The 121,896-nt window shown below is 42.5% G+C and overlaps 1 protein-coding gene across 1 annotated transcript; it reads right to left on the minus strand.

Annotated features, from left to right (window-relative positions):
* Window positions 1-61,408: 61,408 nt before the first annotated feature.
* Window positions 61,409-119,620, minus strand: Plcxd2 (phosphatidylinositol specific phospholipase C X domain containing 2). The gene is made up of 4 exons (XM_057765899.1): window positions 118,894-119,620; window positions 84,724-85,184; window positions 76,274-76,515; window positions 61,409-67,249 (listed from the first exon to the last, which is right to left on the minus strand). Exons 1-4 carry the CDS (start codon window positions 119,054-119,056, stop codon window positions 67,093-67,095), a joined length of 1,023 nt encoding a protein of 340 aa, XP_057621882.1. The 5' UTR covers window positions 119,057-119,620; the 3' UTR covers window positions 61,409-67,092.
* Between the last annotated feature and the right edge of the window lie 2,276 nt (window positions 119,621-121,896).

Genomic DNA, 121,896 nt, shown 5'->3' on the forward strand with positions numbered 1-121,896 from the left:
AAATCTCTTTTCTACAATATTCCTTTTTCAAGAGATCTGGTTTCCAGAACCATCTCTTTTCTGTTTGCCCGTCTCTGCCTCTCATCCAGGTTATCATGTCCAATTTGATTGTAGATGTAATCAAACAGTGAAGGTAGTGGAATTATTTATTCTATTGTGTATGCCCTGGATTTTTGCTAAAGAAGCCTAAAATACATTAATTTATTTGCTATTTTAAACCAATTGCTTCTTGTTCAGTATTAGGTAATTCCAAAACTTTACATATTAGGTTGGGGGTGTAGTTTAGTGGTAGGATACTTGACTAGTATATGCCCTGACTTCAGTTAGCAGCTACACTGACAAAACCTTTTTAGGTCTTTTTAGAGGGGCAGGGAGGAGAGGTTCCAGTTACTTATTTTATTTCTTTGTTTGTTTATTTATTTGTGTGTCTATTTATGTATCTACATATGTGTGTATGTATGTTTGTATGTATGTATGTATGTATGTATCTATCTATCTATCTATCTATCTATCTATCTATCTATCTATCTATCTATCTATCTATCTATCTATCTATCTCTATCATGTACATGCCCTTTTGTGTATGCCCACAGATGAGTAAAAACCAGAAGAGGGCATTGGATGTCCAGCTTCATCTCTCTGAACTATATTCCTTTGAGACAGGGTTGGTTGTTCTCTGAACCTCAAATCCACTTGGTGACAATCATGTGCCAATAATCCTCCTGTTTTTGCCTCCCATGGTGTTGATAACAGGAAAACATGTGGTTGTGCCTAGCTTTTTACATGGATGCTGGGAAAGATGGATGAAAAACATGAAGAAATGAGTCATAAATGAAGATTTAAAATGAAGACACACAATAAAATAGTCAAACAAGCCAGTTCCCAAAGGTGCCTCCAAAGTCATCTTGGTGAAATGAAAACAGTAGTGAATATAATATTCTATTAAATGATGGAGGAAGGTCATTGGCTAATAAAGAAACTGCCTTGGCCCATTTGACTGGCCAGTCTTTAGATGGGTGGAGTAAACAGAACAGAATGCTGGGAGGAAGAGGAAGTGAGCTCAGATTCAGGGCAGCTCCTCTCAGAGGCAGACGCGATGCAGCCAGCCACCAGGTCAGACATGCTGAATCTTTCCCAGTAAGACTGGTGCTACACAGATTATTCGAGATGGGTTGATCGGGATATGAGAATTAGCCAGTAAGGGCTAGAGCTAATAGGCCAAGCAGTGTTTAAAAGAGTACAGTTTGTGTGTTGTTATTTTGGGGCATGAGCTAGCCAGGTGGCTGGGAGCTGGGTGGCAGGAACGCAGCCTGTAGCTCCTTCAACAATTAAAGTTTCTGGAGAAAAAAAATGACACTTTCTCATAGACAGTTGGTGAGACCATGCATTTGTATTGCTTATTTTGGTAAGTTTTTATATATGCTGTAACAGCTTAAGAAGGCAATAAGCTTAGTTCTCCAAATATCACTTTTCCTGATTCATCCTAAGGGAATTATTAAAGATATATTCACAGAGTTTTATCACAGAGATCACCCTATACTGTATTTAAAAAATAGGAAAAGCAAAATTCTAACAATTGGAGATTGTTTGACTAATGGTCAACATGTCTAAATAATGGATCATTATGACTTTTCAGTTATGAAGCTGATGTTATAAAAATATGTTTACAGGGAGCTAGAGAGATGGCTCAGTGGTTAAGAGCACTGCCTCCTCTTCCAGAGGTCCTGAGTTCAATTCTCAGCAACCACATGATGGCTCACAACCATCTGTAATGAGATCTGTTGCCCTCTTCTGCTCTGCAGGCATGAATACAGGCAGAACACTGCATACTTAAACAAATCTTTAAAAAAATATGTTTACAGGGCTTGGGAGATGGCTCAGTGGATACCATGTTTGCTACATAAGTTTGAGGCCCACAACTCATGGCAAAGCTAGCTTGACTTAGGAGCTTCTTGTAAGTCCAACACTTAAAGGGCAGCAATGGGATCCCAGGGCCACGCTGACTTGCTGGACTGGCTGGAACTGATAAGCTTCAGATTAGGGAAGAGACTTGGGCTCAATAATAAAGTGGAGTATGATTGAGAAAGACAACCAATATCAACTTCAGTCCCTCACAAGCATGTCTACATACAAGCACATACATGCCTCTCACAAGCATGTTACATCATACATGCAAATACACACACACACAAAGAAATAAGTTTATTATATAATGAATGGAAACAATGTGCAACAAAGTACAGGATGACATTTTATCATCGGTTATACCGCATATGGAAGGATGGGTAGTGCCTGTGTTCTAAAAAGCTGAGAAATGCTTTTTGTTGTTTAAAAAGGGTCAGACTATGTGACAGTGACAACTAGTCCCCTATTTCAATGACTGAATCCAACAAAAACAGAGTTTGTGATACTTGCCAATATGGTTTATAAGAGGGACCCTGGCTGCTAGAGACCTGGCAGATGGGACCTCAGAAGCTTTTCTCACTGCTGGAAAATGTAGGCCAACTTGTACACAGAACTTGATTCTCCCAATATTTTGTTGTTCAACAAAAATCACAAGATCATATTGTACTTCAAAGAGAGTAAGAAGTGTGATCCATAATGAGCTCAGAAATTTGCAATTTCTGCAACTGTCCTAATGACTACCATACTGACATTCCCCTTCTAGTTACTTGTTTGTGTTTTCTGATTTTTAAAACATTTAGCATGGATGATACTTGACTAATAAAAGTCACTGTTTGGACACATGGCCTTAATCTTGAGTATGTGGAATGTTGGCTCTTTTATTTTTATTGCCTGGTAAAATATTTCTCAGTTTTTAATCTTGATTCTGTTAACCAGCATATTTTACTTCCCACTTTGATGATCTTGGCATTTTTGAAAAGCATTAAAATTATCAACTGCATGATCACAGGCAGGGTGAGGATTCTCACATGCTAGGGAGATTGTTCGTCGAGTGAGGACCTTTAATATGCTCATAGAATTTCTCTAAATTTACTCAGTATAACTTTTCTATGGTCATTAACTTGTCATTTCGATAATAATGAATCTAAAATTCATCATGAGACTTGTTGAAATGGAACTCCTTTTAAAAATATTTTAATTTTACTTTTAAATGAGTGTGTGTGTGTGTGTGTGTGTGTGTACGTGTGTATACATGAGTACAGTACCTTTAGAGGCCAGGAGAGGATGCTGGATTCCCTGGAGCTAGAGATACAAGGAGATGAACTCAGGACCTCTGCAGGAACAGTACATATTCTTAATTGCTGCATCTTCTCTGTGACTTGGCTCCTCAAACTCCTTGATGCTCACCTGACGTTGGGTTTTAAGTTGACATTACTTGCACCTTTTCAAAGTACCTTCCCACCTAGGCTATCAAGGCAAGATTTCTTGGGCCACCACTTGGCTATTTAATATTTAACATCCTCTCTGTGATCTTGGTGGAGTTCAGGAACAAGACTATTGCTGTCTAAATTAGAAGGGCTCTTTACGCATGTTTATGTTTCCCTCCCTGGATGGTCGGCGAAGGGTCAGCAGGCTTGCTCCAAGTAATCTGTGTGATAAAAGGGGTGGCACTATCTGATGGTGACTAAAGTGATTCTAACAGGGCTTAGAACTGCTTGAAGACAAACCTCTGGGCGTGTTGAATTGAAATTGGAAGACTCAGTCTGACTGTGAACAACACAAGTCCATTGCCTGGGGTCCTAGACTGCACAAAAGGAAAAGGCTAGCCAAATCTAAAAATACATCAGTCCCTTCTTCCTGACTGCAGACTCAGCAAGGTCAAGGTCGTGCCTGACATCGTCCCTTCTCTGCCAGAATGGACGACCCTTTGAGCTGTGGGCCAAAACAAACCTTTCCTTCTTTAAGCGGACTCTGCCAGGTGTTTGTCACAGCAATGAGACAATTGATAAACACACACATCTATTGCAGGGCTCCAGGGATCTCTTTCAGGGCAGCTGGCATTTTCCCACGACCCTCAAACTGGAGCCACCAGTTTTAGAACTCCAGTAAGCACAGTTTCTAGAAATAAACACATAAAGCTGAGGAAGAAATTTTAAAAAATGTGAAGCTCTGGAATTTTAGAAAGTTCTGTTTCAGGATAGCAATTGAAAACAGAGAAGAAAAAAGCAGTATGAAGTATGAAGAAAAAAACAAAACCAAAAAAGAAAATGGAAAACAAAAATATAAGTTGCATAAAGTCAGTCTATAAATACCGATTCAAACAGTGCTATACTATACAAACACATATATACGTCAAATCCTTTTTTTAAAGGCACCATATGCCTTGAGTACTGAGGATGGAGTCCAGGGCCCAGAGCATGGTGGGCAAGTGTATACTTCCTGGGGACCTAGGTTCCCAGCCACACTATGTATAGAGAGAATCCAAACCCTTTCTTTCCCTCTCAGAACAGCTTGAGAATAAAATCAAAACTGTCTTATCACCGCCTATGCTCTGAGCACTTGCTCAGTATGATGAGGAATGTAGAGAGAAATGCTGCCCTGCTGAAATTTAACAGAGCAGAAAGGTAATTTCTAAGCAGGAGTTGAGCAGGGTAAGAACTTGGTACGCATACAGAGTACTAGAGAAGTAAGCTCTACCAAGTCATCTTTAACTTAGAGGAGACTGGAGAGAGCCAGGGAAGGTTCTTGAGCAGAAATGTGTTTAAACTGACAGAGAAAACATGTATGTTTTTGTCTGTTTGTTTTGCCAAGCTGAAGAGATGGGCAGAAAGCACTCAAAATAAACTCAAATCTAAGCTTTTGAGAATTATCAGTATTTGGGATGCTTCTGTATGGTGCAAGGCATCTCTCCTTTTTTCAGCATGTCTTTCCTTTTTACAACAGAGAAAGCAAAGCCATGAGACAAATTTGTGGTGTAACCAAGCTCCCAGGATCCCAAGGTTGGTTGTTTACCTCGCAGTAGGAATCCCTATATACAACTGAAGTTATTTGGTTGTTCTAACCTGAGCCTTTGCTACCAGCTACAACAGTGATCACTGTCTGCTTCCACCATGCCAAAATTCTTGTTTGTGCTTAGTTTTTTTTTTTCTTTCCTATCCTGCTTCCATGTCTTGACCTTGGCCTTGCTGACATAATAGAAAAGTACACAGAACTTAGCGATAAAGAAGATGCAAATAAAATTCAAAATAACTGGTTGCATTTTGATGATAGCTTTATCCTTATCAATACCATCTCTACTTATATAACTAGCATCTCATCCTCCAAGTGAACTGCTCATCATGGGGCCTAAATGGAGTGCCCAAAGGCTTGAGGGAGAGTTTGTATCGTTTCCTGAATTCTTTTCAAAGTTAAAAAGAAAACTGTTCCCTCCCAAGGAATACTTATTGTTCTTGAGATTCTGCGAGTTGGAAATGTGGGGAGAAAGGAACGCATCTGCCTAATAGGAAGCAGGAAAAATTCTTGCTTTTAATCCAAATGTTGTTTGGAAAACTTATGATAGTTCTTAATATTTATATGGAACTGATCTTTCTGTGCATATCCACAAAATAAGATTCAACTATGATTTGATAAAAGTCAGTGGGTGCCAAATTTCCAAAGAAGAAGCAGGCTCTTGTAATGAAGCCTGGGATGAGGGTGGGAATAAAATATCCCAAATCAAGCTCAATAGTGGGGCAAAATATGGATATTTCAACTTCCTGGCAATCTTCTATTTTGAGGTCTTTAATGTAGACTTGGAAAAAGAAGAAAAAGGAAAGGGAGTAGTCTGAAATAGAATCCCAGTGGAGTGTGAAGGTGGGCTTGGGAGCAGCTTTAGGGTTTGAAGAGAGAAGCGAGAACCAGGGAGATTTTAAAGACTTGATTACCATGAGCAATAGATGCCTTTTGCACAAGGGATCATATTTTGGAATTTTTACCAATTAGGCTTTTCTCGGTGGTGACGCCATTGTGAAAGAGGCAAGAATGCAAATTTGTATCCGAAAAGCTGAAAATTAACTTCAAAGAAAATTCATATTTTCTAATGGTGAAAGTGACAATGGCAGTGAAAACATTCTACATGCTGCACAAATATCAATGATCATCCACTCATTGGCTAAATGGTTATTAAGCATCAACAATACGTGTACTTACTGAACTCAGGAGAAAGTCAAGATTGTGTAGTGTAAAGGAACTTACATATATGAAGTCTCACAGAAAAATCCTTAGCATCTAAATAATATGCTCACATATGAAAATGCCTATCAAGATCTAGGATTTCATCTCAACATGGTAGTCTGGTGTGAAAATCATGAGTTCAAGGCCAGTCTAACCTAGATGGTGAAAGTTTCACTGGAGAAACATTTCAATGTTACCTGTGTATTTGGATCATCTGCCTGGTCTCCAAAGCTGCAAGCATGTCATAGTTTGTAGCTTGTTTTCTTTTTTTTTTTTTTTTTTAACCCATTGGGGTTTTGGGGGCCTGTCACCTGGTGCACAAATAGATACAGGGAGACCTATTCTTACTTATGAATGCCCAGTTCCTGCTTGGCTTATTTCTAGTCAGTTTTTCTTAAATTATCTCATCTACCTTTTTCCTCTGGGATTTTACCTTTCTGTATTCTATATGTCTTTCTTTCCTTCTTATTCCGTAGCTGGCTGTGTGGCTGGGTGACTGGCCCCTGGCATCGTTCTCTTCTTCTCCTTCTCTCGCTCCTCATAATCCTCTCTTCTTTATATTCTCTCTGCCTGATAGCCTCGCCCATGCCTCTCCTGCCTAGCTATTGGCTGTTCAGCTCTTTATTAGATCAATCAGGCGTTTTAGACAGGCAAAGTAATACAGCTTCATAGAGTTAAACAAATGCAACATAAAAGAATGCAACACATCTTTGCATCATTAAACAAATATTCCACAGCATAAATGAATGTAATACATCTTTAACTAATATTCCATAACAATAGTTTATTGGGATTTCACCGGGAAAAAAAAAGCAATGTAAGTTTTAACCCTAAATGTGTAGTCTAATCTGACCTCTTTGGCTGGATTTATTAGCCTTTCTACTAATGTACAGCATGGCATTAAAACCAGATAATTCACTGTAACAAGCACCTGACTTATAAATAAACTTTGGGTCCACTTTTTGTGAACCAGATTCACGTTAGTCTCCAGATGTTCTGCATGTAAAATCTGTAAAAGGGAGAATGACACACAGGCAAATGTTGGACGGCATGATTCAGCCACTCAGCAGCAACAGCTGATTGGGTTATTATCCTAAATAGACCAGCGTATGGGATTGCCAATGACTGATAATGACGAGAGTTGGATTTGAGCCTCCATATAGATTTCTAAAATGTCTAAGTGGTTATAGAAATGCCAGTAAAAATCGAAGCATGCATACATTATAAAGAACGATGATTATTAACATGTGGTCCATGGGCCAGCATCACCTAGACACCAGTGCATGCCTCCCCTTAGCTCTAAACCAAGGTTCTGAGAATAGGGACTAACACCTCAAGTTTCCCATACTACTGAGTCTTCAGGCTATTGCTCAAACTGAGAGCCTCGCGCTATTTTAAAAGTAGTAAAAGAGAAGCTGTGTGAGTAGCCTAATGCAGGATTTCTTAACTTTTTCCACCCATGACTGCCTTTTGTCTGAGAAATTTGATATAATTTTATAATTTTTATATACTATAGGTATACAAATCAAACTTATATTGATAATAAATCACATATTTGTCTTAAAATAACTTTTGTATACAGATAAAATTTTGCTATTTTCCAATGATGAGGGCAAACTTACATACTAATGAGATGAATGTGTTCACTTATTTTGCTATGAATAATTAAAGATTGGTCAAATATTTGATGCTGTATCTCAACATTTTTCAGAATTGATTGGTGTTTTGGTTTTACGGTCAATCATGCAGAGCCTGTTGCTTTGCATAAATAAATAAATAAATAAATAGTACAAAATATCAGAAGGAGGCTTCTGACTATCTCAGAAACTTTTAGTATCTGTTCTAATCCCAAGCCAAAAATCATTTACTATTTCTAAAAACAAAGCTCAAGCCAATAACTCAAAATCAACTTTTAAAATCATTTTTAAAATAAGGCCTTCTAACCCAATCAATCTAAAGGCACACTAGCTTGCTATTTACTTGCTGATGAGACATAGTAGGAAGATCTTAAAGCGTTTGCTTTCTGAAATGAAACCATTCTATTTTGCTAGGACCGGAAAACCTTGTGCAAATAGAAAAATACAAACAAGCAAGCAAAAATCCATGAAAATCATAACATAAAAGTATCCAAGTTGGGGTATTCCAGGCCGTATCCCTTGACATTGTGTGGCATGCTGGCATACAGTGCAAAATGCTCACGTTCTATGTTCAGAACCCAGACCACAGTGAAGTCTCCCCACGCAACACAGGAGAATACATTGTATTCAGGACTCAGACCATCTCTCCTTGTGACCCAGGAGAGCACATTGTATGTTCAGGACCCAGATCACAGTGAAACCTCCCCACGTGACATAGGAAAGACAGCTAGAAAAATACCTCAGACCTATTATGCATCTCATTTTGAATTATTATTTTTTTGTGTGTTTTCAGGAACCTTTTAGTTTTATATAATTCCTACATCTAATTATGAGGCTCCACAAAAGACTGTGACATACTGTTTAAGAAGCTGGGGCCTAATGGACCATAGGGAAGTTAACATGGGTCACTGCAAGTGTGGATGCAGGACAATGAACAAATGTGACCTCCACAGATCACTCAGCTTCTGCTGAGACAAGTCAGCAGAGCAATTGCTTTGTGTTTTTCAGGGATTCACACTTGGCCTCGATTTCCTGAGACCAAACTGGCCAGGCATGAGCCCTGGGTAGTGAGAGGAGATTTTCTGCAGGGTGCATTCTAAGGTCCTGGAGTCATGAAGGGTGCTAAAGCACATTTCACCTAAGGGCGTGCCAAGCCTATCAAGTCTGCAGAAACTGAAGTCAAGTGCAGCATTCTAGGAAAGGAGGCTGTGTTGGGCGCTGTGTGTAGTGTATGTATTTTCTAGTCTTTAATACGGCCCAACAAGGTGAATCTACCATCAGCTTTTTGTGCTTGCTGTAATTAAGCAGCACTAGCAGTTGACGTATAAGAGGTGTTTCCTCACCATCAATAAGAAGGTAACAAAAGCGCCCTTTTGTTTTTCTCAGGGCCTTGGGTGGAGGCTCTGTTCTATGTATGTTCTTCTCCTTGACTTGCAGATAGGCATCTTTGTGTTTCCTGCATGTGGACCTGTGTCCAAATATTTCCATTTAACAGGAATAGCTTGATTACCTTTGTAGAGACTCTATTCCCTAGTAAAGTCACTGTGGTTGTTTATATGAGAATGACCACTGTAGGATCCACTATTTGAATACCTGGTCCCCAGTTGGTAGAATTGTTTGGGCAGGATTAGGAGGTGTGGTCTTGTTGGAGGAGGGATGTCACTGAGGGTGGACTTTGAGGTTTTAAAAGCTCATGCCATCCCCAGTTCTCTCTCTCTCTCTCTCTCTCTCTCTCTCTCTCTTCCTCAGTCTTGCAGATAAAGATATAAGCTTTCGGCTACTGCTCCAGTGCCAAGCCTGCCTGCTTACTCCTGTGCTGCCATCCAAGATGATCACTAACTGACATCCTGAAACTGTAAGCCCCAGTAAACTGTCTCTTCTCTAAGTTGTCTTAGTCATGACATCTCTTCACAGCAATAGAAAAGTAACTAAGACAGTCACTTTGTGAGGTTTTAGGGGTTGACATTTCAAATTTAAGTTTGGCAGGACTCCAATCAACCAATAATAGCATCTATGTTTTTTTCAAATGAAGACTCATACTCACACATACTATATGAAGTCAGTTGAGTTGTGAGACAAAACCTAGTTTCCATGCGAAAAACATCTATTTACTGGTGTCTGTTAGTTTTTATGGACTTACTATAAAGCCTGTTCAATTGAGCCAGAAAAGGAGAAGACAATAATAGAAAAGAGTGTGCACCATATATAAAGGGCGAAATCACAAGTTTCCCATCTGGAACCAGGGTTTGTATTTATTTATTTTGAGGTTGGATATTTATTTAGTGGGTTATGGAAGGGAAGGGGAGAGGAAGGGAGAATAGAGACAAGGAAAGAAGCAGAGAGAGACAGACAGACAGAGATAGAGAGGAAGAGAGGGGGGGAGAAAAGAGGAGCCACAGCAGCAGCTACCTCTTTAGGAGAGAGATGGAAAAGCCTAACTGGAAGTTTTAGTACCCACAGTTTTGTCCTGTAGATAATGTTACACATTTCTTGGGATCTTATGAAATTCAATGTGAGGGCCCACAGCTTTGAATCCAGTCCATCTTGACTATAGGTCAGAGAGTTTAAACCTCTTCAAGGACAAACAATAGGATGTTTGGTTAAAAGTGTGGCTTCTGAATGCTTTGCTCCTCAAAAGTCAGACAACAGGTTGTTTGACTTAGTGTGTGGTTACCAGGTATTTTGAGATGTAAAGAGGTAATTATACTTGCTTGTTCTTTGTATCTCAGAAGTCTTGTGCCCTCCCCTTTTGATTGGGGTGTATAAGGACCATGAGCAATAAATTTGGGGCTTTTTGTTACAGCATTCACTGGAAGCTCTTCCAACTCAATCTTCTGTCTCTTGTCTACTGCTTTCCTCAATCCTGACTCTCTTTCTGAGGAATGTATGAACTAGTTGGGCTGGACTTAACAATTAACTAGTATAATATGTCTGACGATTCTTTCCCATTGTGTTGTACAGACAGTATCAAATGAATTGGGAGTATGATACATACCATGTTAGTACTTTTGAAGGGAAAAAGATCAGTTGAGAGAAATCACACAAAGATGGAAAGTGAAAGGAAGACAAACAAACTGAAAGTGTCTCTAGAGTTTTCATTTTTGTACATTCACATTGTGAAGAGGACTGCCCTGATTTCCAATGACTCACTAAATGGTCCTTTGTTACAAAACAGGAGAAAAGAAATACCACAAAAGCTGAGCCTAAATTTTAAGCTGAATATTAACGTCAAATTATATCCTACATATATATTCTAGATTGTCACATAAAAAAGACATGACCCATTTAGGAAGCTATAGTGATTCTATTTTAATAATTACTTCCCATTAATGCTGTATAATGTAATTAGACACTTGCTGATGGAGGAAGGTCATTGGTTAAAAAATAAAGAAACTGCTTGGCCCTCATAGGTTAGAACATAGGTGGGTGGAGTAAACAGAACAGAATGCTGGGAGGAAGAGGAAGTGAGCTCAGACTAGATAGCTCTCCTCTCTGGGGCAGATGCGATGAAGCTCCGACCCAGGATGGACATAGGCTAGAATCTTCCCGGTAAGCGCACCTTGGGGTGCTACACACATTATTAGAAATGGGCTAGTCCAGGTGCGAGAATTAGCCAAGAAGAGGCTAGATATAATGGGCCAAGCAGTGTTTTAAAAGAATACAGTTTGTGTGTTGTTATTTCGGGGCATAAGCTAGCCAGGCGACCAGGAGCTGGGGCGGCAGGAACGCAGCCCGCAGCTCCCACAACAACTTGATTTGAGTATGAAGAAACTGGTAACATCATTTGACATGGAAAAAGAAAAAAAATGTCCTTTAGAAAGATGCCCTGATTCTCAGTAATTCATCTAGCAAGGATCCCTTTACCATTTTTCTCATGGAATACTCATGGCCTGGGAACTTCTGTTTGTGAAGCATGGTGCTCCTTGTAACCAAGTCCCTTGGCTTCCTGTTTCTCTGCATGTGATTTACCTTCTGCTCCTTCATTTGCTCTCTTCCCACCTTAGCTTGACCATAAGCCCCTCAGAGGCTTTCTGTTTCCTTAGCACTTAAGTAGCTTCATGAGAACATCTTTAGACAGGAACTATCTCTTCTGTGCCTTCTACAATCAGTCATCATTAGCCTAGAGACCAGCTGCCAAATCCATAGAAGGGTTCCCTTCTTCTAAGAAAAAGCAAAGTTATGCACCTCAAAGAGTGAGCTGGAACTTTCTTCTTCTGTCAAAGCCCCTATGTTCTTTGAATTTGTCCTTATTGTTGGGAACATGGAAAACCCTTTCCTTTATACTTTCTCCAGGGTAAGGTGCAATTAGCCTTTAACAGAGAAACATTTGGCCTTTGTAAGTTGAATTCATCATATGAATGCTGAAGAGAGATTCTAACTGGATAAACTGAGAGTATGAGGCATAGCTATAGGAACGCACACTCAGGTGGTAAATTAATATTTAACTCATGAAGCAGATATCAAATCTCACGAATCATAAATAATTTGGAAAGAGTTTAGCTGGAGAGAAAGGAGTTATATACATATGATATATATAGTATATTATATATATTTCAACATTTTGTCTAACAGACAGAACTAAAGAAAGAAATTTTAATTTTCTGTCATTTCTCTTTTCCTATATGCTTTCTTCTCCAGTCTTACTTAATTGACTAGAAAAGACTTAGAGTGATTTCAAATCTATTTATTAAAAGAATTTAAGTATTAAAAGAGTGTCATCCCCAAATCCATACATACTCCTTCTTATAGGTAATTCCCTAGAGGTCCATATAGGAATATAACCTCTACATAGGAGGGTCTTTCAAAGAGTGGATACTAGAGTTCCCTCCCTGCTCCAGGCAGTCACAGAATGAGCTGGAGGGCTGTGTATTGTCACAGAGATACCTGAGAAGCTGTTGCCCTTGGCACTTTCGAGGGGAACTCAATATCTTTGGGGGGAAAAAGCTAAATATTTTCCAGATCCTGTACCTGCCGCTCTGAGAATCCTCCAGGGCTAAGTTTATAGCAAAACAATAAATTTAGAGTTTCTTTGAGGAATGAGTGCTTACGTCCAGAAACCCAGTAAACATCTAGGCTCTCATCAACCTAACAATAAGATATAAATGGGTTCCCAAATGAGCAATTGTAGAAAAATGTAAAACACTTATTAAAATAAAGGGGAACGTTTTTATTTACTTAGTTATGAGAGAAAACCATATTTAAAAAATATTCTTTAATTCAGCTTTTAAGTGAACATTTTATTATTTTCGATTTTGGGTTTTTGTTTCATGATTAATATACTTCTATATATTTCTTTTCATTTAGCCTCCAAAATAAGTGAGATTTGGCCCATGAGTTGATTTGCATTATTAAAAGGTGCAAGTTGAAGAAGGCCTTAAGACTGAACATAGAACATCTGAATTTAATATTATCCAATTATTTCCAAACCCCAGTCTCATAGAGGCATCGGGCTATCTCAAGTTTAAGATTCCACCTGCAGCACCCATGTGCAGCCCATACCCAGTCTCAGTTCTTGCTCACTAGACATGGTGATTTGAATAGAAATGGCCCCAGAGGCCCAAAGATTTGAGTGCTTGGCCATTAGTGAGTGGCACTATTAGGAGGTATGACCTTGTTGGAGTAGGTGTGGCCTTGTTATAGGAAACATGTCAGTGGGTGTGGGCTTTGAAGTTTCAAATGGTAAAGTCTCTCTCTCTCTCTCTCTCTCTCTCTCTCTCTCTCTCTCCTTTCTCTCTTATTGCTGTCTGCCAATCCACATGTAGAGCTCTGAACTCCTTCTCCAGCTACCATGTCTGCCATACTTCCTGCCATGATGATTATGGACTAAATCTCTAAATGCAAGCAAGCCCCAATTAATTTTTTTGGTAAGAGTTGCTATGGTCTTGATGACTCTTCACAGCCATAAAACCCTAACTAAGACACTAGACACCCTAAACGTTCTTCTGTGTTTCTTTCTACATAATTCTCTTCAACAGTTGGCCACCTTTTCAATCCATGGGAGAAGTAAGCCTAACAAAATAGTTCAGACTTTGATTCTTAAGGCCTGTTTTGAAGTGTGTGGATCAAGCATACAGTTAATAAAATGACAGGCAGGCCTTGGAAGTCAGAAGGCTGCCTCAGATCCCCTGGAAGTGGAGCTATGGATGACTGTGAGCCGTCATTCAAGTGTGAGAAACTTAACCTCGGTTCTCTGCAAGAGCAGACGGATGAGCAATCTGCCCAACCCTGTTTTCTCATTTTTTAAAACACAGCACCATTAAATATAAATCTGAATTTAGCCTATTATTTTCCCAAACCATTCCCCACTACGCACCCTGATGTGAGATGAAAGCAGGTTCTTGTCCATTGAGAATATTTTCCCAGCCAGTGTGTTTGGTTTCTCAACAGCACAGAGGGATGCTGGGCTGGGCAAGAAACCACACCCAAGATGTGGAGTTGATAAAAGAACTGGACCACGAAAATATTTCTTTTAGGGCTAGGATTGCCGAACCCTGTGTTTAAATTAAAAACACCATGAATTTGGGGCCTAGAAAATTGATAGGGTTCTTTGAAATCACAGGAATTTCATAAGACAAAAAAAAATGTGCAGTGTTAGGATACACATATGACTGAAATTGTCTCAAGTCAGCTTTATTTTATTTTACTGAAAGATGAAAACAGAACAAAGAAAAGCCTGCAAAGCACCCAAGCCCCAGCAGTGATGCCTTTTCTCAGGACCCTGCGCTTCTCACATTCCCCATCCCGACACGTCCTCAGACAGACGGCACTGAAGAGCAGATGTGCCAAGCCCCTTGGCATGCGTATGCCCAATCTCTCACTGTCTGATCCCCATCCATTTCCAGGAGACTCTGTGTTCATTAGCATCAAGACTCAAGATCATTTCTTCTTCTTCCTACTTTGTCAGTTTCTCAAGCCTGGAAGGGTCTCAGCTTGGAGAGGAACTCTGCAACTTAACAGTGAGTTGGGGAAATAGTCCCGTAAAATGTATCCCCGTAATATATCCATCCCTCTGGTACATCTCACTCCTTTTACGTAGAGAATCCCTTCCATGAGAGAGCCCTCAGCAGGAGAGGAGAACATGGAGGTCTCTTTTGAAGGCACACCCTGGGCACTCTCTCTCTCTTCTCTGATGTTTCTGCACACAGAGAGCAGCAGCGGGGAGGTCTACACCTCGCAACACTGCCATCAGTAACTCATCCAACATCCTGGCTAAATGGTACCAAATAAAATCAAACCAATTACAGATTTCTCCCCAGTTCAGCCAGCTTGGCCTCTACCTGGCACCTTCCCTTAGCATAGCTTTTCCAAACATGGGGGAAGAATGTATAAAGACATCTCCAACTCAAGACATGACTTGGCAGCATTTGGGAAGAAATTTTGCTCTCCTGTGATATTAGGAATAAACTCATGGAAGGAACACAGCCAGTCTGGTCCCATGTTAAGCCTATAATAACACTCAGTAATTTCCTACAGAGTTTTTGCTTGCTAAACTTCTAGTGGATAAAACCAGATAAATGTGTTAGTTTACTCAATGAACAAAAGTTTATTGAATATCTGTCTAGTAGAGGCATTCTATCAGATAAGAGGTTCAAAAAGACAGGAATACACTGACTCATTGTCTGCCCAAATTCAAGTAAATAGGTTTGATCATTTCAACGGCATGGGTACTATGTCAAGTGATGAAGAGACCACAAGACTCTAGAAACACACTTTGCCTGAGATCTCAGCATCACAGAACTCATTTAAAACACATGTTAAAAATGTGCATTGCTCAAGATATCCAGTTTATGGAACTTTCTTAGGGTAGTCCTAGGAAAATGACACATTTTCTGAGATACAGCATCATCTTTCACAGGATCCATGATTGCTGAGAGGTTGATGGTTTCATCTAAGGCATTTGAGCTTCATCAAAAGTGCCGTGAATGAAAGGGACCACTGAACACAGCTGAGACGCATTCTGGGGACAAAGCTTCGCGGCTGTCAGGATCCAAGTCTTTCCTCACATGCGTTTTACACTGCTGTGATTTCACAGCCCCTGAAGGGTCCCTAAAGTCCATGCTGGCATTCGTGTTCACACGCCCCTTGCACGTCCTCTCTCATCCCTGAGCCATACAGTGGCTCTCATACTGGAGTATGTGCTGGAAGCATGGGGGAGATTTGATGAAAATGGAATTCATGAGCCCTTATGGAAGTAGGACTCGAGGAGAGGAGAGAAAGTGTGTGTGTGTGTGTGTGTGTGTGTGTGTGTGTGTGTGTGCCTGTGTCACATATGAGCACGTGACAGAAGCCAGAGGTTGATGTTCAATATCTTCCTTCATTGTTTCTCATTTCAGTTTTTGAGTCTTGATTTCTCGATGAACGTGGAGCTTACTGTTTCAGCTACATTAGTGGCCTCCCAACCCTGGCATCTTCTAACTCATATCCCTTCACCTCATATCCCTACAGACAGATGGCGCTGCACTTGACTTTGACATGAGTGCTGGGAATTTGCACTCAGATCCTCCTTTACATTGCCCATCTTGGTACAAGTTCTTCAACTGATTCAACTGTCAAATCCACGCTCAATTTTGAGCAGCAATATCAGTGCATTGACATCGTTGTCTGCTTCTTTCATTACGGACTGATGTCAGATCTTTATGAGCCCCATCCTTAGAGTCAAAACAAATAGTTACCAAAATGTTTACTGAGGTTGTTTGTGTCTGTGCTTAAACGGTCAGAAGTATCTGGTTTGTATTTGTGTAGGAGTGAGCAGAGGAAGGCCCTCTTGGCCCCAGTTGAGAATCTTCACCTCTCAGGAGAATGCTCAAACTGTGACTCTTATGAACTCAGCCCTCCTTCAGAAAAGCCGCTGACTAAGAAATCATCCTTCCTAGGCTGTGTGGACACTGGAGTATAGGCAAAGTCTTTCACAGAAGAAAGCAACTCTAGACGCTCTGTTGGAGAATGTTGACCTGTGGATTCGGGCGGAGAAAACGTTAAGGCCATGTAAAGTTCACATTGGACTGGGTCCTTGGCACCAACTGACAATGCGGGAAGCATGTGCCTGTCGGTGTAGCCGATCTACAAGCTCCTGTGCCTGAGGCCAGAGAAATGGCAGAGCTTTAAAGAGTCTTTGGATTCAGGCTACCTATAGCGTAGGTCCTGCTTATGGCTGCTTTATTAGTGTTTTCTTCCTCTTCTCCCTTTCACCTCATTCATTTATCCACTTTTTCTCTTAAGATAAAGAGCATAACATTTGTTTATTTGTTTCAACACAGGTCTGAGTATATAGTTCAGGTTGGTCTTAGTCTGGAGATCCCCACCCCCATCTCCCAAGTCTTAGCATGGCAGGTGTGTGTCTTCTCATTTGGCACTAATCATTATTTTGAAACTAGAATATACAGAACTTTTATAATACCAAATCAGAAAACACTGTCCAGCCTTAGAACAGGATCACCTTTTGAATAACATTAATAAAAGATCATAGATTTTTGGGCTACTTTAAATTACTTGTTCTAAGTAAGGGGAATGGAAGGTTGCAGTATAAAAGACAAAAGATTTCTTTTGGGATATGCAAAGTATTCTATTGCTAATTCTAGCCATGGTTTGTCAAAAATGCAAATATTAAAAGCAAGCTGGGCATGTAGCTGGGGACTTCCTCCCAAAGCATGCTGAAGTCCTAATCCTGATACCTGTGGCTTTGGCCTTATTTGGGGAAAGGATCTCTCTGAGATAAAATGAGGTCACGGGAGGAAGTTCCAACTCCACGTAAACAGTGTTCTCATTAAGAAGGTGGGTTTAACTCAAGAAGATGAAGGACTACAGGGACGGCACGTCTACCAGCCAAAGACAGCCAAGGCCCCGGCAAACCACACCAGAGCTAAGGAGAATAATCTCCTAGGCAACCCTCAGGAGGGACCAGCAGTGCTGACACCTCCGTCCTGAAGGTCAGAAACATTAGATAGCCTGTTTGTATTATGAATACCACCTAGTTCATGGAACTGTCTCACAGTTTCCCTGGGAAATTAACGAGGTGTACCTAACTCAGCAGCTTCTTTCTCCAAACCCAGGATTGCTGCAATGCCAATGGTTTTCCCTGAGTGAACCGACCACAGCATCCATTAATAAAGAGAGTGCTGAGCACTGCTGAATGAGCATCCCTGGATGTCCTGAGGCTGCTGAACTCACCGTCTTTTCTCGCCCCAACAACAGCTGCTTCGTTTTTCTGATTGCTCTGTTGAGGCCCATTGTCACTGGCACTCTGCCCTGTATATGGAGAGATGGTTGGCTAAGGGAGTTCCTACACCGGCTTCTGTTTGCTCATCTGCAAAGAGGCACATCCGACCCTGTCCTGGGAGGAGAAGTGTTCTTTCTCCATTGGCTTCTGACTCCGCTTCTGATGTAATATTTAGAAAGTCGTTTTCTTTGAATACATTTTTTTCTATTGCTAAAATGGGCACGGTGATAATTCTTAGAGGAACACAAATGAAAGTACTGTGTATATTATCTGGTGTTTTCAAGTGTACTTCTAGAATTCTATAATCTGGCATACTGCATGTTGCATGTGTGCTTGAGACAAAAGAATTGTTTCTGAAGGAAACAACCTGAAAAACGCAGCTTCCCAAAGGACATCGACTTGACATTTGCATTAAAATAGTAGCAAATTAAATGTCAAATTAAATTTGCAGTGTCTTGCTAATTAGTAATCTTAAAAGAAAGATGAAAAACACATACCCTCATGCACATACACACGTACAAAACATCCGCACGCACACACGCATGTATACACACACACACACGTACACATACCAGGAAAATGGTATAAAAAAGAATAAGTTCTACAAGAGCTGACCACTAAGTTGCTGAGGGATGATAAACGCTTCCCCAGGCAGATTTCCTACCTCAGGGAGCTGACATTTGGAAAAGTACATCAATGATGTAATGAGAATCCTTCCCAGAGGAAGCACCTTCCACAGAGGTGTGGACCTTGGGACACAGCCAAAGATCTTCAGCTGTGTGGCTCTGGACTGTCTTTCTCATTACCTAGCTTTTCCACTTAATGAAGATCTTTCCCTTTCTTTAAAGTATTTTGTGAGAATACTGAAAAGGAACGTAAATTTTTAAAAACAATATGAAGATCTACTACAAAGTAAAATAACTCAAATCCGACAGTAGATCTCTGTGGGTTCATTCATTCACATTACATAAGTAGCTACTATACCTGTTGCGATTGCCACAGAGATATATTCAATCCTGCAGGACTAGGAGTCTGTGCGTGCACATGTGTGCGTCTGTCTGTGTGGTCAATGTTAGCATCTTTCTCAACTGTTCTTTGCCTTATTTTCTTGAGACAGGCTCTCTCACTGGGCCTGGAGCTCACTGATTTAGCTAGACTAATTGACCAGCAAGCCCTGTTATGTCTACCTCTAATGTGCTGAGATTATAGCCATGTACCACCATGCCCAGCTTACACATGGGTATTGAGCTCAACATCAGACCTTCATACTTAAGCAGCAAGCACTCTACCCTGAGAGCCAACTCCTCAGCCCCGGTGTTATCAGTCTTTGTTCAGACTAAATGTATTGCACCAAATTCTCAACCATCTGCCCAAATACTTACTGAATGTGTGGTTAAAGATCATACAGGGTAAAGAGAAACCAAGCAGAGCAAATCAAAAGAACAGCTCTTTAAAACTCCAGGCCATAGACTGTGTTATGCATTCAGACAGCAAGGGACTCCTGGCACACGGTGTTTAGAGGGGCACTTTTCAGCCTGGGAAACTTGAGAATGGGGAATTCAAACACACACCCCTGAAGCCGAGCATTCTTTATCATGCTGCCATAACCTCTGCTCCGGTTCTGTTGCTTGCGATTAGACATTAACACATGCTTGATCTACGGCTATGAAACATTTGGACCGGGAAAAGACGTACTTGGTTGGCAAGAGCTACTGAGCTAAAAGAGTTTACCTTTCTAATCTCTCGGATGATGGGAATTGGGAAGAGAAGGGTGTCTGACAGAACTGCTGAGCAAAGTACCAGACTCAGATGAGAGTGTTTATTTACGCTTTGGGTTTCCTTTCAGACAGTTTGTATTACCTCATGATCTGGGCTGGCTTCCCCATCCTCTGCACAGTCCTTGGGCTTGGCAAGGGAACTTGGAGGGGACAAAGCCCTCTCTCTCCTTCATAGGCTAGGCCTGATCCAAACTCAAAGGAGTCATATTCAAGACAAGTCGCTCAGACACTAAGCACAAGTCAAGCCAGGGGATAATGGATGAGCACTGCTCTTAGGTCATAAATAATGTTCTGTGGATCTCCAGACACAATTCCATCTGGCAGCATTCACTGCCACGTGTCTGCCTGTGGGTCAGGGGTGAAAGGGAGGCAGCGGTTCACTAAAAGCATTGTTTTTATTGGCTCCTAATTAAAGAGTCCATAAACTGCTCATTGATGGTCAGAGGGCCCCGTGAGCCCTTCTGGATCTCTTCCTCGGGCACAGATAAGACTGGGAGTGGGTTTGGTGGTATGTGGAAGCATTCCAGAAGTGAATCCAAGCATTGTCTCTCTGGACTTTGCACGTGGGCTTAGCAAGGCCATGCTAAAGTGCTGGCAGGGCAGAGCAAGCTCTAAGCTTGGGGGTGGATTTGGGTGACGAGAGCGATCAAGAAGACATTTAAATTTCAGGCTGTCTTGCCAACCTTTGTGCACATAGGCCTGTTGACACCGCCTACACAGTGGCAGTGATTCTGATGTTTGTGGCAGCCTGAGAGGGCGTGGCAGAAGGGTTAACCAGTTGATGGAGGGACCAGCACTCAGAGTTTCACTACATTCCCTGCATTTTTGTACCTGATGGGCCTGTTATCGTTCACGGAGTAGTGCTTGGTCTGCAGAAAACGAGTGCTCTTTAGTGGATGGTTTAGGACCACGCAGTAATCTGTCGTCTCCTTACAATTCTCTCCCGTACAACCCCATCATTACATCAGCCCACTGTTTACAGAGTGCACCACAAGTACTTGTCAACCTCATTTTGATGTACTCTATGGTACACCAGGGTTTGGTAACCCAGTCATTGCGTCCAGGTTCACCTAACAGGACTTTATGTTGAAATCCCTTAGTGTTCCTCTATGGACATGGCTCCTAGTTCAAGTTCATGCAAAATTATGTTTGCTTTCTGGAGTTTTCTGTGAAAATTACCCAAAACTTTGTTAGGCAGTCACCCTGGATATTACTTGGTAGTGACACTGATGGTTTCCCTAGGCTTTTCCTCATGGGGTCATTGTCCCCAGTTGAGACTATCTATTTTGCTTTTTTATAACTTCCCCCTGAAAAATACCAGTCAAGATCAATCATCTGCCATCCATTCTCCTTGTCCTAATTTAGCTTCCAATTCTCAGTCTTTACCAGATGCTATCAATGCTGTGTGTCATCCACTTCATCTCAAACTGAACCACCAAGTTTAAAAATGAACCCTGAGGTGTTATAGAATTGACTATTTCTGTAGAAACTTAGTAGTCAGCTCCCCCCCACCCCCCCAACACAATGATTTAGGAAATGTCAACCACAGAGTATTTCCCATCAGGAGCCATCCGTGGGCCTCTGACAGTGGCAAAGGCAAAGTTGTGGAGAATGAGATGAGCAAATTATGAGGAGTGTTGAGATTTCACCGTGCGTTTAAACTCTGCCATTTAATTCTACAACAATTAAACCCAGAAGTCATGATTATTATCTGAGTTTGCAAATAACAAAAATATGTTTTTGTCCTCTAGATTGTGTCCAACTTGCTTGAAACTGAATTCCAGGAAAATTAAAAAAAAAAAAAAGCAACTTCTGCTTGTAGTGAAAATGCCTTTCCAAAATTCTTTGTATGTGACCATACATTTGATTTGCCAATTTCATGGCAACTATCTGCAAAGGGCAGTGAGATGTGGCAAACAACAGATGTTTACAGATGCCTTGCCACTGATGGCAGGGATTCAGGTCAGGAGACTCGAGAATTCCAAGTTGAACACAGATGCTCTTCGCTTGTCATTCCCAAACCCTTTGTGACCAGAGCAAGCAGAGAGAGACAGGCAGAAGGCCAGATGCTAAAATGAGGTAAACTTCTTAGGTGACATCATCGTGAGAAGGCCTCTTTGCCCTGGTTCTTCTTGACCATTAACTTCTCGAAGCCAAGGATGTCTGTGTCTAGGTAGCCCCTGCTATCTAGCAATGGCCCAGTAAAGGTTAACCAGATAAATGACTGTCTTATTCTATAGTATCTCATGACATGAAAACACACTTTTATGGGTGGAGTATTTGGTATTAAATAAGCACTTTGAAAGCAAGTGTTAAGCCGGGGTCTACAAAGGATCTGAAACACCTCTAAAACTATCTGCGAGACATATGCGTTTGCACATGGAAATTTCAGAGAGGGTCCTCTGCTTTCACTTGGTTTTTAAGAAGGATCTTGAACCAAGGTGGTTTTTTTTAAAGATTTATTTCTTTATTTATTTTATGTGAGTGTTCTATCTGCAAGTATGACTTTATGCCAAAAGATGGCATTAATTCTTCCTATGGATGGTTGTGAGTCACCATGTGGTTCCTGGGAATTGAACTCAATACCTCTGGAAGAGTAGTCAATGTTCTTAACTACTGAGCTGTCTCTCCAGCCCCATAAACCAAGTTACTAAATTACTCTTTTATGGTTTACAAAAAATATACTTTGTTGTTTTATTTGATCCTACACCTTTGCTATGAAAAAAACATTATGATAAGCCTCAGCTTACAGAAAGTGACAATATAAGGAAAATGGTAAGCATAGCAAATAGAAGGCTTCCAGGGCTCAGACTTGGTGTAAAATCTGTCCTGTCCCTTTAAGAGACAAGCTTCACCCAATCCCTCCCCCATCTACTGAGGCAAGCAGATCTTCCTTCTGCTTCCAGCCTGACTTCCTTTCTTTCCAGCTCTCTCCAGAAAAGGCAGCTTCTGACTCTCTCCCTTCTCCCCACTTCACCCCTTCCCCCTCCTCCCTCTCTCTCTCCCTCTCTCTCTCTCTTTCTCTTTCTCTCTGCCTCTGCTCTTCTCCCTTCGTTTCTTTTTCCCTTTCCCTCTCCCCTCTATAACCCACAAAATAAACATCCAACCTCACTCTGCATGGCATGCCTAGTAGCTCTCTGTCTCTCACCTGCCACGTGGCTCCCTGCCTGGGATGGCTGCCTTCATGGCCCACCATGTTCTCATGGCCTACAGGCCACTGCAGCCACTCAGAGAATGGTACCATTTTAGTTTTACCATAACATTTGGTGCTCCTGACTAGGCCAGGCTCTCTCACGTTCCTTCCTATCCACAGGCAGGCCAGCTAAGGATGCGTGGAACCCTGGGCTCCAGAACCAGGTTTCTTCATAACAGCTCTGCATTCTATCTGCCTAAACCCGACCTCTACACACACCAGCAGCTTCGGTGGTGAGTTTTCCCCTTCCAGTCAGCCAACCACAGCCTCCCCGGCTACAGTTGAGCCCTTTGCTGACATTCATCTCTGGTTGTTTCCCATAGCTAAAAACATGACCAGACTAACTGGATTGGTCTTCCTGCGCTAACACTGCACACACTGTGCAGTGCATTCAATTTGGAGCCCGGGGTCCCTCGGATTTTTCTTTCGTTTTTCTTTTTCTTTTCCCTTTTTTCTTTTGGACCAGACTGGAGCCAGTCAGGCTTTAACACCCCGCCTGTAGAGAGGAGATGCCCTCCTATAGGCCCTGTGGTGTTCATTCACTGTTTCGTGGGTTTTCACATTTTCAGCTATGATATAAACCCTCAAACTATAGGCCACCCACCTGTGAATGCTCTGCCGGTGTCCCATCGGCTCTACCTTTTCTCAAACTATCCCTGCTACCACTACCGCTAATGCCACGGAACAGACAAGATTAGTCAGATTCTTGAGACAGCTGTTTTCAATTCCAGTCTTTGTTTTCTGCCATGGCCTATGGTGCGGCTTGTGGCATGGCACCTTGGCAATAAGGTGGATCACACCACTAGGTCTCTCTTGTTATTATGTCTAAAACTCCTGTGGCTCAAAAAAACGTAGCTTCTCCACACAACACGTGACCACCGCCATTTTGACTGAGGTCAGATGACTTTACCACCATCTTGACTAAGAGCTGGGTCAGGTGACCATGTCCTGCCATCTTTACTGAGGTATTCCCTGCCTGTTCCCTCAGTGCTGTGTATTTTGTGCAGTGGCATGCCTTTGGTAGGACTTACCAAAAGCACCCATTTTTCCCAAATCCTGTTCACTCTGTGTGTGTATGTGCATACGTGTAACTTAAATACACCCATGTTTACTGTTAAATGTTATAATTGTTTGTTCATTTTATCTCATTCCAGACTACAAAGTGATAAGTTTCATGTTTTAAATTGGTATGTACTTTTAAATCTATTAATTCAAAACTGCTTTACCTGTTAAGTTGTGAGCCAGTACGGTCAAACTTGGGCACAGCTCTCTAGGCAGATTCTATAACTTATCTAAACCCAGTAAACAACCTTCAACTACTCAGAAATCTGGGGAATATGGCATTTATATATTTAATTATTAAAAAACTTTTCAACCAAGCACATGCTGCCTAGTGGCTTCCGGAAGTTTCTGGTCCACAACGTCAAGGAGCTGGAAGTGCTGCTGATGTGCAACAAGTCTTACTGTGCTGAGATGGCTCACAATGTTTCCTCCAAGAACCAAAAAGCCATTGTGGAAAGAGCAGCGCAGCTGGCCATCAGAGTCACCAATCCCAACGCCAGGCTACGCAGTGAAGAGAATGAGTAGATGGCTTGCGTGCACGTTTTATTTGTGTTTAAATAAAACCACAAAAACTGCCGACATGGTATTTTCAAAAAAAAAAAAAAACTTTCATAACAAAAAAAGACAAGTTGGCTCCTAGCAGCAGCACTCTACTTCCTCCAAAGAAGACAGAAGACAAATAGGCACAGAACAACATCCATCCACAATTCACTTCAACTGCCAAGCTCTGACCACTGGGTAAAACTGCCTTTCATCTAAACTGAACATCTCCAGACAGTGGACAGAATCACCAGAATCGACAGCCTAGCTGCTCAGGTCAAGATCAGCTTGTCTTCCTACAGATTCCTTAGCCCAAGGGATCTTCTGGTGCCTGGTAGACCATGTGCTAAACAGCAAAAGGCAAATATGACCCTCAGTGCCTGTGGAGGACTGTGAAGAGTAGCTCTAGGTGCCAACCAAGTAAGTTATCTGTAGTTTTTTGATCAATAACTCCTCGAGTAAAATTTTATCCTTCTCAAAGATCTGTTTGACGGCTGAAAGGTTTTGTCAGTTTAAAAGGACAACCTCACCAAATTTCAGTAAAATACAAGTTATTAAGGTGTGAGGACAAATACAAGTTAACATTTTTTTTTCTCATGCTGCCTTTCATAGTCTTAAAGATATTTTTTCATTATACAAAAAATATCTGTAACAGTCATTCTGATATAAATATACTGCTGCTTAAAACTTACATTTTCACAAACTCAAAAAATTCTTGTGAGTTCCAGGAAGCTGAATTAAAGGATCCACCTTAAACTAGCCAGATACATCCCTCTCAATTCCATGGTCCTAAAATTTTTTTTCTCCTAAACTTAACTTAGTCCTCTGTTCTGCCAATACCTTAAACAGGTATAAGAGACACCAGACATTTCCATAATGCAAACACCAGACAGGAGCATAGAGACCAACTATACCAGGATGTGAACAGCTTTCTCAGGTTCTCCTGCCAAGATGATGCCCACAAGCAGTCTTGAGAATCCACTGTCCCAATTTCTTTAACCTGTTGTGCCTAACCTCCTGCCTTTTTATTATAAAAAAGAGATGGGAATGTAATGGTCTGTCTTGTCCCTTTAAGAAACAAGCCCTGCCGACTCCTTCCCCTCTTCCATCTGCTGAGGCAAGCAGATCTTCCTTCCACTTCCAGCCTGACTTCCTTCCTTTCCTGCTCTCTCCAAAAGAGGCCTCTCTTTCTTCTCCCCACTTCTCCCCTCCTCCCTCTGTTTATCTTTCTTTCCCTCTCTCTGCCTCTCTGCTTTTCTCCCTTCTCCCCTTCCCCCCTTTTCCTTTCTCTTCCATAACCCACTAAATAAATATCCAAGTTCATTTTGCATGGTGTGCCTATTAGGTTTCTGAGTTTCACCCACCACGTGGTTCTCCGCCTGGAATGCCTGCCTTCATGGCCTGCTGCTGCTACAGCCACTCAGAAAATGGCACCATTTTAGTTTTATCCTAACACTTGGGATTACTCTTCTTTCCCTCTGTAGTATGTGTGTGTTTATGCAAATTCATAAGTGTGTGAGACAGTATTTGTTCTTATGTGTGAGTGGGTGTCTGTACATGTATGTGGGAGGTTATATGTACAGAGTATATCTGTGCATGTGTGAGAGTGGGTGTCTGTGAATGCGTGTGTGTGTGTGTGTGTGTGTGTGAGAGAGAGAGAGAGAGAGAGAGAGAGAGAGAGAGAGAGAGAGAGAGAATATATCTGTGCATGTGTGTGAATGCATGTGGGTGGGTATAGTAGTAGTACCAAAGAGTTCCACAATATCCTGGAATGGAGTAAAACAAAGGTTTATTTATTTAGGATAAGCTCACAGTAATAATAGCAATCCACGGTCCTCTGTGTGCACTAGGAACTGGAACTGAATCCAGCAGAAAAGAGGGCTGTACATACTCTTTATTTGTACTTATAGTACACGAGATCATGCCCAAAGTGGTCCGGTATCTTAAAGGCTATTGGCTGAGGGAATTCTCATAACACCTCCCCCTTTTGTCTGATAAGAGAATTCTAAGCCTAATACAAAACTATATACAATAAGAACAAATATCAAGTATTGGTCAGGGAAAAGAAGAGGCAAGAACATACCTAAAAATTAGAATTACAACCAGCATGAACAACATTAAACAAGAAACGTGTGGAGGTTCAAAAGTCAGAGAGTTGGTACTTGTCTCTAGTTCTCTAGTTCCTTCAAGGTTATTCTGCTTCTACCACAAACAAAGGCCCCACCTACCTGTTCAGAGAGTTCTGATCTCCCAAGGTTATTGTCAGCAGGTGTGACCAATTGCCAGACCCGGTGCTCCAGAAAGAGAGAAGTAGATTTGTTCCTATCTCAAACAAAAATCTAAGGATGCAACTAAGTTCCAGTTCCCTTTATGGAAATAACATGGGATTCAACCCAGGGAGTGGTTTGCCTACAGAAATATTTTGGTCTAGGGTGTAAGCATGACTTGTTTTGTTCAAGCAACAGAATATTTAAAAATGAATGTAACCTGTAACTTTCAATTGGTATGTTCATTTCTTTGTACCATGTTAATGCTGTCTTTTGTCTTTTGGGGTCAGGGTATTTTAAGCAGTTGAAAATTAAATGCAGGCAAGTTTTCAGTACTTACAAAAGTGCCCTCCCAGTACTATCCTATATGTTTCTTTGTTTTATTATTTTCATTTGTGTCTTCATATTCTTTACTATATTTCTAAACCTTTACCCTGGCATGAGGTATTTTCATCGAGACTGTTCCCTGACAGAAACATATCCTAAATGTTTCAATAGCTACCCTATTCTAAGGAGTCTAAGTCTTATATTCAAAATAGCTTGGCTAATTCATGAGAGGAAAATAACTATGACTATCTAATCTTTAACCCTATCAAAGACCCAGGAAGGGAATGTTATCTGAGTTAATAGGAAATACAATCAAGCAGCTTCCAAAAGATTCAAGAAATGAAAAGACAACTGTCTACCTGGGCAATCACCCAAAGTCTCATTTACAATGTTGGGGTAACCAACTTTGGCTAAGGTCTACAATATCTGACAGACCATTTTCAGAAGCAGGAAAATTTGAAAAGCTGTCTTGCCCTGTCTTGGCAATGTTTGGCAGTCATTTTTGCTTGTATCTTGCTTATACAGTTGGACACAATGCATTTTGTCAGTAGTTGAGGCAGGGGCAGTTCTTTGCTCAAAGGCCAGTTTTGTCAAGCAGAAAACAAGCTTCAAGAGGAGTGTCTTCAGTGACTAACACTCTCTCAGGAATAGCCCAGTAAGGCCAGGAGCAATCATGTCTCACAACAACAGAATCCTGTTATTTAAATGCCATATTCATTCTACAGTTCTTTGAAGTATTTGAAGATTACCTATCTATGTGTAATACAACCTCTATGCATCTAAAGAACCTGACTAGTCTAACTATAAGTATCACAAACATGCATGACTATTGACCTCTAATTCTTAATACTTATATAGCTTAAAGGCTAAGACTTCATATTAAAAAAAATTAAACAATCTTTAAGCAAATGTTCAGCAAATCAGGACATTGGCCTCAAAGTGTAAACAATATATATAAGTATTTTGATCAGAGGTAGAAATGTATAGTACAATATGATTAATATATCCTAAAATTGCAACAATATACTAAATATCTTAAGTAGAGGTAGAAACATGCATGTATACAATATGACAGAACAACTTTGCATAGGTGCACCAATATTGTAAACAGAAATACGAGTATATTCGATATAACAAATATAATTTGAATTTGTAACAATATATAAGAATCAATGAAAATCATCTGTAAAAATAGCTTAAAGTAATAATCCCATCCTCTCATCCCATTCATTCCTTTTCTTTTTTGTACATGTACAGATATATGTACAAAGTATATCTGCACATGTGTATGAGAGGTGTCTGTGAATGCATGTGGGAGGGTATAAGTACAGAGCATATCTGTGCATGTGTGTGAGAGGGTTTATATGTAGAACATATCTGTGCATGTGTGAGAGGGTGTCTGTATAGACCATATCTGTGCATGTGTGTGAGAGGGTTTATATGTAGAACATATCTGTGCATGTGTGAGAGAGGCTTATATGTACAGCACATCTGTGCATGTGTATGACAAGGTATCTGTGAATGTATGTGGGATAGTATATGTATAGAGCATATCTATGCTTGTGTGTGAGAGGGTATCTGCATGTGGAGAGGAAGAAAGAGGAATAAGGAAATATTAAAGTGCATTCTTCTTCATTCATTCCCTTTTCCTCCTTTACCTCTTCTCGTTTCAAAGAATGGATTCCCCTTTCCCCAAGCTTCAGTTTCTGGAGAGTCCTGGCTTTTCGCTAGCTCTGGTCTTCACTTCAAGTCTGAAGGTGACTAACACAGCAGAGTGATTTAGGAATCAGAGAAGAGAATTTAGTATCTCCTTGCTTTTAAGCCTTAATTTCACATCCAAGGTACAGAGTTAAAATAGCACAGACTGGATATTAAATTAGTTTTCCTCTTTATTGGCAACTAACACAAAAGTAATTTCTGAATGTGTGTTTCCTCCCTGACATCTGAGGTTCATTTTCTCAACTGAAAAATAACTTTGTACATGGACTTTAGCTATAAATCTCTTTTGCAATTGTATTTGGAAGGAACCAGTGGCCTGGAAGAAAGGCAGGGTATTCTACAAAAGCCACCACTTTCCATAGCTTTCTACACCTGTGTCTTGGGTACCTCCCTTACCCATCAGCATTTTGAATGGCAGCCTTACTCCTTTCTCCCACTTCTCAGGAAGCGCATTAAACAGAACTGAGAAGCTTCAAAACATTGGTGTGGTGGGTGCTTCATGGTTGTGCAGAAAAAGCTAAATTCCAGCTTGCTTGGGAGTCAAGCTTTGATAGGAGTGTCTCTGGTATGTATGCTCTTCTGGGCCCTGGAAAGGAGAGGCCTGTGAAGGATTTTTAACTCTCAGCAGCTGAGACTGAGAAATCCCTTCTAGAATGACATCATTGGGGGATTAGCGTGTTCTCACTCAGCAAGGATAAATTAAGACTGGGCAATGAGTCATCAAAGGATGAGAGGTGAGGGTCCAAGTGTTAAGTACCATTCTCGGACCTGCCTTGAGGTCCAAGCCCCTCTCAAGGACGCCTGCACCTTTACTGAGGGAATCACTGCAGCCCAGTTTTATGACAATCGGAAACAAACTGCTCCCTGGTATTTAGAGTGCTGCCATCTGCCTCATCACACAATTTTAAACCTTCTGGAAACGGAAACGTGAGTGTTGGGGGTTCACTTTGATCCTGCTGCCTATGACATCAGACAAAATTTTATTGTGGCATCTATTAGCTACAGGGGACGAAAGCTGTAATTGCTTTTGAACTTGAAGAGGTCTAGGTCCAAGATACCCCCATCCCTAAATCAATAACCACACATCAATTTATAAATCGTACACGGAGGCACGCTTTACACAAAAGACAAAAAATGCAAAGGACTAGACTGTTTTCCCTTGTACTATTACTGAGAAAAATGCTTTAGGTAAGAATACCAGATGTTGCAATTATTCTAGTCAGTTCCATGGAGTAGAGCAGTGGGGGTCAGGGGGACTTTCTGTCACAGAAGAGAATCCATTTCTGGGCTAGAGACCAGAAGTCAAGTACTTTCCAAACATTGTTGCACTATGTCTTCCCTGTAACCCAATGAGGTTGGTTCTGTTATCTCCACTATGCAAACAGAAAGCTGGATTTCAAAGACATTCCAAAACTTGCGCAAGGCCAGGCAACTTGAGAAGTGGCATCAGGGTCAAGTTCAGGTATGTCCAATGCCAGTGCTATGCTGCTGCCAGAAGATCAATCTTCTTTCTGTCTATAGGGTATTATATTTTCTTAAGCAGATTTGTTCAGGGTTGTCATAAGGATACATCCCAGATGGGTACCACAGAAGCAACAGAAATTTTATTTCTCATAGGTTTGGGGGATGGCAAGTCTAAAGTCAAGGCTCTTGTAAACTTGCAGACTGATGAGGACGTCTCTTTCCTGGCTAACGGATGAGGCCTGCCCAGTGTGTATCTATGCGACAAGGGCACAAACCAGCTACCACTACAGCATTGAGGGGGATAAAATTTCAACATGGGAATCTGGGGAGATGAAATTCAGATTCCAGCTTGACTCCCTTTTTTACAGCAAGAGAAAGATGAAGAATATAAAGCCTCAGATGTTGTGGAGCACAAAATTATATGCTGGCTATATATACATATATACACAGATATGTAATGCTAGTTTAATTAATATGTAGTACTTATTGCTGGCATGTATCAAAGCTGTACTGTGCTTGAACCACCGTGACCAAGTTTCCCGAACATGATTCCGTTTGATACTTAGGACAATCTAATGAGATCAGGTGTACCACATTTCTGATCTTATAATGATGAAGTTACCTTGCAAAAGTATTGTCACTTTAGGTACTAGGCCAGGACCTCAAGTTCAAATTTTTCAGACGTCATAACCTGAAGAGTTGATCTTCTAGAAAGGAAGGGCGATAGGAGGTGAGTGACTTCCGGAGATTTCCATTACCCACCACTCATTTCAGGATTGGTCCTAAAGTTAACAGCAGCTACAGCTTCCTGACTTTCTCTGGGCTACGGGGTGGGAGCTGTTGGAGATTGAGTATCTCCCCTGTGCTGAGGATGGAGAAGAGGTGGTCAGAGCAATGGCTCCGGCACTGTTTCTCTCCTATTTCCTCGTTCATTGCTCTCCCTTTCCAGAAAAGCGAAATTAATTCTTTAGACCAGACAGGTTTGAATTCTGTGGTGCTTATGAATCTGCTGAGAGTGCTGGGACATGAAGTCATATTTTAACCCAAAGCAAAGAATTAGAATGAAAAAAAAAAAAGGATTATTTGAGAGTCTGTGGGGATCAGAGCTGGGTATTGTATTACAGAAATTTTCCATTTCAGACACAAACAGCACACAGCAGTGTGTGCCCAGAAGGGGCTGAGAGAGACTCCTGGAGGCCTGGAGAAATAACACCGCCTTCTAGCCTGAGGCATGCGGCCAGGTTCTTGGGAGGGAGCGTTGTCTAGATCTGGTTCCGATCACATTGTCGGGTAGGACACTGATGGCCACGGATTCCCCCAAGAGTACATTTTCAGAGACTCCCTAAAACCTCCTTAGTTAAGGAACCTAACTCCTCAGTGCCTCAGTTTCTAAATCTGAAAATGGGATAACAACTTAGCCTTTTCTGAGTATGTGTTGCCTACACAACACTATCAAGGTACTGTCAGTTTAATTATGGCGTAATCCGTATTGTTGGGGCTGTGTTAAAACCTTACTACGCTTGAGCCATTGTGTCAAAGCTTGTAAACCATTTCATTTGATGTGTGTGACACCCTGGTAGGAGCGATGTATCACATTTCCAATTTCATATGGATAAAGTTGCCCCGTAGAAAAGTGTCTGGCAAGAGAAGAGTCATCATCTTAGACAGTGGACTGAGATTTCAAGTCCAAAGCTAACGGGACCCTGTTACCTACACAATGAACAGGTTCTCCCAGGACACAGTCTGACAGGCGAGGTGGGGAAGTCTTTTGTTGGATAAAGTTTGTCCTTGTGATGACATCTTACCCCATCTGTCAACAGTACCCCTTTCTGCATATCACGGAAAACAATATATATAAAAAGTCTTGCTGGTTTCTTATGTAAATAAATTGGCTTTGGGTTCTCTGCAGTATTGCCTGAAGTGTGGTATTTCTAAGCAATATCACCTGAGAACTTGTTAGAAAGGTCCCCTAGTCCTGCTCAGGTCTGTGGTGTCAGAAACGCTGAGTCCGGGCCTGGGAGGTCTAGGTTTGAGGCAGTCAATTGGCCTTGGAGGTAAATAAAGGAGAGTTGAATCCAAAATAGAGGCTAGCTATGGTTCTCAACAGCTGCTAGTGACTCATTCTCCCCACTCTACCCTTCTGAGTTCTGCCCTTTTTAGGACGAAGGATTTGCCCGCGTCTTGTCTTGTACGATAGATTTCATCAACAGAATTTGGTCCCTTCTGAATGGAAGCTGTGCTGAGCCAGCTGAACCCTGCTCCCACCATGTGGGCCTAGAGCCCGTTTCTTTTCTGGGACTCTTTGCTCAATTTGCGGTGTGAGTGATTGGCTTCTAATTGTCCTTTATGCCACAGAAAGGATAGAGTAGGGAAGGGAAAAGTCAGATAAGTTAGTTCTACATCAAAGGGAACAGTAGCTGAGTAAAATTACCATGAACATAGGCTTAGTTTTAAAGTCCCAGGCAGCACCCTGGCCCACCTTCAGATCCTCACGAGCGGGCCTCTCAGAGGCTGAAACAGCTGGACCTGACGCAGGGAAAAGTCGGGGTCACTGTTTTGTCACAGGGCTCTGACTTGAGCTCTGCATTCTTCTTGGCCTCATCATCTCTGAGGGCTTCCTTCCAACGAGGGAAACAAAAACTGCTCACACTCACAGAAAGAAAAACAGCTCAAACTTTCTACTTCTTAGCTTATTTTCCAGAGGCCAGTGCAAGAGACTCCTTGCAGGCCCCTCACAAATCTGCTTCTTAATAACTGAGTAAATGTTTCAATAAAAGCCCTCCACTTGCGAGTTTGTTACCAAAGCCTTGTTATTATTATTATTGTTATTGGAGATGGTGCTTTTCTTCATTGAAAAACAGTAAGAAATTTTACTTGGCTTTGTCAGAAAAATGGAAATTATACTTATTAATGTGACCTGTTCTTAGCATCTTCAAAACAGGACTCTATTTTTTTTTTATCTCAACAAAGATTTGTGAATATTAAGCTCTTTTTTCGGGGAAATATCTCTGGATTCCATTTTGTAAATTTCCAAATAAGGTAAAATAAAAATGTTTGAAATGCAAGCGTGGTTTCTGCTGACAGAAACTGTTTTGGAATAGCCAGGGAGTTTTGCTCAGCATTCCCAGTTGCTATCTGGGCTTATTCACTTGCCGCAGACATACGACAAGGACTAACGCTGTAAGTCCGAGTTAGTATCACTTAAATGCAGGCAAGATAAGCTATGTGTGTGGAACGGAGAGACCCCTGTGGTTTGAGAGGCATTTGTAGAAGAGTTAACAGCTCGGGTTCAACAAAGAACCCAAGACTGGGGGCTGGAGAGATGCGTCAGCAGTATTTTCTACCGTTGTAGGAGACTAGTGTTTAGCTCCTAGATGGGGGCTCACAACCACCTGCAACTAGATATGATACCATCTTTGGGGCCCCAAGGATATCACATAGGTGATATACACAAAGATACATACACAAATACACGCTTAAAAATATAACCTTAAAAATATAGAAAGAACCCAAGACTGAGACTAGGCAGGGACAAGAGGATCCTAGTGCTTGCTGGGCAGTGAGCTCCAGGTCATGCTGAAAAACATATAGTGTGGAGAGGGACTGAGGAAGACACTGGCCATTGACTTTGGTCCTCCAGGTTCACACACATGTGCAAGCACACCCCCACACATTTGTGCATACTGATTATAAAGGCAAAGAAAAGAAAAGAGAAAAACTAAACACACGAGACTTCCCATTGTCTTGCCTATTTGACACCAGGTTCTCTGTCTGGAAAACAGCAGATGGTTGCCATTTTACATCATAAACCAACAATAACCACAACTCTGGAGAGACATTTAACTATAGTCCATTGATTAAAAATAAAAATTCTAGACAGCAATAAACCCACGTCCAAAATTTGGCTTCATCTGTTTCTAACCACTGAAAACTATTTAGCTTCTTTGATACACTTTTTTTTTTACTTGAAAATTTGGGTTCAAAACACCTCAAAAACCTGCATGAAAATTTGTTTGTATAAAGTTCAATGCTGGATTCAGCAGATGGCATTTCTTTGTTATCTTAAACTACAATTGGTAAAAACAGTAAATAAACACACTGAATGAATACTCATGGGAACACATGCACTAGATATAGGATGTATCGCACTCATATACGCAATTTGTCCTCCTGACATTCAAATATTGAAACCGAACCCACAACATGAGTGTTAAGATGTGGAGCCTTTGGGAGTTAGGTTGGTCATGAGGGTGGGACCCTCATGAATACATTAGTACCTTATAAAAGAGATTCCAGAGAGCAAGTTAGCCTTGCTACCCCATGAGAAGATAAATTTCCAGACATGCACCATCTCCTCTGTGGACTTCTCAACCTCCAGAGCTAGGAGCAATGAACTTCTCTTGCATATAAGCTACCAAGCTCATGACGTGTTATCGTTGCATTTGTATTCTGATCAGCACTGAAAAGGAGTTCATTTCCTTCCTTCTTTTATTTCATAAAATATTATAGAGGGCTCTGACTCAGCAGTTAAGAGCACTGCCTATTCTTCCAGAGGACTCAGGTTCAATTTTTAGAACCCATATGACAGTTCACAACAATCTGTAACCTCTGTTCCAGGGGATTCAATGCCCGTTTCTGGTTTCCCTGGGCATCAGGCATGTAAGTAGTATTTATGGATGGATATGCTTTCAGGCAAATGTCCATGCACATAAAAAATAAAATGAAAAATCATAATGATTATATATATACACCTAAGAATTTGAAGCTCACAGACTAAGAATGGCCCAGCCCTCACATTGGTGAAATAGTGTTAGCAGGCAAACCTTACTGCCTACATAAATCTTCTAACAGATTATCAAAAGGCTTTCATTTTATCAACGTGATTAACTCATCCTTATTATCAATTTTATCCTATGGATAAAATTGTAGCATCTCACAATTCCTCTGTGAAGCATTTGTTCTGTCACGGGCTCACAGAGGTCTGCCACAATGTCAAACTATCTGTTCTTTAAGTTATACCAAGAACAAAACCCAAGCAAGCCAAATGAAACAAACATAAAGCCTTTAGAAAATTTTACTGTAAACAATTTAATGAAAATTTGATTTTCTGATAGATTCTGATGATGCTATTTAAAACAAATGCACTCTGTAACTCAAGAAATAAACCATTAATGAAAAACCTATTATTTTACTTACATTTTATAAATTGATGCTTATAAAATTACATCATACATTCAATATTTTAATTTTTTACATTTCTTTCTCTATTATTATTTTTGTGTGTGTGTGTGTGTGTACTTGCATGTGTGGAGGTCAGAGAACAACTTGCAATAGTTGACTCTTTCCACCACGTGGGCTCAATCTCATGTTATAGTTTTAGGGATAAGTACCTTTATCTTCAGAACCATCTTACTGGCTCAAATACTTTAAAAGTGGGGTATTTGTGAGAAAAAAAATTGTCAGAATTTAAAATTTCATTAGAATATGACAACAGACATTTTTCTTTAAAAAAATACAAGTGTATATATACATACATATATACATATACCTACATATATACATACATACACAGACAAACACACACACATATATATACACACACACACACAGGAAGGGGAGGAAAGGAAGGAAAGAGGAAAGAAAGAGAGAAAGAAAGACAGAAGGACAGAAGAGAAAGAAGAAAGAGAAAGAAAAGAAGAAAAAAACTCTCACAGACGAGAGGAATGCACAGGGGTCTTAAGAGCTCACTTTGGTGGTGGGGGATAGTCTTCCACTCTACTGAACAGTGAGATTATCCCCTATACGGTAGTTTTTGTTTCTGTGGTTTGTTCAGGGCTCAATTGGTTTTCAGTGATTTTCTTCAAGGTCCTCCAAGGCAGCTCACAATTCCTCCGTGAAACATTTGTTCTGTCACAGGCTCACAGAGGTCCGCCACAATCTAATAAGCATTGCCCTAAGTGCTCTGAGGTGCAGCTGAGAGCTTCTCCCACCTCCTCGCAGTGGAGTTTCTCCATCTCCTTGGTTTACATTTTCCCAGGCACTGAGTGTTTTCACTCATTCTTGCTACACAACCCACAGGGGAGTCCTCAAGATTCATGGTTCATGTCTCCAGTTAGAGGCTTTACAAAATGAATTGAACATGCGGTGGTAATCAGTAATGCTGGGGCAAGGAAGGCTTCAGAGTTACAGTTTAGTTGGCTATTTGCTTCGATACTTTTAGTGCAGTCCATATAAGGTAGCTCTCTAAGGTTCATTGTGTAAGAAACACTGGGCATAGCTCTTTACCTCTGGCCCCTTCCTGGTCTGCTCTATTAATTACTGTTTGCACACACACACACACACACCACATATGCACACACACATCCATACACACACACACACACTCGCATACACTTACACATACATACAAACACACACATGCTCGATGTGGGATTCCCTTCTGTATGCTGTGAATATGTCCCATCACCATTGGTTAATAAAGAAGCTGCTTTGGCTTATAGCACGGCAGAATATAGCTAGGCAGGAAGTTCAAACAAAGATACAGAGAGAAAGAAGGTGGAACCAAAGAGACTCCATGTACTGCTGAAGGAGACAGACCCCAGAAACTTACCGGTAGGCTACAGCCTTGTGGTGATACACAGATTAATAGAAATGGGCTCATTTGAGATGTTATAGTTAGTTAATAAGAAGCCTGAGCTAATAGGGCAAACAGTGTTATAACTAATAGAGTTTTGGTGTGATTATTCTGGTCTGGGCAGCCAGGAAATGAATGAAAAGTCTCTGTTTGCACATACACACATATGTACACATGCTCACATATACATACACAAACACACACAAACACAAACTTTTGTTACTCTGCATTTATTTTTAATGTTTAGTATTTGTTTAATGTTTTATTTGCTGAGATTACTGCTTAACTTATAATAATATATATTATATATTTCTTATTTATATATTTCTTTTGGTAGCAGGGGAGATTTTGGAGAATTTCATTGTTTAGAAGGTTCATCAAATAAGTATTTTTACCAGGTAAGTTTAAGAAACTTGAAGTAGAAGAAGATCTCCTAGGTTACTCCAAATTTTCTTACTCACTTTCAACTAGTCTTTAAGGTCTTCACTGATTATTTATTTATCTATCTATTTGAAAGAGAGAGAGAGAGAGAGAGAGAGAGAGAGAGAGAGAGAGAGAGAGAGAGTCAGTCAGTCACAGTGTAGCTCTGGCTGTCCTGAAACTTGCTATGTAGACCTGGCTGACTTTGAACTCACGGAGATCTGTCTGCCTCAGCCTCCCAAATACCTCGCTAGAATTAAAGGCATGCCCTACTATACCTAGAGGCATTGTGAGCTGTTAACGGTGTTCCTTTCTTCTTTAGTCTCTGGCCCTAATGTTTCTTGCTTTCAAACTTCCACAGCAGCCAACATAATGGAACAACTCACAAACTAACAGTCACTTGTATTTTCTCTTCAACCTTCCCCCGCTCCCCTGTTCCTCTCTCTCTCTTTTCAGGGCCCACACATACTAGGCAAGCTCTCTACTACCAAGCTACATCCCTGTGATGTTTTTTCAGTGCTTCCTTTTTTTTTTTAAATTGAAGTCTTCAGTTTTCTTGCATGTTTTAAGCATGCCTCTGAGACTGTGGTGGCCATCCTGAGAACATGGGTAATAGTTCATATTTCTTTTCATTCTCCACTTGTAGTCACACAATGCTTGTACTCAGTTAAATGAGGTTTTGCTTCTAATTTGATTTTTCCCTTCAAATATTAACTTCTTGCTGTGTGGGTAAAGAATATATCATTTCCTTCTGTACCCCAAGAAACATATGATCTGGGAGCCATTGCTTTATCCTAGCTGGCGCAGCTGTTAGGGACTCATATGACTCCCTAATCCTTTGTCAAAACTTAATTGGACAGCTGCCTTGATAATATGCAGTCTCAATGGCAGCCTCTGTTGAGGAAAATAATACGCTATTGTGGTAAGTCTTACAGATTAATGATGCTTCTCTGCAGGAAAATGGCCAATGGACAAGGGTTCCCGACGTGGGAATGAAGCTACACACTGGGGGGAGATCACCTTTACTATCTGCCACGAGGTGGGGTTGCATTCTTTGAATTTAGAACTGTTGGCAGTTTTGTTCTAGTAAGCGTTTAATTAGGCGGTGTCAGTACAGCTGAGCGGTGTTTTAAAGCCCTTCCTCACAAGGACACCATTGTTATAGGGAAAACAGTCCTTTCATTTGCACCACTAAAATTACAAGGGAGAAAAATGGGGGGAAATACTCCTGGCAGCATATTTTCTTAGTTCAGCTGTGACTTCTCAATCTGAATCACCAAAGCCCGTGCCAGGCAATTTTTGCTTATTCAGCAGAATGATTCAGATTCTTGTAAAATTAAATGTAGGCTGAAAAATTAAATTTAACACCACTACCCTGCAGGACATTGTAAATATGAGGGAGATGAAAATAAGCAGGGGACGTGTTTCTGTAACAGGCTAACGTCAAGTCAGACTCAGTAAGGCAAGGGAATCATGTTTCTAAACGTAATTTAGTGCAAGGCAGAGCAAGCCACAGTTGCAATTAATTTTTATTACACACATGCACACGCACGCGTGTGCATGTGTGTGAGTGTGTGTGTGTGTGTTTAGCAAGGCTTGAGCATGCCACAACACCATATGAAGATTGTAGCATCTATATGAAGGTCAGAGGGTAACTGGCTGGAGTCAGTTCCCTCCTTCTCATTGGGTCCTAGGATAAAACTTAGGTCATCTGGTTTGGCAACATCTTTATCCACAGAGCCATTCTACCAGATCTGTGATTAATCATTTTTAAAAAGATGTACCCATATCCCCTTTCATATATTAATAACAAGAGTGTCTTTGTTTCTGCATAGATTTGTTTTGGAGAGCCTAAGTATTTCCCAGAAATTCTCTTTGGTTCTTGAGTTAAGCACGTCTCTGTGTTTGCATCATCACAGCGTAAGCAGTATTTTAAGAGTACTTGGAATAAACATCTTACATTGTTAGTGATTAAAATAGCCTATATGTAAATTATCCTCAAATTAGAGTTTTGTGAATTTTTTTTTTTTAAAGAAAAGGGGCTTGTTGTTGGGGAATATTATTTTAAGGTGTGTGACTTTTGTTTATGCTGCATTTGTTTAACTCTATGAAGCTGTGATTCTTTGCTTGTCTAAAACACCGTCTGGTCTAATAAAGAGCTGAACAGCCAATAGCGAGGCAGGAGCAAGGATAGGCAGGACTGACAGGCAGAGAGAACAAATTGGAAAAGAAGAAGTCAAACACTTGCTGTTTGCTGACGACATAATAGTTTACATAAGAGACCCAAAAAATTCTACCAAGGAACTTCTACAACTCATAAACACTTTCAGCAATGTAGCAGGATACAAGATTAACTCAAAAAAAAAAATCAGTAGCCCTCCTTACACAGATGATAACTGGGCCAAGAAAGAAATCAAAGAAACATTACCATTCACAATAGCCACAAATAGCATAAAGTATCTCGGAGTAACTCTAACCAAACAAGTGGAAGACTTGTATGACAAGAACTTTAAATCTTTGAAGAAAGAAATTGAAGGGGACACCAGAAGATCTCCCATGCTTTGGGGTAGGTAGAAGTAACATAGTAAAAATGGCAATCTCACCAAAAGCAATCTACAGACTCAATTCAATGCCCATCACAATCCCCAGAGAAATTCTTCACAGACCTTGAAACAACAGCACTCAGTTTCATATGGAAAAGCAAAAAACCCAGGATAGCCAAAACAATCCTGTACAATAAAAGAAATTCTGGAAGCATCACAATCCCTGACTTCAAACTCTACTACAAAACTACAGTACTGAAAACAGCCTGGTATTGTCATAAGAACAGACAGGAGGACCAATAGAACCATATCGAAGACCCGGATGTTAATCCACACACCTTCGAACACCTGAGTTTTGACAAAGAAGCAAAAAATATCAAATGGAAAAAAGAAAGCATATTTAACAAATGGTGCTGGCATAACTGGATATCAACATGTAGAAAATGAAAATAGACCCTTATCTATCACCATGCACAAAACTCAGGTCCAAATGGATCAAAGACTTCAACATAAAGCCAGCCACACTGAACCTTATAGAAGAGAAAGTGGGAAGTATACTTGAACGCATTGGCACAGGAGACTACTTCCTAAATATAACCACAGTGGCACAGACACTGAGAGAAACAATTAACAAATGGGACCTCCTGAAACTGAAAAGCTTCTATAAAGCAAAGGACATGGTCAACAAGATAAAATGACAGCCTATAGAATGGGAAAAGATCTTCACCAACCCCACATCAGACAGAGGACTGATCTCCAAAATATACAAAGAACTTAAGAAATTGATCATCAAAAGAACAAATAATCCAATAAAAAATGGAGTACAGACCTAAACAGAGAACTCTCAACAGAGGAATCTAAAATGGCTGAAAGACACTTAAGGAAATGTTCAGCATCCTTAGTCATCAGAGAAATGCAAATCAAAACAACTCTGAGATTCCATCTTACACCTGTAAGAATGGCCAAGATCAAAAACACTTATGCTGGAGAGGTTGTGGGGTAAACGGAACACTCCTGTATTGCTGGTGGGAGTGCAAGCTGGTACAACCCCTTTGGATGTCAGTGTGGCAATTTCTCAGAAAATTAGGAAACAGCCTACTTTCTTCTTTATTCCTTAGTTGAAGCTTGTTAGCTCAAAAATTGAAGTCACTATGGATTGAATATGAAATACCTTCATATGTTTTGGATGCTTGCCTCCAAGCTGAGAAGTCCAGTTCTGGGAAGTTGTAGAAATTCTAGGAGGTGGAGCTTTGTTGGTGAAAGTAGATTACTTGGGTGAGTCTTGGAACAGTGTCATCCCTTGCTGAATCAAAACTTATCCACATTAAGACATCTTTATAGGTTTTAATGTATCCTTTAATTACTTTAATTTAACATGTGTGTGTATGCTCGCATGAGTACAAACATACACGAGTCATACTGGCGTAGCAGTCGGAGAATCACTTGTCTTGCATTTATGTTGTATACTCCAAGGCCATCCTGGCCTGGGAGCTTCTGGGTGATTCTCTTCTTTCCACTTTCCCTCTTGCTGGAGGAGAGCTGTGATTACACGTGCCTGCCACAGGATCTGGCTTTTTGTTTGACTCATCACCAAACTCAGTGAGTACTTTTACCCAATGAACTATCTTCTTTCCCAGTGTCCTGAACGACTAAGTTACATCAACTGACATTTTCTCCAGCAGCAATGCCACATGCTCATTAATAGCTCTGAGTACTCAATGGTTTTTTTTTTCCAGTTTAATAAATGGGAAACACTACCTTTTTATTTCAGTTTGTATGCATTTTATTGCCAGTTCTATATATTCATGATCATGGGTCATGTACCTTTCTTCTGTGTGATTTTCCAGTTCATTCAAGGCCCAACTTTCCATCCAACCTCTGGCTTCAGTGGCATGGGTTAGTAATCACTTAGTTAGAAGCAGTCAGTTTTTTACGGCTCTGTGTTTGGCAAATATTCTTTCCTAGTTCACCATTTCTATTTTTATGTATGTTTATAGTATTTGTAAAAGGAGTTTTAAACATTTAGATAGCCAAATCTACCCTAATTAACTTTTGCGTATATTCTTTGTTTCAAACTGGATGAGAGATTAAAACTCGCATGCGAGTTGCTCCATTAAAATTTTGATGTATGATCTGTTTCTAAAAAGGGGGGAACAATTCAACAATCTGTTGGTCCTACTTTAGGAAAAATCAACACCATTTAAGGTGATAAAAATTTTTAATCAGACCATAAATGTTCATCTAAGTCATTCATATAGTCCAGGTTGAAAGCTATGAAATTTACCGTTCTGACTGACACTGTCGAAAATGTGTTCCAGGTCAAAGTTGGATTTACCAGTTAGTGTGGATGATCAGGCTTCGTTCTGGGTGGACCACCCTGTGGTCTAACCATATTGTCTCGTGTATCAGGTGCCCTCATTGCTGTTTCTCCAGTTCTGTTTGTTCACCGTTGTTCCAGGATAAACAAAGTTCAAGCACAGCAGAGGAGAGGTCAGGTTTATAACAGGACTGCCTACCAGGCAAAGGTCTCTGGCCAATGGGAATGTGAAAGGCGTGGCTTAGAGAAACTGTTTCTCAATTAATGCTCCAATTCAGGGAACACTTCCACTTTGTTTCTCTGACATTTTCTTTAAAACCATCTCTCTGGCTTTCCTTCTTTCCTTTCCACTCTTGGGAGCAAAGCCTCCCTACCCACAGCTACCATAACTCTCTACTCTGGTAACTTTAGGAGAATTAGCTAAATTCCTAAAAGGAAGTGGCATTTTCTGCCCATTCTGAGCTCTTAAAAGGGAAGGATGTGACTCCTAATCTTATTTTTATTTGACATACTGCATAGACCTCAGCTCCTCCAACCGTCTTCCTGAATATCCATCCACTGGGAACCTGTCTGTGCTGTGTTCAGTCCCTGATGGCTTTACAGCCCCACATGATGCGGTGATGACTGCTTCTTTGGTTTATCTGTGCTATGAGACCCAGGTCTCCTTTTTGAGAACATTTTTCAACATAAATACTCATCTTGAATCTGCACGCAGCACATAGTCCAACATGCATCAGGCACTCTGCAGATGCCTTCTTATTATATCTGTGCTAGAAAAAAAGGAAAACATTTGGTTTCTGCACGCCGCCGTTATGACCTTGGCCTGGGTGGACGTGGGGGAGTGCTGGCTTTCAATACAAATGCATTTGAGGAAGTGTAGCACCATTATTGGAGATTCACCAGCTAGGACTTGAAAGAGGATGTATGGTAACCTCGGTTAATCTACTTAGGGAAAACAGCCAAAGATTAAGCAAAACCAGACGTGGTTGGAATACATCTACAAAAGAGAGTTAAGAATATGTGCAGCTATGTGCATAACCCACCAAGCGGTACTGAGGTCACTGTCTCCGTGGATAAATCTCCTCAAATTCCATTAGTTAATTTTGTTGATAATGTCACCTAAAATTGAGTAGATGGTGATGGGTTATATGGCTGAGCATGCAATGAGTTGCTGAAGACATCTGAAGTTCATATAGTTAACCACCCCTGAGATAGATTTAGATTATCACTGCAGAATTGTTTACATGCCAAAGGTTCTTGGAGTGGGACTTTTCTAAAAATGATCAAAATATGTTGTAGCAATTTTAAAGCACGGAAGATGCTATCAATAGATGTCTTCAAGGCCATTCCTTTAAATGGATCCTAATTAATTCCAGACATTAAACAAGTATTTGGGCTTTATATATCCTACATCCAGGAATAGTCCTGGTGGCATTTTTCTTGTAAATTTTCTACTGTCTTTGTCAAATTAAGATACCTTCCATCAAAGTATACACACACACACACATTCACACACTGTGTAAATTATTTTAGTTCCAACTTAACTATAGAAGAAACTCAGAGTTCCCAAGTACTTGCAAATTTATGGTATGAAAACCCTTTCTGGTTAAAATGATGTCTCTTACACTTTTGCCTCAGTAGGCAGTGTAAATGGGAACGTAAGCAAGAGCTGTGCTTCTCCTGAGAAATGTCTACTAGATAAGCTGTTCTCGCCTTAATCATTGAGGTGGGAAACAGATGGACTCTGGCTTCCTTGGTTATCAGGGGCTGAGTAATAGTTATGGGCAGCTATAATGAGTAACCAGGGCTTTTGGAAGTAGGAAAACAGAATACTCTATTTGAGACAGCATTCACTATATAGGTTTTTTTGCTTTATCTTTTTGTTCTAGAACTCATAAGGTTGATCTCAAATTTATAGAGATTTGTCTGCCTCTGCCTCCCAAATGCTGGAATCAAAGGCTTGTACTAACACACCCAGCTTTAGAAAATGATTTACTTCATACTATGAAACCCTCTCTCCACTAGAAAACAAGCTAGGATAGACAATCCAGCTGAAAATAGGAACTAAGTTTAATTAAGAAGCAACAGCACACTCCTTGACTGTAGAAGACCACTCCAGTTGGTACTTTGTCATTAACCAAATAAATAAATAAGTGAGAAAGTATACTGTATTTTTACATCATGTCTTTTTTTGTAACATGAGGAGCCATCTGCATCCCACTGCCCGGCTAGCTTAATCTGAAATACAGAAACTGTATTCATTTAAATACTGCCTGGCTCATTAGTTTTAGTCTCTTATTGGCTAATTCTCACATCTTGATCTAACCCATTTCTAATAATCTGTGTAGCACCATGATGTTGTGGCTTACCGGGAAAGATTCTAAACAGCATCAGTCTCAGACTGGAGATTCATGGCATCTGCCACACTGCCCTTCTTCCCAGAATTCTGTTCTGTCTTCTCCGCCTACCTGAGGTCTGCCCTATCAACTAGGCCAAGGCAGTTTCTTTAATAACCAATGAAAACAACACAAATACAGAAGGACCTCCTACACCAATTTTCTTTTTAAACTTGGTGGAACTGCATTAAGGCATAGCGGTCTCTTTTGAGAAAAGTTTGATCCCAATGCTCTTGGATCAGAAGCCATTCTGATACTCTTAGTGTATGAAGAGAAAGTACAAGGTAGCATTCTATGCTTACATTCTTCCCTTGGGCGTTAGTTGCATGTGTATGATCAATAACTTGGAATTGCTGTATTAATTTCTTTCCTGTTGTGTCATAAACTACCCCAATGAAGGCAGATCAAGGGAGAAAGTGTTTATTTAGCTCATGGTTCCAAGTTCCAGTTGATTTTGGTAGGGAACTTGTAGTGCCAGGAGATTGACGCAGATGGTCACATGCTCACAGTCAGGAAGAGGGCAGTGCATGCCTAAATGCTAGCGCCCAGCTTACCCTTGCCATCTTTATACAATCCCAGATTCCCTGACCAGGGCATGGTACCATCCACACTGGGTGAGTCTTTCTACTTCAATGTTATGATAATCCCCCCAGGACTTGCTTAGAGGCCCATATTCCAGGTGATTGGTGGTAAATTCTGCCAAGTGGACGATGAACATAAACCATCAAAGTGCCATTTGGTGATCAATTGTTTGTTTTATAGGTTCTTAAACATGATTATAGCCAATATGGTTATGGGCAGTATCATCTAAACATTACTTATTGGGTTAGCAATACCTTTTACTGAGAAATCATCCAAGAAGTCAATGAGATATTAGGAAAGGAGTGAAAGCTTAGAGGTAGGAAGTCTTACTATGACTTTTCTTGGTTCTATAGAAAGCCACTTGATGATCCCACCAGGAGACACAGACTCTTCTCATGAAATCCATAACATTGACTCCTCCCACAGAAAATTATAATATGTATGTATGTGTGTGTGTATATATAATATATATATATATATCCTTCAAAATGGAACAAAAATGGGCAGTGACATAGACTCTTAATACCTCTGAGACATAAGAACATCTATGTATAATATTTTTCTTACTCTCTTTTTTAGTCTCTTTAGAATGTGGCCCTTTAGTGGGAGTATGTGTTTGAAGTGATAATATAAACCAATGTAGGTCCATGGGAATGCCACATTTTCTTTATTGCAATTTCAAAGCAAATCTTGGTGTTCAGAGGAACTAGTGGCTTTCTTTGAATAGGCCTTCCCTAGTTGTTTCTCCATACAATGTGTGATGGTTAATATGATTAATAATTAATATCTGCTCAACAGGACAAGCCTTCTGACATGCCTGTGGGGGGTTATCTACATTAGGCTAAGTGAGAACCCAACTTAACTGTGAGCGACATCAATCTCTGGAATGGGGTCTTAGACTGAGCACAAGGAAGGAGAGCTGTGCTGGATGGCTGTAGTCAACATGACAAGCTGTAGCCATCTGTTAGGAGGAAACCTAAGTGAGAAAACATCTCCATTAAGATCGGCCTATAGGCAAACCTTTGGAGCATTTTCTTAGTAATTGATGGGGAAGAGCCCAGGCCATTGTGGGTGGTGCCATGCCTGGGCTGGTGGTCCTGGTGTCTATAAGAAAGCAGATTGAACAAGCCATAAGGAGCAAACCAGTAAGCAGCACCCTTCCTTGGCTTCTGCACCAGCTCCTGCCTCCAGGTTCTTACCCTGCTTATGTTCCTGTCCTGACATCCTCCAGTGATGAACGATGATGTGGAAGCACAAGCCAAATAAAGTACTTCCTCCCCTAGTTGCTTTTGTTCATGGTGTTTTACCATAGCAGTAGTAACACTGTATAAGACTAGCCTGAAGCACTAGCGTCCATCTTTCACTGCTTCCTGACTATGGATATAACGTGACCAGTGCTCTCAAACTCCTGCCTTCCCAACTCCCCTGCTATGATAGACTAGACCTCAAACTCTGTCCCAAACAACTTTTCCTCCCTTTTAGTAACTTTGGTCCAGGTATTTTAGCACAACAGCAGGAAAAGAAACTAATTCACAGAACCATTTTATTGTCAGCGTATTTATTCACAGTGTTAATTATCACTTAGTATTAACCATCACACACTGTACGGAAGAAAGCTGCCCAGGGAAGTCCTGTGCAAAGCAAGCCACTAATTTCAATGAGCAAGCATTAATCCTTCCTTTTTAGGAGGAGAAATGAAAAAATCCTCCCCGCTGGGGACAGGGAGTCACAGTGCTTGGAACGGATGTCACAGCCCTACCAGTCATCAGCACGCCCTTCGTTTCTGCAGATCATAAGAGAGAAATCAGAACCTCTCCAAAGCAAACTGCCCATCCAGCTCAGGCCCGCGGGGAAGATCTCTCACGCACTCCCCCTCACTTCCTTGACGTGCTGTGCTTCATCACAAATAGCCTTTCATGGAGTTTACAAGAAGGAACAGGAGCTCAGGCGTAAGTCAGCAAGAAGCTGGCTGAGTAAGGCTGGGTGAGGCAGTAGCCTGGGCGCAGGGAGGGGCAGCGGGACAAGGGTGGTCTCGGAATCCGAGCAGACACTTCCTCAGCCCTTGGCTATTGTTCAGTTCCTCAGCGGAGGCAAAGATCAGACCTATACTGGTCCTTTTGCTCACATTCCCCACTCCCTCTTCCAAAAGGCACTAAGTTCCATCTGACTCTGCCACGCGTCTTTAACCTCAGGCAAGTCGCGTCACCTGTAAGAGCTGCTGTTTCTTTAGTACGGGAAAAAGACAGCTCTGTGAAGTGCTCATCAGTGCCACAGTGAGACAAAGCTCAGCATCTCTGCTAGCGTTGCAGCTGGATGCGAACGCACCCGTGGCTCACGGCAATCTCACAGATCTTTACCCAGATGCCAGCCTGAGCAGTACATGACATGCTCAGAATTATACATGCAAGATATAGGAATTGATTTACTGGTTTTAATGATATGAATTTGTATTCACATGCAGGAAGTCATGTGTACCATGTGTGGACAGAACCTGCAGAGGCCAGAAAAGGGTATAGGATTTTATGGAACTGGAGTTATGGGTAGTTTTGAGTCACCATGTGAGTCCTCTCTAAGAGCAGTCAGTGCTCTTAATCTCTGAGACAGCTCTCCAGACCCTCAGAGTTTTCTTTATGTAAAGATTTTATTAGCATATACTAGCTTGGGCAACCAAGCACCCCCTGATTAGATTTCTTGCCTTCTCCATAGAAGGGAATCAGTGTCTGATACTTAGGCCCTAGGGAAGAACTTACGACAGTTGTTCAACTCAGTGAACGTGGTGACAAATCGCTTGCTAATCCCTTACACTTATAACCTAAGGGGGTGCAGGGAGAATCGTACCCTTAGCCTTAGTCAGAGAAGCTGCTTTGCAATAAATGTCAGTGAATGGAGAGACTCGTGGCTACTCCAAGTACGTAGAATAAGGGACAACTGAGCGCTCTCTCCCCAGACCAGGGAACACTGTGGAGCAGGAGACAGACAGAATGTAAGAGTTAGAAGGTGGAAGGGAGAACTGCAAAATGCCATCTCCTGGGCATGACCCAGCCCTGCAAATGCCAGCTCGCAGCAGTAAGGCTTGTCTACACTGGATCTGACCAGCCTGGGCCTGTCAGTAGCAGGCACTCATGGGTCTCAGAGAGGCTTAGAGGAGCCTACCTCTCCTCCATGGCTACTTGGGGATTCTGGGGTAGTGAGTCATTGATTATAGTTGTGTATCCACTGGGAGCCCACGGGGTTCTATTAAATAATTCTAAATCCCTGTTCACACAAACAGGCCTGGTTGAACTCAGTGACTCACAAAACAGCAAAGAAAAAAAAAAAAAGACATGACCATCGGAGGAGGGGCATTCGTAGGATTGGGAGGGGAGTGAGAATGGTCAGAATGCATTACACAGATGTCTGAAATTGTCTTAGTAATAAATACAATCCTCGCCTTGGGTACAGCTCATGGCTGTATAACTGAGAGGAGATTAACTGTTCAGTTCATAAACGATCCAAGATAACACTAGTTTTTCTTCACTTGGCTTCTTTCTCCCTGTCTATTCAGAATAGTTAAGGAAAAGGTAAGATTGTCTTTCATCACCTGATTGGTAGAGATACATGATATAGGATTAGACAATAAATAATACAAGACAGCTAGGTAGAGTTACCTAGATTGCTTAATAGCTTGAGTTCTTGACTCCTTGCTGTGATCATTAGATAAATGTTCATTTAATTACAAAATCAGAGTAAAAGAAGAGAACTATTATAGTGGATGTTTTAAATTCTAAAATCAAAATGTGAATAGAAAAAGAATTTCTGTGTTTACCCAGGTTTGTATTAGTGTATATTAGCATATTTTAGTTATATCTACTGGGTTTCATTATGACATTTTCATGCATCTGTATGCTGTAATTTGGTCACTTTCCCTCTTTTGCCCTGTGTCCTAACCAGGGGCCCTTCTTTGAGCCGGGTTTTGTGCATGAGCATAGGCGAGAAGTTTTCTGCATGGGCTTTACCAATGGTTACTGTGCTGTGCAGCAGTTTCCTCCAAGTTTAAAGCCTTCTATTTACCTTGATCACATTGAAAGCTGCTGCCCATAGTTTGGGGTATAAAGTGTTTATACTGCCCTCTACTAAAGGGTGGTGAATGTACTTCATCTCCCAGTTTAACAGTTCTAATACAGGACCACTAAGTCTGCTGTGTCTGAGCAAACTGGTGGATACCTGGTTTGTCCTGCTTTTCAAGTTTTAAACCCCAAAGCACACGGATCTAGTCCCTTTCCTTGGTTTAGTTTCCCCCACACACAATTTTTTCAGAACAGAGGAATAAAAATCACTTGTTTGAATCTCCCCCTTCCCCCCAAAAGGAGAGAACCTTCTTAAGACGGGATGTTTATAGTGAGGCGAAACAGCAGTGGGTCATCTTACTGGCCTTCCAACGTTGTCATCCTCCTGCCTCCTCAACCATCTTCTCTTCCTCTTCTTTAGGACTGTGTACCTCAGGCTGGATTGAAAATCTATTCACCAAGCTGTCCTCAAAAAGGATTCAAAGAGATCCGTCTGGCTCTGTCCCCAAAGTGATGGAATCAAAGGCGTGCATCACCATATCTGGCTCCAATATCTTTTTAAAAATCACTTTCTCTGCTAAAGTCATGGTTTTTTATTTCTTAATGTAGCTCACAAATACTTGCTGAGATTCCAAAATATTCAGGCTACTGTATTAGTGGTTAAAATTACACCCCCCACAGACACCCCTCTGAGACTGGGGTTTTGTTCAAGGGTTAAGTTTAATTCTTACATGTGATAGATGAAAAATTTTGTTTTCATTTTCATTTTGTTTTTAAGACAGGATCTCACTGTGTACCCTTTGCAACTCACAGAGATCCTCCTGCCTCTGTCTCCTGAACACTATGGTTAAAGTCATATGTCATCAAACCTGGTCCGCAAAATGGTTCTTAAAAACAGTATCTAAGGCCGGGCGGTGGTGGCGCACACCTTTAATCCCAGCACTTGGGAGGCAGAGGCAGGTGAATCTCTGTGAGTTCGAGACCAGCCTGGTCTACAAGAGCTAGTTCCAGGACAGGTTCCAAAGCCACAGAGAAACCCTGTCTCGAAAAACCAAAAAAAAAAAAAAAAAAAAAAAAAAAAAACAGTATCTAACAGGTGTCTGTTGCCAAACTTAGTGAAACCCGTCAATAGATGTTTATGATTATGCAAGTAGACACATCTGAGTACATAGTGAATCCTAGACACCCAAAAGAAGTCTTAGCACAAGCCCAGATAGAGAGACAATGGGATAAGGATGACTTTGGCGGCCTCAAGTGCTTCTGTTAGCTGGCAAATTCTCACCACAATCATACACTGTATGTCGACAGTGAGGAATCTCCCTATTGCAGACAGATGCAAGACACGAAGAGTTTCCATAGAGGCCCCTGGGGTTCTGGGAATCAGTTCTGCTTATGTCCATGATTTCTACCGAGGAAAAAGTTAGAGTCTGTGAAATCCAGGAGTTTGGAGTTGAGGTGTCATTGCCCTGGAGTCGGCAGACTCGAACAAGGTTTTCTTAGGCTGTCAAGAAGCTTGCCACACATGTCTTCTGGGCAAGCTCTTCTGCTTGGTTTCTGGATTTCCTTTCCTCTGGCAACCTGCTTGCATCCTAACCACAAGCTCTCAGCTGCTCACTCTGTGACACCAAACGAGATCACCACAAAGTGGCCCTGAGGACGAAACCTTCTTTCCACAGAAACTAATTGCAGCACCAACCAAAGGCACTGTCCAAGGTTTTTCTTAAGAAATGCGCCCACAAAAACAGCAATCCAGGGATGACAGAAGATCATCTGGCTTACTTAGAATTTTTACAAGAAGTGTTTTTGGTAACGTTTTGGCTTTATATAAAAAAAGCAAGGATTTTATGAGTGTCACCACAGTGTAGAGTGAAACTTGAAGCTGTTTGAATCCTGCCCTTCAGACACAGATGGAGGTCTTCTGTGAAAATCCTATCTTCATTTTTCATTCTGGGAAACTCTCCAAGTTATGGAAAATTGCCATTATTTATTATTATCATTAATTATTATTTTTACATGTAGTCCATTTACTGTTCCTATAGAGAAAATTGATCTGGCAGTTAGAGACAGAAGTACAACAATTTTGAAGTTGCTGTGGGCCAGGATAGGAGTTTCATTCTCTCTATTGCTTACCTCAAGCTTATTGATTCTCCTGAACCAAGGTCCACAGCAACTCTGAGAATATGTTTGGTTGATAGGCCAACTGGGAGATGACTACATAGATATACTAGTGGGTCCCCCACCCTTAACAATACAAGCTACTTCAAGGGCCACAGATTGGAAAATAGTGTTTTCATCTATCTATCTATCTATCTATCTATCTATCTATCTATCTATCTATCTATCTATTTATTTATTTATTTATCTCTGGCATGAACTTTGTTGATGTCTTACTTTGCTCAAGGGCAAAGACTTTGGTCCTTAGATTTTGTTAAGTAACAATTACTGCCTTTGTTTTCATTACTCCACAAAATCTAATTAGAGTAACAGCATTAGAGTTCTGACCTGATAGAATTCTAGCCAAAAAGCAAGAGAACTGCTGTTTGAATGGGTCTCTATAGCCTGACAATAGGTTGTGCAATCATTTGGCATTTTTTCAGAGGTGAAATTAGCTGTAGGCTTCCCTGCTCCCATTTGGAGTCCTTAAGTATCTAGAAGAATCATTGTGTAACACACACACACACACACACACACACACACAATAATTTGAGGTCCAGGGGCCCATGGGACTTGTTAATTAAGAGAGACTGAGAAAATCTCTCAGTGGGATCAGGCCTTAAATTTTTTATCTAAAAGGATAGAACCTGCACACAGAGCTCATCTCAAATGGTTGTTATGACATTAAATCAAACAACCAACACATCAGAAAGAAGGTTTTAAAGAAACTGAGCTTTCTCTAGGACCAATGTGACCCAGAAATCAGCTTGTAAAAAATCTTTAGAGAGTCAAGAATGCTAAGTCATTTGCCAAAGCCCTCATCACCACACTATAAACAAATACTGTGACAATAAACAAAAACTGTTTCCTCTACATTTCATTAAAAATTAACCAAATAATCAAACCAAAGAGTGTTTGTGACAAAAGACAGAATTTCTGTCACAGCTTCTCAAAGGGATCAGAAAGCAATCTGTGGACATTGCTGGTTGTTTCATGGCATTTTCCTTAAAGGGAGGGTTCTTTACCTCTCCAGGGTCAAAAGCATCAGCTGGAGGACCGGGAAGAGGAATAGACAGCACCTCTGAGGAGCCAAATAAATGCTTTTGAAAAGGACTTTTCACCCCTTTCAACCAGCATTGTTCCTATTGTATAGACTTCTTTCCCAAGGTAGTGGCACAGAATATGGGCTTTCAAACCAGATACATGCTAACTCAAAGGTTACCTCACGTTCATGAATCTGTAATGTGGGCAAGTTAGATAGTTTTTTTTTTTTATTAGAACTAATAGGCTGGACGTTGGTGGTGCACACCTTTAATCACAGCACTCAGGAGGCAGAGGCAGGCAGATATCTCTGTGTGTGAGAGGCCAGCCTGCCTGGTTTCAAAACTACACAGAAAAATCCTGTCTTGAAAAACCAAAAATAGAAAGAAATGAAGAAAGAAAGAAAGAAAGAAAGAAAGAAAGAAAGAAAGAAAGAAAGAAAGAAAAAAGAGAGCCAATAAACAAGATTAGTAAATGGCACCTTATAACGTCTTCATCTAATGTTTAATACAGATGGCTCATTCTTCTGAGACACTGACCTCCTACCTCAGCTTTCTCTGTTTCTTCTGATGTTTTAGGGAAGAATGATAGCACAAAGATAAGGTTCATGTGGAGCCAATTGACTAAGGAGGTGGACATGGTGATTCATACACAAATCCCTACTTGTAAGGCCTTTGCTGTCTTCTTGAGCTGCGCATGGACAGGCCAGCAAAAAACCAACCAATCAAACAAACAAACAAAAAAACAACCTTTATTCAGTAATGTTAAACTGACCACATTGCACCATGGCTTGTCTTTACATTAATTGTGTAAATACTGGGAATTGTGGTGGCCTTGCCATTTGTGCCAGACAGCTAACTACATTTTTAAGATAAATGTGAAGTTAGCAGAACCTGGGATTGGAGGGCAAAGGAAGGCTTGTTGCTGTAGATTACTCAATTATTTCTTAAACAACAAGCCTCTCAGACTCCAAGCCAACATGGGTCTGTGCAGTTGTAGATGTTGGAGCTTTGATAGAATGGATTGCTCATGGTTCCTTCTTAACCATTTCATTCTGCTAAATCCCTTGTATTTAGGTGAGTAGACATTAGTGGGAGTGGATGGGATGGTAAACTCCTGAGTTTCCAGAGACGTGGTGGTGTCATTTCATCTTCTGGTTCTCCAATCCCAATAGGGACCATGGGTTTGAAGTGCATGAGATGAATGGGGCTGAGTCCTAATCTCAGAATGAACCCAGTTCTCTAGGCCATATTTCCTTCTGTTCCTGCCTGTTTCTTCCTTTACCTCCATCAAAGAAGTGTTTGGTCCACTGCTTGTGCCTTTTGGTTATAGTGACACCCAACTGGCCTCAGGGAGGGCACAACCAGGGGTCAGAGCAAAATCTTTGGTGAGCACTATTTACCTTGCTGGCTTGGCTCTCTAGATTAGGCTATTCTGTGTGCTCAAGTCTATGACTCACCAGAAAGACAATAGATTAGGAACCAGGCAGAAGTGAGTCCAATTCTGGCTCCACCTCCGACCACAGCATCACCCTGGTAAACTCAGTTAACTTCCATGGTTCTGACTTCCTAATATGTCAAAGGAATGGCAGTGCCTACCCTACATCACTCAATCGCAACAATAGTCTCTCCCTTGCTAATAGCCAATGTATAGAAAATCCAGATCTACCCCCACTGACCTTCCAGTATGAGCTAGATGCTACACAGAAAGGACAAGAAAGTCCTACAGCACTGCGGGTAAATCTAGCCAGTATATTTGAATGTCCTGATGCAGTTGCCGTCTCCACACCTGCCTCTGTCACGTGCATGCTATTCACAGACACATTTGAGGTTGCAGCTAGAGACACATTTAACATTTTGGAGGGCATCATCACAGAGTTTAGTTCTTCATCATTCTCCAAGGTATTCCCGGGAGGTAGCCCAGGCTTTCTCCAAGTCACAAGCGGGGTTTAATGTCTGCAATGGTTTTGGTTCCTGCTTCTAATTAACCACCAAGACTACTAAAAATTCGGGCCACAAATTTCACCTGAGGGGATTCCCTTTGTAGCTGTAAATGATTGACCAAATAAGTATCACACATTACTTTGTTTAGTGTGTGGCCCAATCTGTTACATAAATGGAGTTCAGAAGAGTTAGGCCTCCCTACCACTAACTACCTGACTAATAATTGTCAGAGGTAGAAATCATTACAGGTCTGTGCAGTGGCCATGTGCCCCTTCTGCAACTAGTAGAGTCAGACTGAAGAAGAGTGGTTTTTATTTGATAAAAATAAAGTTTCTCAAATTTCTACCCCCTCCCCATTATTTCTCCGTAATCTTGTTCTCTTCCGAGAATCAGTTAACATCTTGTGGGATCATCACATGATCTTTCCTGGGCAGTGATAGACGAGGTTCTCTGCAAAGTCACAGGCCTTGAGGTGAAACTAGGCATCAGGTCTGTGTATGAGTCTTGGTTGGGTTAATGAATCACTGAGCTGATACTGGCCTTAGGGTGCTTACCACTCTGGAAAGAATAAAGTCATTTAGGGGTTAACAAAAGCATATGGGCTCTGGCTTCAGACCATGCCTTCTATATAACCATGTTTGTGTTCTAGGGGGACTCAGTTAGACTAGGACTTTGGTGGTCTCCTTTAAAGGTAGGGGACAGTCAGTAAATGATTGACCTGGCTGCCCTGGTGATAAGCTTAGGTAAACACACTGGATTCTGCTCCAGTAATGTCAGGACTTTTTAACCCCCTAGGCGCCAAAGCAGGAAAATGCATGTGGATTTCTGAGAAAGTCTGTCACTTGGAGTTAATAGCCCTGTGAATGGACAGGATATCCCTCAGAAATATATGCACCATCCCCTCTGGTAATCTTGTAAGAAGAAAGTAAGCAAAGTTCTGGAACAAAGAGCTATGTTGGTGGAACCACTATCAGTGAAAACTTGTCAATAAATCACAAATACGATGTCCTATGATGAAAGAGAAAAATAAATCTCAGCAAAACTTGAAACATGGAACAACCAGCAACTTACAGAGGAGAGAAGATGGAAGGAATTACAGCTTGCTTTTGAGAATACGTTAATGGACAGGTAACTGGTTATTCTGTGACACACTGAAATCCACCACCTCTCCTTCAGCAGGCCATTGTCCAAGACATCCTGACTATGAGGTGAGGCGAGGCGTTTGAGCTGTGATCGTGAGAGAAGGAGCAATGGCTGGGTAGGTTACCTACCTCTGCTGCCGCCTTCCAATCCAGATCCTTTCCCAGCTTCCCCACTCAGCTGAAGAACCTAGGGCTGGGGCATGAAGCACCAGCAAGGCTTCCACAGCTCCCCATGCAAGAAGGCGATGTGTCCCCGTTGTCTCCTTCCTTGCTGGTCACAGGCAGCAACGTGCCTACGGTCAGGTGTGCACAGATGTGAAGGAAAGAGTCTGTGTTGGTCTTGGCGGCAGATCTAACCAATCAATACACACCAGGTCTACAAATCCAACCAGAGAGCTGGGGGACAGAACCAGAGAGCACGACTGGGAGGTGGTGGCAGAAAGCAGACAGCAATTAGCTTGTCTATGGACAAGAGACCTTGAGAATAATCTACATGAGAAGGAAGAGCTTTACCCAGCATATTTTACCAGCTTCAGGAAGGAATTTTGGGGATCCTTTATTAAACCTCCAATTTAGTAATAGGATTTCTTCTATTGACTACTTTTTTGAGAATCATCTTACAGTTCTTTGAAGAAATGGGGCTGTATGTATTAAAAATGCAGTATATGTTAGATATATTACTATATATTTTACGATCGTTTTATGGTTAAGGAGCAGAGGCCCAATGGGGCGATGGGCACACAACCAGCAGGCAGTGCTAAAACTAGGGTTAGAACCAGATCTGCTCTGAAAGCAATGCCAGCAGTAATCTTCCCATGACATAGTCTAAATAGGCTGGTTAATATCTCCAGAGGGTATCCAGACCTGGTTCCCAGAACCTGTGAATATGTTACCATACACGGTAAAAATGGACTTTGCACACTTGGTTATGTTGAGTGTGTGTGTGTGAGTGTGGTACGTGTGTGTGTGTGTTTCATGTTTCAATTAATTTAATTAGAGTTACTCGTAGGGCCATGGACAGCTTACCAGTTGCTGCACCATTGAAGAAAATGCCTCTCCATCTCCCAGCAGCCAAGTGTTTATAGGTCTTTAGGAAAATGTGGGGCCTCATAGATAAGGATCTTGAGATGGGAGATTATTGTAGTTTACTTAAGTAGAATTTTACATAATCATAAAAGGTTACAATCAGAGGCTATGGAATGCCAGAGGCAGAGACAAATATTAAAAATTCTCTGTCACTAGCATGGAAGGTGAACAAGGAGCCCCCGAGTCAAGGAATGTAGACATGGTCTAGTTGCTGGAAAGACAAAGAAGTGGGTCCTCCTTGAGAACCCACTCAATGGCTCGTTTTAAACCTTTGACCTGAGACCTGAAAGATGATGAATTTGTGTTGTTTTTGTTAAATTAGATGCAATATGTGTGGCAAGAGGGGATTGACAGTGCACACCTTGCTTAATAGTAGTGAGTGTCAGCACCCTCCCCACAGGGCATGCGCTTATTCAGTTAGTCTCCTTTTGCTGAAATGGTAAGTGCTTGCCCTGGTTATTTCCTATACCCAGGGTGCCTGGGAGGCAGTTGGAAATGGTGGGAAACTACACCATGAAGAAACACAGAGCCTGGACTTTAGCTAATCAGGGTTTGTTTGTTTGGTTTCCTGGTGAGAGTATCACCTGGCAAGAGTGTTCTTTCACTCCATCTACATCTAAAGTCTTAAAACTCTTGAATTTGAAATGTAAATCTGGGCTGGAGAGATGGCTTGGCAGTTAAGAGAGCTGGACTGCTTATTCAGAGGACCCAGGTTTGATTCCCAGCACACATAGCTGCTAACAACCATCTGTAACTCCTGCTCCAGGGGATTCAGTGCCCTCTTCTGACCTCTGAAGGCACTGTGCATGCACACTGTGTGGAGACATATACAAGCAAGACACTCATAACACACCTAAAACAAACAAACAAAAATCCTAAATTCCAAGTTGTGTAACAACATGAGGACAATAGAGAAATTCATATTAAATTTCCATTTTAGCTGGGTGGTGGTGGCACATGTCTTTAATCCCAGCACTTGGGAGGCAGAGGCAGGCAGATCTTTGTGAGTTTGAGGGCAGCCTGGTCTACAGAACGAGTTCCAGGACAGGCTCCACAGCTACTGGGAAACCCTGTCTCAAAAAAAAAAAAAAAAAAAAAAAAAAAAAAAAATTCCATTTTATAAGTCTTCTCCACACTTTCCACGTTACATGACTTCTGGATCCTTCCATCTAGCTATGTTCCATGGAGAGCTCTGATTTACCTCCTTCTAGGCGAGGTAGTATCCAGATGATACAAGGCATCCAAGCCTCCCAGAGTCTACTAGTAAACCTGTGTCCTCTCTTGCTGCAGGCCATCTGACTATTCCGTGTGACTCTTCAGACTCAGTATGGTCTTTTCATCTGACTTTTCTGACTTTACCTCCCAAAACAGAGTACTTAGACTGAATGACTTAAGTCAAGTCTCAATTCTTTATAAAAAGGAGGAGCAAGCTTTTCCAGTGTTAATCTAAATTAGCCACACTTGTCTGCTTAGCAGAACTTAACACAATTCATTTCACAGCTACTGGAAGTCAGTGGTTTGTAACTTCTTAGCATCATAGATCCTTTTTTTAAAAGGTTTATTTTGTTGTTTTAATGGTATGATATATACGTGTCTGTGTGTGGGTATTGTGCATGTGAATGCTGGTGACCACAGAGGCCAGAAGTCAAATTCCTAGGAGATGGAGTCCCAGGTGCCGCCCAGTCACCCAACATGAACGCTGGAAAGCAAACTTGGATCCTCTGGAAGAGCAGTTATAGACCCTTAGCCACTGAGCCATCTTTCTAGCCCCAGGAATACAGATAGTCTTTTGAGAATCCAGTGAAAGTGATGGACTCTCTGCCATCAATTAGCACACATTTAGCTACGATCCCTGTACATTATTTTATCACTTTGCAGCATTTCAGCTCCCTTGCACTATTCTCTGATGTGTGGTAAATTCACAAGGCTGGTGACCTTAACAGAAATCAGTGTGCTGTCTTCTCTCTTTGTGCTTCGAAGAGGGGTAAAATGAGATCTCCTGGGCCTAGACTGAATGAACACCCAATGAATACCAAGCAAAAAAGTCTTCAGATCCCACAGAAGCTGAGTTCTCAGGCTAAACAAAGATAGCGCTCAGCGGCCTCCTATGCAAAAAGGACTTTGCTTCTCAGTACCATTCTCTCCAGGATTAATCCCACCCTTCAGATGCTTGGTCCCTTGGGTAAAGCCACCTGACAGCCCAAGCCTTCTATCACATGATGCTCCTGGACAGAAGCCCACTCTTCTCTGTTCCTCCCAGCTCCATGCTATCCCAACTGTAGCCAGCTGTGAAAACACACTGGTCTGACATTTGCCCAGGCCATCCTGGGTGAGTTCTGAAGCATACGGCAACTGTCCCTAGATTGCAACATCTTGCCCTCTGTGAGACTGAGAGATTTCAAGTCTTAAAAATAATAACATACCTTTGGTCACAGGGAACAGATTTGCAGAGGGGAAAACAAAAACAAGCTGCTGGTTGGAAGAATTCCTTTTGGGGGAAAAATGTTACCCTTAAACTAAAATACCTAGGACTTTCAGGCATCTTCACTGCAGGAATTCACAAAAAGGGAATCATTTTCAAAGGTGAAGGTATGGGATTTGCTCTCTGCCTTCAATATTTACCCAGTGTGGCCATGGATGTGACTGCCACAAGGACCTTTTCCTCCCTCTGTATGAATTGTTCCAAATGTGGAAGATGGACAGAAGACATGAAGTTCCCTCTGGACAAAAAGAAGAGCTGATTTTGTATCTCACATAGTACCCCACATATGTACTTATTGGGCAAAGAGTGGCTAAGAAAGAGCATGGCCTAACTCAGTTTGAGGGTAGAGTGGGTGGCAACATCAGCTGCAGCCCCACCCAAGGAAACCTAGAAAGAGTCAGAAAGGGAGATTAACCCTCTAGTTTCTCCACAACATGCTCTTTAACAAGCTTACGTCTATCTTGAAAGGAACATTTCTAGCTTTATTGGAAACTCGCTTTTACAAAGAGAGGGCAACCACAAAATAAATCCAATGCAAGCAAACTTGTACAGACCATCAGCTAGATACTGCTGCCTCTTTCTTTGTACATGTTAAAACGTCTCCTCACTCAACTATGACTTCACTCTTAACTGACTGTAGTTACTGAATGGTTAGTGGTATATTTAAGGGCATGGCCACCTTTAACCCACATCGCCATGCATGTCTCTGTGGTATGAGTCCCACTGTCTGAATACTTACTTGGTGCAGGAATTTCACAACTTTCTATACACCAAAAAACATATTTTCACTGACTCCTTCTACGATAGACTCTAAGAAGTAATCACCACTTCTGGTGGTTGAATCTAGACATATACATGATGATGATTTCCTAGATATTATCTCCAGTGTCTTCTTTATACTCTACTGATTTTTTTTTTTTTTTTTTTTGCCATTGATTGCCCCACAATCGGGGTGTGAGCAGAAGGAGAATGAACTAAGTCTGGGTTCGCAGCACCATCTAGGCCTTTTGCTGCAAAGCTCCCATAAGTGGACCACACTGTCTGAAGTTACCGCTTCTGTGTCTCAGTGGTGAGTTCCTGACAAATCATTCAATCAACACGTGTGTTGTCAGGCATGGTGTTGGGTGCTATTCAGAGAGGAGAGATACGAAGCCACAGCCTCCCAGCCATAGCTGCTGCATGTTTACTCAGCACCAGGAGCTCTACATAGAGATTCAGATACACACTTTGCCTAAGGTCATCCAGTTGGGAGGCAGCGGAGTTCATATAGAAACACAGGTCTGTGCATGTGCTATGCTTACAGCCTGGCAGTAACATGTGAAATTAACCTGTGGTTAGGTATTACAGAGTCCATCCTCAAAGCAAGAGCTTCTTTGTCACAGAAGCAATGTCTCCACTGAAGTACTTGCTCAGAAGTTGAAGAAGAGAAAAACATCTCTGCACTTATACCACAGATCATACCCACTTTCATTGACTTGAGCCTGGTCATAGAATTTCACATACATGAGGTTACAATGATGAAACCTGGCATTCTGTACAACTCACACATTATACATAAATACAAGTTTTAAAAAACAAGTGGGAATCCCTGATCATGGTGCACATGGCAGTTGGTCAGAGCTGGTGCGGCAGATTTCCTAAAGCAACAGCTAAATGCAGGCAGAGAAATCCCACTTTGGCATTGTTCTTAAACTGCAGGGGTAGCGTTAACAGACACATCGTCAACCCTAATTACTTGCTTTAACATTTGGTTTTGTTGAGAGGCATTACTACTCAAACTAAATTTGGTCTCTGCTAAATTCATAAAAAGGATTTTTTTTGGAAACTTCCAAGGCAAAAAAGAATGGGGAGTGGTTTAAGGAAATGAAGTAGGCCTAGATATCCCATTAAAAGTAATTAAAAGAAGATAACTATTGTAATCTCCATTGCAGCAGAAACCACAGATTACTCTTATTTATTCATTGTATGTGTGGCTAGGTTATTGCTGAGTATTTTTGCATTCAGCAATTATTCAAATTAGGGTGAGCCAGGGATGGTGATCCAGTGAGACTCTGGATGTCACTAAAGTCTCTGCTAACTTTAACAGAAATAATTGAAGTGCTAAGGAGAAGCTTGAAGGAGCCTGGTAGACATGGCTGCGTACACATTCCACACCTCGGTCTTCTTGATGATGCTTCAGCTCTTTAAAACAGAGGTAGACAAAAATAAATAAAAAACAAAACAAACAAACAAACAAAAAACAGAGGTAGACGTAGGTCAGTAAGAACATGCTCATTCAAACCAAGGAATCACAGCTATTAAAGATTCATGTTTATTACTAAGATTAAACCTTGATAAGTGGCTCAAATCCAACACAAGGAAATGCATCATATGATCAGAACTATTAACACTTCTTTTCACAGTTGAAATGAGGTATTGTGGCATCACAATATTTTAGGATGAATCATGTGATTTAATCCAGGTCACAGGAAAGAAGAAAAAGATATAATTGAACAATTACTTCCTAAAGGGAAAGAAGCCAAGGGAAATATGTATGAAGGTGACAAACCACAAATACATTTCAGAGTATCAAGCAGCATATATGCACAATTTTATCCCTAACCTTAAAATTGGTAAAATTGATTACTATTTCTTAAGTTTTTCAAACCACATGCGTTGCAGTGTAAATCAAGTAACAGAAGATAAAACACAGTCTCCACCATAGCATTTATCAGATACACGAATTATCTGAACTGACCAAGACTTATTTTTACTATGACAATTTCTGTGATTTTAAATTACTGATCGGGAGGGACTAAGTATTACAGTTGGTATATTCACAATACAAATAATTCATATACAACCTACAGTTAATACTTATGAATTCTGGGGTAATAATTAGTAGCAGCAAGGTAATGTTATTTCTAAAATATGACCTAATATTTATCATCTTGATACTATAGATCAATAGCTGACATGTCCTTAGTGCTATGAAAACAGGTGTGACACTGTGACTGTACAGAGCTGCCAAAGGCCTATGTGACTTTTCAAAGTGCTGTGCTTTGTAGTGGACTTAGCACTGAGAACAAGCCTGTGCTATCTGAATTAAGTATTGGTCCCAACTTCAGGGCGCCAATTAAGCATAGTTCTATGGACTGGGTGGGAGCAGGAGGCAGAAGGATGCATTTGAGAAAGCTAAAAAAAAACAGCTACCACTACAGTCAGAGAAAACCTTCTGTTAGCCTCTTGTGATGACGTCATTGGCCGATGATGGGAATGCTGGGAGATAGAAGGAATTAGCACTCTATGGAGGGAATGGGAAAGAGTGACAGAACGCCTCTAGACTGGTGATGCAGTTGTCTCAACAGCCATGCCTCTGAATTCCCCCCCAAAGAATGGAGGGAATTGGTTTATTCAAACCATTTTGTTCTAAAATGGGCTTGATAAATCCTAAGAACAAGTTTGCCAGAGTGGATGTTAAAACACATTACCTAAAGCAGAATATCCTTATCTCAGAATATTTTTAACAGTTTCTAAAACTTTGCTCTTTGAAAAAAAATCATTAGCATCACTGTAGGGTTGCTTCCGAGTTAGGATAGCTCAGACATATGGCCATTAGTGCCAGGGTTTGTAGCAGGAAGTTGGGGAATCCAAAGGTTGTAGAAATAGGAGGTCTCCTGGGGCAGTAAAGAGCTGATTAGACCATCTGGAATTAAGGGGAAGTTTATGTCAACACTTCTTGTTATTCAGTCAGTTTGCTCTCCTGTGTCCCAAGGTGACACTATTGTGTCATGAAACCAGGGTACCACCTAGAGGAAGCATCTGTGGATGAGGGTTAAGATGTACTAGAAGATGATGGGATCTATAGGGACATCCATGCTCTTCTATGCTGTACCAAATGAGCTTCTTGTCAGCTCTGATGTCTGATATCCTCAGTGTCTATTGCTTCCTGCTGACATGTTGAGAAAGCCCACCTCTCAGGGGCCAACATACATTTTGGCATATTTCTTTGAGCCCCACACATTATTCAGACTCCAGAAAGTATAATACATAGTCAAGTTTAATCAGGCTGTACCACACTCTTGGACAATGACCTCAACCATATTATCTGCACATGTGTACAGAGGGAAGAATCATTGGAAAGGTACAGCCCAGAGTGCAAGGCATCTAAGCCCTAGGACCTTATATACATCATGAACTAGTCAACTGAGATTGGCAGCGTTATTAAAGATGAAAGAACCAAGGACAGGTTAGCCTCGGGTCAGTTGCTCAGCTAAGGGAAGAGACCACCTGACTGTGACCCTTTCATTCTCCTCTTCTGCTTCCCAGAACTTAATAGACAGTCATGTACATCATAAAACATCTGTAATGACGTCACTTTGTAGCCCTTTTGCTTCTCAGAGAAGGCAGCAACCTTTCCTACCTTTTACTGTGTGCTAATGCTAATGACTGGGTTTCTCTGGGATTGCTTCCTACTGGTAAGACTGAAACAAAAAACCAACATGGCTAGCCTGACACATCAGAAAGCTCCATTTCACCTCAGAATGCTGCATTTCATTGCTTTCTTGGATAGAAACACAAATTTTCAGATGTGAACATGAAGTTATGAAAGACCTGAGATTCTTAAGGTTTATCATTGCCCCTGCTCAGATCTTGTGCTTTTCTTTGCATGTATATAAAATCCTGGATTTGAATTCTAGATTAACTGTTCTAAAAAAAATTCAGGGGTCTAGATCTGGCAATAAAGGAAATGAGGAGTATCAAATATCAAGCAGCAAATATAAGGAAATTTTTTTTGCATGACTTCTAAGACAGCCATATCAGACCACATCCTCAACACTCATCAGTTCCTTCCATCAGGTCCACCCTGAGCTGTCTGTTCAGTCCTGAGAACATTGTCTCTATCCATAACATACATGGAACTTTCAATAGGTTTAGGCTTTGAGACAGTTTCAAGCCACAGAAACTTAAAAAGGTCTGGGCCATGAAGGAAATATGGCTGTGTTGGGATGGTGCAGAGAACCAGATAGGAATGGGCCCAGATTCTAAGTTAGTAAAGCAGCATTCTGGTTGCTCTTGAAATCGATTCTGAATCATTTTGAGAGCCTTATTTTGATCTGAATGATTCCCAGGATTTTCGAGAACACGTCATATGTTTGGGTCTGAATTCTTACTGGTAAATATTGCAGAATGAGACATGGGGCCTATATTCTGTTGCTATTCTGTCCAACTCACCCGAGTTTCTGCCTGGCCTTCAAGGAACAGAATACACGCTACAGCTTTACAGCATAGAAGAAGCTTTTGTCTCAGGGCAGAGATTGAAGTACTTCCTAGGGAAGATTGTGAATAAGCCTCTCCCTCCTACCTCTCAGACTTTCCCATATCAACAAGGCCGAGCCCCTCAAGCAGCATGGAGGAGCTTGGATGCGCACTCACTACAGGAGCAGGAGGCCTATGCACATGGCCTCGGAAGTGTGCTGTGTTTCTGTGTTACGCATGCAAACACGGAGGTGCACTTGAACGTAAGAAGTGAAGTACAACTATGTATGTATGAACCGAGGCAACGGATGAAGTAAAAAATTAACTGAACAGTCGACAGCCTTAAAGTGAAACATGTATCCAGGGCAGATACCTGCTGTCACAGCGAGCCACATAGCACCAAGCACCTGGGCAAAGCTGAGGTTCCAATAACACAGAGCAGAATGCCTCTTTCTCTTGCCTTCGTATCTCTTTGTCAAGTAACAAAGGCTTAACGGATGGAGAATGACCTAGTCCCTGGTAAATGATTGAGAATTCGAATCAAACAAACAAAACGCAATAATTAAAAACAAAACTAAAAGCCAAGGTTTTCAGAGCTTCTCCGAGGGGCTCAGTATCATAATTGGAGGAAAATTAAGATAATGAGGGTACACACTCCTATGCCATTAAGAAGCTCCGTGCAGAGAAGAAGGCTCCATCAAATTTGACAAGATCATTCTGGAAACCTCCTCTGGGAGGGATTAGTATGCAAGAACAGGAGAAGTTAAAGCAGGTATTCCCAGAGGCGTTTGTGCTGTGGCCTCCATGAACTATGGAGATTAAAAAGTCAAGGCCTAAATTACTTTAGGGAGAAAAAAAGGCCAGATGATCAACAGTGAGGGGCATGCATGTGTTCTCAATAGCTCACCCAAGATACCCCCACTGCAGCCAGCATGCACGGTCTGACTAGGAAACCGAAGGAGACATAGGAGAACTCCTCGGAGAGGGTCCAGCAGTCTCTCCACTCAGGATTGCCTCTTTATAGTCCTCCTTAGGAGCTGGGAATCTGACACCTCCTCAGGGATTCTCGGACAGGGCTGAGGGGTACCAAAGCATGCTCATGCTTGTACTAGGCTGTTATTCCTAGCCAATGCTCTACAGAAATGCCTGTGTAGTTTGTCATGACCCTTTCACCTCTGTTCCCGTCTATGCCTTTGGCAGTGGCTTCCTGGATCGCATCCACACCTACACACCACCCTTTTCAGGATGGGGGTGGGGTAGGACATCTTCAGCAAAGAACAAGGTCACTCACAGCCCTGAGATGCACCATTCAGTGCTTGGGTGGAAGACCACAGCAGCATCTCTCCTGGGTCGGAAAAGTCCAGTAAACGTCTGTGTGAGTGCTCTCGAGGCGGTAAGCACTGCAGATACTTCCTCTATGAATAAATAATGAATAAATACAGGTACAAAGCAAAGGAAACAAAAGAGGTCTCTTATCAATAAAAAAAACACACCACTTATCAATTAAAAAAAAAAATTCCCTCTTGAGTTTCCAAGCTCTCACGCAGTGGTGCTCGGTTGGCAGAACAATGCACAGGGAAAAGCTCAAATGGAACAACAGGTGGAAATGTTTCAGCGTTGCTTTTCTTTCTCACTTAACGATATACAAGTCACCCTAAATGTCCCCGAGGTAGTCTTGTTTGCAAGGAGTTGCAGATTAGTTCCAAACGCACTTGGAGCTTGCTCCTGTAATGCATTGCACGGTCCCACACGTCCTGTGTTAGCCTCCATTGTGCAACGGACAAGCAGACTTCTGCTTAGCACTGTGACCCGCAGCAGACCAGGCTCCAGGCAGACCACCATAAAATGGGATTTTGGTATCTGCGTGAAGACCTCGCTCCAATAGGATGGTGCCAAAATGATGCAGGTGCTTGCCTGATAGTCATTTGGGGAGAGAGCTACAAGATTAAATCAAAGAATTCTGGCATGCAACACACATGCATGTTTATCTCTTATTGGGCCCTCACATAAAAGATTCCCTACCACCGTTCCTTTCATTGTAAAGAGGCCCCCCGCCCACAAAAAAATGTAAGGAACCAATACTTTCAGATAGGGAAACACATTTCTGATGCCAACCAAGGGTAGTGTGTACTTTTTACATGAAGAATTAAGGGAAACACTTCCAGAGCCAGCCTGTGGCTGAAGAGTGCCATTATAAACACATCTTGCTCCCATAGAGAAGTGGTGATATTGTACAGTTCAAGAGAGAACCCAGTGCTTGGCTCCCTAGGAGCCCCTCAGAATTCTAGGTTAATGGCAAAGACCTCCCAGAGGGTGGTCCGTGCCTATATGCGCCATTGCCATTCTTCTGGACAGGAATGCCTTTCCAATGTAGCCTTCACACAGGCGCAAATGCCCACAGAAAACAACAGGAAGTTGGGACGATTAAGATGTTGCATAGCTCATGGAACCCGGAAATCATACTTCCTTCTTCCATTTGTGACCAAAAGCCACTAGGTAGGTCCTGACCTTGGCCATATAAAATATGCGCTCTTCCCTTAGACTTAAGTTTTTAAAAGTCTCATTTGGGGAAATGCATGAAAATCCCGGGAGTTCTATCCAAATGGCTCTGTGAGGAAAGGTGGGGAGGACCCTCTTTCTCTTCCTCACTTCACCATGACTGCCTGGGAGTGAGCCATCCTAACTGGAACCCTCTAGAATCCTACCTTAGATCAACAATCTCAACATGAAATTAAACAAAGCATTAATTCAACACTTAGTCAGAGCTTGGTCCTCTAGAAGGTCATTCAGTTCAATCACAGTTGTGGCAAAGTCCACCAGGTCCACGAAGTCAGATGTGATGATGTTGACACCCATGGCGCCAGGCTTTTGAGTCTTCACCCAGTCAAGGATGGCAGGGAGATTCCTACATGGAGGAAGTATTGAGTGAAAAGAAAACAGACAGAGATAGTAGTAGTTAGACAACTCCAGAAATGGAAATAAAATGTTTGTTTTTATACTACATAAAGTATAACAGAAACACACAACTCCCTGGGGTGAGACTCACATAAGCCTTATATTCCCATGGATATGGATATGGAGTTAGCATCCTACCTGAGAACTTATCTTTCCAAGGTTTCTCTTATGCAAGAAACTATTTACTCACAGATCCAAAAGACAGCCAGAGTGACAGGATTTCACAATACCAAGTCCAACAGTCCTCTCGTTGTTAGCTTCTTAGAATTCCTCATGAAAAATCTCAAATATATGGCAAACTGATAGAACTGTTGTGGTAAGTGGATCTACCCCATCTTTTACCACTAAAATGTTACGATTTTGCTTGCCACATATCTATTCATGCATCAATATCTTCCTGTCAATGCTGTGTCTATTTTTGACATACTCCACTTAGAAACATATAAAACCCTTATATATGTCAGTGTGCATGTGATTAATTGCATTTTTAATAGTTCCATATATTATCCCATTGTATGATGACAACATAGCTTACCCATGTTCTTATTGTTAGATACACCAGTTGTTTTCAATTTGGGGTCATTATGAATAAACTATTATGGGCATTCTTCTATGAGTCTTTTTATGGGTAGCATTTTATTTTTCTTGGATAAAAATCACGGGACAAAACTGGCCTGTGGGAGGGTTTATTTATATTTAGTTTTATAAGAAACTGCCAGTCCCACCAACAGAGCAGAAAAGCTCTGGACAGTTAATATTATCCTGAAAAATTGGTATCTCTAGTGTTTTGAAGTCTCGTTATTCTAAATAAAGTATGGGGACTCATACCTGTAATCCAAGCACATCGAAGGTTGGAGCAGGAGGTCTAACGGCCACTGTGTACCTTCTTTATACAAGAACCTATGCAACACTTTGACAATTTTTTCCATTTAATTTTCATATATTCTTTTTGTATTTTCATTTGTTCTCTAGACTTTCATGCAATGTGTTTTGATAGTATTTGCCCTTTGTTCTTTTAAACGTTGAGTTTTAGAAATTCTGTTTACATCTTAAATACTACCGTTTTGTAAGAAATATTTTGCAAATATTTCTTCTATCCTGTAACTTGCCTTTAACTTTCTCAATGAAATATTTTGATTGGATTGAATTCCTTAATTTTTGATGGAGTGTAATTTGTTAATAATTTTTTCTTTCTCTTAAAAAAATTGATGTGGTCCTTTGAACCCCATAATCTACAAGTCCCACTCTGCCTCCAAACCCACCCATCACCCATGACCTCAGCGGCTCACTGAGACACAGACTGGTACTGCAGAGAGCAGACCAAGATGTGAGTGACTAGGACCACCCCGCCCCTCCCCACACACACACCTCGACAGCCCAGTCTCTTGCCTCTATAGGCCCTTGGGCAAAACCCCAGGCCCTTCTCCCACCCACCTTGCCTGTACTAGCTGGTCAGCTGGCAAGCCTCCTGCAGATAGGCTGCTCCAGCACCGCCCCATCAGACCCTGTAATCTACAAGTTCTTCTCTGCTCCCAAACCCACCCATCCCCTGAGAACTCATCTGCTTGCTGAGACACAAAGACTGCACAGAACAGACCAAGAGCAGCTCCTGAGACACAGACAGTTGCAACCATCAGTCCAAGAGAGGATCCCTAAGACACAGACACCAATTGCAAGGATTAGGCCAAGAGGCAAAGACATTGCTTGTACCGATTAGAAGAAGAGATGGGTCAGTACCAATGCAAGAACATATTCAACAACCTCCAGAGGAAAATGGAAACACCAGAACCTAGTGGTCCTACAACAGCAAGAACTGAACATTCTAATCCCGAAGCAGGAAAAAACAACTTTAAATATAACTTTTTGAAGATGATAGAGACCCTTAAAGAGGAAATGAAAAGCTCTCTTAAGGAAATGGAAGAAAGTAAAAAAAAAAAATGGAAGAAATCAATAAATCTCTTAAAGAAAGCCAAAAAACTAAGATAAAAACAATCAAACAGGTGAAACAACCAATTCAAACAGTTCAAGACTTGAAAATTGAAATAGAGTCAATAAAGAAAACACAAACCAAGGGAATTCTGGAAATGAAAAATCTGGGTAAATGAATAATAACTACAGATGCAAGCATAACAAACAGAATACAAGAGATGGAAGAGAGAATCTTAGTAGTTGAAGATACGACAGGGTCTTTCAAAGAAAGTGTCAAATGCAACTAAATTCTTAACACAAAACCTCCAGGAAATCTGGGACAATTTGAAAAGACCATTCCTAAGAATGATAGGGATAAACGAAACAAAAAGAATTCCAACTCAAAGGCACAAAAAAATATATTCAACAAAATCATAGAAGAAAACTTTTCCAACCTACAGAAGGATATACCTATGAAGGTACAAGAAGTTTACAGAACACCAAACAGATTAGACCAAAAAGTCCCTTTGACAAAAAAATATCAAAATATAGAATAAAGAAAGAATATCAAGAGCCACTAAGGAAAAAGGCCTAGTAATATATAAAAGCAGACCTATCAGAATTACTCCTGACTTCTCAGTGGAAACCATGAAGGCTAGAAGGTCTTTGACAGATGTGCTGCAGACACTAAGAGACTAGGGATGCCAGGCCAGACTACTACACCCAGCAAAGTTTTCAATCACCATAGATTGAGAAAATAAGATATTCCATGACGAAACCAGATTTAAACAATACCTACCCACAAATCTAATCTTAAAGAAAGTACTAGAAGAAAAACTTCAACCCAAAAACGTTAGCTACACCCATGAAAACACAGGCAATAGATAACTTCACATCAGTAAAACCCAAAAAAGGGAAACACATGAACACTACCACCAAAAATTACAGGAATTAAAAATAACTGGTCATTAATATCTCTTGATACCACTGGACTCAATTCACATATAAAAAGACACAGGCTAACGAATGGATATGAAAACAGGATCCATTCTTCTTTTAAATCAAGTGGGTGTAGCTATCCTTGTATCTAACAAAATAGATTTCAAACTAAAATCAATCAAAAGAGATGGAGAAGGACACTTCATACTCATCAAAGGAAAAATCCATCAAGATGATGTTTCAATCCTGAACATCTATGCCCCAAATACTTACTTAGCAGTAAAAAAATAATGACATCTTGAAATTTGCAGGCAAATGGATGGAACTAGAAAAAAACATCCTGACTGAGAAAACCAAGACTAAAAAGACAAAGACGGCATGTACTCATTCATTAGTGAATATTAGACATAAAGAGAAGGATACTTCCTGTAGCCCATGGCCCCAAAGGAGCTAGGGAACAAGGAGAACCCTAAGAGAGACATAACATGAATTGCCCTTGGAAGGGAAAATAGACAAGATCTCCTGAGAAAATCAGGAGCATGGCAGGAGGTGGGGGGTGGAAGAGGATGGGAGGGGAAAAGGGAAGCAGATAGAGAACATGAGGTTAATAAGATGTGGGAAGGGGCCAGAGGGAGAGCGAGCAAGGAATGGGGCTGTCGAGAAACCTGGCACTAGGAAAATGTCCAGGAATCCACAAGGACGACCCCAGCTAAGACCCTAAGCAAAAGTGGAGAGAGTGCCTGAATTGACTTTCCGCTGTAATCAGATATGTGACCACTTTAACTGTCATCATAGAACCTTCATCCAGTAAATGATGGAAGCAGATGCAAAGATCCACAGCTAAGCACTGGGCTGAGCTCCCAGAGTCCAGTAGAAGAGAGGGAGAAGGGAGACTATGAGCAAAGGGGTCAAGACCATGATGGGGATACCCACAGAGACAGCTGACCTGGACTAGAGGGACTGGCTGGACTGGCAGCAGGGGAACCTGTATAGGACCAAACTAGGCTTCTGAATGTGCTTGACAGTTGTGTGGCTTAGGCAGTTTGTGGGATCACTGGCAGTGGGACCGGGATTTATTCCTAGTGCTTGAACTGACTCTTTGGAGCCCATTCTCTTTGAAGGGATACCTTGCTCAGCCTAGATAAAGAGGGAGTACCTTGGTCCTTCCTCAAAGTTAGGTGCCAGATATTGTTAACTCCCCATGGGAAGCCTTACCCTCTCAGAGGAGTGGATTGGGGGGAGGGGGTAAAAGTGGGAGGAGCAGGAAGAGGGGAAGGAGTGGGAACTAGGATTGGTATGCAAAATGAGAAAAGATTGTTTTAAAAAATTAAAAATATCTAAAAAATAGCGCTGTGTCCTTATGAGGGTATGTGCATTGTGTAGGGGTGTTCATAGAATCTAAATAAAGGAGTTGGATCCCAAAGATGTCCTCCCATGTTTTCTGAAAGCTTCAGGGGCTTCTCCTTTCTTTTACTCTCTAAAGCTATTGCCAGTGTGATAGTTTGAATGCAACTGACCCCCATAATCTCAGAGAGGAGCACTATTAGGAGGCGTGGCTTTATTGTAGGGGTATGGCCTTGTTAAATGAAGTGTATCACTGTGAGGGCTGGCTTTGAGGTTTCCTATGCTCAAGAAACTGCCCAGCATCTCGGTTGTCTGCCTGTAAGCTGCCATGCTCCCTATCATGATGATAATGGGCTGAATCTCTGAAACTGTAAGCAAGCCACCCAATCAAATGTTTTCTTTACAAGAGTTGCCGGGGTCGTGGCCTGTGTCTCTTCCCAGCAATAGGAACCCTAAGACAGCAGTCAATTTTTGCAAAAGGCATAATGTAAGGGTTAGGGTTCGCTTTCCACACAGAGAGTTAACCCAGTACTGTGCGTGCCTCCTCTGTAACAGACTAGTATTTAATCAGCTGCCTCTTGAATACAGTTGCTGGGGTTATTTTATAAACAGAAGGCTTCCGATGTGACAGAGGCTCAGAGCCAGTGACGTAAACAACACTTTCAATCCAATGTGACCTAAATGTGAAGAACCACAGAAGGGCAGAAGAGAGCAACCAAGGCCACTCGCTGTCTTACATCCTGGTAAACACAGCTCTGCTCACCAAATGCTCCTCAGCAAAGGAAGGTGGAAACCGGCTCACATTTGATGGCGGGACCGGGAATTCTTTGGGTTGGATTTCTCTAACTAACATGGATGCCCCTTCTCTTGTGACTCATGCCCTCCCTGGAAGCCACTTCCCCCATGTCTATTCTCCTTTGAAGCTGCCCTCCCTTCTGCCACGGCGTGCCCTCCTTTCTTGGTCTTCTAGAGTGATGTTTAGACTATGGCTGCATTTTCCACCTCCTCTTCCTTCATCTTATGGTGATAAAAACTGAGTTCTTCTCTTACTCGGGGGGGGGGGGGATATCAACAGTTTACCAAAGGCTTAAAAAAAAGTCTTATAGATCAATTTACATTTTTATTTTAATAGCTGGTTGTGACTCACGATTGTCCTTCATTTTTATCTGGGAGTCTTGAAGAATTTAGTTTACTAAAATTCCTTGTCCTTCTGCTCCACTTCCCTGGGAAACAGGGTGCATCAGAAAGATAGTACAATAGTACATACACGGAAAGTGTTCAGAGAAATGCCTGCTTACTGCATGGCCGAAGAAAAGGGATCATCAGCAGACAAGTAAAAAAGTAAAGAGAGAAAGATTTGGGGAGTGTGGGTAAGAAATTCTATAATATATCCACACAACAAAATGTTGCGAAGAGGAACCGAAAACACAGAACCCTGTTACAGACAAAGGCCAATAATTCACAGCACTCCAAATGAAGGACATGGTAGTGAGCCTGTCTGCATTCACGGTTTGAAAACAGCCTTTGTCAGTGCCTATGTTTGGAGATCCTACGCCATCTGCTGGTCATTCTGGGAAAATGATGCCCGACAGCCTGGATCCACCACCACCGCCACCACCACCGCCACCACCGCCGCCACCGCCGCCACCGCCGCCACCGCCGCTGCCACCACCTACCGCTGCCGCCGCCGCCCTTGCAGCCAGAGCCACACTTAGGAGGATTCCAAGAGCGTGAACGGAGCTTTCGGGAAAAGCTATGTAACCACATGGTCTCCAGGGACAAAGAGGTCTGTGTCAGCTTTGGGTCGCGTGTGTCAAGCTTTCCCAGGGCAAGTATCAAATGAACCGGTTGACATAAAGGGAAATGTGGAACCCGCTGGCACTGACCAGGAACAGAGAACTTCTCAGATCTCGGCTGGGCAGGTATCCGCTGACAGCAATCCCACGGGCTGCAGCACTGGCCTTCAAACTTCCCTTTGACCTTGAGGCCACCTCATTTCTTTACCAGTCACCGTCACAAGCATTTTCAGATTTCCCAGGGGTGAATCAAATCACAACCCAGAGATCTCAAGAACTTGTACAGGGTCACCCCATTGTCCGTGGGGGACTGTGTTAGTTCACTTGGGGTGCCAAACAACACACACACTAGTGATTTCAAAGAACTGAAGTTATTTCCTCCTGTTCTAGACACTGTCAGCATCAGCACAAGATTAAGACGCTGCAGGGTTGGACTTTATCTGAGGCCTTTATTCTTAACTTGTAGGTGATTTCCTCCTGCCCAAATTCCACTGCCCCCCTCCCCGACCGTGTGGGATTTTCTCTGTGAACCTACACAGATCTCTAGGACCTTTTCGTTTGTTTTTGGAGACGGTGTAGTATATCCCAAGGTGACCTTGAATGTCTGCTTCTCGTTGCCTCCTGAACTCACAGGATTGCCGGCTGGTCGCCTGTTTAGCTTCTTTTGTCTTCCCTTGGTTTAAATTTCCTTTGGACTTCAATGTGGGCACAGCAGGATTGGGCCTAAAGGCCTTTCAACTTGATTAACACTTTAAAAGGCCATTTCTCCAAATATACTCACATTCAAAGGAGCAAGGATTAGGCTCTCTGATCTCTCCAATACAGTGGACACAGAGAGAGACCGAGTTCGCAAACTTGTATAAGAATAAAGGCTCTTTGCTTTTACATAAGGACTCGGTCTCCTTGTTGGTTTTAGGAGCACTCCGTGATCTAGGCACAACACTGTCTTACACCTGCATCTTCCTGGCACTCCTTTCATTCCTCTTGACATTTCAAAGTTTATCAAATGAATAAATAAATGGTGGTAAGCTGCAAACTTACCAAAAGTATGAGGAAAATGGAATGGGAACATGAACATACAATATATGGAAAGGAGAGTTTACGATTCTAGATCTTTTAAAGAGCTACCACACTGGTTTAAGGTTTTGTTTTGTTTTTTTTTTTGTTGTTGTTGTTATTTTTTGTTTTGTTTTGTTTTGGTCAAACATGGTAGCTCACATTTATAATCCCAACACTCTTGGAGACTGAGACAGAAGGATTGCAGAGTGTCAGTCTGAAGCCAGCCTGGGCTGCAGAGTGAGATCTTGTCTAACTCTACCATACCCTCACCCTCGCACCCCCGCCACATCCCCGCCAGAGAGTATTCCCATTTATCCTAGTCATGGCCTCTCTTGGCTTTGAACTTACAGCCCTCTTGCCTTGGCTTTCAAAGTGCTGGGAATCGCAGCACCACGGCTAGCCCACGGAATTTTGTTTCCTGCTGAATGCAGGTGATTTGGTTGAGACTAGAAAGAACTGCCTAAGAAGGGGCGTCCTCTTGTTTGGCCCATGGTGGCCATTATAAGAAGTCTTCAGCAGGAAGGAGGAGCACAGTTGCTGTTTGCCTGTTAAACTCCTGAATAGGCACATGACTCTTTTCTGAAACGGTGCTCTCCAAACTTAGAACCAGATGACAGTGCCTGTCCATGTGACTGGCCACGTGACCCCCCAAAGCTTTCACTAGCCGAACTGCAGTCACCACCCAGAGCTCAAGAACCAAAGAGATGCTTGTAAATAGAGGTTTTAGAAGACTCGAATACATTAGTTTCTGCAGTCTGCATCATATACCCACATGTGCATATATCCATATATATACACAATCTGCATATATGCCCACATGTACATAGACATGTAATATACTCTCTTGACATCCTCTATCCATTACTCACTGGTGCCCAGGACAAAGAACATCATCTCACACAAAATGACTACAAGATCCCTGCTTAACTGTATACCAAACCTAATTCTGTCCCAAGGGAGTATTGGAGGCTGTGGCATGAAACTCAAGATTCACGGTCACCACAGAAGAACCAATTCCTGAAGGACCAGCTTTCAGTCCCTAGCACAGAGCGCAGCAGCTTGTTTACTGCTTAAACAGCCAACTGCACGGGCTGTAACAGGATCACCATGGGTGTGCATCATAAAGAAAACACACAGCGACGTTGTCTCAGAGTGCTTGTTGTGGTATCAAATCAGAGTGAGTATTTATGGAATAATGTAAACATTTTAGCAAAGTGTCCCAGGATTCTTTGGGTACTACTCATGCCTCCTAGAACCCACAGCTTTCAACAGTATACTTTATAAGTTTTGTGTTTGTTTGTTTTTGTAATTCTCAAAGTCTAGAATTTTACTGTTGTGTATTTAGAATAAAATCAAGATAAATGTGTGTGTGTGTATTCATGCAAGTGTATTCGTTTGAGTGCTCGTGTCTATGCTTGTGTGGGAGGCCAGAAGACCATGGTTGTCAATCTTCGGATGTCATCCATTTTGTTTGAGGCAGTCTCTTACTGGTTTGAAACTTGTCAGTTAAGGTAGGTTTGCCAGCCAGTAAAGCCTCAGGCATTCAGCTGTTTCTGCTTCTCCAGTGCTGAGATTCTGGGATCACATGGGTTCACTGTGCTCAGGATCGTTTTTGGACGGGGTCTGGAGATCCTCATGCATGCAGGACAAGAACTGAGCTATCTTCATAGCCTAAAGTGTGTGTGTGTGTTCAAACTTCTCCTAGGAGTGGGGCTAGGTATTTGAACCTATAGTTCAGGTATCAGGGAAGCAAAGAAGGATAGATTATGAGTTCAAGACCAGCCTGAACTGTCTCAGGAAACCAACCAAATCAGCCAACCAACCAACCAATCAACTAACCAAACCAACCCATCAACCAACCATCACCACTACCACCACCAATGAAACAATAACATAACCCCTACCTGTGGGGTGAAGTCACCTCTTACCTGTGAACTAGTGTGTTCTTGAGGCCCCCTACCAGGCCTCGGGCAATGGTCTTCACTCTTGGGGTGAGGATGGCCTGGGAGACATGGAAGGCCCCACGTGGGGCTCGCTCACTCAGGGTGGTCTCCAAGAAGAGGATCAGTTTCTGCACACTTGTGGTATTTGCCCAGGGTGCTGGAATTTTCTTTCCTGGCCACAGGAATGGGTATTGCTTGTAGAAGGGACAGTGGTAGAAAATGAGAACCTGAAATGTTCAGAGCAGATAAAGGTCACCAACATATAAAAGCTGAATACTTGACTGGGGGTGGGGATGGGGGGTTGGGGAGGGAGGTGCACAAACATGCGCAGAAGTAACGGAATTGTTCGTGTAAACTGAAATATAAAGGGAAGTCACGTCTCTGTGCAAAGTTTTGTGGAGCTGGATGAGAGAGTATAACCTCATGATTGTGGGAAGCTAGAATGTTGAAGTTTGGAGTCGAGTTGTTTAGTGCTAGCCTTGATTCTCTCAGTAGTCATTCACTGCTCACACGGGTACCAGACTGCCATCCTTCTGACCAACGGGCTAAAACCTTTGGTCTGTATTCATAGCAGACCACCAACTTCCAAGACCAGAAAGGTCCACTGACTGCATGTGAGACCTACAGTACTTTCTCCCACCATAACCCACCTATTTGTGGTACCTACCAATGTTGATTAATACATTGCCTTATGACTTTCTTTACTTCAGAGGCTAATCAAATCACATGTGACCATTTCCACAATGAACATGTTACTCCAGGCCACCTGAGTCTGTGTTCCAAGACCTTTCCAATTTGGTTCACAAACAAACTATTTCTTATTCTCTTTGAGGCGAGAGCTGTGTTTTGCACAGGTCATATTTTTCTTTTTATTATGTATTTGTTAATTTTTACATGGCAGAGGGGTGGGGTGGTGACTTTTGGGAATTAGTTCTCACCTTCAAATAGGACCTAGGAATTTAATTTAGGCCATCCATTTTGGTGGTATGCCTTACCCACTGAGCCATCTCAATGGTCCTATTGATTATTTTTTAAAAAATAAAGCAGCAAAGATTTACTGAGAACTTGCTGTCTAATTCAATGACTTGCTTTTTGTCTGTGCACGTGGGAAAAGCAAGGCCACCTTCTCACAGTTTGTCTCGGATAAATTCACAAAACAGACAAGATTATAAAGGAAATTGACATAAAACAGAGGAATTGTACCTACTCATATGACAAATACATTTGTAAGAAATTAATGTAAAGCCTTATGATAAATGCATTAAATTATTTTGATAGAGTCTAATAATCTCCATTAACTATGAGTTAGTGATAAGCATGAATGTATTTTAAGACAATCTGCAGAGAACCTGACATGGCCATATCACTGAGGCTAACTGACAGGCAGGGCTAAGCCTGCAGAAGTAGGATATTACCGCCAACATGCATGACTGGTGGCCACGTGAACTCTTCAGCTCAAGGTGAGTAAAAGTGAACCTGTAGTTTTTTGTTGTGGTTGTCTGTTTGTCTTAACCAACCAGACACATGCTCATTAAATTCCATCCCATACTCCCTGGGAAGTCTCTAGATCCTGGACTGAAATAACATGTACCAGAAATCATGTCTTCTGTGCTCATGGAATTGACACTTAGCTCTTGGAGTTTAGATAAACAGTGTGAACTCATTTGTGAGTGAATAGATTTCCAATTGTATGCCCTGGCTGTGATGAAATTGCCCTTCCCAGGGGAGGACACCGATGCCCCACTGGCATCAGGGAAGACTTTACAGAGGCCATGAGCCTCCAGCGGGGCCACTCGAGATGGTGTAATTTTGAAAATAATTAGCAAGCTATATCCATAGCATTAATTAGTTTCTGGGAGGCAGCTGGGGGATAGATTGCTCTTCTGATTGTCCCAATTGTGAGTTCTGCTGTGTGGCTTTCTAGAAGAGCTGCATTTTTCCCATTAGGGGCACGGGTGAGCTCTTCCCTGAGGAATGCCCAGCTCATGTTTACTAGACTGTAATCTTCAGAGTAGTCCTGCAGGCACCCAGGAGCAGGGATTCTATCTGCTCCTCTCACTTCCAGGTGTTCAGGTGATGATGACTGTGACTGACCTTTTGAAGGCCCCAAGGTAGGGAGTGCCAGGCAGGGGGCTGCCAGCGGGGTAATGTCTACCCTCCTGGTTCTTAATGGTTCTGAGTAAGGCTGAGCAGCATGCTGACTGTGGTGTTAATGAGGTTAATCACAGGCTCACTGTAAGCAGATTGCTGGGGAGAGCCAAAGATTTTCCTCCTGGCATTGTAACTAGCTGGTTTAGAAGGCTGACGCCCACAAGGAGAGCTGCCCTGAAGGATGGGCTAGGGGCAGGGGGTGGGCAGGAGACAGGGCAGCCCTGGGACAGGCGCAGCAGGTGGTACCCAAGACATCTGCCTCTGGGCCTGCATAGGTGCACAGAGGACAGTAACAACTTTACTCTGTGGGAGAAAATGTGTTTTCAGTACAAATGACACAAAAGGGGCTTTCTGTCCTTCCCTCCCTGGGGGTTAGGGTGTGCTTCTTGGTAAGTCTGATCTGATGGTTGCTTGCTGGGATTCTCTCCTGACAGTGGAAGGCTGGCAGACCAGCCCCAAGGCTGAGGTTATAGAACACTGTGTAGGGGCATTCATGGAGCTTAAGAGCATCTCTCCCTATCTCCCTCCCCAACTCCCTTCCCATCTCCCTCCCCATCTCCCTCCTCATCTCCCTCCCCATCTCCCTCCCCATCTCCATCCCCACCTCCCTTTCCACCTCCCTCCCCATTCCCCCCCCAATTCCCTCCCCATCTCCCCCATCTCCCTCCCCACCGCCCTCCCCACCTCCCCCCTCATCTCCCTCTCCACCTCCCCCCTCATCTCCCTCTCCACCTCCCTCTCCACCTCCCTCCCCAATTCCCTCCCCATCTCCCCCCATCTCCCTCCCCAACTCCCTCCCCATCTCCCCCCATCTCCCTCCCCACCTCTCTCCCCATCTCCCCCCTCATCTCTCTCCCCACCTCCCTCCCCATCTTCCTGTGCTGTTTTTCTTGGAAACCTCTCCCCTCCAGCTCAGTAGCAGTTCATGTTCAGTTTTTCTCTTGAGACTAAGATGGAAAATCTCATTTCCTTTAAGAACAGTCCTTTGGGTAACCTCTTCTCACTGCGGAGGTTGCTTTACTGGGAGCCTCTGGGATGCAGGTTCAGGGTGTGCTCTACTTTTCCACACACCAAAAACCCCCCTCTTCATACCATAGGGAACACCAGATGCTATCTTATCCCGCAATCGCATATTGATCATTTTTGTTTATGATTATCACGGATTGATAAATTATGTTTAGAACTTATTTCTATTATTGTCTGCAGGTGTGTGCCTACCATGGCGCACACGTGGACATCAGAATGTAACTTTCAGGAACTGGTTCTCTCCTTCGATGAGTTCCAGGGGTTGAACTTGGGTCGTGAGGTTGTCATAACAGGTGCTTTTAACCCATGAACCATCTTACTGTCCTTTTTGTTTAGGATATTTGAGACAAGTCTTACTAGGTAGCCCTATCCCACCTGGAGCTTGCTACTGAGCTCCAGCTTAGAGCAATCTTCTTGTCTCAGCCCAGGTACTGAGGGTACAGGTGTGCACTACCACGTCCAGCTTGATTGCTTTGCACTTCTCTAGAATTATGTATTTCTTCCCTTCTCATTAAGATCCCAAATACTCCTAAACTGTAGGCTAAATCCTCTAATTCACCGTGCCCTTAAAACCTTATGTGCCCTTAAAACCTTATCTACTAAAGTATGCAGATAGGATCTGGGAGCTGGGGCATAATTGCATGTGGAGTAAATGAAATGTAGCTGGTGTTAGAGCCCTTCCTGATATGAAATTCCAGTAATAAAACACCAAACACTGCGGGGGGGGGTGAGCAAGACAGCTCATTATGGAATGAATATTTAAAGCCTGAACACAAGTGTGACAGAGCCCAGCATGGGGCCAGTGACTGGCGGCTCTCTTTGAGTGCTCTTGTTTCCTGTTAAAAAGAGACATGACGGGAGAAATAGGGATGGGGGAGGCACAGAATTTCAATGGTGACCTTGTCCCTTTTTCTGATATATCATTCCACTTCCTTTTCCCCATAACTTTAAGATTATTTGTAGTGGATAAAGCAGCTAAATCAGCGTGTGTGTGTGTGTGTGTGTTTGTGTGCGTGCACGTGTGTGCGTGCGTGTGTGTGTCATGCATATGTCCTTGTGGGTATGTGCATTCAGGTGCACATGCTTGAGTGTGCACACGTGTGGAGGCTAGAGTTTGAGGTTGGGTTTCTTTCCTTGATAGCCTTTCACCTTTTTAATGTAGAGGTCAGAGGACAACATTCAGGGTTCATTTTCTTATTTCCACCTGTATGTTCTGGGCTCGAACTCATGCTGTTGGGGTTGGAAGCAAGTTCCTTTATGTGCGGGATCCTCTTTTTTTTTTTTTTTTTCCAGAATAGAGAGTCTCTTGGTGAATCTAAAGCTCTATTTAGCCAGACTGGCAGACCAATGACTTCCAGGGACCTGCCTGTTCATATCTGTCAGCCGTCCAGTATATCTTCTGTGTACCAAATTATACAATGTTACCCGACCTCAGTTTAACCTTATCTGACCCCCACATTCAAATGCTATCCTCCTTTTCTCAGTGGGAACAGTCTGGGACCCTTTGAGAACAGGTTCTTAATGAAAAGAAAGTGTTTTTGTTTCACAATACAAGAAAGCAGTTGTGAAAATCAAGGCCCCTGGCAAATCCTCAGAGAGTAGCAGGAGCTTTGGGAATACTGGAGAGGAGCCAGCCAGTGAAGGAGTCCTGAGCCACACCACCCACAGGGCTTCCTGGGCACATTGCTTCACCCTCCATTCCTCAATTTTCCCATCTGTAAAATGGGGGGGGGATAAAATGCCCATCTCGGGGTTTGGGATTAAACTCAGTGTTTATATAGCAAGCACAAGACCCTGGGTTTGGACTTCAGCTTCAGGTGGGGATGGGGGTGAGGAATACAAAACAGTAAATGCCTATCTCATAGTATTGAGAAGATGAAACAAGCTAATCCAGCACATTCTGGTGTATTAATAAAACTAGGTTGGTATTCCAAGAGTTCCAGGTAAGACTGGGCTGCAACATAGTGAGACTTCACAACAAATAAATAAATAAACAAGATTAAACCCATGAGTCTGAACAGTATTAAAGATAGGTATGGCAGGACAAATGTTTATAAACACATGGCTGAGCTTATTTCCAACACGAAACTTCTTTGAGTTAAATGTTTCTTCTTAAAATTTCTATTTATTTATGCATGTGTGTGTGTGCCTGTGAGTGTATATACATGTGAGCCTCTGTGTGTGTGTGTGCCTGTGAGTGTATATACATGTGAACCTGTGCCTGTGTCTGTGAGTGTATATACATGTGAGCCTGTGTGTGTGTGTGTGTGTGCATGTGTCTGTGAGTGTATATACATGTGAGCCTGTGAGTGTGTCTGTGAGTGTATATACATGTGAGCAGTGCGTGTGTCTCTGTGAGTGTATATACATGTGAGCCTGTGCGTGTGTCTGTGAGTGTATATACATGTGAGCCTGTGTGTGTGTGTGTGTCTGTGAGTGTATATACGTGTGAGCCTGTGAGTGTGTCTGTGAGTGTATATACATGTGAGCAGTGCGTGTGTCTCTGTGAGTGTATATACATGTGAGCCTCTCTGTGTGTGCCTGCCTGTGAGCGTACACACATGTGAGCCGTGCATGCACACTGAGGCCAGAGGAGAACACCAGAGTCGTCTGTCACTCACTCTTCACCTGTTCTTTGAGACAGTCTCTCCCTGAACCTGAGACTCACATACTCTTGGCTGGGCTGGAGGCTCACATGCCTCAGTGACCCACCTGAGCCACCCCCTCCGGAGCTGGAGGTAAAGTCCCTTGTGGGGGGACATGTTGCTCCTTACGCTGGTGTTGGGATCAGAACACCTGTCCTTGTGATTAGAAAGCAAGTGCTTTTTTGCTGCTCAGGCATCTCTGTAGCCCTTCCAAAATACTTCCTTCCCAAGTTGTTCTTAGGGCCAGGGATGGGGATGTACCGTGGCGGAGCCGCTTGCCTAGCATGTATAAAGACCTGAGGTCCTTCTCCAACGTTTGAAAGAAAGGGAGCAACTCTGAATGAATGTTTGCTTTTTGTTTTTCTTAGAGAAAGTTCAAATCAGTTTTTTTGAAGCTCTTGTTTGCTGCTACCATGCTCTGGGATCAGAATGGAATGCATCTGGAGCCCATAGTTTAAGTGAGTGCTCCTCAGGGGTGTAGGCTTGGAATCTCATCTTTACTGGGGGAACGTGGATAGGATATTAAGCCCTTAGAGCAGACGGAATGATTCTCTACTGAACAACTGACTTATTTCGCAGTTTTGTCTTGGGCTGATAATAGCCAAGCACTACAAGTAAATTTAGATGCCAACTAGAGTGAAGAGAAACTTATTTGGCAGGTGTGGTGGTTTGAATGAGAAGGCCCCCCAACAGGCTCACTGGGTCCCCAGTTGGTGGAAACATTTGTCTCAGCTCAAGAGGTTTCAGAGGGAAACAATAGGAACAACTAGGCTAGAGCTCCAGTTTTGGTATTTTGGTAAAGAATGTGGATGCTCTTTGTCCTTGTCCTATGAATTTTCTTGAGGCTAAACAGAAGTCAATAAAATAATTTCCTTGGCAGAGGAGATTTCAAGACAGGTTAATATTGACTCTGTGTGCTTATCACGCTAATATGGTAATCATTCTTCTACAGGTCTACAACGGAAAAGAGCAGCTGGTGCAAAGAGAAATAGAAAATACAGTTTGGAGAGGAAAAGGGGCACCAAGAAATTTACTGTTGGAGCCAAGACTTGTGCTGACAGAGATGAGAGGATTAAAGAGAGGCCAGATCTGAAATGGAGTAAAGGGAGGGGCGCCTTCAGGGTGTGACTTCACCCAGATAAGCTTTCAACTTGTGTAAAAGGAAGCTTCTGCTCCGAAATAGCAGCAGCAGATCAAAGCTTCTACAAATACGATTCCAGGGTGCCAAGTTGGTAGTCAGACTTGGCGCTGTCATCCCCATGGTTGTGGCTTTAGAGTCAAGAAAGATGCTGGTAGAAGGGGTTAGAGAATCTTCCTCCACGTTGAAGGAGAGCCACTGACTCTGGCACCAGGTAGGAACTCCCTGGATGGAGGCCCTGAGAGGTCGAAGCTGAGGAAGTGGAGCTGGGATTGTGGTAGAGACACAAAAGAGTTAGAGGTGCCAGAGTCACAGGATGGCTGCCAAAGAGAGCTGCACACAGGCAGTGGAAGCAGCTCAAGAGAGACAAGTATTCTGCAAGCAGCAAAGCCAGAAGGGCCCAAGCATGTCGGTCCTTTGACATTGGACATGAAGTCGATGGTTTTTCGCCCCCGGGTTTTAGCCTTGCTTTAGTTCAGTATTTCTTCACTATGCCTGCCTCCTTTCCTCCCTTTGGGAATACTTCACGTAGGTTCTGTGCTGTTGCATGTTGAAAGCATGTAATTTGCCTTGTACTTTTGATTTCACAGGGGTTATAGTTCAGACACTGTCGTGCGTCACAGAAGAGACTTCAGACTTTTAAACAGTGTTGAGACTGTGAAAGACTACGGGGCTTTTGAATTCGGATCAAATGCATTTTGCATTATGATGTGGCTACAAGTCTACAAGGACTAGGGAGGGGGATGTGGTAGTCAAAAGAAGAATGACCAATGCAGGCTCCTATTGCATTCTTGGTCCTCAGTTGCTGAAAATATTAGGGACAGATTAGGATGTGTGGACTTGTTGGCGGAAATGCTCACTAAAGGTTGGTTTCCAGGTTTCAGAAGATGTGTACCATTCTCAGTGCTTTCTCTCTCTGTCTCATGATTGTGGGTCAAGATGGGAGCTCTTAGCTGTTGCTTTGCTTTGCTGTCATAGATGCTAACCCTTTGGATCCATGAGCCAAATTAAATGCTTTCTTCCATCAGTTGCCTTGGTCATGGTGTTTTATCACAGCAATGAAAAAGTAACAAAGACATCAAATATTAATTCCATTTCTACCAGGCCCACTAAATCTCTTGTAGCTCTCCCAGAATAGAATAACTCTATTCTACACATGCTCAATACTTCCACCAATCTATTCTTCCAGCCCCTAACCCTTGGGTTGAATGATTTTGCAGGTGGCAACCTAAGGAGAGCAAAGAATTAAAGAATTAAGTTCTTTTTTTTTTTTTTTTTTTGGTTTTTCGAGACAGGGTTTCTCTGTAGTTTTGGAGCCTGTCCTGGAACTAGCTCTTGTAGACCAGGCTGGTCTCGAACTCACAGAGATCCGCCTGCCTCTACCTCCCGAGTGCTGGGATTAAAGGCGTGCGCCACCACCGCCTGGCAAGAATTAAGTTCTTGCTCTTAGAAGCACATCATTCCTCCGCTCTTACCTGGCACTTCTTCTCCCACAGGCTTTGCAGCGTCATGCTCTCCACACTACAGGCTGGGCACAGCTTGCTCCCAAAGGCCTCCTGGATCCGCAGAACCAGACATTTGTGGTGGGCCTCATCCATGGCATAGAAGTGGTTGAAATCCAGGAAGATGATCTCTTGAGGGTGCTGAGTGAGGAACGCATCAATCTCCATCAGTCCATCCCAAACCTTGATGCCAAAGAGCCCATGGATGAAATAGATCTCCTGGTCGGTGTCCCCTGGCTTGGAGGACACACGCAGGTCAAAGTAGCGGATCCCAGCCTCCAGTTGCTCCCGGAAGGTCAGGTTCTGAGTTACGGACCATTTCTTCATTAGCTTCTTTACCAAGGAGATCCGGGCGAGGCGTTTGACAGCTTGGGTTTGGTCAGGCCCCACGGGGGACTTCTCATCTACCCAGTAACTGAATGAATCATGGGAGCCTGAATAAAGCAATAAAAGGAGAAAACCAGAGTTGAGACTATTTAGCTGATAAGACGACAACAGATAAGAAACAAAAGCGCAAATACATTATAAATAAGCACTTGCAAAAACTTTCTGGCCTGCTGGGAATGAAATAAACAAAAATGAAAGTAATGCAGTCTTATTAGCAGCTCGTTAAGCCTAGGGTAATACCATAATTCTCACATATTGCTAGTGTAAGGTAAATTAATAACTTTTTAGAAAGCTCTTTAGAAATATGCTTAGAAATCAGAGCTTTAAAATATTCATTGCATTTTGATCTAGTAATTTCATTTCAGGGAAGCTACTCTGCAGGAAATAAACTCAAACCTTTGGAAGAAACAAAGATGGCAGCCAGAGGCTATGACAATAGACGTGAACAGGAGGAGGCTTAATTGTTTCTCATAGGATGCTTGTCCCTGGTATTCATTCCGTTGAAGTGAGGAAGGGTATAGGAGCTCAGGAATGTTGGGGCAGGCATATCAGTAAAGAATAATAATCATTCCCGATGCCATCATAATAAAAGTCTGGAAAGACCAGGACTAGAAGAACACGTTTCAGTGCAGTTAAGGCTGTCTACAGCAACCCACAGCCACTGCTACGCCAAATGGAGAGAAGCTCTTATTCTGAAGTCTTAGCTGGCCCACTGTAACTGAGAAGGAAATAAAAGGTATAGGAATATGAAAGGGAAAAGCCAAAACAACCTTATCTGCAGATAATGTCATTTTGTTCATAAAACACCCTAAAGTTTCTGCCAGAAAATTCTTAGACTGATAGTGTTTTTCTCAGCAGAATGGCAATATATAATATTAACAGATAATATTAATGCCAATAACAAATATCTCGAGAAAGAAATAGGGAAACAAGAATATTTACAGTAGCCTCAAAATAAACATGGACACAAGCACCCTTAAAGTGAACCTGATGAAAGAAGTAAGGGATCTCACACTGAAAAATATGAAATGCTGAAAAACTGAAGAAAATACTGGACGACAGAATGCCCTTTCACGCTCACGGATTGGCAGAAGAATAATGAGATGACAGACAGCTCTCAAGTAGTGAAATGCAAACGACCAATAAGTAGAAGAAAGTTTAAGCTCACTAGCCATCGGAGAAAAGCAAGTTAGAAATACATCGCGATTCCATTGCATTCCAGTCTGAATGACAGCCACTAAGAAAACAGCAACAGAGGCTGGAAAAGTATAAAGACATAATAGAACTTTTGTGTGCCTTAATTGTAGCAATAAATGATGGAAATTTGTAGCCATGATGGAAATTAGAAAGAAGTTCCTCAAAAAAACTCAAAAAACAACTACCATACAACCCAACGTCACCATATTTACCCAAAGGTCCTTATGTCAACACACAACAGACACACGTCACAGTGTTCACTGAAGCACTGTACACAATCACTGTGAAGCTGACCTAGGTGCCCAAAACCAGAGGGATGGTGAGATGACATGTGGTGAACATGTTACCTTCCAGCCATAAAGAGGAATGAACTTATGTTGTCTGCAGGACAACAAGTCCCCCTAGAGATATTCACAGTAAGGGAATTAAGCCAGTCTCCAAAACACACTCAGCACGTTCTCTCCCGTATGTGGTTCCTAGATCTTAATTCAACACATGAAATATGCATCCAGGACATGAGAGTAGAAACAAAACCGAATCGGAGGACAAAAGAGACTAATGTGGGGAGGGCTGAGAAGGGGGGATAAGGAGGCAGAGACTGTGTGTACTCAGTTTACTATATATACTTGTATGAAAATGCCTATATAGAACGGTACCGTGAGCAATGAATACACAACGGAGTTCACCAAACCAGAAAATCTCTAGGACCTTTCTCAAATACACAGTACATTATTGTTTTGTATAATCACCTCAAATATTTTAATGGAACTAGTAAAATAGGCTCTCCTTCCTATTTCTTTAAAATAGAGTATATAAAATATAAAAAAGTTTATCTGTAAGCAATGTGTGCATATCTTTGACTATACAATGCTATTATATAAAAGGAAGGTGTACTTAATCTCAGACTGGTTTGTGTATGACTAGAACCATAATTTTGATCTTCTATAATCTGATTTTCCCTAAAAAACTTAATTTATTCCAATTTATCTTAATTTCAAAACGAAGTAACCTTAAAAGTAATTGCACTCACTAGCCCTTGTGTTTAATCAGAAGGCACCAGGAATAGGGTATAAAAACAGAACACAACACCTACAAATGCACAGCATGTACGCATGTGTGTGTGTCGGGAGGGAGCAGGGGCACATGTGCACAGAGGCCAGAACCTTGAAACAGACTCTCACTGAACCTGGAACCTAGGCTGGGGACTAGCAAGGTCCTGCAATCCTCTGGCCGCAGGCCGCAGACCCTCACTCTATGATAACCTGGTCCTTCACTATCACACGTGGATTCTTTCATTCATACTACTGCATTGTCGTCAGCTCTCTGTCAGACTGAATTCTAAAGCAACTGTTTCATACGTACGTACACACGTACACACATACATGCATATAACAAAATAACAAGAGACAGTTGGTGACATTATTTCCTTCTTCTGGGAATTATCATCCTCTACAGACGTCATTCCATTGTCTCAGAAGTAAGAGGGAACAAGAGAAAGACAGGACAGAAATGATGCTTTATTTGTCTGTAGCATCCGGAGCATGGAAGAGGTTCAGTCAAATATTAAGGAACAGTACATTTGTTAACCTTTTGATGAACCGAATTTCACAAGTGAGAAAATTACCAGCATATTTCAGGTGAAAGTGAAGCGATTACTAACAGGAATGTGGGGCGAGTCCCCCTGGGCCTTCTGCATTGGATCCTGTAGCTAATGAGGCCCACTGAGTTCTGCTTAATGCTCTGCTTCCTTTGGCTGTGCAGAAACAGGGAGTTTTTATACCTCCTTATTGAGAGATTTATTACAAATCCCGTAGATATAATGGTGAACAACTAATTCTGTCTTGTTTCTAAATTGCATTAATGAGCCAGCTGTTTGGGACACAGCATATAACAGAGTGCAAGGCACACAGTCAATTCTTGCCCGGGCACCAGGGAATAGCTGTTAGCCAAGCAGGGAGGACAGGCAAGTCTCCTCTGGAGTGTGCTTACTGGTGCTGAGCCCAGTTTTAGCTCCGCAGGGAGATGTGCTAACAACCTTCAATGCTTTGCTCAGCTGAGAGCTGTGCAGAAATGTGACAGCCATGGGACCCAAGGGGCCGTTTCTGATTGCACAGGACACACACCATTCCCAGTCCACTCCACCGAAGACAGAGAAGCCCACCCCACAGGAGTGAGAGCCAGCAGAACAGCCGGTCTCCCTTTGACTCTTTGTCTTCCTTTCAATCTCCCAACCATCCAAACATCCAGGGCTCCGTCCCTCACCCCACCTGTTGTCTGCAGGGTGTGGTGTTGGTGTAGACGACCCAATGCTCCTCAGGGATTGTCTTACCTATGCCCACAGAAGTCAAAAGCAACCATCATTCATTAAGACGTATTTTCAATATTTCTGCCCTTTTTACTTATGTCCCCCCCTCCATAAAACTTCTGTTAATATAGAGTGTATAAAATAACAGTGAAAACAGTGTTAAGTTCTGGTATCTGGTTGGTAAAGGGGACGGGATGATGGGGAGGAAAGACTTTAAATCCAGTCCCAAACGCCAAGTCCCTGTGACTGGATTATTTATTGGCAGAAGTTCCAGAGTACTCTGTAGGGGATGGGGGGATGGGGGAATGGGAGGAGCTAACAAATACTTCCTGGGGGTGACAGTAGGCTTTAGAAATAAGTCATTCATTGTGTGTTCAGACCACCAGGTAGCGCCTTCCCAGGAAGCTGTATCCAAAGAACGCACACCTGTAATCCCAGTAGCCAGGAGGCAGAGGCAGAGGCAGAGGCAGGAGGATGCCACCAGTTTCATGCCACCTGGACTACATAATGCATAGCAAAAACTTTGGATAAATGAGTCCCTCCTTCGTGGTCTGTCCTCCCAGGACTAATTTTAGCCCTTACAGAGGAGAGAGGTGGGGCTGGAGAGATGACTCAGTTCGGAAGTGCTCTTTCTGCTCTTGCAGAGAGTCAGAGTTCAGTTCCCAGCACCCACATGGTGGCTCACAGTCACCTGCAGCTCCAGTTTTAAGGAAGCAGACATCGTCTTCTGACCTCCATGGGTTCCTGCACACACACACACACATTTCATGCAGGCTCACAGAAATATACATAAAAATAAAAATATATAAATCATTTTTAAAAGATGAAGATTTTTTCTCCTAGTTCTAGAAAGTTAGTTGTCTGCAATCTCTTTAGTTTTATACTTATTTTATATTCATTTCTTATTGTTATTTTTTTTTATAAAACCACATCACTTTACGTTTCTTTTTCCTCTTGATGTATGTGAAACCCTGGAACATACATATGTTAGGAGCATAGCACAGAGGTCCTTGCACCCACAGATCTCTGAAGAAACCAGGATGTTAAGCACACAGGACTGTCTTTCCAATGGGAAAGATGAAAACCCACACTTCCATCCAGAAAGCAAGAAGAGGGAGTGATAAATGGCATGGTGATCTGCGTTACCTGTTGGTCCATGTCATACCAAGCTCTTACAGCCAAGACGGGAGGTGGCTAGTAATCTAAATGACCTGATAGGCAGACGTTCCCCCCAAGCTCCCTCCCACAACAAGAACTAGATATAACTAACAGCCCAAATGCCTTCTGTGCTATCTGTATGACCGAGACCAGGCCAGTCCCTTAGGCCCTTAAGCTAGTACAGCTAGTGTATCTTCAGAACCCATCTTCTTGTAAGAAATGACATATACCTTGAGTTGAGTTTCAGTGCAATTACACTTCATTGTGCGACAGGGATTGTCTTATACCAGGGAAGTTTTTTTCCAAATTATACTGGTCTCAAATACATTGGGAATAAACCACCTGTTATTAAACTCCTGGAAGTATGATCCCGATTGATAATGTCAGTCTGCATGGGGTTTTTATTCTTATCACTTCGAGTGGTTTGAATCCCTTTATGATACTTTCAGGGACCACTTCATATATGTAACGATAGTTTATAAAGGTAAACAGTGATTCTCAGTTTGGGTCATATAGCAGAATCTCAGGGCTTTAAAAAGTACCAGCGCCAGAATTCCACCCCAGAAACACCAACTCAGAATCTCTTTGATGTGAGGGTCAAAACCCCCCCAAATGATGCTGTTGAATCCCCAGGTTTGTCATTCACTGCCACGAGTGTAAGATTAACCTTGCCTAACATGTTTAGGTTGTTCCAAGAATGCTTTCAAATTTCATAGGACTATTCTGGTGGCTAGGCTTTCTCATACCTAGGGATACCTCGTTTATTATGTCACTGACCCATGAAGGTTCCCTTTGACCAACTGAATAGCTACAGCTTATTAGGGGAGAAGAGGAAATCAGGAGGCCTTGCTTTCACTACTGTGCTTTCTAGGGGTGACTGGATAGGTGGTTTAAGATTGGTTATGGCCTGTGTGAATTCACAACAGAGACAGTGGAGCAGCCAAATCACAGAAGAAGAGAGGATGGAATGGGGGAAAGGCTGGCCGTGTCTTTCTTCAGACTCATGGTTACTCCCTCTTGGACAGCATTATTGGACAGGATCATCTAAGAGACTAGGAAGAAGAAAAGGAGCTGGCCGTGTGAGTTCCGGGGACAGCCAGTGTGTTCCTTATCTGGAACATAAATCTCTGCTCCCTTCTTTCTGCTGATTGTTTCTTGGGGATTCAAGAGCTCAGGTGAGCATGCAGCAGCGTTTAGTTAAAGCACTGCCATTACCTAGTCCTCACAGATTAGAGGAGTAGTCATTTTCTGAGCTCAGTTAAAAGGAATTTAAAGTGAATTTCCTGAGAACCCAATTTCTAAATAACACAAAAATAATCCAGACAACACAGTCTGCCATGAGACATCGCATTGTACCACAGTGGCACTTCAGAACAAAGTGACATTCCTTATAGACACAGAAGCAAGAATGGAGGAAGAGGAAGCTGTGAGGATGATGAATTTCATCTTCACGTGGTGTAGGAGGTTCTTCTGTCTATGTGTTGCTTTCATTGGTTAGTGAGCAAAGAAACTGCCTTGGCCTAATAGGGCAAAACTTAGGCAGGCAGAGAAGATGGAACTGAATTCTCAGGGGAAGAAAGCAGAGTCAAAGATATGCCATGGAGCTTCCAGAGTCAGACATGCTGAATCTTTCCCAGTAAGCCTCTGCCACATGACGATATACAGATTAATAGAAATGGGTTAAATCAAGATGTGAGTGTTAGCCAATAAGAGACTAGAGCAAGTGGCCAAGCAGTGTTTTAATTAATACAGTTTCTGTGTGGTTATTTTGGAACTAAGCTAGCCGGGCAGCCGGGACGAACAAGCAGCCTCTCTCCTACAACACTCACACCTCTGGGCCACAACAGGGAGAGAAGGATGGTGACCCACAATGAAGAGCTCCTGAACTCATATATTTAGGAACCTCTCTGCTCGCAAATGCCATAGGCACAACTCTGCCTTTGGGAGCCCTCTAATTCTGAAACTGAGTAGGCCCTCCAGGTGGTTCACTGGCCCCACCTCCCCTGGCCTGATTTCTCCATTCTTCTTGGAGATAGTGCCTCAAGGTCCCAACATCATAAGAACTGGTTCTTAGAGGGAGTGAGAACAGCCAACAACAACAACAACAACAACAAAAATTTACTCCATTTCAAAGCACAGCTATATGTGTAGCACGCAAGCAGATATACACTAAACTTAATTTTTAAATTTAAAAACCTATTTTCCTTTTATTTATTTGTGTTTATGTGTCTGTAGGCCATGTGTGGACAGTGTTCAAGGAGAGCAGAATAGAACATTGGATGCCCTGGAGTTGGAGTTACAGGAAGTTGTGAGATGCCAACATGGGTGTGAGAAATTGAATTTTGGTCCTCTGCAAGAGCAGTATAAGCTCTTACCCATTGGCCATCTCTTCAGATCTTTAGTAATGAAAATTACATGTTCAGAACAGAAATGTTAAAAAAGACTGATTGTGGGGAGGCTATTGTGAGCATCCTGAGGAATACTGCCCTAGACTGAGACTCCAGCTTGTCTGGATAGCACCTTGGCTGTCTTACTCTTATTGGGCATGCCCCTCAGTCCCCTCAGAAACCTTTCCCAGTGATCGTCCCTCAGAAGACCTTATATGGAAAATAATGTACCCATCCCTTGTCCCAGAATAATAATAGAGAACCATTTAAATCTCTCATCTTCAGTTTTTTTTTCAAGTATTCCCAGGTATCTTTCCCAAGAATAAGTCATTTCTACATCTATTCAACCTCAAAGACCCAAGTTTACAAGCTGTTAGTTTAGGCCATAGATATTTACAAGCGATGGATGATAAAACTAATTTGGAAAACAGCCATAGCTCTGAGTAAGTGTAATGTAGAGTAACCACATGGTAACACGATGCCTGAGTTTGTCATTCTGGCTCTGTTGCTTACTTGCTATGTGACAGGAATGCTGTGCCTTAGTTTCCTCATCTGTGAAATGGAAATGACATTAGTAACACTTATTAGTTTGTTACAAAGACTAAGTGAGCACTGAGAGGGGTCCCTGACAACAAAATCAGCTCAAATTAATCATTACTCATTATTTATTGCTTTCTCTCTGCCAGTTATATTTGGAACCAAATCATTGAGGTTCCAGCAAATATTTATAGTTGGAGAACTGCCAAGCTTCTAAATGGTTAATAGTTCAAGCTGGGAAGGAGGAAGACAAGTATAAGTGATGTGGTTTTTATTATATACAAAACTCAGCATCAAATATAATCACTTTAGATTACAGTATTACATGATCTGAGCCCAAATTGGCACTAAACTTATAAAAGCAACTAAACTTATTATTAGTGATCTCCAGTCTGCTCTTACGTCAACAGTCGTCAATAAACACTGACTACCCAGTGTGAAAGCAGGCTATTGAGAGCTCCAGGGATGCTCTGCTTCTAGCTGGATGGAATTAGGCATCCTCAAGTGATTCTATGGAAAAACAAATTTTAAAAATCTTATGTTTTTAAAATCAGATTTTTGTAGTGTTACATTTCCATATTGATATGTCAGTTGATATCTAACGGCCTCTGTTACCTCCCTGACTGCATATATGTCTGTGAATAGACACTCAGATGGGTCAATCCTGAAACGACAGAGACACAAAACCAATTCCCATGGAAAGAGGGAGAAACGACCTCCCTTTTAGTTGGGAAAATATGTTAAATAACTTAACATAAAATCTATTTTCATGGAAGTATTTTTACTAACACCAACGAAAAATGGAAAGAAATTTAAAAAATGCTCAAACACAGAAGACCAAAAGTTTTGCTCATACTTTATCTTAGCTAAGCTACATCAGCCACATGATACTGTGGCCAGTCATTGACTTCTGGGTAGCCATGAAGACAAAGCTGGGCTTTTTGATGCTTTGTGTAAACAGCAAGAGACAAAGCAGTGGCATACTGTGCAGAGACAAGCCATTGGGGTCTAATCCAAAGATTGACAAGTAGTTTGCTTCCATCTCTTAAAGAAGAAAAGAATAGACCCTTACTGGAACTGGAATCAGAAAAGGGAAGATTCAGCTGGACATTAGCTCAAGTGAATGTTCTAATGCCAAATTTCAGGGTTGATGGGCTGGTTGCTTGGGGCTCATGCTTGATTTAAACAGAGACTGGAAGACAGTGTCCATGTAGAATTTCCATTAAAAATATCTCATGACAGAGCGATGGAAGTGCTTGTGATCTAAGCATTCAGGAGGCCGGGGAAGGAGGGTCTGAGATTCAAGATGAGTCTAGGCTATTAGTAAGAATCAGTTTCTAAAATCTAAGAGGGCTAGAATGGCTCAGTGATAAAGCACTTGCCTTAGCAGGTACAAGGTTGTGAGTTTGAGCCCCAGAGCTGTAAGACATAAGAGGGGGTTCAGGTCCTCCAATACATTATCACACTCAAAGTGCTTAAGGGACTATTGTTTTAAAGAAATTCCTCCAAAATTCAAATGTATTAAAGTTTAAGTATTAAACATACATTTCCACTCAGGTTAGGGATGTAGACTTAGCAGAGCTCTCTTTGCACACATGAGGTCCTAGGTTCAGTTCTCAGTCCTGTGCTCCCGGCCCCAATGTTTCTATGCAATCTCCTTTGATTCCAAGCTCTGAATGTTTTTCTAAAGTCTGAAGGACACACTGCTGTTTTACAAATGACTAAACAAGTATGTCTCAGTATGGAGTTAGTGAGCAAGGCTAAGCTTCGGGTTGAAGAACCATTTGGGAAGTACTCCCTCCTCAGCATGCGCCTACACTCTCAGACTAAAGTGCTAACAAGGACTCAGATGCATTGCAGACCCTGCGGAGGGCACCAGCTGGTCTCCCTAGTGTGTGAGGCCCTGACTTCCTCTGGAGACTCTGGCTATTCCACTTCATTTTCCAGCATCTTCCTGACTTGTGACAGCTGTCAGCTCTGTAGGGTTTGGGGTTTCTAGGCACAGCCACGTGGAGAGGCACACGAGTGGAGCAGCAGCAGAAGAGGCCAGGGTACCGAAGTAAGCCTAGGGCTGTTTGGTGCAGGGTTTCACTAGTGACTCCTTATGAAATGGGCACAGTGGTAAGACAAAACAAAAAGCACTATTTTATGAGACACTTAGGAGGAAAGTTGACTCATAGAAAACCCCTAGTCTTGAATATAGACATGTGATAAAGAAAAGCAACTCATTTGTAATCCTCCAAGCACAAAGATTCTCAGTAACTCTGGTATCTTCTATTTGCTATGTACAGCTAAAATACCCACCTCCTGCAGGGGGGTGGATAGGCACCTGTGGAGGGAGAAAGAAAACTGGGAAGACTTCATTCACTCTGATAAGAAGGGAACAAAAGCAGAGAAGTGAAGCGGAGGATGCTGGGAGTCAGGGTTAGAGAGGACATCCTACAGTTCTGTGGGGCTGAGGAGAGAACTTCAGAGGAGAGACCCAGGGGAGAGCTTCCAATGATTTCACATCTCCATTTCTCATAAAACAAAGAAGGCTTTGAAAATGAGCATGTGCATGGGTGGTCAAACATGAATCTGGAAGCACACATGGGTCTCAATCCAACTCTGCTTGAGGTCTCTATCTATCGGAAGCTTTGCTCTGTGGACTACACCATTGGTTGGCTGAATTGGAACCAGCGTCCTCAGGCAGCTGCAGATCTAGCTTAGATTGACTGTGGTGCCACAGGCAGGGAAACATGCAAGAAGAAAGATCCTATGGTCAAAACTGACTCTTTAAAGGCTCACAGCTTTCTTTTTGGTATTCTGGAATTTAAACCTTAATTATATAAAGGATAACAATGTATTATATGCAACTGATAGAGATGTAAGAAGCATTCTAATAACAAATGGAATGTATAGCATAAATGCGCAAAGAGAAAGTGGGAAGTTACAAGAAACTACCAGAAACAGCATTGGATGAAGAGTACTGAAGCAAGCACAATGCCAAGAAAATATATTGTTCAACTAACTTGCCCAAGCATGAGGCAGGGGACCTCTTTGCAGCAGCTGACAACAGAATTCTGAGCACAGAGAAGGACCTTCTGAAGCTTCTCATTGCCCTGAAGAATACTGAGGCAGTGCAGTTGATTCAGGTTTTTGGGATCTATGACTAGGGGTTTCACACCCAAAGATGCAGCTGATGAGAAACTTCCCATTAGTAATACACACCTCAGCTTCATGCGATGTGGGATTCCCCTCTGTATGTTGTGAATATGTTTTATGACCATTGGTTAATAAAGAAGCTGCTTTGGGCTTTGCGCCTATGGCAGTGCAGAATAGAGCAAGGAGGGGATTCCAAGCAGAGATAGAGGAGAAAAGAAGGCGGAGTCAGGAAAATACCATGTAGCTGCCAAAGAAGACAGACACCTCATGGTAAAATATAAAATAATAATAATGGAATAATTTAAAATGTAAGAAGAAGCCTAAACTATTGGCCAAATAGTGTTGTAAATAATATAGTTTCTGTGTGATTATTTCAGGTCTGGAAGGCTTGGAACTAATGAGCAGCCTCTGCCTACAAATTTAGAAGCCTGGAGCCAGATGAACACTTCCTTCTCTCTTCCCTGGTTATACAAGGGAAAGATGGAGGCTCTACTGAGGTGCTACTCTGACCCCTACCCCTTCTCAATTTAGATGCTATTAAACCACTTTCCTCAATGCTCTGATAGGCAGGTGGAAGATACAGAAAGGATGGCCAGACCCTGTACTGTGTTGACATTTAAAGGTCAGATCTCATTATATCACAAATAATGATATTTCCCTTCCAAACATCTGAGAAGGATAGCTGTGAGGAGTACTAGAGGAAACCTTAGTGAACTCACTGAGCTAAAAAGACTTCATTTGCTGCGACTTTGCTAATACTTTATTTGAGAAAGCTTTTTGTCACAGACAAACAAAAATAAAATAAATAAAAAATAAAGTAAAAGGATAGATGCACCCAACTATTGTTTCCCCCTGATTTTTATTGATTTTTTGCTTTGTTTTGTTTTTCAAGACAGGGTTTCTCTGTAGCTTTGGAGCCTGTCCTGGAACTAGCTCTTATAGACCGGGCCTTGAACTCACAGAGATCCTCTTGCCTGTGCCTCCTAAATGCTGGGATTAAAGGCATGAGCCACCTCTGCCCAGCAGCTTCTTAATCAACAGAGTAAGAACTTTAAGAACTGATCAATGCCAGCAATCAAATCCAGTTTTCAAATATCTTATTTTATCGCAGGCCTCTTTTCCTTATTCTTTTTCATTTTGTGGTGTTAAGAAACTCAGAGTCTTGGTCCATTAGGCAAACTCTACCACTGGGCTATGAAGACCTTCAGGGTCTTTTTGGCCACTCAGACCTTAGTTCCAGAGATCAGGTATATGGTACCTCTGGAAGCTGCCATCTGTGGAAAGAGCACATGGCTAATTTCACTTATATTTCCCTATTTAAAAGTAATTTATCTGGGTGGTAGTGCACACCTTTAGTCCCAGCACTTGGGAGGCAGAGGCAGGTACATCTCTGTGAGTTCAAGGGCAGCCTGATTTACACATCAAGTTTCTAGACAGCTAGGACTACATGGAGAAACCCTGTCTTGAAAAACCAACAAACAAAAGAAAAATGAAAAAAAAAAGTAATTTATCTTGAAGAAATCACGTATTTGGCCACATAGCTTGTCAAAGCATCTCTGGCACTCACACACACACACACAGTACTTGTGGAAACCTTGTAGTCAAGACTAGAAAGACGTTACTTCCGCAATGCTTGAACCTCAGGCTTCACCACTAACCTGTCTCTGGTCCCTCACACAGGCTCTGGTTTGAAAATAAACTTTTTAAGTTTCTAGTGTGCTTACTGCCAATGGCAGGCTTAGACATGTTGTTTATATCATTTATGCTCTGTCATAATCCTGAAGGCAGCGGTTACATACGCTTATTATAGATGAAGAAACTGAGGCTCAGACTGGCTTTGCCCTGGCTTCAGAGCTGCAGAGTTTGCAAATGGCTGCCTGCGACAGAACCAGGGCTTGATAATTGGTGCTACGCCAGGATATCGTAGGGATGACACTGTTGCTTCTGTTCCCTGAGCATCTAAGCAAGTCAAATATGTTGCTCACTTACATCTGGTGACATCCTTTGGCCTGCCTTTACTGCTGAGTCCTCACCTGAGTGCCGAAAGATCAAGGAAGAGATGAAAGCTTTTTAAAGTTTTGTAAAGAAGTTGGGCAGTGGTGTGCACACCTTTAATGCCAGCACTTGGGAGGCAGAGAAAGGTGAATCTCTGTGAGTTCATGGCCAACCTGGCCTACAAGAGCTAGTTCCAGGACAGGCTCCAAAGCTACAAAGAAACCCTCTCCTGACAAACAAAAAAGAAAAAAAAGAGAGAGAACTGAAAACATTTCTGTGTAGGAACACATGAGGGCACTCTAACCTTCTCTCAGTTAAAGAATCATTTTCTGGGACTGCCACAGCTCCCAGCTTTGGCACAAATGATTTTCTTGGACTTCAGCCTCCCCATTCCTAAACTTAGGACGGCTGAGGAATGAGCCTTAGCATCTCTTCTCTCAAGAGTTGGCTACTTCCACTCATTAGCTGTTCATGTAAGAAATTTAGGGCTCTATTCGCCATTGCAAAGACAAGGTTTTGAGGCTCCAGAGATGGCTTGGTTGTTATGCATTCTTACTGCTCTTGCAGAAGAGCTGGGTTCAGTTTCCAGCACCCACATCAAACAGCCCACAAACCCCTGTAACTCTAGTTACAAAGGATATGGTGTTTTTTTCTGGTCTCCATGGACACCTGCACACATGTGCTACTCATACGTGTTGCACAAGTACACATATCAACACAAATAAACATTTTAAGCTACATTAATTTATTTCTAACTATATTTAAACAGAAAACATGCTTATAGATTTAACTTAACCATCTTTGCAAAACAGCAAACCATACCTGAAACTAGGGTTGTGTGTATTTATTTTTGATTCATCTGATAATTGGGTAAATTGCTGGAGAAATCTGTCCCCTCCTACAGCTCTGCAGTGAGCATCTTTGAGTTGGTTGACAATGGCTGGACAGCAACTTGACCCCCTGGTGGTCCATCTAATTCCTAACATTTGTCATTGTTCTCCTTCATTCCAAAGGCTGTTGTCTCACAGCTTTGTGGGTGGCATTAATACTCTGGGGGGAACTCCAAACCCCCAAACCAGCTCCTTCCTAGTCATCTAGTTGGTTGACTCTTTCGCAGGGTTGGTAGGGCAGGATTCATTTGATGGGACTACAAAGCTGGCTCAGCAATTAAGAACGTACATGCACTTCACTTGCTTTGGGGAACTGAGTTTGGCTCCCTAACACTCACATTGGGCATCTCACAACCACCTGTAACTCCAGGTCCAGAGGACCCCAAGCCCTCTTATAGAGTCTGGGGACCTCCATATTCATACCTGCGCTTGCCTTCTCCCCACAAATGAAATCCAGGGAGGGGAGTGTCTCAGATCTCTTCCAAGACAAGACAGGGTCTTCTTTCTATTCTGTGAATGAAATCCTAAGCCAAGTGCTCTGCCAGATGGAAGGATGTGGAGGCCCAAAATTGTGAGCCCGTTTCCATATTGATCAAAGGTGAGAGAGTTGGAACTTACCTCTAGTCCTTCAAGGTTATTGTACTTCTACCTCAAACAAAGATCATACATTGATTTAGATCAGAGAGTTCTGCTTTCTCAAGGTTATTGTCAGCAGTTGTGGCTAATAGTCAGACCATGTATTTCAAGAATAGAGAAGTAGATATGCTTCTACCTCAATGGAACTCCCTCCTGATACTATTCTATACGTTTCTCTGTTTTATTATTTCATTTGAATCTTCATATTCTTTACTAATATTTTCTAAATCCCCACACCTCTAGTAAAAACACTAGCGATATTTATCTGCTGTAAAATTACCTGGAAAGAGGTATGTTTGTTGAGGTTGGTCCCCGACCAAAGGAGGAGGGGAAATCCAATAAGAAGTGTCTAAATTACACCAAATGGTAGGATTACAGTGAATCTGTACCATCGCCTTAGCAGTGAAAGCGAACACATCCCTGAAGACTGGCTCTCTGAAGAGCTAGTTGGCTAATGCTTCATGCTGCTCTTTCTTTCTAGGGCAGAAAGTTTCTCTCTGCAGAAGCCTTGCTGTTGATCACTACACAAAGCACTTAAACCGACAGGCTGCTTTTGTTCTGAGTCAATAAAAAGCCTCTTGGATGTCTGATTTTCGAGAAGGAAAAAAAATGCAACTTGTTCAGAAGAACAGGTCAGTGGGTGGTCCTTCATACATCACCAACATCATGGTAGTGTGCTTTAGAAGCCTGGCATGGAATCAGACAGTCCCAGATGAAAATTAGCCTTCATTACATCCAACAAAAAGAACTGAAGTTTTAGCCCAACACGGTTCAGACGCCAGCTCCATAATAGCCTTTTATTTAGATGTGGTAAAACAAATTTGACAAGAGTCAGTTTTCACAGTTCTACCACTGATATCTAGAGTCTTGTTTTTGACAATATGTTTAATTTCTTTGTGTCTCAATTTCTTAATCTGTAAATTGGGGAGAAATGCACCTCCATCACGGAGCTGCTGAAAGTATTTAACTAGGCTTATGTAAGCCAAGGAAACCAATGCAGGAGTCCTAGTTAATCTTTTATTAGTATTACTAAGTAAGTTATCCCTCTGCTCCTGTTGGCATTTTCATACTCCTTATATTAAGTGTTGAGCCTCTTAAGACTTTGCAATGTAGCCACAAGGCTTGTCATATCCTAGGCATCGGTACCTGTTTTCTGCTTGTCCTAGTTTCTCCTTACGACAGCTAGAAACACTCATCCCTCATGCCTAAGTTCTGTCGATATTTCCGGATTCTGTGTCTCTCGCCTCCTCCGTCTCTCCCTCCTGCCGCCTTTTGTATTAGATGCCTGTTCTGAAGCAGACACCAAGTATATACTGGGATGACGAAACATGACGTGTGTGTGGTAGAGAGAGAAATAGGAAACAGTTCCAGGGGTACACATGCAGTGGGGATACACGAAGGAGTCACTCCTGAGGCGGTTCCTGCAGGATGAATTGTCACTAGCCAGCTGAAGCGGGGGTGTTGGTGGGAGGGTGGAGAAAAGAGCAATTCACAGACTGGGGTCATAAAATGATCACACTTACTTCGGGAGTTTTCTTTAGACCCTAAACTGTCTGACTCCATATAGGATACAAAGCAAATCCAATGCTGGATACCTCTTTAAACAGGCTAGACTCCATTTCTACCACATTCTCCCATCTCTTTCACCTGTCACTTCTGCATCTCACCACGTCAGCCCTTCTTAGTTCCCGAAGGTGCCATGTGTCCCCGTTTCTAATTATTTTCATTTACTTCCTTCTGTGTCCTTCTAGGAGCCAAATCTTGCTCCTGGGTCTCACTTCCTCAAAGGTATGCTGTAGCGGACTGTACCAGGAAGCAAGCGCCCTTGTTTGCCATCCTCCAACCCAGCAGGTATTGATTTTGGAAGCACTGGCCATCGTCTGAGTTTGCTGGCCTCGTTCCAACTGCTGGATATTGCTTACACGTATATGAACTGTGGCTTACTCGCTTAGAATTTGGTAGAGCATCCACGATGCCATTAGGTATAAAATGAGGTAATCGGAAAGGATGGTTCATAGTAGCTATATAAAATATTAGATTTCTTTGGTGCTAGATAGTGTTCTATTACACTGCACTTAATTCTTATTTCATCTTTGAGGGCTTTTGAGATGTGGTCCAGCTATGTAGCCCCGACTGACCTATTGCTCACTATATAGATCAGGATGGCCTCAGATTTATAGTGACAGCTCTGTTTCAGCCTCCTGACTTCTGAGATTATAGACATGTCCTGTTTACTTAATTCTTCATTTTTTTCTATGTAAAGAGTTTAGCCATACCCAACTAGACATGGTGGTATCTATTCAATTAGCACTTGGGAAGTAGAGACAGGGGGATCAGGTGTTCAAGGCCAGTCTCAAACAAACAAAATTCCCCAAACCCCAGGTTTGGTGATGCACACCTGTAATCCCAGAATTTACAAGTAGAGGCATGAGGCATGCTATTGCAAGTCTGAAGCAACCTGGTCTATATCATCAGCTCTGGATCAATCAAGGCTACAAAAAAACCTTGTTTCCCTAAAAAACAGACAAAAGAATTTGAGTTTACTAGAAAGTACAGTCTTGACCTGCATTCCCTAGAGGTTCCGTCGTCTCATGGAAAAGTCTAAGAATGTGACTTTAGATGGGATTTTGAAAGGGTTAAATATTGAGGTCAGCTGTGTGGCCCAGTCACATGTGTGCACAGGAGGCCAGGAGTCTGGCAATACTTTGTAAATTGTCACGTATCCATCCTGGGGAAGTCATGCTGTCTGCGACCCCATAGGGAATGAGCAACTGGAAGTAACATATTTGGAACCTTTTTATACTGAGTCCTATGAACCCTTCCTAAGTTGATGGTAACCTATAGCCTTGCATGGAAACAAATAGTAAACATGAACACACAGCTGTCAGTGAGTTCTATGAATCTTAGCAAATTATCAGGCAAAAGGGAATATTGCCTTATCAGGGTAGAGGCGAGCTTCCGGATTGTGTAACTTGGCCCAGATATTATAATTCCCTCCATTTGACAGACAGGGAACCTACATCGCAGAAAGGCAAAGCTTTCACTCAAAGGTCAAGTAGCTGCTAAACCTACAGGCACTAGGAGCAGATGTTACACCTTGAATGATGGACGCTGCTGTACTTCTTTCCAGGCAAATAAAAATAGGCCAATGATTGGCTCTGGGTAAAGGGGCTTGTCAAGCAAGCCTGGGCAAGCTATATTTGATGCTTGAGACCCACATAAAGGTAGAAGGAGAGAACCAACTCCACGAAGTAGTCCTCTGACCTCTACACACCAGTGGAGATCCATACAGTCCCATACACAAATTATATACATATAGACACACAAAAAACACAACCACCCCCCCACACACCCCAGCACATACATATACAGGTACACAGGCAAATTAAAAAAAAAACTGAAGCAAAAACCTTTCAAACTCCTAAAGAGGGACACAATGTATACATGTAGCGTCATGTATACAGTATCACAGTGTGCCTGGAAAATAGTGCAACTGCTCTATAGCAGTTAAAATAATAAGAAAATAGGATAAGATACAAAATATTAAAAACATATAAAAACAAACATATAATCTTAAATGGTGGTGTTTAGGACAGGTGTTTTGGATGGGAAAAAGATAAGACAAGGTGTTACAATGTAGACCAGATTGACCTCAAGTTTGGAATCTCTAGGCTTAATTTAGTGCTGAGACTAAGACAGATTAGATCACTTTTGTTATGTTCCATGTTTGGTTTTTTGGGAACAGGCTCTCACTCTGTAGGTTGGGCTGACCTGGAACTTTCTAAGTGTACCAGGATGACCTCATACTGTGGGAGTCCTGGATGCCTCTGATGTATCGGCTTGAGCCATCATACCTGGACAGGACAGTGTTTACAGAGAAGTATTTTGTCTCACAACCCAGGCATTTAATCTCTACAAATTTGATATGAATAAATCAATTTGCATGTTGAATTATTTCAGTGGCCTGAGCTGAAAATAGAACAATTTACAAAGCTGTATGTGAGAAATGAGCCTTATGGTTAGAAAATACAGCAAAAGACTCACTTAGGAAGTTCCTCACCATTCTTGGAAGCTATTTTATTGTACCTGGCCTTTCCATCTTAATTACTTTCATGTGACCCAATTCATCTGACACCAGGATGTCCCGCAAAGTGCCCTCTCTTTCCTCTGTGCCCTGCTGGTACTCAGCATGTCCTTGATGAACTGAGGTCACTGTGTGGGGAGAAACTCCATGTGTGTCTGCATCACTCAACTCTAAGACAGACAAGACAGGGTCATGTGTAATACACATCCATCTCTCTATTCTCTAAGGTACCGAGTACACGTATACAGAGGACATGCAAACACTACCTGAAGGGACAGACGCTTAGAGCCCCGCTTAGTACCAGTAAGCTTTGGTCCCCTGATCCTTTTGCAAACTCTCTTAGGTCCATTCATCTTCCTCTTACAGAGAGAGCTTCTTCTAGTTACCTTTGGACCTCAAACACCTGTTTACCCCTGGCTTCGTTTATTGCCATTGGTCCTTCTGGTTTATCTAGGGCAACGAAGAGGAATGTGCCAGAAGATATAGAGGATAAAAATAAACCAGAAAGGATAACGAAAATGGCAGCTATAATTTAAAAAAAAATCTGCCGTGAACAATTTAAAAAGAAAAGTCCTAGAGACTAGATTTCCCGAGTTAGTTTCTCATAGCATTGCCTGGGGCCTCCCATGTATGTCACATGCCCAGTAGGTCCCTGGAGAAATGCAGCATTTGTGGAGTACCTGTACACAGGACTAGGCCTCTTAGGATTGATGTAGGTGGACCTTCTGTCTATTGTTATTTTCATTGGTTAATAAAGAAACTGCCTTGGCCTTTTGATAGGGCAGAAAATTAGGTGGGTGGAGTAGACAGAACAGAATGCTGGGAGGAAGAAGGCAGTGAGGCAAGCAGCCGCCATGGAGCCAGCCACTGGGTCAGACATGCTGAATCTTTCCCGGTAAGCCATCACCTCGTGGTGTTACACCGATTATTAGAAATGGGTTAATCAAGATGTGAGAGTTAGCCAGTAAGAGGCTAGAGCTAATGGGTCAGGCAGTGTTTAAAAGAATACAGTTTCCGTGTTATTATTTCTGGGGCTAAGCTAGCCGTGCGGGAGCCGGGCCGGACGAAAAGCAGGCCTGCCCACAGCTACTTCTACATAGGATAGTCAAAGATAACCAACAGAGTCAAGACTTGGGATCAGGGGAACCATTTAGGAGTCTCCCAATGATAAGAACATCATTATACCTTATTGTCAATCTAGGGGGATGAACTTCAACTCTCAAGCTTGATTATTTTTCATGAGCCATGTGGGAGAGTGTTAATAATAACCATCAAACCACCAACAAAATCTGAGCGAGCCATGTGGCCAATTTAATTTTTAATCAGTTGCCTATTGAATTCATAATTAGTCACAATACACCAAAGCAACCTGTAAAGCCGAAACCTGGAAGCAGAAGGCCTTAATCAACATATTGCTTTTATGTGTGGAGAAGCCAAGAGGCCTCCCCCCGTCTATGGAGAGACATAACCCAGGGACCTGGCCTACCAATGCTTGGCTGGAAGGAAGTTATAGGAAGGAGTGGTTTCGTGGGTATTCTCTAGATCTAAATGATTTTCAAATGAAATGTTTATTTATAAAACACACATAAGAAGAACTTTTCTGGTCACAGGCACTGAAACAGAAAGATTGTACCAACCCTTCCGTCCCAGTAACCCCGCAGGGAGTCATTACCCCAGATGGTCTCCAATGCAGCCCCCGTGTCCTGATTATCCCAGGTTTAAGGGGTTCCAAGATCACCCCTGAGAGGCATGGTAAAGCTCTTTCCATAAGCATGGGTGTCTATTGTCTTTCAAAAGATTTTCCTGGTCTTCAAATGTCCAGTAGACTCTGATTCTCATCCAAAATCAACACTGTCAAAATCAGTGGTCCTCACGCTTCCTAACCTTTACTATAGTTCCGCAGGCTGTGGTGCTCCCCTGCCATAAAATTAATTTCATTACTACTTCATAACTGTCATTTTGCTACTGTTATGAGTCATGCTGTGAATGTCTGATATGCAGGATAGCTGATATTCAGCCTTTGTGGAAGGTTGTTTGATCCCCTAAAAGGGTGTTGCGAGCTACAGATGGAACACTGCTGGTCTAGATAACTCACTTCAAAGAAATTCCTCGTCTGTTCGGCTCACTTATGTCCCACTCTGCCTCCAAGCAGAGGACACCAGCTTTATGAGAGTCACCCCTCATAGAAGGGATCCTTCTCAAGTCTGAGGTAATCCTGTTTCTTTAACATTTTAAAATGAAAGAGCACAAGTCATAGTGGGAAAAGCAGGCGAATGTTTAGGGTGGGAACGAAGTTATAATAAGTTAAGCCTTCTGCGACATAACGCCCCTGCGTTTACGGAACCCCTTGGTGAAACCTCAGGGATCAATGTGTGGGGAAGAGTATTTGATGATTGTGGTAAAGCAAACCCAGTTTCCACTTCACAGAAAGCTTGTGCGGTGCAGAGACAACTGTCACCCCGTCCCCACCCCCAGTGCTGCAAAAGGCATGGTTGGGGCAAGAGTTCAACAGGAAATGACAGGATCCAAGAAAAACAGGTAGAAGACTCAATCAGCTCACAAAAGAACCAGATCTCTGAGATTTGACATCCAGAACTTATTTCTTAAAATAGGTAAAAATCTTAGTTAAATTCTAAACAAAAGTGTATACTCTAAAGGAGAGGTCACTAAGAATATGGTTCAGAAACAACATTTGCATGACATTCCTGGAGCGCTGGGTTCGATCCTCAGCACTGGCTGCATAAAACTAAGCATGGTGACACATGCCACTCAAGAGCTGGGGCTAGGATCGAGCTGGGGCTAGGATCATCCTTGGCTGCAAAAAGAGTTTAAGGCCAGTCTGGAATGCATAGGAATTTGTTTTAAAAAATAATGAAATAAAACAAAACAGGGATGGCAGTTTAAAACTTGAATCATCTGATATTGCATAGAATAGCTTCGGTGAGTACAAGGAGATGGACCAACGTTGCAATTAAGACTTAGTTCTGAAATCATCTTCACTATGCCTAATACCAAGTCTGAAATGCCCCTCCCCCCCTGAAGCTCAACAGGTTTCTCATCGATGCTCACAGAACAGGTATTTGGAGAATTCCTCCTCCTCCTCCTCCTCCTCCTCCTCCTCCTCCACCTCCTCCTCGCTAGCCAGGTCATCTTCACACCTGCTTCTCTTTCTGGCTAATCACTAAGTCCAGCTGACATTTCCTCCTAAGCGTCTCCAGCTTCTGTCCCCTTTCTGTGGTCCACGTTGTCACTTGGGTCAGGTTGCTTCCTGCTTGGATGACCCCCTGACACGTGCCTTGGTTACAGCTGTCACTTGTACCCATACGTTTTGAACTGCAGCCAGCATGCCCTTTTAAACCACAGGGCTGACATTTTCATGCACACTCCTCACCCCACTGTTTGCTTCCTTGAGACAGTCTCAGGTAGCCCTCGCTGGCCCCACACTCACTGTGGAGACTAACCAGGATGATCTCCTCTTGAGTTCTGGCACTACAGGTTTGCACCACTATGCCCTAATTTACAGCCACACTAGAGCATTGTGTGTGCTTTTCCAGAGTTCTCACAACTAAACTCCACCCCCAGGACCCCTTCATATTCTTCTTGTTAGGGAGAAGTTAAGCCCCTACCTCAGATTATTGGTCTTCTACGTACTTTATGACCTCAACCCCTACCTATACTTTCCCCTTTGTCAACCGAGACGCATCTATAATGATTTATTCCAGTGAATTAATGGGCCTCTCTGAACTCCCAGGTCTTGTTAGGACGCCCTTGCCATATGCTCTTTCAGATGCAGCCAAACCTCCCCTATTATCTTATATGCATATTATGCAGTAAGGGGCTGACTAAATGTGCTTTTCTCCAACCAGCTCTTTGAAGGCAGGGCCCATGCTCTTATTGATAGTCACAGGATTACTGGGAGAGAGCCTGCTGTACAGAAGGTAATCAACAGATGGATTGAACATAGTAAGTGAAACAAAGCCAAAGCTGCTTTTCTCTGCTCTCTGCTCTCTCTCCTTCCTTCCTTCCTTCCTTCCTTCCTTCCTTCCTTCCTTCCTTCCTTCCTTCCTTCCCTCCCTTCCCTTCTTTCTTTCTCTCTTCTCCCTCCCCCTGCCCAGCTAGTTCTAACAACAGAGGAGTCATTTTGATTCATTTTGTAATAATGCAGTCAGTGGTCTTTCATCAATTCCTGCACAAAGCTTCCAGGGGCTGACTTGAGCACAGAACTCAATTTCGGCATGCCATACCAAGTTCTTTAGGACCCTGCTTCTTTCTGCTTTTCCAGCCTCATCTCCATCCCTTCATTTAAATGAAATCTATTCTGATCACAGCAGATTGTCTGGGTTTCTTCAAGGTCATCATCATCTTCTGTCCCTCAATTCCTCTTGCACATGACTCTCCTCCCTCTCTCTGCAACACCTTCCAGTTTGTTATTTCTACTCAAAGGTCACCTTGAAGTAGGGCAATAAGAAAAGGAAGACTGAGGGACTCAGGAAGAGAGAGGAGACTTCAAATCAGAGAGTCGGGCTGAAGTTTCCTAGTAGCTGAGGGTTAAGAGTTTCAGCATATTTGATATTTGCTGGAAAAGTTGTCTACACAACATTCCTTTTATATGTAGACCTTTTCAGATGGGAAGTTAAAATAGCCCCCAAAGATACGTAAGAATTCATGACTTTTGAGTGGGGCCTTTCTCCTTTCCCAGACATAAGCATGTAATTTTAAATGTTTTTTACCAACAAGACTTGTAAACTAACCTGTCTTTATAGCAATAACAAGTCTTACCTTCTCAGTTGTGATTTTCGCCAATATATTCCAGAAACCACACTATGATTTCTTTTATTGTCCTTGAAACCTTTTGAGATGTACCTTCAGGAGCCACTAAATCACGTACATGCCTATTGTGAATACATTTAATTATGACTTTCTAGAGATGCCTGTAATCAAGACCATGTTTACTCCTTTCCTAAGCACTTCTCTTCCTATTAACCGGCACACTCTAGTCTACGTCAAAAGTCTAAAGCCCAGCTGGGCACACTGGCACACTCTAGTCTACGTTAAATGTCTAAAGCCCAGCCGGGCACACTGGCATACTCTAGTCTACGTCAAAAGTCTAAAGCCCAGTCGGGAACACTGGCACACTCTTGGTCCCCTCCTTCAATCATAGCACTTGGAAGACAGAAAAAGGAAGATTAGGAATTCAAGGCTAGCCTCAACTATATATTGATTTCACAGCCTGTCTCAACCCCAACCCAAATAAGAAAGTAAAACAAAGTAAACTTTAACTCTGTTTTATACTGACTGATCCTGACATCCTGCAGCAAAGCCAAGATTCCTGGTCAGGAGCAGTGTTTCGGGAAGGAACGCTCTGAGGTGTGTAATGGTTCCTGACCCTGGCTCCACCAGCTATGGGCAATCTCCTGCCTTGCTTTCCTTCCAGGAACAGGACTGGGAGCCAGTTTCCTGGGCGCTCTAGATTCTGTGTATTCTTCTCTGCTACGTTGGAATTTTAGACTTTTTGTAAGATAATCATTTCACGAAGAGTAGAGAGAAGAATATTCTACCTGATATGTAGCAAAACGATAAGAACTGTGAATTCACGACTTTCCTTTAAATGAGTTATATTTTTCTATATAGCCAATGAGAACCAGAAAAGACAAATTGTTAGGAGACAGAGGCAGAGACCCACATTGGAGCACTGGACAGAAATCTCAAGGTCCAAATCAGGAGCAGAAGGAGAGAGAGCACGAGCAAGGAACTCAGGACTGCGAGGGGTGCATGCACACACTGAGACAATGGGGATATTCTATTGGGAACTCACCAAGGCCAGCTGGCCTGGGTCTAAAAAAGCATGGGATAAAACCGGACTCGCTGAACATAGCGGACAATGAGGACTACTGAGAACTCAAGAACAATGGCAATGGGTTTTTGATCCTACTGCACGTACTGGCTCTGTGGGAGCCTAGGCAGTTTGGATGCTCACCTTACTAGACCTGGATGGAGGTGGGGGGGGTCCTTGGACTTCCCACAGGGCAGGGAACCCTGATTGCTCTTCGGGCTGACGAGGGAGGGGGATTTCATTGGGGGAGGGGGAGGGAAATGGGAGGCGGTGGTGGGGAGGAGGCAGAAATCTTTAATAAATAAATAAATATTAAAAAAAAACGCTGCTACTTAACGTCAAGTTAATGTCGCATGCTCATTACCACTCAGGAGACTCCACATGAACTTTCCGTGCTCCATCTAAACTCAACTCTAAGAAAGACTGAGCAGTTCCCGTCTTCACCTGGCTCTGTTCGGCATTCTTCCCCTGTTTCCAGTCACACTTTAAGAACATTGCTTTTTAGAACATAAGACTTCAAATAATACATGTTCATAAAATATTCATCTAGGTCTGACAGAGTCTTGAATATTTGAGTTCCTCCATTACTGTAGACTATGGCTGTGCTCCAGAACACTTATGGGATACAAAGGGCTCCTTCATTCTCTCGTTCTTTCATCTTTGCGGGCTTGGACCTCACTGTGTAGCCCAGGATGTCCTCAACTCTGTAGCAACCCACCTACTTCAGACTTCCAACTGGTGCGGACCACCTCACTTGGCTCTATTTTTTTTAAAAAAAATTAATTTCTGTTCATAAAAAAATACTGATAGGATATAGAGAGTACAAACACACACACACACACACACACATAATTCAAGAATAAGCAGAGATTATAAACCGACAGTTATTCTTTTACAAATTTTCTGTTCCCAGAAGACAATGTATTCACAAAGGAGGGGCGCTCTGTCACAAGAACTACATGACTTAGATGTCCCACTGAGAGAGCGCTGCTGGCCTCTGTAAACCAAGTTGTTTCCTCCTGGAGTTCCCTGCAGATCTGCAAAGGTATTTCCTCCTATACTGTTTGATTCTCAGGGCTGTTCAGCAACATAAAGCACAGAAACTTTTAACAACACAATTGAGACAAGGAGGACATGGCTGGCCTCCTACTTAGCCATGTTCATAAACACACAGATGTAGTGATAGATTCCTACCTCCTGGATTTGTTCCTTGAGACGTGCTCAAATTCTTTACACACAAACACACCCGCTTCTTATAACGCCTATGACTGATCTCGGGAGGCCTGATTGGACGCTGTAACGGAGTCAGAATCGGTAGAGTTGCTTGAGATGGTTCCCAAAGGCAAAGTTCCAGGAAGCTGGAGCACATTACCTATATAGCTTTACCGTGGTGCCTGTGCTCAGAAGCTCCTCGGGGCTGGAGAGAGGTGGAGGTGGGTGATCTGTCACACCTGGCAGAGACCAGGTCAAAGCATGTGTCAGAAACCAAATCTCTGGCTTCCGAAGGATGTCTGGCACAGACGCATGCAGGAGAGAGCCCCCCAACTGTCAGTGGGCAGGGTGGCAGGATGTTCATGAGGCGTGAGCAGTAAGAGACATCAGAATTTGGACCCACTCAGGAGGCCAAGATCATAGCAATTGTGCGCTAACTGTGGGGGAGTGCATGCGTGGTGGTGTGTGGAGGCCGAGGCATCTGTTTGTGTGGATGGTGAATGCACTCTATAGTCACGGGGCAGGGGCTGTAAGCGATAGAAAGGTAAGTTCACAGGAACACACTATGCAATACTTCATTCTAGGACAGGAAGCAATATGGCCGGGTCAAGGAGGGTGAGGGCTAAGGGAGTGAGTGACAGGAGAAGCACCACAAACATGGCCTGGCGCCCCAGAGAGTCTTTCTCACAGGCTTTGAACGTCGGCAGACGGTGGGGTCTGGCAGCTGAGTAAGGAGTAGGTGGACAAGACAGAGCCAATAACTAAAGGAGACTTTTCCAGCTCTCTTGACCAGCTGTTTATGTGGTGTTTAAGACTCCCTTGCTGTTCCCAGGTAGGCAACCCTTGGCCTCTATCTGGTTCCTAACTCTAACCCTCCTAGGGGCATGGCCTGTCAAATTATGGTAATCTGATCAGAGGGACTCTCAGGGTTTAATTGGATAGTGGGCTTCTTAATTAGACTGTAAATTACCTGAGGGGAGAGATTGCACCTCAGGCCTCTTTCCTTGTTCCATACAGGCTCAGGCTTTGGATCTTGTGAGTGGCTTTAAAAAGTCGCATAATAATAATTGTATGGAACTTATTTGTACCAGAAAGCATACTGTATGACTTACTTCTCACCTTCAGCAAATAAAGTGGGATACTTTTATCTTGCTCAAGTTTTCAGTCCTTGGAAGGGGTAAATTCAGGCAGCGTGGCAGGGTATATTCTTAACCAATTCACAATCCGGCCTGTATGTATATATGTATTTTTATTTATAATTACTTTGTGGTGCTATTGGACACTAAACCTGGGGCTTGGTGTATGCTAGGCCAGTGCTCCACCAGTTACAGCCTCTTGGCTTTCAGTGTTTGGAGACAGTGTCTTGCTATCCAGGATGGCTTTAAACTTAAGAGCGTCCTTTCTCAGGTTCTTTAACATTGAGATAACATTGAGATCTTTCCCACACACTCCATGCATGCACTTCCCCACAGTTGCTATGATCTGCATGTCTACAGCACTGTAGCTATTGTCTGGGATCCCACTTCTAACAGATACAGGAGAGAGCTGAATTCTTGCCCTTTTTCTGTGATGTTGGGACAGGCGTCCAGGAAGTGAAGAGCTATCTCAGGAGAGAAGACTGTTAGTTGGAGGTGCCGATGTTGAAGCTGCTCTGTCTCCACCATGACACTTAAAGTGAAAACAAAGCCGGACTGGTGGCACAGGGTTGTGACGCCAGTTACTCAGGTCGCCGGGCAAGAAGAGAGCGAGTCCAAACAAAGCCTGTCTGGGAAATCTAATGAGACCCATCCTCCAAATAAAAAGTGAAAAGACGGCTGGGGAGACAGGTTGGTGGCAAAGTGCTTATTTGCATGTGTAGGCCCTGGTTCATTCTCCAGCACCACAAAAACAAACAAAACAAAATAAACAAACAGTATTCCTGCGTAAGAAATCACTTGATTTCTCATGAACTATTTTAATTATGGAATCAGCATTATTTGGTTTGACTATGTCCTTGCTTTTCCTTAGCCTCAAGTCCACCAGAAGAATGGATTGGTTCCGGGTTTAACTCAGAGTTCTGGACCAACCCAACACTGTTACACAGTTTGCTTCTTCACCTTTGAAATGATCGCTGAATTTCTTTTAGATGTACCACACTTGGTGTGACTTCCAAATCTGAGCAATGACCCCTTCATCCTGGTCCCTCTCATCCCGAGTGACTTCATCTCTGTGTCACCCAGGGGAGAAGAAAGTGTGTACCCACAGGGAGGAGAGTTGCAGAAATCACCAAGTGGTCATTAGCTCAACTTCATGGAAATGGACATGATCCCACAAGCGTAGGAAGCAAGAGAAGCCAGCAACCCGAGAAGACAGAGCCATCTGGAAACTGGAGCTGTCAGTCACCAAAGACAGGATGGCCCCGAGGAAGGTGGGTAAGGCAGAGGCAGACCAGGTCAGTGGGAGAAAGGTGAAAAGGGGAAGGAGAAACCAGAGCAGGGAGAGACAGCAGCGGGAAGGTGAGACCCAGGCTGGCAAGGAAAGAAGGAAAGCAGAAAGGGTGCTGGACCCAAAGCCTCTTTCTTTTCTAACTCTCCCATCCATCTCTTTGGCCTAGAATTTTCTTTTGCTAGGGTGCTTGTGACAGGGCCTGTCTAGAGCTTCAGGAATACAGTGTATGCCAACAAGGAATGGATTCAAAAGTTTTCACGTGGCCTCGTGTGGCTTTCTGCCAAAGGCAAACCTAGCCAGTCTATTCAGTTTAGCTCTGACCATGCTGGAAAAGGAGCTGGGTTCCAAAGACTGAGGCAGGAGGATAGCTTCAAACAGAAGTCAGACTGGGCTATATAGTGAGTTCAAGTCTGGCATGGGGTACAGTGTGAGCCTTTTGTCTCAGAATATAAAAAGTAAAAACGACCAACACAACACAACAGCAAATGACAAAGATCGAATGTTCTCCCTCTGTGGCCTTCTGAATTATTCAGTCAACAGTCACCACTGTCTGCTCGTCTACCGCTGACTCCATTGAATTGGGATCATAAATGAAGACAAAGACACTTCCAGCAACTAATTCACAGACCTTAGGAAAAACAGCAGGGTGAGAACTTCACAAGGAAGGACTGTCAAGGGCCATAGGGGTGGGGAAAGGTGCCTCCATCCACTTCCCCCATCAGGAAGCTCAATTAGACTATTTTATTGAGACCTACCCCTTCCCAACCCTAATTTTTAAGTAGTGTCTCTTGCACTCCTGACCCACTTACTCTCTCTCTCTCTCTCTCTCTCTCTCTCTCTCTCTCTCTCTCTCTCCCTTTCGGGTCTCATGTATCCCAGGCTTGGAATTTTAGAATTCACTCTGTGGCCCAGAGCGGCCTCACATCCATAGAGACCTTCCTGGTACCCCAGCCTCTCAAGGGCTGGAGTCAGAGGGTGGAGCTACCCTACGCCACTCTAACCATTCCTTAAATAGCATTTTCCCAACAAAGCTGAGAATACGAGGCGGAAATGCTCTGCCCAACCTGTGTGCCTCTGCGACACAACATCTGCATCTATTTTGACGTTTATCGCAGGTTGCTCTTAACTGTGAATGGTGGGGAGGTCCTCAGAGGTAGCTAGACATTGCTGGGTTATAAGCATCTTTAGAAGTAGGGTTTTCTTAAAATGCACTCAGGATATAATGAGGTGAAAATGAAGAGGCTAAAGTGGATCCTGCTTCTTCTTTTTTTTTTTTTTTTCGAGACGGGGTTTCTCTGTAGCTTTGGTGCCTGTCCCAGAACTAGCTCTTGTAGACCAGGCTGGCCTCGAACTCCCAGAAATCTGCCTGCCTCTGCCTCCCCAGTGCTGGGATTAAAGGCATGCGTCACCACCGCCCAGCGATCCTGCTTCTTTTAAATAACTATGTTCTTGTTGAAACCAAAATTAATGTCTTGTTTTAAAGGGATATAAAAAATGTTCTTCAGACCTAAAAGGACTCAGCAATCCTTTCCAATAGTTTTATTTTAACAAAGAACAGGTTTTCAAAACCCTAAGTCAAGCTGGATGGTGGTGGTGAACACAACACCTTTAATCCCAGCACTTGGGAGGCGGAGGCAGGTGGTTCTCTGTGAGGTCCAGCTCAGCCTGGTCTACAAAGCCAGTTCTAGGACAGCCAGGACTGGTACACAGAGAAGCCCTGTCTTGAAAAACGACAACAACAAACCAACCAACTAACCAAACAAACAAACAAAAGAACCTCAAACCCTAAATTAATCTTTAATCTGAAAAAGATTAAGTATTTCATTGAACTCAGTATATTTTTTAATATGCTTACTTTTTGAGATGAGTCTCATTTTGTACCCCAGACTGGCCTGAAACTTACTATGTAGTTCAGACTGACTTAGAACTTGCAGCAATTCACCTGTTTAACTTCCTAAGCCCTGGGATTATAAACGTGACTCACCACACCCAGCTCTTAATGAGTATCTTAATCACAAGTAGAAAACAGCTACTTTGTACCACAGAGTCAGAATCAACAGCACAACACAAGACCTTAACTCAAGAAGGCTCTTCCCAATAGACCAAATATCTTACCTTGAATAAAGGAGAAAGAACATTGTTAAAAAATAAATAACAACACAAACAAAAAAAAAAAGGAAGAAAAGGGCAGCGCCGTAATATACATAGAGAAAATGGATTCACTCAAAATCAGTATACAGCCAAGTTTGGTGGTTCACACTGTAGTCTCAACCAGAAGGGAGGCAGAAGATGAAAGATTTTGGTAAGCTCCAGGCCAGCCTGGGCTACAGAGTAAAACTATGCTTAAAAAGAGAAAAAAGAAAGAAAAAAAGAAAATAAAAAGAAAGAAAAAAAACAATATACATTATATTTAAAAAGGAAAGAAAGAAAAGAAAAGAAAAAGAAAGAAAAACTTTTCCCTTTTAGAAAATGTCAATAACATCAAGGAAAGTATTTGTATAGTAAACTTTAATTTTAAAAAAGTAGCATTTATAATTTCAAGACCTTTTATCTTGTAGAGATCAAATGACTAGATACAGTTGGGAATGAGAATAACTCTGAGATTCTCCTCTGAGATATTTCAATGTGTTTGTGTGACCGTGGAGCTTAACAGGTGGGGGTCCCAGTTTCGGAAGTGTGGTAATCCACCAGGGCTCTGTTGAGAGCACACAGCCACATGTGTGGTCTCTCATCAACGCCTAGGCACAGACAGCAGGTGCTCCCACATCTGACACAATTAAAACCATCCAGATCTATGATCGCCAGATCCCTCATCCTTTCCCGACCTCTCCCATATCACTGCTGCCACAGTCCCCCTCCTGATGGATCTGGCTCAGCATTCAGACACATGGGATCAAAGCATCAGTTCTGAATTTCAGTCTTACTGGGTTCCAATTCAAACAAATCCGTCTATCTGTCTGTCTATCTACCTATCTCTATTCATCTATCAATCTGTCATCTATCTGTCTGTCTCTATCCATCTATGTATCTATGTATGTATCCATCCATCATCCATCCATCCATCCATCCATCCATCCATCCATCCATCCATCCATCCATCTATCTATCTATCTATCTATCTATCTATCTATCTATCTATCTATCTATCTATCTATCATCTCTCTAGACAGCTTTCCTCCGTATCTAACTCACATTCAAACTGATATATGACTGCTCAGATGAGAACCAGCGAATTCAGGATGGGTGTGGTGCAACAGGCCTGCCATCCCCAGGCGTTTGAGAGAGAGAGGCAGAAGGATCAGGAGTCCCAGGTCAGCCAAGGCTACACGAGATTGTCACAAACAAACAAATGAATAACAACAACAAAAGCCCACCCAGTTTTCTTTCCCATCCTGCAGAGTATGGGCTGGGAAATCTGCCTTTCCAGCCAGAATCCATCTCTATGGCTCTGTACTTTCCGAGGCCCCTCAAGGGCACTGAGGCAGTGAGCGAGTGTTTTTATTACATAAGCATCTAAATACTAGTTCTGCCACTCAGCATACATGAGGGAAAAAAGGTAAATTTTCGGGACGATAATTTCTTTCTTTTTTTTTTTTCGAATTCACTATGCAATAGAGGGTGACCTTGAATTCCTAATCTTCCTGCTTGTACTCTGCCCCATTTCTGTGTTGCTGGGGATCAGGCTGCAGACTTTATCAGTGCTAGGCAAGTACTCTACCAACAGAGCTACACCCCAACCCCTAATTTCCTTTTTCAAAAATGGTGATATCAATATCTATTGATTTCATGGAAAGGACCAGTACTCGAGGTACTCTATGCCAGTGGGTATATCAGGGTGGAACTCAGTAATGGGTAGCTATTACCAGGCATGGTGGCCCAAGGCTGCAATTTGGAAGGCAGAACAGGAGGCTGTCAAGGTTGAAGCTAGGCTAAGCTACATAGGAGAGGTGTTTCTCAAAGAAAGGCTAAAAATAAAAGTGTGTATGTTTTGGGGGTTGTGGTGGTTATGTTGAAGGTAGCAATAATTCAGACAAAGGGGCAGATGATTGCCCCTTCCTGAACACCTTCCATATATTTTAGTTTCTCGTAAAGGCTAGTCTGAACCTGACTGCCAGCCTTTCTCTGGGACATATTAAAAGTCAGGGCACAGTAAAGATAACCTGCAATGAGGGGTGGGGGTGTGCACGGAAAGTACTTAGTGTTTGAGTTTCCTGTTCTGAGCTGACTTACGTACATATATTTCTTCCATTCCTGGGGGAAAACACCTCATGGTAGTAAATGTGATGTGTTTATGGGAGTCGGGGGCACTATTTTCTTTTTCCACTTAGCTTCACAAAGTAGGGTCAACAAACCCCGAGTGCTTCACAGAACTAATACTGAGTTCCCAGTATGGTGGCGGTTCTCAAGAATTCTGTTTCCTCTGGCAATTCTAGTAACTGAAATACAGTATAGAGCAGGAACTAACACGTAGATTCTTTGTAGAGTCAGTTGGAATGCACAGTCAAGCCCAGTAGAGCTACAGTTCGAACTGTCCGAAGTACAAGGAAGAAGGAAGTCAGCCTACTTGGACATGCCCTGAGTGACAGGGTCATTTAGGACCTGCCTAAGATGCCATTCTGTTTGCAAACATGAACCACCTGCCATATCACACAGAAGAAATAATTCCATGGAAGAGCCCAAAGGCAAATGAGTCATGTTAAAAGTGTCCCATGCATCGTTTTGGAGATGACTCCATAGGCATCAATTAAACATGGAAAAGTCATGTTCTAAAGCATGGCCATCTGACATTTCCCAAGGAACTGTAGTTAAGGGCCAGTAAAACAGAAGGGCTCGTAACTGTAACAAGATTTTGCAACCTTTCCCTTGTTCAGCAGCAGCGAAGGCCCATGAGGACAAAGATCCTGGAAGAGCTCCAAAAGAAGAGGTGAGCCAAGCAAAACCTGCATCCACAGCCAGCATTTCTCTTCCCCGTGCATAGAAAGCAGATGGAGGTGGCATGAGGTCATCTTTTAAGGCAGACCGATCCAGGGAATGCTTGTGAGTTTGTCTTACACTCTAAAGGTGAACTTTAAATGCTACGTGTCCAGGAAAGAGAAAGAAGAGAAAGAACAGGTCCATCTTTTGCTCCTCGAGTCCCTTCTAAGTGCCAGCATCACAGGACTGGGCTCATCTCACCAAGCCAAACTCAGTGTGGTCTCAAAATTCTTCCCATGATAACTATGCCTTAACAACGTGTTTAGTGAAAAAATTAACCAATTGCATGAGAGTCAAGCTTTAAAGCCTCTGGCAGGGAATGCGGCAGAAGCAGAGGTGCTTTTCAAGCCTACAGTTCTAGATCAGCCAGGCAGACACCTGTGTATATATAGACAAAGCTTCAAACACCATCACTTCATCACACCTAATGACTGCCTGCGAGGACAGCTTGCATCCTCTATTTCTGGCTTTTCCCAACAACAAAACTATGTGTCTTCATATCCAGCCCCGAGTTTGAACCATTTTCTAACATTTATCTGACTTTTTTTTCACACAAGGGCAGATAAACAAGATATATTTTTTTCAGCTTCAATCTTGATACAGAGCTAAGATTATTAACGACTTTTTATCCATCATCTTTGATTCTCCCCCCCTTTTTCCTTAAATGATTCAAGTCAAGGAGCCCTTCACATACCCGGGGCTCAATCTTAAGAAGGTTAGCATTCTTAGATCAAGGCTGTATGTATAAACAGAATAAAAACAACAAAACAGCAGTGCCGTGTCCCTTTCTTCCGTCTGTCCCTTTTGCTTGCCCCTCTTTAAATCTTAACCTTCCTGTTAAGTTTTTTATTTGGAAATAAAAGAAATCACTGACAATTATTGTTTTTTTCAACACAACAGCAAACAACCCAGCCCATTAACAAACACTAAAATGGCAGAATTAAACACAATGTGAACAAGTAGTTATGAACGAGTACCTGGGATTGCCAGATTGGAAAGGGGGACGTTGTGGAGGTGAGCGGGGAGCGAGGCCATCCAGTCGGCATTGCAGACCTCCGAGGCCGCCTTTGTCCCGCTGGGATTGGGAGAGCAGATGGTCCCCATCCTGAGTTTCCTCCTGGCCTTTCTAAATGCTAGCATCCCTCTTGTCCACGAATTAGACAGGCTCAGCCTTGAGCCAGTCACTCTGTGATCATCACCGCTCGGGGCTCTCTAGACATTTCAGAGCCACATGGGTCACGCCAGCCTTTTCAAGACGCTTTTCTGCCTGGGAGATGGGTTAAATAGGTGCTTCCCCACCCGCTGCGCCCGCAGTCCCCACCCTCTCCGCCTCGCCTCTGAGATCCACTCCTTTAATCTCCTCAGTGTCCCTGCTCAGTTAAACTTCTTAGTCCCCCTCTGGAGACGGGGGAGGCAGGCCCGAAGACACACAAACCTCACTGACACTCACGGCATCCAGGAACAGCCACACCCGCAGCTACTCACACGACAGGTGCCCACAGGGCATAGAGACGTGCTAGAGGGCTGCACACACGTGCGCGCCCGGGTTGCACCATCTCTAGTTCATGGGTGCTTCCGTGGGTGTCGCTGGGCTAGTACACAAGCTGGGCCTGCCTGCCACCCGCCTCCCCAGCTTCTTTGCCCCCTGCCCTGTGCTTTCCTGAAAGGCTCTCAGAAGAGTAACCGGCGGCCCCGGGACTCTGGCGGCCCCGCCCCGCACTGCCGGGCAGATTTGCCAGGCTAGGCGAGCTGTGATTGGCCATCGACGGAGTGCGCTCTGATTGGTCGACGCTCTGGGGGCCCGCCCCTGCATCCCGCTCCCACGCCTCCCGTGCCTCTTAGCTCCTCCCTTCTCCACTCCAGCCTTTTCGCGTGTGGACTGGCCGAGCTGCGGCCTGCTGTTCCCTATGGGGAAATATGCATTGTGCCGGCTGTCTTCAGATTGATCTTTCCAGCTAGATCTTCGAGGTGACCACAAATAGTTCTCCCCTTTCCCTCCGCCTTGCACTCACTGTGGTAAAAATTACTCAGGAAGCACTCCATTTTCCGCAAACCACGAAAGCAGCCGGAACGGGAGAGCTAGAGAGGTGCTGTGGCTGGTATTTGGATGACAGCTACCAAAGGACGGTTTGTGTTTGAGACTTTGCAAACTGACAGTTCCCCTACGCAGCCGGCTGCAGCCGGTCGGTGTCATTATTCCCACTTTACAGAGGGGCAAATAATGGTGCTTTACATTTGAATCGCGATGTTTGGAACCTTCTTTTGAATTGCTTGTCCCACCTGCTCTCCGGGGTATTACCACAAAGCAGAAAGGGTTGCTGAAACACTTCCTTCTAATGGATGAAACAAGCCCGAGGCCGGTCACATGGGGCAGTCTGTGCAAACCTCATTTTGAAATGAGGTTCCCTAACCTGGTCTGTAGAGCACAGACCCATTTCTCTGCTGCCTGAAATGTTCCCTCTTCAAACAGTACTTAAATGTAGTACAGAATTCCATGACCTGATCTCATTGCGTAGAACTCATATTACATTTGCAGATTTTTTGTATGTGTTTCTCTGTGAGCATGTCCATGTGAAGTTCAGAGAATTGAATGTGAATGCTTCCTTTCACTCCTTCCATGATGGGGATCCCAGGGATCTGGCCAGTTAAAAAAGGAATCGCAGTGGTGATTTGCAAACAGGCAAATTTATTTTAATATGAGGTGGCCTTGATGGTAGGAAGGGCCCTGGAGACCGAGGAGGGCCTTAGGGAAAAAGAAAACAGAGGCCAGGACTCAGGCAAGTAGAACACCAGAGGCTCCGACCAGAACCCTAGGCCAGCTGTCATTTAATCACCAAATGACCCAACTTTATCTCTGTTCCGTAGCCACAGTTCCCGAGGCACAGTGGTGCCTTTTGACATACTTTTTCTTCTTCTCGGCTATTCTTAACATTCATTTAAACTAGCTTCCCTGCATAAATTTACTAAGTCTCCATGGAGGAGTGTTGCTTGACAGCTCATTAAAAGAAAGTATATAATATTTATCTTGAATCTTCTGGTGTTTAAAGGGCATTGCAGTGTATAGTGTTCTTTTAATGATACCACAAGATCTTACCAATATGTCTCCTAGCTGTTAGACTCAACCAAATCTCCCCACAAGACAAAAAGTCCCTCAGTGGAGCAGTATCTCAAGATTTGTTTTGCAAATTCCACATTTCTGGTCTTCCTTTGAGTATATACGTATGTATTTAGTTTCCAGGAAAAAAAAAAACAGTCTTCTGGGAGGTAAGACCAACAAAATGTGCTTTTGAAACTCAGTTATGGAGTGTTCCTTGCTCTGCCCGTTTCTCCTGTATTCTTCTTGGTATTGAACCGGCAGTGGTACCTAGCGTTGAGGAGCTTTGTTCAGCCTTCCGTAGGTGAAGCAGGGATCCTTGACTTACACTGTAGAAAATCACGCCACGAAAGTCCTGCTGAAACAAAGCTGGAATGTAAGAAGATTTGAATGGGACTGGAGTGTAGCTCAGTTGGAAGAGTGCTGGCCTAGCATGGACCAAATCTTTGGTTCCAGCTCCAGCACCACGTAAACCAAGCATGGTGGTGCATGTCTATGATCCCAACGTTCCAGAGGATGAAGCAAGATGACCAGAAGTTCAACCCCAGCCTTAGATACATAGTGAGTTTGCAGATAACTTGGGCTACATAATAAGTCTGGACATGGTGGCTCATATCTATAATCCTAGCACTTAGGAACCTGAGAAAAGAGGGTACAGATTTGAATCCAGTCTAGTAGGCATTAAATAAGACCCTGTTTTCAATGGACTGGGCCCTCCCCCCTCAGTCACTAAATAGGAGAATGTTCTACAGGCTTGCCAGCAGCCCAGTCTTATGGAGCCATTTTCTTAAGTGAAGTTCCTTCCTCTCAGATGACATTAGCTTTAGGGCCAAGTTGGCATGAAATTATCCAGCACAGGTATCCTTATTTTTACTTTCTTGTTTTC

This window comes from Chionomys nivalis, chromosome 3, assembly GCF_950005125.1.
Source record: "Chionomys nivalis chromosome 3, mChiNiv1.1, whole genome shotgun sequence".
Lineage (NCBI taxonomy): Eukaryota > Metazoa > Chordata > Mammalia > Rodentia > Cricetidae > Chionomys > Chionomys nivalis.

Excerpts from the sequence above, each read along its gene's own strand:
- Plcxd2 (XM_057765899.1), bottom strand. The coding sequence starts at position 119,056 with ATGCTAGCATTTAGAAAGGCCAGGAGGAAACTCAGGATGGGGACCATC. Across the intron at positions 85,185-118,893 it reads TTCCAATCTGGCAATCCCAG|GCTCCCATGATTCATTCAGT; the intron begins GTACTCGTTCAT and ends TGCTTTATTCAG. Across the intron at positions 76,516-84,723 it reads TGTGGGAGAAGAAGTGCCAG|GTTCTCATTTTCTACCACTG; the intron begins GTAAGAGCGGAG and ends TGAACATTTCAG.